Source organism: Corythoichthys intestinalis, chromosome 6 (genome assembly GCF_030265065.1).
Source record: "Corythoichthys intestinalis isolate RoL2023-P3 chromosome 6, ASM3026506v1, whole genome shotgun sequence".
Classification (NCBI taxonomy): Eukaryota; Metazoa; Chordata; class Actinopteri; order Syngnathiformes; family Syngnathidae; genus Corythoichthys; species Corythoichthys intestinalis.
In genome coordinates, this window is record NC_080400.1 from 58600579 (window position 1) to 58728409 (window position 127831).

At 40.0% G+C, this 127831-nt stretch overlaps 3 protein-coding genes across 5 annotated transcripts; 2 read left to right on the forward strand and 1 right to left on the reverse strand.

Moving 5' to 3' along the window:
* Nucleotides 1-230: 230 nt before the first annotated feature.
* pipox (pipecolic acid oxidase) lies at nucleotides 231-46383 on the reverse strand. 2 transcript variants are annotated; one of them, XM_057838829.1, is made up of 8 exons: nucleotides 46288-46383; nucleotides 40033-40181; nucleotides 34269-34482; nucleotides 28631-28813; nucleotides 23504-23656; nucleotides 21495-21644; nucleotides 17964-18039; nucleotides 231-4964 (listed from the first exon to the last, which is right to left on the reverse strand). In XM_057838829.1, the coding sequence occupies exons 2-8, from the start codon at nucleotides 40095-40097 to the stop codon at nucleotides 4834-4836; spliced, it is 972 nt and encodes a 323-aa protein (XP_057694812.1). In that variant the 5' UTR covers nucleotides 40098-40181; nucleotides 46288-46383; the 3' UTR covers nucleotides 231-4833. The 2 variants fall into 2 exon arrangements, with proteins under 2 accessions (XP_057694812.1, XP_057694811.1); XM_057838828.1 differs by lacking the exon at nucleotides 46288-46383 and adding an exon at nucleotides 44114-44324.
* On the forward strand, nucleotides 45190-73752 carry phf12b (PHD finger protein 12b). The gene is made up of 15 exons (XM_057838827.1): nucleotides 45190-46093; nucleotides 46371-46552; nucleotides 53027-53099; nucleotides 53222-53678; nucleotides 55580-55700; nucleotides 55778-55910; nucleotides 55994-56158; nucleotides 60896-61039; nucleotides 61688-62354; nucleotides 64444-64542; nucleotides 64631-64774; nucleotides 64853-64948; nucleotides 67392-67474; nucleotides 67551-67689; nucleotides 72337-73752. Exons 1-15 carry the CDS (start codon nucleotides 46028-46030, stop codon nucleotides 72765-72767), a joined length of 3000 nt encoding a protein of 999 aa, XP_057694810.1. The 5' UTR covers nucleotides 45190-46027; the 3' UTR covers nucleotides 72768-73752.
* A 1081-nt stretch (nucleotides 73753-74833) lies between these two features.
* On the forward strand, nucleotides 74834-120876 carry LOC130917164 (dehydrogenase/reductase SDR family member 13-like). 2 transcript variants are annotated; one of them, XM_057838270.1, is made up of 6 exons: nucleotides 74834-75012; nucleotides 87257-87579; nucleotides 97403-97521; nucleotides 97808-97931; nucleotides 111466-111792; nucleotides 118681-120876. In XM_057838270.1, exons 2-6 carry the CDS (start codon nucleotides 87453-87455, stop codon nucleotides 118938-118940), a joined length of 957 nt encoding a protein of 318 aa, XP_057694253.1. In that variant the 5' UTR covers nucleotides 74834-75012; nucleotides 87257-87452; the 3' UTR covers nucleotides 118941-120876. The 2 variants fall into 2 exon arrangements, with proteins under 2 accessions (XP_057694253.1, XP_057694254.1); XM_057838271.1 differs by lacking the exon at nucleotides 74834-75012 and adding an exon at nucleotides 75451-75586.
* Nucleotides 120877-127831: the final 6955 nt, after the last annotated feature.

Sequence of the window (127831 nt, forward strand, 5' to 3'; positions counted from 1 at the left end):
CTGATTTGGAAGTGCAATGGCGTACCGCAAGCAACACGTCACCCACTCATTAATATTCATGACATTAGCTACTGTTGCTAAGTAGGGACAAGCCACCGTTTGTCCCTAATAGGAAATGAATGGAAATCGTGTACGAAGGAGATGTCTACAGGGCTAAACCTACCAATTCTCTCCGAAAATGATGTTCCTGGTGCCAAATTCACTGGCAACGATGTGGAAGAACATAAAAATGTTCAGTTAAAGAGATGGCTTGAGTGTCGAAGGCTGAAAAAGACGGGAAAAACACGAGCTGACCTAAGCATAGCTTTAGCTTTTTTATCGACGCGACTGACAATGACATTCGCCTGTTTCAACAAGGTATCCTTTACCATCAGCCCTGTCTTTCTTATATATCCTCTGGTTGTCCTACGTCTCAAACCGTTCTTGGGGGTAATTTAGTTAGCTTTGTGTAGCGATCGTAAATGCTACTCAGTGACAGCCAACGAACACTTTTAATTTTTTCATTGATAACACATCTTAATCCTATAATTTGTTTACACTTCCCACTTACTAAAGTTTTTTTTTTCTTTTTATATATAACAAACGGTAACAGTGGCAGTCAGATACTATTGTAATTCTTTTCACGTCATTCATTGTCAGACAGACGCAGTAGGGCACAACGTTACGCTAAAAAAATAAGTTAAAAATATAAAAATAAAAAAATACCTCTTTGTCCTCTGAAAGACCATGCCAACTCAACATAATGTTTACTGCATATGAAACATGAATGGATTCGCCAAGCTGGTGTTAAAGTCCGCGCAAGTTGATTCGGTCTTCACATTTTCCTCCCGAGTTTTTGGTTTCAGGAAACTTATGAAGAAAACATCCTTCATGTGTCGTAATGTCTAGAGTCGTTTCTACAAGTTTCAATAAAGCAACGCGTGATCGGCATGTTCGTTTTTGAAAGATTACCAGAGAGAAGTAGCACTAATTACGTTCTTTCTATGCGAGGGTGGGTCTATAATGTCCCACTTCTGCTTTTCTTACGCTTTACGATGCGACGTCACGATCTAAAAATAGCCTGCATGCAGTACGCCATTCAACAAAATCATTCTAAAAATGACCCTTTCATGGACAAGTGAGGATTTACTTTTTTTTTTTTTTTTTTTTTAACCCTTTCAAAGCATCAACTTACAGGGACCAATCCCAATTAATTTGGACTTATTTATAACTTTAAAAATATATATATGGCGGAAAACACTCAAGTGACTTGAAAGTTCCACTCTGAGACCCACAATTTGGCCAAATTTCAAAATTGTCCAATATGCATGTATGATGCTTAAAATCTCAATTTTCTGGGGAAAGAAACATTTTAAACAGGAGGGCATTTTTAATTTTTAAACAGCAAAACCCAGCAGAATTACAGACGCCATGACTTTAATGAGATATTATCGCGTACTTACCTTGTTTCGATCCAAAAACTCCATGTAGCATGTGTCAAGACAAAGCTGTATATGGCCACACCTGGATTTTTGGGGGACTTTATGGGTGAAACATGTTTACATATAACAAGGGTTGCGATCCAGAAATCGCAGACATCAAGGAGTGGTTAAGATTTTCTTTTTCATCTATTTGTCCTTTAAAACTTTTTTTTCAATTTTTCTTTGTTTGGATCGATTATTTATCATCTAACATTTCGGAGAAAATGCAACAGTAACAAAAAAAAAATACAATTAAGCGATAGTTATGTGGTAGATATCCGTGACTTTTTTATAGATACCATTTTTTTCATTGTGACGAAAATCGTTTAAAAGTTTAAAAATTGCAAGTGAATAAATTTTTTAAATTTTTTTTTTTTTTTTTTTTTAAAGAAATATTAGACATCAATTAATGACTCTAAGCTAAAAATGACAGACATTTTGAATAATATAATTAATTACCTTCGTTTTATGGCTAGGTTGAAATAAAAGCGGTTGCGCGACGTCTGTAAAGGGGTTTCTGGGGTAAAACGGACAAATTAAAACTAGTTTGGGTGCTTAATGCGCCATGAATCTGCTATGGCAGCATATAGACATATTGTTCTATCAAACATAACGGTTGTTTTGGCTTAAAATACAGCAGTTTCTTTGTAAGAGGAGTGCAAGAGCAGAAACTGCTTTTTCAGTCTTGTCCCACCATATATATATTTTTATATATATTTATATATATATAATTATTCATAATTAGAAAATATAATAATGACTTTTTAAGTCTTTTCAAATGACTAAAATAGTCTCTTGCCCTATATAGGGTTAAAGGTCTTCAAGTTTTAACTTACGAATATTGACCACTGTCCCTGAAAGGGATTGAAATGCTATAGATGCGCTTTTATATATTTTTTGTATAGCTGTGTGTTCTGGCTAGTTTCGAATCAATTCTTTGTTATAGGTGGATTTGCTTCTGCTTTTGATACCAATTTCAATAGAAACATTTTACCCAAAATGCACTTCAAATCGCCTCTGGAAAACATTGCCAAAGTTATACTTTGACAGTGATTTCTATTGACCAAAATGCATTTTGACATTTAATAAACACATCGTTAATTACTGTGTTCTAGAACTAAATCTCCCATGATGCTAATCGGCGAAACAGCAATGTTTCCTCTGCAATGTGCCTCTCAACTGTTTATGCTTGTTTTTTTTTTTTTTTGCTGTTCATAATATCCATGGAGTTCTTATCTTGAACGGGAAGTTGTCATTTGGGCTGTTTTTTATTACACTGCGGGGGGTTTCACTGATATTTTGAATTATGAAACTATTCACTATGCAAATGATTTAATTGGTAGTCAACCTTCTCTTACATTAGTCTTTTAAAACATCAACTTTTTTGTTGGGGCGGATGGAAAAGTGCATCTAATGCATGTTCCAGTCTCTACTGGACTGTTTTACACAAGTCTTTTGTTTAGTGTTGGGTTGACAAATTAGGACCTGACCTGCATAACGACTGAAGAAGCGATCAAAACAATATTCTGGGTAATAGGCTTGCGTAGTTTTTCCACATCAAAAATATTTTTGTGATACTCAGTAATTTTGTCATAGCTTACAAGGCTAAAATATATTGTTATAACTAGAATCACAGTCATGTGAAAAAACTAGGACACCCTATGGAAGCCAGTGTTTTCTAACATATTTGGTCATGTGGATATTTAATATCAATTTTAACAATCTTGAGAGACTCAAGTCATAAAACTAAACGACTAAACAAAACTGAAAAAAATATTTTTTTTATAACTTTCTGTAAAATGTCATTTTAAATAAATACAATTTCTGTTGAGGAAACCTCCACCTCCACATTCAATGCCACTTAAAATGGCTAAAATCACACACAGGGGTATCATAACAGGTGCATATTGTTAGAACATCATTATCCAGTGTTGTGAAGGATACTTGCCTTATTTAAACCTCCAGTTTAGTTTGGTGTACCCCTGAGTGTTGAAGTGAGAGAAAACACCATGATGAGATCAAAGGAGCTGTCTGAGGCCTCCATAAAGAAGATTGTAGACGCTTAGGAGTCTGGTAAGGGATTTCAAAAGATCTCAATAGAATATAAAATCAGCCATTCTACTGTCCAGAAAATGTGGAGGACATGCAAAACAACTGCCAACATGCCCGGGTCTGGCCGTCCCAGCAAGTTCACCCCGAGAGCAAACCGGAAGATGCTAAAAGAAGTCACCAAAAACCCCAAAATGTCATCACGGGACCTACCGCAGGCTCTTGCTACTTTTGATGTAAAAGTGCATGCCTCTACAATCAGAAAGAGACTTCACAAGTTTAACCTTCATGGGAGGTGTGCCTTTGCTCTCCAAGAAGAACATGAAGGCCAGACTGAAGTTTACAAGAGTGAATGTAGACAAAGACCAGGACTTCTGGAATAATGTTTGTTGGACATATGAATCTAAAATTTAATTATTTGTCCTCCGTTCTGGTGTCCATGTTTGGCTAGGAAAAGAACCTCATACCAACTGTCAAGCAGGGAGGTGGAAGTGTCATGGTTTGGGCATGCTTTGCTAAAGCAGGACCTGGCCAGTTCACCATCCTAGAATCCACCATGAATTCTATCATGTATCATAGGGTGCTTGAGGAACATGTGAGATCGTTGGTGAAAAAAATTAAAGCTGAAGCGAAACTGGACCCTGCAATATGACAATGACCCTAAGCATACCAGTAAATCCACCAAGGACTGACTGAAAAGGAAGAAATGGAGAGTACTGGAATGGCCAAGTCAAAGCCCAGCTCTTAATCCCATTGAGATCCTTTGGAGTGACTTGAAACGGGCTGTACATCCAAGAAACTCCTTAAACATCTCACAGCTGAAAGTATTCTGCGTTGAGAAGTGGGGCAAACTTTCTTCAGACTGATGTCAAAGACTGGTAGATTGCTACAAAAAGCACCACACTGGAGTTATTTCAGCCAAAGGGAGTAACACTACCTGTTAGATGGTACAGTGTTCTCACTTTTTCCTGTTAGAATATGCATTTCTGTTGATATATTTGGTTTATTGAGTAAAACAATGTCAGTTTTTGTTGTTTACTCCCAATTAAATCACTTTCTTTTCCAGAGATAAAGAAAAACAAGATCAGACATTGATATGTGAACATTTCTTAATATAGAACTGAGAATTTCATGGGGTGTCTTAATTTTTTCACATGACTGTATATCTTTAAAACTACTATCATTCCAGTATTGCAGCAAGCGCTTAAACTACTGTCAATCTGGTCTTTTCAATTGGAAAGTGCTCCACAATTAATGATAACAATAACTGTCATCATCATGAATATTGAAAATGAAACTTCAAATCACAAGGTATTGTTGAGTTCTACAAAGATGATTGGCGCTTGGTCTGGAAGCGGCTAATTCGGAAAGGTGAAAGGTCATAGGAGGGCACTTCTCCAAGGATTAGCTCGCAGAGCAGCTTCCCAACGACGGGCCCAAACTTGAAGCCATGACCTAGAGAAGAAATTCACTAGAATCAGCAAAAAAATTAATACCTTTCACATATACTTGTAGGAATACCTTTGTATTAAAATGTGATATAGCAGCCAAAATCTGACAAACAAAAACAATTTACCAACAAAGTGGATCACCCTCAATAGTAAGAATTTTCTATAATAGTCTTTCACATCTCGAATACTTGGGCCCACGCTTCAAGAAGTGTTTGAATTCAACAATCCTGGAGTGATTTTCAACTTTTTTTTTTGAAGTCCTATCACATTTCACTCAGTTTCAATTCAAGTCACAGGTTTATTTGTACAGACCCAAATCACAATCTTTAGTCACAAAACACAACTGACCTTTCACAAAAGCTCCGTCCCCTTAGTTACGGTTGCTAAGCCTACAAGTTTTGTGACTCCAACGGCACAAACAGTTGTTTTAGGTGATTCATTTTGGAGCCATACCAGTGTAACAACCTCCAGATTGAGGCAAAAAGGGTTTACAATATGCAACAGAGGGTTATATTGAAAATATAAATTGTAGCAAGCTAATGAAGCAAAAGCATAAAGGTCCAACACTTACAGCATACAGCAGAATACTGAGGTGTCCTTTCGCAAAATGTTAAATGAAGAATAAAACCCGAAAAAGATCAAGGGGCTATTTAGGATGCTTTCATGTTAGCACAGTCCTAGAACAGACTGCAAACGAAAACATGAAGTTCTTGTTGAATTTTTTTAATTTTAACATTCTTTTGTTTTTCAGTCACAGAAGTTAAATTTAGCATACATCTTCACAACCTGACCATATGACCATGAGGGGATAATACCCCCTGAAGCAAAGCAAAAAAAGGCCTATAAGAAAAAATAAATACACACACACACGCAAACAGTACCTCGATACTCATAAAAATATATGAAATAGCAAGTAGCCTCACACTGATCTCCCCCCAAAAAAATCAACGTAAAACCATATATTCATTTAAACTTTGGAGAAGTGGCCACATGCAGTATGTCACTGATGGAGAAAAATCATCAATCTGGGATCTCAGGGAAGTTTTATGCCCTGGCAAATATCAGGAAAGGGGTGCAACTTGCATGTAATTAGTCAATTTTGGGGATACTCTTGCCTTTACGCTAGGGTGACCACCTGTCCGGTTTTAGGATGTACACTCAGCCATTTCAGTGATGTGTCCATCATCCAGCACAACCCAAAGAAAATGTGCCGCGGTTCAGTTTATGTGACTCAACTCAGTCCCACGGTTGTCACAACTGCCCTGTGATTGGCCAAGAGCGGCTTCATTTAAAAACGCCCTATATCATTGGTTCAATAAAATGTAAACAAAGCTTCACGTGTGGCTATCTGACAACATTTTCTCGCCGAGATTTTACAACAGTGCTAGCAAACGTGCCAAAACGGCGGACATCTTTTAACATTGAATGGACAAAAGAGCACGATTTCCTCGCCAAAAGTAGTCGAGACTGCACGCTTTGCTGGTGTGACGTAGACGTGAGCAGCAGGGGCAAATCAACCGTAGAACGTCACGCGGAGAACGCGAAAAATAAAAGAATGAAGCAAGCGGCAGTTGAGTCGATATTGATACATTTTTTTCAAGAACCCTCATCACCTCTGGATAACAAAATAACGGCAGTTGAACTTTGTGAAGTTGTTTCTCTTATAAAGGATTCACTTCTTTTGAGCAGTCCAATCCTCGCATTGTTTTTACACAAAAAAATTCTTGTTAAAAATTTTGTTACAAATGTTCCTAGTTACTACCATTGTTCTGCCAAAATATCTACACCGGCGAAAAGTCTACCAATGGCGAATTTGACACCTTAAGTACTCCCATGTGCTTTCAGCTTGTTTGGTTCAGATGCATACAGGAAGAATGTACAAAAAAATGCCTTAAGAAAACGACATAATAATATCAAATAAGGGTGGTTTAAATACACTACATAACTAATGTGGTCAACAGATAAACACTCTGCTTTAAAGCTAACACAAGAAACTACTATGCTTAAAGCTATCACAGGAAAACACACCCAAAGTATTTTGAGGCAATGGAAAGGGAAAAATTTGGAGTAAGGTAGCTGTCAAATATTCGTACTCGTATTTACACATTCGTGTTTGTAGATAAAAGATTCGTACTCATATTTACGCATTCTTGTTCGTATTTAGGCATATGTACTGTATACGTAACCACAAAATTCTGACGTCTGATTTTTTTGTGGGTGTGTGAATACAACTCTCTTTTTTGACGACTACGAATCTTCTTTTTTTTTTAACCTGTCCTGTTCAGCTGCTTGACATGCAGAACAGAGATCTGAGTGTCTGATTGGTCTGAACATTTTTAACGTATGACATACTTCTAGATCATTTAACTACCTCGTTTATTAGGAGAAAGCAGCGAACAGGAAGGGGTTATGGGGGAACAGAAGAAAAGAGGGAGAGAGACAGTAATGAGCACAAACAACAACAAGAAATACTTTGAATGCCTACACTAATTAACTATGAATATGTTGGTGCTATCCTTACCTAGTTATATTTCCGGTTGCCACCATGTGGGGGGCCTGATAACCAAGGAAGGGGAGGGGGGGGGGGGGGGGTCTGAGAGATAAGTGATTGGCAGGGGTGGAGTGTACACAAATCAGCCATGTGGTCTACAACCCAGTATTTTTGTGTGAATCCCTTGTGAGAGTGACTATGTTGGTATTCTATTCTATGCCGTCTCATTGCTAATCCTGACACCGAGGTTTTCTATTGGAGTGTGTCTAATTTCACCTAGTCATGTGTGAGTCCCATCTAACATGTGATAGTCCCGCAGATGAGTGGAGATGCCGCGTGGGTGTCGCCCCAGTGCCATTGACCTTTCCCAGCCAATCGGGGGGTGAGCCATCGCAGCCTATCCCTCCTCCCTCAGACCAGCAAAGGGGGCATTGTCATCCCCCAGGGATTCAGGGTGGTCCCCAGGGCATCTACACCCCCATCAACTGGCCTTCAGGGATGGGATAAGGGGACGCGCCACAAGGCCCACGAGCCACAACCGTGGCCCACCAACCGGCACGGCCTGCCACGGGACCCCCAACGTCCCACAAAGCCCAGGGCACTACGAATCTTGTCTGTGGACAAATTCAAGTTTACGGCTACAACTCAAAAGCGTTGAAATGACATCTCAGGGATAACTAATCGGTCCTCGAATCCTCTAATGGCATCAGAATTTTGTGGTTATAGATACAAATGCCTAATTACGAACACGAATGTGTAAATACGAGTACAAATCTTTTTGACAGCTATCTAAATCCATGAAATAAAAATAAAATAAAAATGAAAATAATAAGTACTCAATGCTTTTAACTGATGTGTGCATGCGCACACTGGGCGTTGGTAAGACGTTTCGCCGTGTAGCATATTTTGGCAGAACACCGTTTCAAAATAAGATTTGTTCTTGGGCACGATGCAATTTGAAAACACGGTACTGTAAACTAAATAAATTTTCAAAAAAAGTTTGACCTTCAATTGGTATTTTTTACTATTTAGTTAGAGAACTATGATCGATAAACCGTGCAAAACTTTACTGTTGATGAAAATACACCGCAAGTCTTTTTTAAAATATGTACTCCATTTTGACATTATGGAAGTGGTCCCCTTACTCCACGTGCATGTAGGCAAGACAGCGCACTAGTTAGCCTCTGCCATTAGCTTAATCTTACATTAAGACATTACTTGTTTATTTTGGAGATATTTACCGGGAGTGATGCTGTACTTAATCAGTTGTTTTTTTTGGCTTTGGGAAGCAAAAGAACCACATTCTTACTGACGTATTCTTTGGGTACCTCGTGTCTGATTTAGATCAGGGTCCCCCCAGGATTGATAAATCTAAATTCAAGACTTTAAAGACCTTTTTTAATGCCATTTCAACTGAAAATTAATACTTTTCTCGCACCCATTATTTAGATAATATTGACTCATATTTAAAAAACAAAGCACTGAACATCAAATTTAACCTCAATTACTAAGTGTGTTTGACCAATATGAATGCATATTTATTGAAGATACAATTAAAACGCATTTAAATATAAGGTCTTTCTGAATTTTTTTTCCAGGATAAAATGGATTTTACACTATTATTGTAAAGCAACTTCAGAAATTACATTTGCAATACAACAGGTTTCCCTTTTAAGAGGACCTAGTAAAGGTGTGGTAGGTAGGTGATTGTCAAGTTGGCCACCTTAACTGTAAAGTGCTTGCAATTGGCAGTGAAAGTTTACAAAACAGCCACTAAATGGCAGCAGTTTACCATTAATTACCACAAAATAAAAAAGCTACACATGACCATTTCCCTTGATAATTGTTTTTTTCTAATCACATTATAAGAAGTATAAAAAATACATGTTAATCCTTTGCTAGCTATTGAAGACATTTCTTTTAATCAGATAGAGAAAATCCATACTCTTATTTAATCAAGAAAAACATTAAAATATACCAGGAGGTGTTCTACTATCATCTACATTATAATTTGCCTATCACCTTGCCATGTTATTCAGATCAACGTTAGTACGTTACCCCGCACTCGTTCCAATAATAGACAATGTCAACCGTGTTGTGTATCTGAGACTGATGGTGAATCTACGGCTCCGGTGTTCGGCCATTCCTTACTACGCGGCGAAACGTCATACACACATACAGTATGGGTTAGCACCCCAGCCTGTATCTTTCGTGAGAAAGAACCCAAAAAAGCTACGGAAAGCCCTATAGAGAGATACCCCCAGGAGATCCCGAGAGGGGGGGAGGATGAGATCTCCAATTGGACGGACCTAAGGTTAACGACCCGCGCAAACGAACTGACGACGAGTATGGCATGTATCTGCGGCAAGCTGTGTAAAAACCAACGTGGCCTAAAGATCCATCAGGCCAGAATGAAATGTTTGGAGCGGGAGAGCGAGGTGCAACGCACAGGTCCTCGACCTGGTGAGACGCAGGAGGAGCCCGGACAGGAGACACTCCACAGATCCCAGTCCCTCCACGTACCAGTCTCTCCCAACCCCAGCAGAGTAGTTCCACAGCAGCGGATTAAGTGGCCCCCAGCAAGCAGACGGAGCGAGTGGCTGCAGTTTGATGAGGACGTATCCACCATCATCCAAGCCACAGCCAAAGGAGACGTCGACTGCAGACTCCAAGCAATGAGCACCATCATCGTCAGCTATGGCTCCGAAAGATTTGGACGGATGGAGAAGGGCAACACTGAGGCCACCCCCTACACCATGAACCGCAGGGCCACCAAGATCCACCAACTGCGCCAGGAGCTTCGAACCCTGAAGAAACAGTTCAAGATAGCTGCTGAGAAGGACAAGCCACCACTAGAAGAGCTGCGTAACATCCTGCGGAAGAAGCTGACAACCCTCCGCAGAGCAGAATGGCACAGGAGGCGCGAAAGAGAGAGGGCTAGGAAGCGAGCAGCCTTCATCGCCAACCCCTTCCGTTTTGCGAAACAGCTGCTCGGGGACAAGCGCAGTGGCCGGCTTGAGTGCACTAAAGAGGAAGTGAATCGTTTCCTCGAGAACACCATAAGCGATCCACTGAGGGGACAAGAGCTAGGCCCCAACAGAGCACTCATCAGCCCTGCCCCACCAACGGCAGAGTTCCAGTTGACAGAGCCGAGTCTGAAGGAGGTTGAAGAGGTCATCAAGGCAGCCCGCTCGGCATCTTCCCCGGGCCCCAGTGGTGTACCTTACCGTGTCTACAAGCGCTGTCCCAAGCTCCTTCGGCTGCTGTGGAGGGCCTTGAAGGTGATCTGGCGAAGGGGGAGAGTGGCTGACCAGTGGAGGTGTGCAGAGGGAGTTTGGATTCCCAAGGAGGAGGGCTCGAAAAACATCAACCAGTTTCGGGTCATCTCACTACTGAGTGTGGAAGGGAAGGTGTTTTTCAGCATCATCTCCCGAAGACTGACCGAGTTTCTCCTCAAGAACAACTACATCAACACTTCAGTGCAGAAGGGTGGGATCCCCGGAGTCCCTGGCTGTCTAGAGCACAACGGTGTAGTGACACAGCTCATCAGAGAAGCCCACGAGAACAGAGGCGACCTTGCTGTGCTATGGTTGGACCTGACCAACGCCTACGGGTCCATCCCACACAAGCTAGTTGAGCTTGCGCTGCACCTCCACCATGTTCCCAGCAAGATCAAGGACTTGATCCTGGATTATTACGGTAATTTCAGGCTCAGGGTCACTTCTGGGTCAGTAACATCAGACTGGCATCGCCTTGAGAAAGGAATAATAACAGGATGTACCATCTCCGTTGTTCTTTTTGCACTGGCGATGAATATGGTGGTAAAGGCTGCTGAAGTGGAATGCAGAGGGCCTCTGTCCAGATCAGGTGTTCGACAGCCCCCCATAAGAGCCTACATGGACGATCTGACCATTACAACAACGTCAGTCCCAGGTAGAAGGTGGATCTTGCAGGGATTGGAGAGACTCATCGGATGGGCCAGGATGAGCTTCAAACCTGCAAAGTCAAGGTCCATGGTTCTGAAAAGGGGGAAGGTGGTCGATAAATTCCGGTTCTCAATCTCAGGAACCGTGATTCCATCGATCACAGAGCAACCAGTCAAGAGCCTGGGAAAGCTCTTTGACTCCAGCCTGAAGGACTCTGCTGCTATCCGGAGGTCTACTGAAGAGCTTGGTGGTTGGCTCGGCAAGGTGGACAAGTCTGGCCTGCCTGGCAGATTCAAAGCCTGGATCTACCAGCACTCCATCCTTCCCAGAATCCTGTGGCCTCTCCTCGTCTATGCAGTCCCAGTAACGACGGTGGAATCCTTTGAAAGGAAGATCAGCAGCTTTCTGCGGAAATGGCTGGGTCTTCCTCGCAGCCTCAACAGCGCTGCCCTGTACGGGACTAGCAACAACCTGCAGCTGCCCTTCAGTGGGCTCACTGAAGAATTCAAGGTGGCACGCACAAGAGAAGCCCTACAGTACAGAGAATCCAGGGACGGCAAGGTGTCATCAGCCGGCATTGAAGTGAGGACAGGAAGGAAGTGGAAGGCAGAAAAGGCAGTGGAGGTGGCTGAGTCACGCCTTAGGCAAAAGGCACTGGTTGGGACTGTGGCAACAGGGAGAGCTGGATTGGGCTACATCCCAAAGACCCAGGTCAGCCAGGCTCGGGGCAAGGAAAGACAACATCTACTCCAGGAGGAGGTCCGTGCAGGCCTGGAGGAAGAGCGAGTGGGCAGGGCATTGGGACTCCGGCAACAGGGAGCATGGACAAGATGGGAGGGCACTTTGCAGCGCAAAGTCACCTGGTCGAACATCATGCAGGCAGACCTCCACCGTGTCCGGTTCCTCGTAGCGGCAGTCTACGATTCCCTCCCCAGCCCAGCAAACCTCCATGTGTGGGGGAAGAGCGAGACACCCTCCTGCTCCCTTTGCTCCGGAAGAGGCTCCCTGGAACATCTCCTCAGCAGCTGCCCAAAGTCCCTGGCTGATGGTCGCTACCGCTGGCGCCACGACCAGGTACTGAAAGCAGTTGCCGAGAGTATAGCCACCGCCATCAGCTCTAGCAAACACCTTCATGCTCCAAAGAAGGCCATCTCCTTCATCAAAGCTGGAGAGAGACCCCGTGCACGTCCAAAGATAACAACAGGACTCCTCCACACAGCCCCTGACTGGAAGCTCCACGTTGACCTGGGAAAACAGCTGAGGTTCCCCCAGCACATAGCAACAACATCGCTTCGGCCAGACATGATCATCCTCTCAGAGGCTTCAAAACACCTGATCATGCTGGAACTTACCGTGCCCTGGGAGAAGCGGATTGAGGAGGCCAACGAGAGGAAACAGGCCAAGTATCAGGAACTAGTGGAGGAGTGCAGGGGAAGGGGCTGGAGGACTTTCTATGAGCCCATAGAAGTCGGCTGTCGAGGCTTCGCAGGACGCTCCCTCTGTAAAGTCCTTGACCGGCTGGGAATCACAGGGGTGGCCAAGAAAAGGGCCATTCAGTCTGCAAGTGAAGCTGCAGAGAAAGCCACAAGGTGGTTGTGGTTGAAGAGGGCAGATCCGTGGGTTGCTACTGGGACACAAGCCGGGACTTGATCCACCCCGGCTGCTTCACTAGGACGAGGGTGTCTGATGTTGCGAGACCCGAAACACTCAATGAATCCTAGATACATCACTGATGATGTGTCCCAGTGCATCCAGGAGATGTATCTTTCAAGTCAAGAGAACTATGATCGATAAACCGTGCAAAACTTTACTGTTGATGAAAATACACCGCAAGTCTTTTTTAAAATATGTACTCCATTTTGACATTGTGGAAGTGGTCCCCTTACTCCACGTGCATGTAGGCAAGACAGCGCACTAGTTAGCCTCTGCCATTAGCTTAATCTTACATTAAGACATTACTTGTTTATTTTGGAGATATTTACCGGGAGTGATGCTGTACTTAATCAGTTGTTTTTTTTGGCTTTGGGAAGCAAAAGAACCACATTCTTACTGACGTATTCTTTGGGTACCTCGTGTCTGATTTAGATCAGGGTCCCCCCAGGATTGATAAATCTAAATTCAAGACTTTAAAGACCTTTTTTAATGCCATTTCAACTGAAAATTAATACTTTTCTCGCACCCATTATTTAGATAATATTGAATCATATTTAAAAAACAAAGCACTGAACATCAAATTTAACCTCAATTACTAAGTGTGTTTGACCAATATGAATGCATATTTATTGAAGATACAATTAAAACGCATTTAAATATAAGGTCTTTCTGAATTTTTTTTCCAGGATAAAATGGATTTTACACTATTATTGTAAAGCAACTTCAGAAATTACATTTGCAATACAACAGGTTTCCCTTTTAAGAGGACCTAGTAAAGGTGGTAGGTAGGTGATTGTCAAGTTGGCCACCGTAACTGTAAAGTGCTTGCAATTGGCAGTGAAAGTTTACAAAACAGCCACTAAATGGCAGCAGTTTACCATTAATTACCACAAAATAAAAAAGCTACACATGACCATTTCCCTTGATAATTGTTTTTTTCTAATCACATTATAAGAAGTATAAAAAACACATGTTAATCCTTTGCTAGCTATTGAAGACATTTCTTTTAATCAGATAGAGAAAATCCATACTCTTATTTAATCAAGAAAAACATTAAAATATACCAGGAGGTGTTCTACTATCATCTACATTATAATTTGCCTATCACCTTGCCATGTTATTCAGATCAACGTTAGTACGTTACCCCGCACTCGTTCCAATAATAGACAATGTCAACCGTGTTGTGTATCTGAGACTGATGGTGAATCTACGGCTCCGGTGTTCGGCCATTCCTTACTACGCGGCGAAACGTCATACACAATGCTCAGCGCGCTTGCGCAAGCATCCGCACGCATGCGCACATCGGTTAGAAGCGGCGAGAACTCACTATGTTTTTATATTAGTTTTTAGAACCGTTTTCCTGCCTTAAAGATACTTTTTGCATGTATTACACTCTAATACTTTTAACCATTGTTTTTTTTTTTTTGTGTTAGCTTTGAAGCAGTTGACCACATTAGTCACGTAGCGAATTTAAACCATCCTTATTTGATATAACTACATTTAAGTATTTTCTTCAGGCATTTTTTTAGTATGTTATGCCTATATGCATCTAAACAAAACAAGTTTAGAGCGCACGGTAGTACTTTGGGTGTCAAATTCGACTAATGTAGAGGACGTTTCGCCGATGTAGAAGATTTTGGCAGAACACCTGTTTATCCATGCTAAGGCTAGACACTGCACCTGCCAATACCCCATTGAACATGGCTAATTCTTGAGATAAAACTGCGAAATTCACATTCATTTGAAAGGCAAACCGTGCAGAAATACATTATTGCATGATTTGCATCTAACACATTTTAATTGGAGAAACTGGCAACTTACTTTGAAATGTTAAGCAGGTCCACTGCCTTCGCATGACCCATAAACTGCGACCCAAAGTATCTGGATGCGATTTGGTCGCCGATCCAATACCTCACATGCTGGTCCAACTGTTTGGACTTGGTTGTCTTGTTGAGGCTTTCGTCGAACATAACAACTAAGGCATCTGAGCAGTTCCTTGCGTTAGCACACAGTACTGTGCGATTGCCTGGTGTTGTGATGTTAATGCTAATGATGCTAACGGCGCGCACGCACGAGGTGCAGCGCATCGTAAAAATTCTACGCGTCATCTTCGTTATGGATTTTAAAAAAATAATTAAAAAAAAAAACTGTCACAGATATAATTTAGGTTGCACTGAGATGTTCTTGAAAATTAAAACCACGGTGAAAAAATTCCATACTTACGACAACTAATTTTATGCTTTTAACACCTTTAATAATGGAAAACTAAATTCAATGCTACTTTAATACTTTTAATAACCTGCGGGTACCCTGTAGATATTCCATAGTTGAATTGCTTGCCCATTTTGGACATCCGCAGAATTTTGATCCTTTTGGTTTTCTCCTGTAAAGTTTTAAATGGCAGTTGTCGATCTCAAAGCCAACAATCAATCAATTAGCTGATGGGGCATCCGAGAGGTTGGCGGGTCATGCTCCCTCAACAACGGTCTCCAGGAGGTATGATTGGATTGAGGATTGTTTAGGAGGCGGAGTTTGCGAAAGGTCCGTTCACAAAAAAATGACTGACCGCCGAAGCTTAACCCCCATACGTGAAAGAAAAAAACCAGCGTCAATAGAGCAGTTAATGTTACACCAAATATGAGGAGACAAAAGCATAACGAACGGTTAACGCACATCTCATCAGCCCATTAAATCATATCCCAGAAGTCTAGGGAATCTAATTTAGAATTGATTTTGGCCTTGGAACTCTGCCATGGGATGTTAGTCTGGGTTTGTGACCACTTAGATGAGTTGTCGATATGCTTCAGGGTTAACTTTTGTCGGCCTGACAATCCTCAAAAGGTTCACTGTTGTCTCATGTTTTACCCATTGGTGGATTATGGATCTCATTGTGGTTTGGTTGAGTCCTGAAGCTTATAAATTACTTTGTAACGGTAACCTATCTGTTTTTTGTGTGTGTGTGTTTTTTTTTTTTTTTAACTTTTCAAAACTTGTGATTATCCACACAGTTATTTGTAAATTTAACAAGAGGGAATTTTACAGGTAGCCTTGAATAGGTTGTGTTTCCTCAATAAGAAAAATGCAGTCGCAAGAAAAGTTGGTGGTACCCAAGGTTTTGCATCTTCCAGTTGGTTTCCCATTGAAGTATACATTACAGCATAAAAGTTAAATATAAAACTGATGCTGCATTTAAAACATTTTGACAGTTTAATAGATTTAACCTCGTCAAGGAGTTTGGCTCGATGTTTTTCGCAACTTAAATACAGTGCCTTGCAAAAGTATTCGGCCCCCTTGAACCTTGCAACCTTTCGCCACATTTCAGGCTTCAAACATAAAGATATAAAATTTTAATTTTTTGTCAAGAATCAACAACAAGTGGGACACAATCGTGAAGTGGAACAAAATGTATTGGATAATTTAAACTTTTTTAACAAATAAAAAAACTGAAAAGTGGGGCGTGCAATATTATTCTGCCCCCTTGCGTTAATACTTTGCCCCCTTTTGCTCCAATTACAGCTGCAAGTCGCTTGGGGTATGTTTCTATCAGTTTTGCACATCGAGAGACTGACATTCTTGCCCATTCTTCCTTGCAAAACGGCTCGAGCTCAGTGAGGTTGGATGGAGAGTGTTTGTGAACAGCAGTCTTCAGCTCTTTCCACAGATTCTCGATTGGATTCAGGTCTGGACTTTGACTTGGCCATTCTAACACCTGGATACGTTTATTTTTGAACCATTCCATTGTAGATTTGGCTTTATGTTTTGGATCATTGTCCTGTTGGAAGATAAATCTCCGTCCCAGTCTCAGGTCTTATGCAGATACCAACAGGTTTTCTTCCCTGTATTTGGCTGCATCCATCTTCCCATCAATTTTAACCATCTTCCCTGTCCCTGCTGAAGAAAAGCAGGCCCAAACCATGATGCTGCCACCACCATATTTGACAGTGGGGATGGTGTGTTCAGGGTGATGAGCTGTGTTGCTTTTACGCCAAACATATCGTTTTGCATTGTGGCCAAAAAGTTCAATTTTGGTTTCATCTGACCAGAGCACCTTCTTCCACATGTTTGGTGTGTCTCCCAGGTGGCTTGTGGCAAACTTTAAACAAGACTTTTTATGGATATCTTTGAGGAATGGCTTTCTTTTTGCCACTCTTCCATAAAGGTCAGATTTGTGCAGTGTACGACTGATTGTTGTCCTATGGACAGACTCTCCCACCTCAGCTGTAGATCTCTGCAGTTCATCCAGAGTGATCATGGGCCTCTTGGCTGCATCTCTGATCAGTTTTCTCCTTGTTTGAGAAGAAAGTTTGGAAGGACGGCCGGGTCTTGGTAGATTTGCAGTGGTCTGATGCTCCTTCCATTTCAATATAATGGCTTGCACAGTGCTCCTTGAGATGTTTAAAGCTTGGGAAATCTTTTTGTATCCAAATCCGGCTTTAAACTTCTCCACAACAGTATCTCGGACCTGCCTGGTGCGTTCCTTGGTTTTCGTAATGCTCTCTGCACTTTAAACAGAACCCTGAGACTATCACAGAGCAGGTGCATTTATACGGAGACTTGATTACACACAAGTGGATTCTATTTATCATCATCGGTCATTTAGGACAACATTGGCTCATTCAGAGATCCTCACTGAACTTCTGGAGTGAGTTTGCTGCACTGAAAGTAAAGGGGCCGAATAATATTGCACGCCCCACTTTTCAGTTTTTTATTTGTTAAAAAAGTTTCAATTATCCAATAAATGTTGTTGCACTTCACGATTGTGTCCCACTTGTTGTTGATTCTTGACAAAAAAATTCAATTTCATATCTTTATGTTTGAAGCCTGAAATGTGGCGAAAGGTTGCAAGATTCAAAGGGGCCGAATACTTTTGCAAGGCACTGTATGAATCAACACGGAACAAATTATTTTTTACATTTCCTGTGCTGCATGTTACCTGAGAATCCTGCGCCAATCACAATATTGCCATGTACAGGGTGGCGGTCAAGCACAAAATGATGGTCAGGAGTAAGCTGGGAATATAAAACATAACATATTGGTAAAAAAGAAAACAGAGTGCATAGTGATTAATTGAAAAAGAGTTCACGTAGTCCCGGGGTTACGATGTATCCGGCTTAAGGGGTTTTGACTTTACGACGCCAATGATATGGACAGTAACCGGGTCGCGTCCTAGTATCATTGCTTAACCGGGACGCGCCATGTACTAAAGCAGTGGGTTAATTTCCGGGTCACAGCGCGAAGGCTGATGACGTAAATATCATGGCGGGCCGAACATCATTTCCTCTTTCTTCGCAGTAAGATGAAAAGCGGTAAACAAACTCAGAATAATCAACAAGCAAACTGTAAAGCTAGCAAAATTAAACTGAAAACATGACAAAATTAAATTGCTACTGGATCTTAGAGCCGAGGAAGAGACAGTCTATTGTCAATCTTTGGAAATGTGTGGTTTATTTTGTTGCCGTTTGACCTGCATTAGACTTAGCATAATATTTAACTGTGTGAACTTGCTAACCTGCAAAATGACTGGCATAATATTTAACTGTGTGAACTTGCTAACCTGCAAAATGACTGAGTCGGGCCAGCCTCCACACGGAAAAACTAAGTCAAGCCTTATTTCGATCATTGTTTGCATTATGTGCAGTACGGTAATACAACGCAGTGGCTTCAGAGTGCAAGTCCTTTTATTAAAAAAAACAAACCAAAAAAACTGGGAGCTATCCAAGAATGGGTCTATTTCAGGGGGACACTGACATAAACATGAAAAAAAAATCTGTGAAATGAAATCACACATCACAATTTCATAAGAGTACTTTGGTTCGAGTCTTGGGGTAGTCTAGTGTGCTTCAGATGTAAATCGGTCATCGAATATCTTAGACTTTTTTCATTATATTTTTGCAAAATCACTTTTATATTACAATTAGGGGTGTCAAACGATTAAAATTTTTAATCGAGTTAATTACAGCTTAAAAATGAATTAATCGTAATTAATCGCAATTAATCGCAATTCAAACCATCTATAAAATATGCCATATTTTTCTGTAAATTATTGTTGGAATGGAAAGATAAGACACAAGATGTATATATACTAGGGCTGTCGAAATTATCGCGTTAACGGGCGTTAATTAATTTTTTAAATTAATCACGTTAAAATATTTGACGCAATTAACGCATGCACTGAATGAGCCGCTCTCTCATTGCCTCAACAGATTTCAATGAGGCCGTTTATGGACATTAAGAGTGAAGAGAATGCCACCGGCCGCTAGGGGGCACGCAGCGCCGTTCCATACTAATGTTATTCCTTCTAATAGTGGGAGAATTAGTATGAGACGTTTATGCTGTTGCTTTGTGCTCCACACATATTTCAGTAAGTTTGCTTTCTTTTAGTGGCAATTATGTGTCTCTTGTTGTATTTTGGGTAAGATATGCTCAGAGATATATCTGTTATAAAGGCGAGTGGACACAGGCGTTCTTTGGGCTGCGCCGTTTATTGGCATACGCTTCTGTAACTCCTTCACAACAAACAGAAGTATCATTTAGTGAAAGCACAACAAAAATAATATTGCTATCTCTCAAAAAAAATAATGTTCACAAAAAGAAAAGCACTTCAGTCTGTAGTAATGAGGCCCTATTCTCACACAGCTAAACAACAATGCAAAGTGAACTGGCATTACTCAGAGTTTGGTCACTCAATTCTTATTATTGTTATTTTTATTCTTCTTATTATATTAACTCTACTTTTGATTGAAAATTGTACAAATTTTATTAAAACGAAAATATGAAAAGGGGTTTTAATATAAAATTACTATAACTTGTAACCATAACATTTATCTTTTATGAACTAAAAGTCATACTATCCATGGATCACTTAAACAGAAAGAATGTTAATAATGCCATTTGTGGATTTATTGTTATAATAAACAAATACAGCACTTATGTACAGTATGTTGTATGTATATATCCGTCTTGTGTCTTATCTTTCCATTCCAACAATAATTTACAGTAAAATATGGCTTACTTTAGAGATGGTTTGAATTCCGATTAATTATGATTAATTACGATTTATTGATTTTTAAGCTGTAATTAACTCGATTAAAAATTGTACTCGTTTGACACCCCTAATATATACATTCAACATACGGTACATAAGTACTGTATTTCTTTATTATAACAATAAATCAACAAGATGGCATTACCATAATTAACATTCTGTAAAAGCGATCCATGGATGGAAAGACTTAATAGTTCTTAAAAGATAACTGTTAGTACAAGTTATAGAAATGTTATATCAAACCCCCTCTTCATGTTTTCGTTTTTAAAAAAATGTGTAAAATTTTCAATCAAAAAATAAACTATTAGCCCGCCATTGTTGATGTCAATAATTACTTATACAATGCTCATGGGTGCTGAAGCCTATAAAATCAGTCGCACCCAAGCGCCAGCAGAGGGCGGCAAAACTCCGAAAAACACAACAAGTACACCTTTCACTGTGCTCTCATTTTAATCTGTTTGAGCGGGGCATTTGTGCATTAATTGCGTCAAATATTTTAACGGGATTAATTACAAAAATTAATTACCGCTCGTTAACGCGATAATTTTGACAGCCCTAATTACAATACTTTAGTTTGATTCTAGGGGTGCTCCAGTGTCCCCAGGAGTGGACCCATTCTTGGATAGCTCCCCATTTTTGAATAAAGGGCTTCAAAATGTTTCTTTAGTAGTTTTTGAAAACAAAGGTTTGAATCGAACATCGTAACACCTGAACCAATAAACACAAAAGTTAGTACAAGTCAATACAGATTCATTTTGCATTGGTCATTTTGCTTATCAATTAATGAGGTTCACATTCATGATAAATGTAGCACTGACCCCCGTTCAATAATCTGTATTATGAAGTATGTAATAAAAGAATAGAAAGAATGTAATATTATGAAGTCTGTTTTATGGATAGATTTTTTTAGGTTTACTGTGTGCATTTTATTGTATTTTTCGTGGTATCCCTTTTAATGGGTGAAGAGCTAAAACTGAATTTCAAAGACAAATAGAGATTCTATTCTATTCCTTTATCCATCATGTCTTGTTTAACCTCTTGGTGAAAAAACGACCTGTTTATAGGACCATCAATTTGCTCTAACCCAGCTAATATTGGATTGCACTGACTGGATTTACAAGTAATAATTGCTGACATATTTCAGGTGGTATGGTGCATTTCAGGTGGTATGGTAGAAATTTCATTTGAATTGTAGCTTTAGAAATAATTAATGAGAGAACAGTCAATGCGTTCAATACCTACTTTCCCTATTGTATATATTCATTTGCTCGTTATGGTGACAGTTACAACACAAGCAAATACAGTGAGATGGAAATAGCCTTCCAACCTTTAAAATCTTACGAAGGTGTGTAGACTTTCTACTCATTGTTTTTTAACTTTTACTTTGACACCAAGAATTTAGAAATGATTTCTACTAACTGTATACATGCAGCTCTCGACCAAGGAAGGCTCAGGGATCAGCCCCTTAAAACAGCGGGCGATGTAACGTCGAAGGATGTCAATGTCAGATGCGTCAGTCTGCATGTCTCTTTGGTCCGGATCAGTCTTACTGCCGTTATGGTAGCAAATCTGTAAGCACATAAAAAAAGAGTTCATTATATGGAGAGGGAGGGAGGGTGGATGGATGGATGGATTGATTGGATGGATGGATGGATGGAATAGTACGAGAATAAGTCGTATTATTACGTCGGGCTATGGTTCATATCATATGTATAAAGAACTAGATGCGTGATGACAGACTCGGCGGCATTAGCAAATATATAGAGAACTAGATGTGAAACGACAGACTCGCTGGCGTTAGTAATCAGCGGCCATCTTGAAGCGGTAGATTTCTCAGTCTTGATAGCCTATATAAGCAGCTACGTACGTACTTTACGTAGCTCGTTGCTGCCTCCGTTAAAATGAACAGTATAAAAAGATCATCAAATTATAATCAATAGAAGAATTTATACTAATGCTTCGTTGCAGCTCTCAGCTAAGATAAATGTATGGCAAAATAATATGTGTAAATGTTTTTTTACACATATTTTTTTACAAAACCTCTCAGTGAGCTTTTGAAATATAAACATCTTTGGGAAAGTTTACTTCTGTGGAAAGCAACTTCTTCACATTCAAGTTCATATTAGGGCTGTCAAACGCTTAAAATTTTTAATCGAGTTAATTACAGCTTAAAAGTTAATTAATCGTAATTAATCGCAATTCAAACCATCTCTAAAATATGCCATATTTTTCTGTAAATTATTGTTGGAATGGAAAGATAAGACAAGACGGATATATACATTCAACATACGTTACATAAGTACTGTATTTGTTTATTATAACAATATATCGACAAGATGGCATTAACATTATTAACATTCTGTTAAAGCGATCCATGGATAGAAAGAGTTGTAGTTCTTAAAAGATATAAGTTAGTTCAAGTTATAGAAATTTTATATTAAAACCCCTCTTAATGTTTTCGTTTTAATAACATTTGTAAAATTTTCAATCAAAAAATAAACTAGTAGCTCGCCATTGTTGATGTCATTAATTACACAATGCTCATGGTGCTGAAACCCATAAAATCAGTCACACCCAAGCGGCAGCAGAGGGCGACAAAACACCAAAAAACACAAGTAACAAGTGGACATGACACTGTGGTGTCATTTTAATCTGTTTGAGCGGGGCATGTGCATTAAATGCGTCAAATATTTTAACGTGATTAATTTTTAAAAATAATTACCGCCCGTTAACGCGATAATTTTGACAGCCCTAATTTATATACAAGTTAAAAATAGCCCTGTGAGAAGTTTATATAATTTTAAAAACCATCGAGAAGTTAAGACATTAATATAAACTATGCAATTTTTTTTACCCTGCCTTTTATTTTCTTTTTTGACCCTACCTCTTAGAAGGATCGGAATCGAGAATCGTTCGGAATCGGAATCAAAACGTGGAATCAGAATCGTTCAATTTCAAACGACGCCCAACCCTAATTACGGGGAGCAGATTGCCATTGTGTGTTACGTGGACATTTTTAATGAAATCGGGACAAGGTGTGGTCATGCACAGGTTCCCCAAAGATCCGAAGAGTCGCCGAGAATAGGAGTTAAAAGTGAAAAAAGATGACAGGTGGACGCTAATCGACAACTCATTTTTGTGCGATGTGCGTTACATCAGAGGTACATCATTGAGGATTAAACTTTTACAAAAACCCAAGCCAAAAGGAGCGAATAAATAGCTTAAAAAATGAGAGTCTTTTCAATGTTATCTGTGAGTCTCTTAAATTATACCCTTTATCTTGTTCAAAGACCATATTCTATATATAGTCAGGCAGCAGATTATGTCAGGTTTTGTAGATTACTTTTTCATTTTTCGTTATTTTAGATCATCATCTGAAAGTGGCCATTCTGTATAGGTATGTTAAGATGCATGCTGAGAGACTGTACCTTCATCAGACCAGGGTATTCGTTGGAAGGCAGGCCGTAAATATGGTCTTTGGCTTCCTCTCCTTCAGTCAAAATGAAACAGGGAAAACGTTTCTTCACATTGTATGAATCAGGTATCTTCTCTTTCCAATAGCACACGTTGATTCTCACCACCTAAAGTCACAAAAACAAAACTAAAACGTCAAAATGGTACAATGTTTCTGGAGTCTTAAAGAACTTTAAGTCATTTTGAAATATTTTCACATGTTTCATGCATAAGATGATTTGTTAGAACGGCAGTGTTTTTGTTTTGTTTTTTACAAGCAATGTTACACAATCATTTAAACTTGTAAAGAACAGCTAACGTTCAAGAAATACAAGAGAAAACTAAATATACAGAAAAACCCGTGAATGAAACTGCAAAGTAAAACATAGGGGGGTAGACACCTTAAAGACCAAATGTGAAGTAATTTCATAACATGCCAAATAGGGTCATAATTAAAGTAATTAAACATTGTCCAACAAATAAAGCATGAAAAAATAATTTATATGTTGTATATTTGACAAAATAATCGCGTTTACGAAGTTCGAGCCTAAAAGGGGACGAAACCCGGAAGTGGTACGTCACACCCAGAACAGCGATGGCAGCGCTTCATACAGCCGCCATACAAAGCCCTTCAAACAATGATTCAAACAGCGATATAAGCGATAGATCGAGCGCAAGGAAGGAGATCCAAGTTTTTGAAGAGTTGGAGGAAGAAGAGGAGGTTGGAATTTTATGTTGGACCTAACATGTATTAGCCAGACACTAATCAGGATGCAAACAATGTGTCTGGACTACCTAACATAGAATGGAGACAAGACCCATCGAGATTACAAGATTGGTAAAATATAGGCTGTTATTATTTTCATGATTTGAAGATGTAGGCATTTGCACATAATTTTATGTTTTTGTCTATCTGATGACATTGTTTGAAAAAAATAATAATCAGACTTCATGTTCATTTTGGCAGATCCGGCAGCTCTCGTGCATATAAAATAATAATATAAAAACGTTGGGGGGAAAGAAGGAGATGAGTCGTTGGATGGCTTTCTCCACTTTATTGTGGCAACAATAAGAAAACAAAATAATAGCGGACTGCCGCCACATTCAACCGCAAAGCTTTGCTTCTCCCTCATCTCCCCCTCGCCTCCTACTACTCACAGCTCTCCAGTCCCAGCGTCTCTTAAACGGATAGTGCATAGTGTCTTGTTATGAGCTTTTTGTTGACAAAAGTATCGAACACACGACGTGCTGACAACTTTGTTTCTTTAATAACACATGGAGCTGACAGTACGAAAACTGTCTCGGCAGGCTGTGCGGAGTGATAGATAGAGCCTGTACCTCTCTATCACACTCCAGCGTCATGTGACCAAAACAAGAGTAACGTTACATGCACTTCAGGGTAACTCGAAAAACATTATATCAGAATATTACACGCAGTTACGACATTACAGTATAAAATACAATAGTAATGGTGCACTGAGAAGCTGGACCAACAAATCACACTCCTGACATTTAAAAAAAAAAAAAAAAAAAACCTTGAAATTTGCAGCATCTTGGGAGCAAGCAGCCATGATCAAACGGTATTTCAACATGCCAAAAAGACTTGCATTTACTGTCTTTTTCAAAAAGAAGGAAGATGGTTCAAAACGAGTCAGAAAAGCACATAGAAAAGAAGGAAAAAAAGGAAAGTCCCACAGCATGGCAAGTGGGCATTTGCGTTTTGTTTTCAGCACCATTTTCTGCATAATGTAATGTCCGTAACTGTGAGCGGGCCCGTGAAGGGGCTATCAGACAGCAGAGTGGTGACGTAGCGGGAAGTGAGGAGAAGAGTGCGGCATAAGAGCGAAGTTGGCCGTCGCATGTTGCAGCAGTCCGCTGTTATTTCTGTTATTTGTTATTTAACTGTTGCCACAATAAAGTGAAGGAAGCCATCATTCACTCCTCTCCTTTCTATTTCCCTATTCGGGCTATTACAATATGTTCCAGGTCCTGTCAACATGCAGTCATCCCTGCGCTGTCATATGTACTTTCCGTTCCGGCACCTTATGATTTACAAATTAAGCACTGTTCCACAACAGTCGGCAGCTCTGCTTTGACAAAGTCATCAGTCATCTATCTAAAAATCACTTTTTTGCAAATCCTTGATCATAAGCAGACCGGTTGAGGAAGCAGGCATCTTCGAACTCCTTGTAGCAGAGAACACGACTCGATGATGGCGTGAAATTCATTCGCTTAGTGCGAACAAAAGATGTCCATTTACGTGCCCTGCTATCCTTCAGCCACTCATACAACTTTTCTTTAGATTTAGAACAATACATCGCCACACACCACCGTGGCATCTTACCGAGAAGCAATGCAACAATACTGTGTGTATGGTGGACTTCCCTCGCAGTTCTCGGTGTGACGTCAATTCCGAAGATTTCCGAAGGTTGTCGAAGAAAAGCATTTTCGTTGTCAAGGGCGTTGCTATGGGTTAAACAAAGAATCTGGAAGGGTTGCAATAAAAAAATAACGAAAATATGCTTATAATAGGCCTGTCGCGATAACAAATTTTAGTAGGCGATATATTGTCTCATAAATTATTGCCGATATTCGATATTATTGTCAATAATTTTTTATCCAATTAAACCACTAATGTAGTGAAAATACATCCTAATAAATCATCCATTCAAATGGAATAAATTGTTATTATTTAATGAAACAAACTATATTAAAAGTAATAAATATTATTAAAAAAAATTTTAAACCACACACACACATATATACACACACAATGTACGAGTCTTTTGAAAGCTAGCTAAGTGCAGAATATGACATTGGTGAGAAACCAATGCTATTTTTTTTATCTGCCAATTAGAGGCCATCAAAAGTGTTTTAAATGATTCAAAATGACTGTCATCTGCAAATTGCAAGTTAGCAAATTTGAAGCTAAATTATTCATTGCCAATCAATCAGATTTTTCATAATGGTTGTCATTTTAAAGCTATTCTAAGTGTAGAATCTGAAGTATGTGAAATTTACTCCAGGAATCTTTACATGTTGAACATGACCTGTTTTTATTTTGAAGTGTTTACTGGACATACATTTCTTAAGCCGTTAACCTTAAGCTTTATACGCCGTAAAGAATTAAAAGAAAAAAAGTGCACTTCTCTTTTCGTCATGCATGTGGTGTCATGTGGTGTCAATAGATTTTATTTATTTTTTTTTTTATCGTTTGCAAATGCTGTTAACAAGCGATTTTTCATGTTGGATGTGTCACCTTTTAATTGCAATTTTGCGTTTTGGATAAGACTGCCAATGTCTTATAGCAGGCTAAAGTGGTTAGCACATTGTCTTTTTTCCATTGGCCTCAGTGTAGCAATGCTAACGTTATACAATGTTTAATATGAACTTGAATTTTACGGCGTCTTGATGACCAATAAACATCTGTGAAAGGAACTGGAGTCTCATATGCCATCAACACGCACATGTGCCGAGTGCACGCAGCACACGCACGCACAAATGTATGCACGCGGCGATAAATCGCAGCCGGGAAAGTTACTGCCCTCATTTTTATTTATAGTGCGATAAATTGACTTATTGCATATTGCGACAGGCTTAGCTTATAATTGTTTAGCCATTGATATTATTCAAAAACATGGTTGGCCAACCTTACTTCACATTTGGCCTTTAAAGATAGTATCTTTTCTCGTATTTACCATTCGACTGATTGTATTACTCTAACACACTTCATATAATTATCAGGGAATAGTATCTTTTCTTGTAATTACTGTTTGACAGTTTGTATTACTCAAACTTAACCCAATATAAAATAAATAGCATGTACATCATTAAGGAAAACAAGTAGAATATATCTGACATACAGCATAAGAGATAGATGACTCCTTCTGACCACAGGAGCCCGCCGTGTGCGTCATGCAGCTGACTGAGCAAGATTGACGCTGACTACCAGGTGATAGGCAAGACATCTACAAATCCACGTCTGCAACACCAAATCCCACAATCAGCTCTTTTGGACAGTCCAGAAAAAATGGCGGGACGTCCTGTACTACCACAACACCCGATAACAAAAAAAAAAAAAAAAACTCTTAAGTTTGATAGCTCGGCGCTTCTCAGACGGTGAGACGTGCCAAACCTCCCACCGCAGTTGCCTCATTAACCATGACCCAGCAACGGTGACACACGAACTTGACCGCCCAACAGAAGAATACCCAAGCACACCCCTCTTCCAGTCCACGGCACGCCCCACAAGACCCTTCAAAAAGATTGAATGTTTAACTCATCGTTGTCATTTTTTTCTCGGGAACCTTTTATTGACTTGTGATATGGTGACCCTGGAACGAGCCTGCCTCCTCACCTGGGTCTATTGCTGTTTCGCCTTGCCGTTTGATCGCTGTCGACCTGAATAAATTGTCAAATTGTGTTTCGAAGCCTTTTTCCAGCTTTCAAAATGGAGTCAGTACAAGAGGTTAAGACTAAGGTGAACACGTGGAGTTTGGCCTTTTTGCCGGGTTGTTGGGTTTCGCCGGCCCGGGTCATTGGTGCTGCACCAGAGCGGGTCCGGCGATTTGGGTCCCGTGATTCCGGCAATCTGGCTAAAAGGTCAGATTCCTTCACACCATTGCTTTGAGTGGGCGGGTATGTTGTCTTCCCAGCTGAGGAGGTTGTCAAGGAAGTGCATCATTGACTATCACCTTGTGAAACTGCACTGCCTCCTAGGGCCCAGCATGAATACTACATCATTTTCACAAATAATTGCGACATTGTTCTGATGGAGACGGAACCATGCGAATGCAAACAAGAAATTTGCATTTGTTATTCTTGGAGTGTCACCATGTAAACGGCCCCTCGGAGTGAAAGATCTACTGTCACAATTTTTTGGATGCAATACATTCTTGACGACACTTGTCGCTAAACTGGGTGTTTGTCACTTTATTCCGACACAATATTATATTGTGTTCAAAGACACAGGAGAATTCTATTTTTTCTATATCTTTAATTGCTTCCATTCAAGGCAGTAGAATATTTACTATTATAACTTGAATACAAAGGTCAAATATTTATTTTTTGAGTGCAAATCACATTGAAATGCTTATAATTACCTCAAGTGGTAGATGTAGGTCAACGTGTGCCAGTAATCTATTAGCCCAAGGTCCCGCAGTGATCACAAGACCCTTGGCTTGATAAACACCGGCAACCGTTGACACAGTCACAATCTGGCCAGTTTTGATGTTTATGACCTTCTCTTGATCTTTAATGACACCGCCCAACTTCTGAAACTGACCCTGGTCAACAAAAACAAAACATATCACTTTGATTACATAAAATATCATAGTGTGCAATTTAAAAATATGCTTGTTTTTTTTTTTTTTTTTGTTTTTTAAATTTTACTCAATGTACACCCTTTACTTTTTACACCAGCTGGAGATGGACTCAAAAAGTTCACGTTGTTGTTGTTGTTGTTGAGGACACTAATTGCTATTATAATTAGGGAGCCGAAGTATAAAATCTAGAAAAACAATACTCCTAAAAAAGCAGAGGTAGATGGGGTAGCCAAAAATTGTACCCAAGTAAGAGTATAATTACTTTAAAATAAATTACCTAAGTTAAAGCAATGAAGACTTCCAAAAAATATTTGGTGAAAGAATGCTCAAGTACTGAGTAACTGCTTATAATGCCAGATTTATTTTTTTTAAACAATGCAATCCGACAGACAAAAACAAAGTTATGTGCAAATTCTGGCATCTCTAAATAATAAACACATTAGATTAGTAGCCAAAAATGGTACCACAACCACAATCAAAATACTGAAGCGCACAACATCTTCTTTCTCTTTCGGCTGCCAGATAAGTGCTTCCAGATGGAGAAGATAAGACTTCATCGATCCTCATTGGGGAAATTTCTCAGGCATTACAGCAGCTCAGACAGTGTACAATCATATGTATGACATAAAGATAAACTATAAGAACTACAGTGGTATGAAAAAGTATCTGAACCTTTTGGAATTTCTCACATTTCTGCATTAAATCACCATCAAATGGGATCTGATCTTTGTCAAAATCACACACATGAAAATACAGTGTCTGCTTTAATAAAACCACCCAAACATTTATAGGTTTTCATATTTTAATGAGGATAGCAAGGCAAGGCAAGGCAAGGCAAATTTATTTATATAGCACAATTCAACACAAGGCAATTCAAAGTGCTTTACATCACATGAAGACCATAAAAATCACATTTAAATCAACACAACGTAAAAACCAAGACAAATGATCACATCTAATCACAGAATAAAAATAAATAAATAAAAATAAAACAAAAATAAAAATAAAGCAAAAACTACTACTACTAATAATCATTGAAATCAGCAATGGAGATAAGCACAATAGGAATAGAAGGCAGGTAGGTTGAAATATATAGACAGTTATGGATATGCAGTGCCAAACAAAAGCGTTTTTAGCCCTGATTTAAAGGAGCTAACAGTTTGAGCATACTTCAGACGTTCGGGTAACTTGTTCCAGAGGTGAGGAGCATAATAACTAAATGCTGCCTCACCCCTCTTGGTTCTTGTTCTTGGAACATGCAGAAGACCCGTTCCAGACGACCTTAGGGGTCTAGATGTCTCATAGGAATCTAACAAGTCAAGCATGTATTTTGGTCCAAGGCCATTAAGTGTTTTGTAGACGAGCAGTAGTATTTTATAGTCTATCCTTTGACTCACTGGAAGCCAGTGTAGCGATTTCAAAACCGGTGTAATGTGGTCCAGCTTCCTTGTATTTGTGAGGACTCTGGCTGCAGCATTCTGTACTAGCTGCAGCTTCCTGACTGATTTTTTATCAAGACCTGTAAATATACCGTTGCAGTAGTCCAATCTGCTGAAAATGAATGCATGCATAAGTTTTTCCATGTCTTGTTGAGTCAGAAGCCCCTTAATTCTGGTTATATTTTTTAGGTGGTAATAAGCGGATTTAGTGACGGACTTTAGATGGCTATCAAATTTTAGGTCTGAGTCAATAATTACGCCAAGGTTTCTGACTTGATTTGTAGTTGTTAGTGACATTGTGCTAAGTTGGCTGCTTATCTTTGACCTTTCCTTTTTTGGCCCAAAAATGATCACCTCTGTCTTCTCTACATTTAACTGGAGAAAATTCTGGCACATCCATTCATTGATTTGACGAATGCATTTACTCAGGGAGACTAAGGGACTATAATCATGTGGGGACACAGAAATGTACAGTTGTGTGTCATCTGCATAGGCGTGATAGGAGATATCATACTGTTCCATTATCTGAGCTAACGGAAGCATATAGATGTTAAATAAGAGTGGTCCAAGAATTGACCCTTGAGGGACTCCACACGTGAATTTGGTTCGTTCTGACTGATAGTTTCCAATTGACACAAAGAAATCTCTATCATGTAAATAGGATGTGAACCACTGAAGAATAGTGTCAGTAAGCCCTACCCACTGTTCCAATCTGCTGAGTAGTATGTTGTGATCAACCGTGTCAAATGCGGCGCTGAGATCCAATAGTAGCAGAACAGATGATTTGCCTGCATCGGTATTCCGACGAATATCATTTAGGACTTTGATAAGCACGGTCTCGGTGCTGTGTTGTGGCCGAAATCCAGACTGAAATGAGTTAAAAAGATTGTTTTGCATCATAAAAGTCTGGATCTGTTCAAACACAGCCCTTTCGATAATTTTCCCCAGGAATGTCAGATTTGATATTGGCCTGTAATTACTAATGGTTGAGGCATCCAGATTAGGTTTTTTTAGGAGAGGTTTTATTACTGCAGTTTTTAAAGTCTGAGGAAACTCTCCTGTTTGGAGGGAAGTATTTATAATCTGAAGTATGTCTGGGGCTATGCAATGAAAAACAGTTTTGAAAAAGTTTGAAGGAAGGATGTCAAGGCAGCATGTTGTGGGCTTTAATTTCGACACAATTTCTGTTAAAGTGGCATAGTCCAGGAGGCTAAACTGTCTAAGATTGACGTGGGGGACATTTTGGGAGGTGTTTAGTGTAACATTTGTTAATCCGGAGTTGCACACAGCCTGTCTAATCTTTAGTACTTTGTGTGTAAAGAATGCTGCGAAATTATTACAGGACACCTCAGATGCCAATTCCTGAGGTATTGATGCTTGTGGGTTTGTCAGTTTGTCAACAACAGAAAATAGTGTGCGAGTATTGTTGGTGTTTCTACTAATGATCTCTGAAAAATATGATTGTCTAGCATTTTTCAGTTCCTGGTTGTATTTGCGAAGACTCTCTTTGTAGATATCATAAAAAACTAGGAGTTTGTTTTTTCGCCATCTGCGTTCTGCTCGTCTACAAACTTGTTTTTGTTTTATAGCTAGTGTGGCATTTCTCCAGGGTGACCTCTTCTTTCTTGACAAAGTTTTTGTCTTAATCGGGGCAATAGTGTCCATTACAGTCATCACACTGGAACTGAAACTATTTACAAGTTCTTCCACTGGAGCTATTGTAGAGGTTAATGATGAGGCATAGGCCTGTGTGAATAACGCACATGTGTTATCACTTATGTAACGCTTCCTAATCACCTCTGTTTCCCTTTTCAGAGGATGGACAGGGGTGGTCATTTTAAACATAATGCAGTAGTGATCAGACAGAGCAACATCATTCACTGTGACCTCAGAGATGTTAAGACCTTTGGATATTATTAAGTCCAGTATGTGCCCTCTGTTATGTGTTGGAACTGTGACATGCTGAGATAAACCAAATGTATCCAAAATATTTAAAAGCTCTCTAGCACATCCTTCTTCAGGATTATCAACATGAATGTTAAAGTCACCCACTAAAACAACACAATCAAAGTCCATGCAGACGGAAGACAGTATTTTGGTAAGCTCATCAAAAAACATTGTGTTATACTTCGGTGGTCTGTAAATTGTTACCAAGGCAGCTCTGCAAGGGCTTTTTAGCTGAATGACAATATATTCAAAGGAATCAAACTGACCACATGAAATATTCGTGCACTGAAAACTGTCCCTGATCAGACTGGCAACCCCACCTCCTTTCTTATGGGTTCTTGGAGCACTAAAGAAATTGAAGTTTGTGGGGGTTGCCTCAATCAGAACTGTCGAACTCTTATCTTGATCTAACCAAGTTTTAGCATGCAAACAATAACAGAAGGGGGGGAAATAAGTCAGTGAACCCTCTGCTTAAGGAGACTTAAAGAGCAATTGAAACCGATTTTTACAAAACATTCTAAGTCAGGTGTTTGCCCAATCACTGATGAGTGGTTTAAAGCTGCCCTGCCCACTATAAAACACACACCTGGTAAGAAATGCCTTGATGAGAAGCATTGTCTGATGTGCATCATGGCTCGGTTAAAAGAGCTGTCTGAAGACCTGTGATCAACAACATTGTTGCTCGTTTAATGTTCGCAAAAAGGCCCTTGGACACTCGACAGAAGTTTTGGCAAAATATTTTGTGGACTGATGAAACTAAAGTTGAATTGTTTGGGAGAAACACACAACATGTGTGGAGGAAAAATGGAACAGCTTACCAACATTAACACCTCATCCCCACCGTGAAGCATAGTGGAGGGAGCATCATGATTTGGGGCTGTTTTGCTACCTCAGGGCCTGGACAACTTGCAATAATTAATGGAAGAATGAATCCAAAAGTGTATCAGGATGTTTTGCAGGAAAAACTGAAGCAGTCTTTTAGACAGTTGAAGCTAAAATGAGTATGGATGCTGCAACAAAACAATGATCCAAAACACAGAAGAAAATCAATTTCAGAATGGTTTCAGAGGAACAAAATACACGTTCTGGAGTGGCCAAGTAAAATTTCAGACTTGAACCCCATTGAGATGCTGTGGCATGACCTAAAGACAGCGATTCATGCCAGACATCCCTGGAAATACTAAATTACCACAGTTTTGTAGAGAAGAATGTGCCAAGATTAGTCCTGATTGATGTGCTAAAGTGTATGCTAAACTGATCTGCAGCTACAGGAAATATCTGGTTCAAATTATTGCTGCCAAGGGTGGGGGAGGGGGCACAAAATATTAAATGTGATGTTTCACTTACTTATTTTCCCCCCATTCTGTCATTGTTTGCATACTATCCTCATTAAAATATGAAAACCTATAAATGTTTGGGTGGTTTTAGTTAAAGCAGACACTGTTTGTCCATCAGTGTGATTTTGACAAAGATCACATTGCATTTGATGGTGATTTTATGCAGAAATGTGAGAAATTCCAAAAGGTTCAGATACTTTTTCATACCACTGTATATAGTAGGTTCACCAACCACTGATACTGGGAAATCTTGTGTTCATTTCAGCTTTCAATCCATTTAGGCGACTAACCCGATTTCGTACACAAGGCCAGAATCGCCATAGTATAGCCTATGATGATGGCCACCACAAACTGACGATAATTACTGGTTTCGAAAGGCAATGAATGACTGGGCAAGGAATGACTTTTCCCCCAAACTGGATTATTTAAACACTGCTTTAGGGAGTATAAATTATCAAATTAATTGTGGGTAAATTTCTAAATTACTTGTAGTTAAAATTTACAGATTATAATATTTTGTTGAAACAAACTAAAAAAAAAAAGGTCTATATAATTGTCTACAGAAAGCAATTATAAACCTTATGTTGTTAGCAGTGCAAGAATTCAGTTAGATATTTAAAAAGAAAAAAAAAAACAATTTAAACAGCTACATAAGCTGTATTGAATTAGACATCAGCTGACGTCTTGATGTACCTGTACAGCCTTGAGCGCCCGATCAGCGTACAACACTCCAGCAGTGGTATCCACTAAAGCACCATCTCCATCAGCCAAGATGACATTAGGAATGTGCTGATTGAAGTTGTCAGGACTAAGAACAACCATTGGAATTTTGTTCTTCTCCAAGGTGCTCTTGTAACTAAGGTAGCTCTGACTGTTCTCTGGTCCCATCACCAGAAGTCCTGTCCGTCTGTGAGGAAAGGTATAATTGTGAGTGACTGATGTGATAATAATGTGTTTTTACAGTTCTGTTTAAATCCTGCAAAAAGGTAAGTTACTGAATGCCAATATGTTCATAGTAACGCCTGTTTGAAAGTGAACCCACTCACACATTTTATTCACGTACAGTAATGTACAGCAGGGATTCCCAAACACCGGGCCGGTACTGATCGGTGGAGCATTTGCTACCGTGCCACAGAGAAATAATAAATTATTTGTGGCCTGTGCCTCTTGGGTAATCCGAGCAGATTTGTGTACATCACCCTCAAGTAGTTGGCCACCATTACTAGGGTGTTTGCATACCTATATCAGCCCAGCCTCAGTTAATGTACAGTAACGTTAGCTGCTGTTGGCTGTGTGCGGCGACGTCTTTGGACAGCTTTTTACGGAGAAAAGCCCACCACCTAAGCCAGAAGAGGAGCCTACAACCATGTCCATTCGGCCTAATATGTGGCTAAAAGCTAGCAAACGAGGCAAGAAAAGCAAATGCACCGAGAGCATCATTCCTCGTGGCGAACCGTATTGCTGAAGCCAAGAAACCTCTCACAATTGGAGAAAAACTCATTATGCCTGCGACCGAGGATATTTGCCGTCAAATTTAAATGACCTGTGACACGAAAAAGCATGTTTATTTCATAATACATGCGGTATTTTATGCTCCTGAATGAAATGGACCGCTTGGATGTGCGTGGAAGCAATCGCCATATTTATTTAATTTTTTGAATCCCGCGCCATGAAAATGAGTGACTTCCGGCAACAGTCTCGAGTTGAGAAACAGGGCGCTGTGACGTGTACGGAGGAAGGAGCCCTCTTCACTATACAGCTGTACTGTTGTATGATAAGGACTAAGGATTCAGCTGATTTTGCGGATTAATATGTTTATTTTTCGCATCACACAAGCCAAACGGCTGCAGGAAAATGTTGCTATATGAGGGAGAGGCATGTGCGCCTTTTTGGGGTTTCAAAAGGTTCCCCATTCACCGGTGGATATTGGCCAAAACAAGCCCTACTACAGTGGGACCATGGGACTTACGAGGAAGTGAGTAAACATCGTGTTTTGTATTATGTCAAATACTAGGATCATTTTAATATGTAGGTGGCTTGCATTTAGTGGCTGACATGCTATTTGTCCCCTCGGCCGACGACCGGCGGCTTGTCGCACATCCCCCAGTCGGGAGAGCACTATACTCGGCTTATTGTGCTCATGTGCCCGGTGTTCTGTCAAATTTTCCGACCGATCAGACATTGCAACTTTGTGTTAAAAATAGCCGCAAATACAGCGAATACAAAGTAAACACTACAAACTTTCTTTAAATAAAGGACTACTTACGTTTGATCATGGATGGGCATGTAAAAAGCTCTCCTCGTCAACATTAGCTGCACATGTTAGCTGCTGTTTACGACTTCACCGTGTAGTAAAGCATTATTTTGCCATATTCGTGTTGACCATTTGGCAGCTACACACTCCTCCGACGTCGGCTGGTTTGTTCAGCGGTCATTGTCCAGCTGCTTCCCCGGTCAGCTCTCCTGTCCGTAGTAGCAGGGAAACGAGCTGTAAATTGCTCTCCGCCGGGCGGGTTGGCGAACGGTGAAGACAACTCAGTCATCATGTGAAATGATCCGGGCTAGTTATGTGTGATTTTCCACTTCAAAAAACTTGAAAAATCACTCGGTTCGGGTTAGCATGTCGGCTAGCTGTCACGCCTCTTGGTTTGTTTATCTTGACATAATGACATAAACCCGATTTAGGTGGCATAAAATATCGTCCGCGAGTTGCGACAATAAAGGTGAAGTCAACAGTTTCGACCATTATGGAGTAATTTTGCCATGTCGTCCTGAATAAATGCATTTTTATTATTTCATATTCCATTTAGCACAAGACTGTTATTTGTCATGACCATGCCATTTATTTAGCTGTTGGGGAAAAATATTGGAGTAGAGAGACTGAAACCATGACATTTTGCGGCTCTCTTCGTCACGTTTTCCTCGTTCTGAATAATTCCCCCTCAATGGGCTGACTGGTCCTTCTCAAGCCATTTATTTAGCTTTTGGGGAAAAATACTTGGATAAAAAGAATATCCTGTAAAAATATTGGAGTAGAAAAACTGAAACAATGACATTTTGCGGCTCTCTTCGTCGCGTTTTCCTCGTTGTGAATAATTCCCCCTCAATGGGCTGAATACTAAATCAGATGAAATCGTGACTCCGCTGACGTCATCCACCTTTTGGGGACCCTAGAGCCCTATAATAGTAGGCGTGACTAACCGGCAGATTAAAAGACTAATTTCTCGTCATCTGCGCTTTGCTAAATTGTTGGATATAGTTGAATCGTCTCAAAATGTGATTCTAATTGACATAATAATCCTATTTAACACTTTTTTCTCCTGTCGTACGCACTTTTTAAGGAGAGGTTAAAAAAGGTTTATTCAGCGTATGGTGAGTTACATTTTCGCTGCACTTAATGTTTATTTTAAGCCCCGACGTGTTATTTTGTATTTACTGTCATTTTCTGCCACACAGTGCCGGTCCGTGAAAAAAAAGGCCCACATTTCACTGGTCCGGGGTGCAAAAAAGGTTGGGACCACTGGTTTAGACTTTGACACCCAGTTTGACAGCTAGCTATAGTATATAAACACCTCAAGCTACAATCAAGTGTGGGTGTTTGAAGGAGGGTTGCGATCAGGTGAGAGCTTGGATACTTTGGAGGTAGTTTGGAGAGTCAAGGAGAGGGAAAGGCCAGCAAGAAAGAGGAGGACTTCCCCTGTGCAGAGAAACTTATTTTTCAATAAAAATGAAGGAAACTCCCTCTATCCTGTACATCCATGTTCAAGTTACACAAGCATAATCTGTGGCCTCTTTCAAGTTACACAAGCACTTTTACTGTCCTCTGCCTGATTACGCTCATGCCATTGTCAGAAAAAATATTGCACAACCCTGTCATATAATGATAATACCATTTGGGGACTCATGAATAAATGATTTTTTTACACACACCCTCTCACACACACTACATAAAAAAAAAATATATATATATACATACGTGGTAATATACTAGTATGTACATAGAGGTTTTGGTCAGACAATATTAAATTAATTCCTCCCGGACACACACACAGCAAAAATCAATGCCTCATGATACTCCATCTTAGCATCCCTACCTGGACCATTCCAAATTCATCACTGAACAAATTTCACTTACATTGTATATGAAAATGTATAAGCTTACATTCAACTCATAACAATAAGAAATAACAGCAGGGCATTAAATCAAATGTCATTCAAACTCATGGTTTTGAAAGGAAACAATTTTTTATATAACAAGTACTGAAAAAACTGGAACAGCAATTGAAGAAATAACTATCAGAGAACCTGAACTTTGAACGTTAATTAATTACATTTGTAGCCCGACAAAACATGCTAGGAGGCATCCTGAGGCACAAAGCCAGAATACAGTATATTGCATTAAAACATGGATAAAATCTACAGTGTTCCTCACTTAAAATGTAAAGTTTGGAAATCATATTTCAAGATATTTTAAGAAGCATGGAACGCTAGACAAAAGTAATGACGGCCAGATAAAGCTTCTTTCAGCAATTATGATTTATAGGCTATTGATTTGTAAAAAGCTCACAGCTTCATGGTGATTTTTGGGCTGTATGGTGCCATCAAGTAGTCTTGAATCGAAGAGGTCAACAGCATTGAGAATTCTATGGCAATATGTTAAAGAAAATGATATGAATGTGCTTGTGTTAATATGAATGAAAAAACTGCAACAAGTGCTATAAGCAGGGTTTCCCCAACATCGAAAAGATTGTGGCGCACCGCCACATAAAAACGAAAAGCCGCTACGGAATGCGAATAAGATTTTTTTTTTACGATTTTAACATACTTTCTAATTCCTAATTTGTATAATTTAAAATGACATCTAAAAGAATATATATAGTCATATGATATAGCTCATTATTTACGCACTATTTGCCATAAGTGGTCTGAAATAGCACGTCAAATACAAATTGTTCCTTTACACTCCTTATTTTAAAATCACATCGGTTCTCCTGTTGTTAACTTGTGCCTGACTATGTCAGCGCAGAGTTGGAAATGGGGGGAAAAAAATCTTCAAAAACTTATTTCCACCTAATGAATGTAATTCTGGTTTAAGCTTGTGTAAATTCAGATGAGTATTTTGAAGTATTTTGGAAAGAGAAAAGTTCCTGAAGAGGAGAGTCAGGCATCAAAAAGACTTATCGTTGTGGTGATGTAGACCGTCACGTTTTAATATTAGCACTGGCCCCCTCTCTAATATGAATGGCCTCTGAAGTGCCCCGGTTCCCATTTTATTACAAAACATGACAATCGGCGAATCCTGCTTTTCTGAAGTGAGAGAGAATGAGATAATGGTGTTTTCTAGAGCACATTAAATACAAATGCTACTTTTGTGTTTTAAATTACTTTTCAAAAAAGTGATTAAATGTATTGTTCCAAGTATTGTATCCTTACTTGCACACATTATGATTAAATTCGGATAACTCCAAACTTGACTGTTTTTTACCAGATGTTTTTACTGCCTCATGCAGGATAATCTGCGCATTGTTTTGTTGACCAAAACAAACACTGAACAAAGATGGCAGCGACACTGGGCCCCTTCTTTTGCACCTGTTTCAGAAAAATACTAGAACCGCCACCCTCCTATGGGGTTTCAGAATCAGCACATTTCAAACTAATTTTCTTGAGCCTCCTGGGTTGTAGAACCAATGCTAAGGCAAAGGGCAGATCGGAAAACTATTAAATCTAATAATTTTTTGAAAAACAAATTAATTAATTAATGTTATGCATTATTATTTTTCGGCCTATCAGTTTTTCCAAGAATTTTGCTTTTGGTACATTCCTAATAAAAATAAAACCATGCGCTTTTAGTGGAGAAATCTGCCAAGCCATGAAAGCTGTCAGGTCGTATTCTGATCAGGCCTGATTCTGGACGTAAAAAGAAATTAACGCATTGAAGACAATTACAGATGAGTTCCTCTCTGAATACAGAACCGCTTGAGCGCTACAAAACTATCAACCCCCTTTTGCACTGCAGGAACCCTTAGCAGTTCATAGGTCTGTTTAGTTGCTAGAACTGCGAAAGAAAAATTGTGTTTCCACAATAAAGGAACTGCACATCTCCAAGAACGGTTGGGGAATTACAATGAGATTTGTAGAACTGACAACAGAGACCACCCCTATGACTGCCCTGTTCCAGGTACAACATGGAAAATATTCACACAGTGGCTTCTCTGTTGTCCATTTTCTTGTCTTCGCGTCTACAGTTTGAGCATAAATGATGTCACTGTTGCGTCGGGAAAAAGAAAAAAAAACAACAACAAAAAAAAAACATCAATGACTGTAGTGGAGGTCAGCGCCACAAATCTCTATGAAATATTTAGATCTTATGACGAGAACTTCATTCTTATAACTGATCAGCACGAAACTGGCTTATGTTCAGCCAAAACATCTAGAAATTATCAATCTACCTGCTTACCTGTACAGTTTGACACCAGCCTCCTTCTCCAGCTCAGCCCAAAGTTTATAGCATTCATCCATCATGTGTGTGTAGAAGTCTTGATCATAAGCCTTACGGATAATACGGGTTTGGCCATGAGAGCTCCCTCGAGTGTGGGGTAGAGTAAACTAAAGAGGGAAAATGTACACAGAGAGCAGTCAGCTCTTTTAAATTAAGTAAAACATAATTAGTAAATAAACTGTGATCCCAAGTTTTATAGTCCTACTGACAAAGGTCAATAGAGTAGCCAAAAATTTTACTCAAATAAGAGTAGTGTTACTTTCAAATAAATTATATTACTCAAGTAAAAAGTAGGAGTAGTCATTAGAGGTCGAACGATATAGGATTTTCAAATGCCGATATCTAAAAAAAAAATTTCAGTCGATTGCCAATATCCAAAGCCAGTTTTGTAAGCCAATATTTGAAGCCGATATACTTTTTTTTAAAGCACGTAGGTTATAAAGGCAATTTTTAAAAAAAATGTTTCAACAGCTTCAAATTTACGATGACCTGAGTCTTAAAGGATTAATTCGGTCTAGTGCTACCAAATCAACGAACGCAGCACTTCTTTTTATAATTATACACACTCAGCAAAAACAAGACAATATTTTCAAATAATTAAACCCACCAGGACATCACGACGGGAAGTAAACAAGTAAGAATTTAAGAGGATGCTCGCCATGCTAAAGCTACTGCTTACGCAAATGCTACGCTAACGCTAAAAGTTACATTTACAGTGAAAGGATCACTCAGTAAACACCTGAAGAGGCTGAAGAGACATTGCATATTCTCTCATGAAGGATAAAAAAAAAATCTTACAATATTTACTAAGTAATTTTCGTTGATGATAACTGTTCATGCATTTTCCTGGTGTATTATGTTAAAGTGCCTATGACACCAAAATGCATGTTTATTTCACATTTCACGCGGTATCTTATGCTCCTGAATGAAATGGACCGCTTGGATGGGTGTGGAAGCGATTGTTTTATTTATCTAATTTTTTAATCCTGCGCCATGAAAATGTTGGTTGTGGACGAAAGCGAATGTGATGTCACCCAGGTCAGCATCTCACAATACAGCATAGCTTTATAGCATGCTGATGGGCTGTGTCCACTGAGAATGCTACTCGGCCGACAACCAGCGGCTTGTCACACACCCCTCGGTCCTTTGCGTGCCCGTCGGGAGAGCCCTATATTCGACTTATTACCCTCTTTGTGTGCCTGGTGTTCTGTCAAACTTTCCACCCCAACAGAAATTGCAATTTTGTGTTAAAAATGGCCGCGAATACAGTGATTACAAAGTAAACACTACAACCTTTCTTTAAATAAATGCATAAAAGGACTATTTACTTACGTTTGATTATGTACGGACATGTAGAAAAGTTCTCCTCAGACACATCCTGCCATGTTAGCTGCACAACAACTGCACGCCGCTCTCTCACTGTTTACGTCCTCGCCGTGTAGTCAAGCATTAATTTAGGCCATATTGGTGTTGACTATGTGGCAGCTACGCGCTCCTCCGACGTCGGCCAGTTTGTCCGGCGGTCATTCTCCAGCTGCTTCCCCGGCAGACGAGCTCTCCTGCCCGCAGCAGGGGAACGTCGAGCTGTGACTTGCTCACCGCCGATCGGCTACCCGCCCGGCGAAGACAACCGACAAACCCTCCGCCGTGTGATATGACCTGGGATAGTTTTGTGTGATTTTTTGCTTCGAAAGGCAAGAATAAGACTTTGAAAGATCACTTGTTTCGGGTTAACATGTCTGCTAGCTGTCACGCTTCTGGTATGTTTACACTCTCCGAAGCCGGGGCAGGGAAATGACAAAAGCCGGACTAACTCCGGTGGCATAAAGGTGCAAGAAGTTGACGGTTTTGACCATTATGGAGTAATTTTGCCATGTCTCACTGCATAAATGCATTTTTAATATTTCATATTCTATTTATCACAAGACTGCTATTTGTCATGACTATACCATTTATTTAGCAACTGGGGTAAAATACTGAGATAAAAAGAATATCCTGTAAAAATATTGGAGTAGAGATTGAAACATGGACATTTTGCGGCTCTCTTTGTCGCATTTTCCTTGTTCTAACTAATTCCCCCTCAAAGGGCTGAATTCTAAATCAGATGAAACCATGACCCTGCCGACGTCATCCTCCTGTTGGGGACGCTAGAGCGCTATAATGACAGGCAGGGGCTGAACGGCAGATTAAAAGACACATTTCTCGTCATCTGCGCTTTGCCAAATTGTTGTATATAGTCGTTTCAAAATATGATTCTAATCCACATAACAGTGCTATTTAAGACTTTTTTATCCTGTCATAGGCACTTTAAATGTCTAGTTTTACAATACGTTGTTGTTTTGTTTTAGCATCATTCTGTAGGTTGTAATGAATAACAGATATGCAAGAAACTCAATTACATCATTATGAGAAAACAAGATGAGGGAGTTGTTGATTGGTTCATTGTGCAGTGGCGCCTCCAGAAATTTTTCATAGGGGTGGCCAGATGGGGCCACTTAAAATCTTGGGGTGGCCAAAACTAAAAGCCATAATTTCAGGTTTTCATTATATTATTGCAGTAAAAAGGTCAAGGGAAAACTATCAGAAAGACTTAAGGACACGGCTACTGATATACTTTGGTGTATTGTGTAATATTTGCGGTTACAAATGATTTAATGTGCATAGTCCGTAACTGTCCAGTCAACATTTTAAGTTCCACAACAATTCTGTTTTATTGTGTTATGTATATATTAGGCATAAGGTGTACATTTAACTAGGGCTGTCAAACGATTAAAATTTCTAATCGAGTTAAACACAGCTTAAAAATTATTTAATCGTAATTCATCGCAATACAAACCATCTCTAAAATGTGCCATATTTTTCTGTAAATTATTGTTGGAATGGAAAGATAGGACAAGACAGATATATACATTCAACATACTGTACATGACACTAAATCCACAAGATGGCATTAACATTATTAACATTCTTTCTGTGAAAGGGATCCATGGATAGAAAGACTTGTAATTCTTAAAGGATAAATGTGAGTTTGTATATTGTGACTAAATATTGCCATCTAGTGTATTTTGTTGAGCTTTCAGTAAATGATACTGTAGCGACTTACCTGTTCTCTCTCTTACCTGTTACCTGCAACCATGACTGTGTGTGGTGGCTGCAAATGCTATATCTTCTCTGCATTGGGTACATTACAGGATGTTAAGAAAAAGATCAACTCCTGTCATTCTTCCCCACGTCGCATCCCACAATATTTATAGTTGCTGTGGGAGAGATGGCAAAGCTTTTGCCAATTAAAAGCACGCCCCCCATGAATGCTTTTATCTACTCCACTCACTTGACACTGCCTCTTATCTCTGTATAGAAGTAAAACGACTGCATTGTAGGCTGTTTGCGGCAATGCGTGAATGAGACGTACTGCGAATGTGTTAATTGCGATAAATATTTTCACGTGATTAATTTTAAAAAATTAATTACCGCCCGTTAATGTGATAAATTTGACAGCCCTACATTTAACAAAACAAAATAAATGCATTCATTTGGGATGAAATGCATAACTGATGCTACAACAATCTAACGATATACTGGCAAGCGGGGTGGCCAACAAATTTAAAGGGGTGGCCGTGGCCACCCCTGGCCACCCCCTGGTGGCGCCACTGTCAATGTGACGCGTCTTTACAACTGGACAGTTACACAACTCAGTCCACTCTGGCACTCTTGCAATGTCAAAAAAAATGTTAACTAAGATAAACAATGCATATAAGTTTGTTGTTAAAAAAAAAAAAAAAAAAAAAAACTATTCAGAGAAGTTGGCATCGGATTAATTCAGACGTTAAAACGCTTAGAACGTAGAATTTAAAGCGAGTTCAGAAAGCTGAAAAACTGAAGCGTTAGCGCACTAAAACATATGTTCCAAAAACGTTTTATTCGTTTAAATGTTTAATTCGTTTTAGTTTGCGACGTTCTGTTTGACTGGAAATTATTTCTGAAAAATAAATCTGACACCGAGTATCTACAAAACATACACTCTATATATGTAACGCACCTGCTCAAGAAGGAGAGTTTTCTGTTTCTTTTTGACGAGCTGATATGCAGTGAAAGAGCCTTGGACGCCAGCTCCGATGACAATGTAATCATAAACCTCAGGCGTCGACATAGTGGATAAATACTGTGTACTTTTACTGCAATGCAACACTCAAGCGACGATTTGTAGTTGACAAAGTCTAAACGTGTGAGTACTTCTACTCCTCCTCTTCCTTTCCGACAGACGAGGTACTTTCACTGAAATGCTGCCCTCCACTGGTGAAATGATATATGACACCCTCTTTAGGAGAACTCGTTGCTCTCCGAAGTTTTAATTTATTTGAAATGGGACAATAGTTTCATAAATCACGTGTTTACAACAGGTTAAAAATCCTACAAAGTTTTCGTGAGTAGCTCCCCATCTATAATTCTAAGAAAAGTCATTCCTTCATTACAGGGAGCTTTCATATCTAGGTTCATTTCATAAATCTGTTTTGACATATGTGACAACTACCCTCATCTCGAAGTTTGTTGTCATTTACTATGGCATTTTCTTTGAAAATGATAATTTTCTGAATGAAATGTATCCCGTTTTTTTTTTTTTTTTTTTTTTTTTTTTTTTGTTAACGAGCAACATATAAAAGATTACGTAAGAACATTATCATCAAATTAGGTTAACATTGTTGCTTCAAGTTAAACATTTTAATACGTTTGCACCACTCGAACAGCCTCGAATTCACACGACTCCCGGGTTCTACCCGAATCATCATCGATCGTCGTAGATATGCATATAAGGCTAGATGTCTAATACGCGCTGTAAACCAAAAGAGACATATGTCGTCACTTGTCGGCCATTTTGCATTGGAGCAATTTTATAAAAAAATAACAGTCAAGGAGTGAGGAAGAGACTCAAGAGAGCGTTTTTTTTTTTTAACATTTCGGAGTGGCTTATGATGCAGCAGTTTTAGAGAGTAACATTATGCAAAAATCTAGATTTGTCATAAAAATGAGTGAAGCATTTATGCTTTTTGGCTAACGATATGCGTGTTTTGTTTTGTTTTTGCTAACGATGTTCGTATTTGTGCATATGTAATATCTATATGCCGTCACGGCTCGAGAGGAAATGACGCCTTATTGCGCATGCGTCGTACAAATGAAGTAACCTGGACTGTTTTTTTAAACTTCCGATGGTTGTGACACGAAGTAGAAACCATAGTGCCCGCTGTAGAAATAATGTACTGACAGCGCTTGTCATTCGCGCATCCGCTTTACTGCGCATGCGCGACTGGCGGTTCGCGATTGCGCCAAAGGGGAGAGGATGTTGCTACTAGCCAGTCTAGATGCAGTGTCGTTTTGACAACAATAACATCATCAAAACTCGGATCTTTGCTCACCTTTTTATTGGATTATATTGCAAACGCTTCTGGAATTCGTACAACTTGGCTCGCGTTGGCTTATTTGGTAGCTGTGTTTTAGAACTACCTTCTCTGTTTACAATGGAAGCGGAGGGCTTTGCAGATTTACCAGGCTCATTTTTGCAGGAGCAGAAACGAGAATCATGGCTGGCCAGCTAGGCCGCAGACGGAGCTTTTGTGGCGAACAACGGGCGTATTTGCATACAAGATACGCCATATTGGATTGCTCTTACCGCTAAAAGGTGGCGCAAAGAGTCGAGTGTTTTTACCTGCAATTGTCCTTTTTTGTTGTTGTGAGGTACAGAAGATAAGGTAGCGCGTAGCTAGCTCCGCAACCTTGACTGGTTGACGTCGTCGTTAGCTCATTAGCCGGCTAACGAGTGCTAGCGTTTCTTGGGCAGCAGTCAGTTGTCCAATTCAATTAAAAATACACCGAGGCACATTTTTGGATCGACACTCATTGTCGGGTTGTCAGTAATAATAAGGATCGCCTTTAAATTGGTTAATTTTGCTCTGGATGAATGTGGGACAAAATGGAGACCCCGACCATTGTGTACGATTTGGATACGTCTGGGGGCTTGATGGAGGTAAGATTTCTCGGCCCACAAGTTCACTTTACACAGAAACACTTTTAGCGAACTATATGCACGTGTTAATCTATGCGAAACTATTATTAATCGATTGTATTCCGGGCATCCTAGTGTATTGTATAGCATAACATTCAAGTTTAGTAGATTGGTCGTTACTATGGCTTCCTTAACCAATAGTCTTCAAGCCTTACATGGAATGGCAACCGTAGACATACTGCTGAAAGACCTACAGTTTGTTGAGAATTCTGACAGTGTGCAAAAAAACAATCCACAGCAAATTCAGACACTTCTGGCTCCCCCGAAGTCTGAGGAAGTCGAAAAGAGAAGTCGGAAGTTGGGGAGAGACGTCCGGAGAAGCGGAAGGGCCACAAACCACGACACCTGCGATAGTTGTAGAGAAGGAGGAGATTTGTTATGCTGTGACCACTGCCCTGCAGCTTTCCACCTTCAATGCTGGTAAGTTGGCATTGCTTCCCCAATCCTGAAAGGTCAGTTACCTGTTTCGTAAAGTAACTGCTTGTTCAACACACGTACGGACACAATATGCTACTGGTAGACTTTTTTTGTCAGGAAAATGTTGTTGGGATGCTGTACTTTGCACAACTCCCCATATATAATAGTAGGCATGTGCCTGTATGAGAGTCTGATGGTATGATAACCTTAAGCAAAAATATCACTGTATTGCTATTACAGGTCTAAAATGTGTTACTGTGAGATATCTGGGTTTGGGGAAAAAAAAACTTTTTCCATTGAGTTGGATTTATATTTTTCAAATCATATTAGAAAATTGGAACATAAGTATAACGTTAAGCTAAAATAAATTTGAAATATATTTACATATATTCGAAATAAAAAATTTAATAAATTCAATCATTTAGGTGAGCCTAAACCCACAGCCACAGCTCAACATTATTACCATCAGAACAAAAATAATTGAATTATTTTCCTTAAAAAGCACGTGTGTATGACTCGTATCATGTTTACATTATACACACACTCTCTTTCTCAATACAGACACAGGTTTTACCACCGTTAGACACACTAAACACGCTGGAGTTAACTCTCGTAGCTGATGGGAAACGTTCATGAGTTCATCAGTGTTTACTAGAGGTTGGAATCCTGGGGCACCTAACGATTCGATTACGATTCAGAGGCTCCGATTCGATTATAAATTGATTATTGATGACCCCCCCCCCCCCCCCCCCCCCCCGTCCCCCCAAGCTATTAGCTGCTTTTAATGTTTCGTACATTCGTTACAAAAATTGTACAAGAAGCCTCTCAGGCTTAAATAAACGACTATTTCAGTTTCAAGTTAACAGTTCAAATTAGTAAATAAAACACTGGAGTCCCCATTCTGTATCAGCAGCTTTAAACTACATTCAATTAATTTAATGTTGTGAATCACCCGTTAAAGTTGTTAAACTTGCCCCCGTTATTCCATATTTTCCCTTCTGTGTACTTTCAACATCTGAATGTTTTAAAACGGTTTTAAACATAAATTTAAGTCAATTTTGCCGATTTAGGACTATTTTAGATAAAAAGTTCATTAGATTCGCTTGAAAGGTTACTGCTTTAAGATGGCGGCTGTTTACTAACACCATTATGTCTGTCATTTAGCATCTGGTTCTATATAGATAAGTAGTGATGCACGATAATACATTTTTCAACCGATACCGATAACCGATAATTTCCTCCTCATTCCAACCGATAACCGATAATGTCAAGCCGATAATTCTATTAAAAGATTTATGTAAAATTTTAAAGTATACACAAAAGAAAATATTGCTGTGCAAAAATATAATTTATTGCTCTTTTTTTTTCAACATAAAATATGAACAAGTCGTCAATTCAAACATCTAAATAATGACAGATTGTCCTACATTGTGTAATGGTAAACTTTTGGCAACAATTACTTAAAGAGTAAATACCTAAGTTGCACAAAATGCCTTTAAAAGTAAACCATTCCTAACATATATAACATTAATACACTGCAAAAAACACCTCCTTAAAACTAGTCAGTTTTAAGTGTAAATCTATAGGCAATAAGTGAAATTATCTGCCATCGCTTTAAGTGTATTTCTCTCAGATTTCTTGGAAGAAAAATAGCTAGCTGAAAATAATCTTAACAGCCTTGTTTTAAGCAATACATTATTATACTTAATCCTAAAAAAAACCAAAAACTTGGAAGAAGGAAAAATTTTGAATAATATTTGTGGCTACAGAATATTGATTTAAGAATTTGATTATCTACTGTGACTGTAATTGATCAGAGAAATATGTTAAATAATTTGAAAAGTGATTGCTAATGTTATATGCTTTGTTGCACACTTTGAAAATGATTACCTCAAAAGAGCGAGATGTCATGTACCCATTCTGCAGCGCTTTGTTTACATTTGCGGCTTTCACGACATTTGCTTCACAGCAGCTAAACTGATACACGGCAGTACTATCTGGACGGAGTTGGAGCTCGCATCCGCGTGCGTGTTGTTTTGTGCTTGAGTTTTGTTAAGCCGAAAATAAAGGCAGCGTTACAAAGTCATGTGGCCGCTCGTCATTTTACATACTGAATGCATTATTGACTGGCTGACTTCGGTTTCTCCATGTTTAAATGATCATCTAACCACTGTGCCGTCATGATAAGCTTGCTTACTGGACATCACTTTTTCATGATGAATGGTGGTCGTATAAACTGCATTATTTTTTTTATCCAGGGCTTTGGTTCTCGGGTCATTTAGGTAAAAAAAAAACAAAAAAACACATGTCTCGTCTCGGCGGCAGCTACGTTCGTACCGGATAATCCGCCCGCCCCAACCGGTTTGCCACGGCGTAATCGGGTCCTGGCTCTGCTCGCACGCCGTGGGGGAACGCTCGAGAAACCGAGGTGTTCGCCAGAGGTCTCGAAGCCGGGGAACCGGGTTCGGACCGGCCAGAGCGGCGGGCTCCGTCGGAAGACGGCTACTTGCCGACTTTCGGTCTCCAGTCGTGCCGGTGTTTAGCCTTAGATGCGAATTTACCACCCGCCTTGGGCTGCATTTTCACAGTGTGCAACAAAGCATATAACATTAGCAATCACTTTTCAAATTATTTAACATATTTCTCTGATCAATTACAGTCACAGTAGATAATCAAATTCTTAAATCAATATTCTATAGCCACAAATATTATTCAAAATTTTTCCTTCTTCCAAGTTTTTCTTTTTTAGGATTAAGTACAATAATGTATTGCTTAAAACAAGGCTGTTAAGATTATTTTCAGCTAGCTATTTTTCTTCCAAGAAATCTGAGAGAAATACACTTGAAGCGATGGCAGATAATTTCACTTATTGTCAATAGATTTACACTTAAAACTGACTAGTTTTAAGGAGGTGTGTTTTGCAGTGTATTAATGTTATATATGTTAGGAATGGCTTACTTTTAAAGGCATTTTGTGCAACTTAGGTATTTACTCTTTAAGTAATTGTTGCCAAAAGTTTACCATTACACAATGTAGGACAATCTGTCATTATTTAGATGTTTGAATTGACGACTTATTCATATTTTATGTTGAAAAAAAAAAGCAATAAATTATATTTTTGCACAGTAATATTTTCTTTTGTGTATACTTTAAAATTTTACATAAATCTTTTAATAGAATTATCGGCTTGACATTATCGGTTATCGGTTGGAATGAGGAGGAAATTATCGGTTATCGGTATCGGTTGAAAAATGTATTATCGTGCATCACTACAGCAAACTATACGGACGTCTAACGTTATTTCAGAGCTTAGTTCGTTGTCTAGCTAGGACTTACCTCCACCGTCTTGGCGAGGACAGGACAATAATGAATAATACACATTTTTGGATAGTTATTTTGAGATTTTGGGGGTATTTAGGGGTATTTATAGGGTTAATTCCGATTTACGCGGAAATTCAGGTTACATCGCCAACGTAGGAACGAACTCATTCGTAACCCGGGGACTACCTCTATTTGAACATAAATTATATTAACATACACAATAAATACATACATCTTAGTAATTTCTTAAATATCCAGGAATGCAAAAACGTAAAACACGACTGCTTTTGTCCATAAGCACAGCTATCCGCAACAAAAAATGATAACTTTTTTCTCGACTATGAATAATGTATGATTATCTGTAAAAATGTCTGCATAGGTTAGAAATAAACATATTTTTTTAGATGAATAATGTAGAAAATAAATAAATACATTTTAAATAAATGCAAGTGGTCAGCCAATGAAACGTGCTTTTGAGGGGAAAAAATGGATCGGCACATTCAGCAAGTGAAAAAGGGTAAATGTCAGTCTGAACATAATGAAAATAATTCACTTAATTATGGTAAGGTCAATTCTATCCCTACAACATATGGGAAGACAATCTAAATGATCTATAAAACTGAACTCATTATATAATGCAAATAAGGTTGCTTAAAAGTTGGTGGGGACAATTTGAGCATCCTGAAAAAATGGTAGTGTTATGTCCCTGCCGTCCCTTTGTAAACCTACACCTTTATCCTTTTTCATCGTACAGCGGATTGACACATTTTCAATTCAGACATGTTCCAAAAATGTACGCGATGCAGGTTGATTTTGCCCCTAATGTTTACAGTTGCATCAAAAAAGCGGTTTTCTACATAAAAAGTCAAATATCCAATGGCAAACAAAATGAAAATTTTTAAATTTCAGAATGTTTCTGGTCCCAGATTTTTAACCAGTTTTAACCAATTAAAATAATTCACACCAGAAGTGTCAAACTCACTTTTGTTCGCGGGCCACATTCATGGCAATTGGAGCTCATGTGGGTTCACTGGCTGCCACTGACAGCATGCTGTCAAAGACAAGTATCCATAGCAAGTTCTCCCAATTTAATGTAATATAAATTAATTGTTTGTAACATAATGTAAATTGGACATTTATTGTTAATGGCAGGCAATGAGTTAATTATGTGTCACTTTTAGGGTACTTACGGGAGTTCACAGAAGGAGTGACAAAAAAATGCCCCCAAATTAATAGGAAGTGACCCATAGAGCCAAAGATCCCCATGGAATTTCTCCAAAAATTGCAATTTTTAGTTTGTACTGATACTGCAAATATCTTGCCGTAAACGGTCGTGAAGCTAGACAAACTGACTACACATGCACGATAGTGCTGCGCAGTTACCAATTAAAACAGAATTTTCCCCACTGCAGTTAAGCTTAGCCTTTTTAAAATTCACCAGGGTAATGTAAACTTCTACTGCTTTTCTTGTTTATTGAGTTCTGCCAACCCCAAAGTTGGCCAACGCACTTGAAGCACTACAGCCAGTGAAGCTGCCACCTGCTAACAGTTGAGTCTGTTTGAAATATGGCAACCTCCCCAGGTCTTTGGGTTAGTTCTTTGATATTTGAAGGAATAGATACATAACACTGTGCACACATAGTCCAGACTTCAATAGCACTCTACAGCATACCTGTCAACTTTGGACCTGGGTTTCCCATATGAAACATAGCTAATTACCTTATTATTTACCCTAGAATAGAGGTGTGCGAAATTTCTGATTCTTAGATTATTCGCGATTCGGCCGTGGAAGATTCGAGAACGATTCACAAACATCCAAATTCCGATTATTGAAATGTGTCAAGTAAAGCGGAAGTAAAACACACTCACTAAAATATTGTTTTCCCCATATGAATTTCCTTTGAATTGACCACTTAAAACTACCACACTAAGTAAGGGTAGCAATCGGTACATAGCGCGGACACTGTGGTCGATGGCAGACCTGGCACCTGTGACGCCTTCCTGTCTGAACCTGTGAAGTGTGTGGAAAAAACTTAATGAAACACGTTGGTAGGACATAGTATTAGGGCCAAATAAATACATTTGAAAATAGGACGAGATTCAAGTCATACTATTGCTACGAGAAATTAAAAGTCGAATTATTACGTAGGGGAAATGTAGCTGTGAGCCGCTACGCACTTTACATACATGTACCTTAGCTGGCAGCTACGACGAAGCATTACTATAAATTCTTCTATTGATTATAATTTGATGTAGATGAAGAAAAAATAAGAAGGATTTCCTCATTTGTAAAACCGATTCTTAAGCAAAAGATGCTTTCAATATTGTTGATTTTAACGGAGGTGGCAATGCACTACGTAAAGTACGTAGCTGCTTGTTCAGCTACATTAGCCCGACATTAGCCCCTAATACTTCATTGTACGACGCACATGAATGCAACTTCGATAAAAAAATTGTTATATGGACTTACGATCCGCCAGCTTGTTGTCTCCTGTCGTCCTCCAAAATTATACCTGTGTGACGGCACTTCAGGTGTTTATTCGTGGCTGACGTGCTGGCGTGGTATGCAAAATCTGCATTGCAGAGAGTACACAAAACAGTGACACCCTCATTTGTTCCGCAAAATAAATCCGTGCTTCGTGCTGCTTTCCACGCTTGCATAAGTGTCTGGCATTCTCAACTCCACGCATCTATAATATTTTTTTTAAACTCGCCTTTAACAGTTGAGAGGATGTTGTGCTCGTCCACGCATTTGTGTCATTGACAACGTCGACTAGTCTGGACTGCTCTAAAACTAAACATGATCACAATGATCATGTGAACATACAGCAGATGTACTGTAGTCTAAAACTAGAGTTGTCCGATATAATCGGGTAGCCGATATCGGCCAATAAAAGCATTTTAAAATGATAACAGAGAATTTTGAATTGTAAATGCTGAAGAGTGCTGTATATAAAGGGGACCCGGGAGGCCATTACAGTAATTTAACACACTATTTCACACTTCGCAAAAGTCAGTTGACCCCCATGCTATGAGAGTAGCATGAGCATCATTCAATGATGATATCGCAACAGGCTTACTTGTAATGTTATAATGTAATGCTATTCTGTTCAAAAACTTACAGTTGGCTTACAATCTTAACTGTTTGAATCATAGCGACCCACCGCTGAGTGAAGAGATGCTTCCTCCAGGAGAATGGATGTGTCATCGCTGCAATGTTCGAAAAAAGGTGGGCGTGTATTAGTTCAGTACTATTTTGGCCAACCACCAAACCAATTAGTGTTTTTGAATTGCTAGAGACAAAATCATTTGTTGATAAAAATTGAATATATTTTCAAATATCTCTTTTAGAAGCGAGAGCAAAAAACAGACCAGACCAATGGCCTGCTGGAAAAATCCTCTGCTAAGCGAGCTTCCTCTCCAACTATGGAGTTGGAGCTTGGTGCTGGTCCACTGCGTCTTGATGGCCTTCCTCCAGGGGCTGGAGCAGCCGGGCCTGGTCTTCGAGTGGCCCAGGTACGCCTCTTGGACCGTAGGAGTAGCAGCAGGCCTAGCAGCCGGCCAGGCACACCTACTTCCAATAGTTCGTCGACCCCTACGCCCTCAGAGGAGCAGAATGATGGTGAAGAGGAGGTAGCTGAGCCTGACGATGATGTTCAGGGCACCGAGCATGAGAGCTCTGCATTATCATCTCCAACCCCGCGTCTTCTTAAGAGGCCCTTTCAGCTACTCATAGCAGCTGCTATGGAGCGAAATCCTACACAATTCCAGCTACCAAGTGAACTTACGTGTACCACTGCGCTGCCAGGTCAGTTATTACCTGGAGCAAACAAAAGCCTGTTTACTCAGTTCATAGACTTCATAATACTAATCCTTCTCAAAAAATTCGCATATTGTGATAAAGTTCATTATTTTCTGTAATGTCCTGATAAAGATTAGACATTCATATATTTTAGATCTATTACACACAACTGAAGTAGTTCAAGCCTTTTATTGTTTTAATATTGAGGATTTTGGCAAAAAAGCCAAGAAAAACCAAAAATCCCGATCCCAAAAAATTTGCGTATTTCATCCGACCAATACAAAAAAGGGTTTTTAATACAAAAAAAAGTCAACCTTCAATTAATTGTAACAGCTATGCACGCAATACTCGGTCGGCAATCCTTTTGCAGAAATGACTGCTTCAATGCGGCATGGCACGGAGGCAATCAGCCTGTGGCACTGCAGAGGTGTTATGGGCCTCCATAACACTTCTGCAGGCCCAGGATGCTTCGATAGCGGCCTTAAGCTCATCCACAGTCTGGGGTGTAGTGTCTCCAAAGTTCCTCTTCTCAATATCCCACAGATTCTCTAAGGGGTTCGGGTCAGGAGAGTTGGCAGGCCAATTGAACACAGTAATGCCATGGTCAGTAAACCATTTACCAGTGGTTTTGGCACTGTGAGCAGATGCCAGGTCGTGCTGAAAAGTGAAATCTTCATCTCCATAAAGCTTTTCAGCAGATGGAAGCATGAAGTGCTCCAAAATCTCCTGGAGTTAGCGTTTATTTTAAGTAAATATGTCGAAGTACAATATTGCTCTGTTAGCGAATGAGGCAAGCGACCGCCTGTCGTAAACAGAGCTTTTCTGGGGAAAATTCTTATGAATAAATGCTTAAATCCTAGCATTCTTCATAGATATGGACGTAAAACAGTCTCGATTCTTGGTTAAAAGCAAAGAAAACGTGCAGTTAGCGTTTATTTTATGTAAATATGTCGAAGTACAATGGTTCTCTGTTAGCAGATGAGGCTAGCGGCCACCTGACGTAAACGGAGCTTTTCTGGGAAAATTCTCGTGAATAAATGCTTAAATCCTCCAATTCTTTATAGATATGGACATAAAGCAGTCTCGATTCTTGGTTAAAAGCAAAAACAAACAAACATGCAGTTAGCATTTATTTTACGTAAATAGTCTGTTAGCCTGATATTAACAGCTTTTTCGGTGAAAATTCTTGTTAATAAATGTTTAAATCCCCGAATTCTTTGTAGATATGGACGTAAAACAGTCTCAATTCTTGGTTTAAAGCACAACAAAAATCGTGTCGTTAACATTTTTTTTACATAAATATGTCGAAGTACAATGCTAGTCTGTTAGTGAATGTTGCTAGTGGCCGCCTTATGTAAACAGAGCTTTTCCGGTGAAAATTCTTGTGAGTAAATGCTTAAATCCTTGAATTCATTATAGATATGGACGTAAAACAGTCTCGATTCTTGGTTGAAAGCAAAAAAAAAAAAAAAAAAAAATGTGCAGTTAGCATTTATTTTACGTAAATATTGCGAACTACAATGCCAATGCCGTAGTGGCTAATTTCTCCCATTGGTTTTTTTTCACAACGTTTCAAAATGCATGCATGGTACGAAAAATATAATAATTACCTTGAATCCTCGAACAAGTCACTCCTGACGCAGTCCTTCCTGTTTGTATGCAGTACAGCTTTTTAACTTTTTCAACAGAAAGCCGCCATTGATCGCTGAGTGCGTGTGTTTGTGAATAGCTCCTCTTGATGTGGGTGGCCCCCTACTTGAATGAGAGGCGCATTGCATGACCGATCTGACCCGTCAACACATTATGAAGTTTATGCCTGGAATAAACAAAAGTGTTTAACTCTTTTTTTATCTTGTAACATGTTTAGCACTTACAAGCGATTACAAATCCTTCGTCTACATGTTCAGGCAGCAGTAAACGACGAAAAAGGGAAGAATTACTTGGAAGGCCATATAGACGACCGCAATATGAACTGGATCCTAACGGTCTGGTACCATTACCAGTCAAAGTCTGTTTTTCATGCAACAGGTACGGGACTAAAATATACTCGGTCAAGTCATATATTTGATTATTTTGCAGTAAGTGTGTTTTATTGCTTCCCGTAGGAGTTGCAGATTGGCTCCCTTGGTACAGTGTGACTATTGTCCTCTCCTGTTCCACACCGACTGTCTGGACCCACCACTTACAGCTTTACCTGTTGGAAAATGGATGTGCCCAAATCATGTTGAACATTTAGTGGTGAGCAGTGCAGTAACATTTGTATTCTTGTTTTTCATGATACTTATCTATCCTTCCGCCATTTTTTTGGTTTTGTTGTTCAGCTAAATCAAAGGAACCTTAGCCTGTCTAGTCGGTGCCAGCTTTTTGATGAGTTTCAGGACAGAATGTCCCAACATGCTGTCAAGTTAGACTTCCTACGTCGGGTCCATCGGCAGTTTTCACCAAAATCTAGGACCACTCTGCAGTGCAAAAAAAGGACTATTAAGGTAAATTGTGGTTCAGTACTAATCCCGTAACGATATCTGGAGACTCAGAGCATCGATCCTGTTTCATGGTGTGAGAGGATTGAATCGTGGCACACCTTTAAGCCGAGCAAACATGAATTATTCGCGTCTGCTGGTAACTTAACAAGTAATAAATGTCCACTCTGCCTGGAGCCATCACGTGAGTGGGCAGATTGCGGAGGAACAGTCATTTGAAATTGTGTCAGAGTTGCAACGTTAAAGAGTGAGCCATAGACTTCATAATTATTTTGATTATTAGAGGGCCTATTCCGTCAAAGCTGACCGAGTGGAAACACAGACAAAGAGCTTTTTACGTTGAAAATTCTTGTGAATAAATGTGTAAATCCCTCAATTCTTTATAGATATGGACGTAAAACAGTCTCAATTCTTAGTTAAAAGCAATAAAAAGAAGGGCAGTTAGCATTTATTTTATGTAAGTATGTCGAATGTGCTGTTGGTCTTCAAGTCACTCTGGTGCCGCCTTAACACAGCTTTTTACGTTGAAATTCTTGTGAATAAATGCTTAAATCCCCAAATTCTTTATAGATATGAACGTAAAACAGTCTTGATTCTTTGTTAAAAGAGCAAAGAACCAGGCAGTTAGCATTTATTTTACGTAAATATGTCGAATGTGCTGCGGCTGCCTTATGAAAACAAAGAGCTTTTTCCGTTGAAAATTCTTGTAAATACATGCTTAAATCCCCGAATTCTTTAAAGATATGGATGTAAAACAGTCTCGATTCTTGGTAAAAAGCAAAAAACAGGGTACCCGCGGGTTATTAAAAGTATTAAAAAAGCATTGAATATAGTTTTCCATTATTAAAGGTATTGAAAGTATTAAATTAGCTGTTGTAAGTCTGGAATTTTTTCACTTTGGTCTTAATTTTCAAGAACATCTCAGTGCAACCTAAATTATATCCGTGACATTTTTTTTTTTTTTTTTTTTTTTAATCCATAACGAAGATGACGCACAGAATTTTTACGATGCACTGCACTACAAATCGAAATGCAACTCGTGCGTGCCAAACCACCACAACAGGCAAAACGGAGAATCCATCCACCTCTGTATCGGGAATGCGTCCGTTTGTCGGTGGAACGAAAACCCTGAAGGCAGAAGTATTGTGGATTCTGAACACCAAAACAGACCACCATTCATATACTTCAAATGAGTCAGTTGGTGATCTGTTACGGATATTACGTCATTTTTGGTCTGCATCGGCAGTCACAATGTTGGTCATATTGCGTTTTGTTCCAGCTGGAGCGTTCCCGATGTCTTAACCGTCTTTTGTAACGAATTTTCAGTTGGCAGAAAAAAAACGCACATTTTCTTAATGTTTAAACAGTCAGTATATTTTTATGGCCATTATAGATGCATTTACACAATGAAATAACGCTGGAAAAGTTTGTTATACATAATGTTGCTCAAATCGTGCTTTTTTTCCGGAGGGAGCATTCCCAACTTCGTAACTGCAGCCAATTTAAGCTCATCAAGACTTTAAGATAGAGGTAAAATCGGGCCTAATAAGTCCAGCCCGACCCGAACTGGTCCGCGGGTATTAAAGCCCGACCCGCGTTTTGTGTGATAACATTTGTGATGATGTCTGCATAAAAGCCTGTCTTTTATAACAAATTCTCAGTTGACAGAAAAAAAAAACGCGCATTTTCTTAATGTTTAAATAGACTACATATTTTTATGATCATTATAAATTTATTTACACAACGAAATAACGCTGGAAAAGTTTGTTAAATATAAATAAACATGCGGTTTTGCGGACTCGCAGAGGGGAAGGCTTATATAGGCACGCTCTGGCTCTGCAATGACCATACAGTGCCTTCTTTTTTTTATAGAAATTATTTATTTTATAACAAGTATTCCTTAGTTTATCATTCATACATCGTTAATATATAGTTATTTCAAAAGGTTAGCGAGAAAGAACCCTGGCCCGGCCCGACGTAATAATTGACATTTTAATTTTGGTCATGTTTTCAGTTTAATTTAGCTGTTTCCAGCTTCCTATGTTTATAATTACGATGTTTGTTTACTGCTTTTCCTCTTACTGCGAAGAGGGAGGAAGTTACATCGGCCGCCGCTATGATATTTAAGTCATCAGCCATCTCCTGTGACCCGGGAATTTAACGCCTGGTTTCACGCACACTGCTTCCCATGTCAGTTGACACGGGAAATTGTTTTCACACACAACTGCTGCATGGTTAAGTCCTGCGATATTCCCATTGTTTTGGAGTATGTGATAGGGGCTCAAGTTACATCCAGATACTTTAGGTTGCAGTTTATGGGTCATGCGAAGGCTGTGGACCTGCTTAAACATTTCGGTTTGCCTTTCGAATGAATGTGAATTTCGCTGTTTTAACTCGAGAGTTAGCCATGTTCACTGGGGTCTTGGCAGGTGCAGTAGCGGCTAGCCTGTTACAGAAGATGGATGGTCTGAGTCCTGTCCTCCTCCTCTTTTTGTCCATAATTATTGTGTGCGTGTGTGTGTTTAAAAAGATTCTGACAGACTTTATAATGTTACTTTAAATGTGTTTTAATTGTATCTTCAATATATGTGCATTCTTTTGTCAAACACCCTTAGTAATTGAGGTTAAATTTGATGTTCAGTGCTTTATTTATTTAATATGATTCAATATGATCTAAATAATGGGTGCGAGAAAAGTATTAAATTTCAGTTGAAATGGCATTAAAAAAGGTCTTAAAAGTTTTGAATTTAGATTTATCAATCCTGGGGGGACCCTGAAAAAAACGGTGCAGTTAGCATTTATTTTACGTAAATATTGCGACTGCGACGTCAATGCCTTTCCTAAACTGCTTAATCATTTACAAGCAAAGATGGGGCGAGGTCCACTTCTTTGTGAACAAGGGCGTGTGAAAATAGTCTTAACTGTTCAAGTATGATGTTTCACGATGTACAACTGCAAGGAATTAAGGGATGACGTCATCTACAGTCCATCATATCATCAAATGGTTCAGAGGATCATGGTAGCCGCAACCATACTGGATACCTGGCTGCCATCTTCGGGCCTTTAAACAGCTCTGCACCATAAACAGGAGTATTATTTTAAACACATCACAAATCGATAAAAAAAAAAAAAATTATAAATCACAGAATGGCCTTAGTAATACTTCTACACACCATTGTTGTTGAATACATTTGCCGTTTCCGAATTCAGCTCCGTAGTGCAAATAAGACATTTTTAAACAGAACTTAGAAGCACGGGCAATTTCTCTGGACCAGGAGTCATTTAAAATGGATTGTGTTGAAGTGAAAAGCTGGTCGGACAAATAATGAGTTGAAATTCTTTAAGAGAACTGGGAAGCCATGTCAACTTGACTAAAAAGGACCCCAAAAGCAACCCAAGTTGTAACAGCACTCAGTTCAAAAAGGGGTGCGTGTTCGTGTGTGTTAGATTGTGTTAGTGCCAGTGACATGGGTAACTTACACATCTGTGAGGGCATCGTTAATGCTGAAAGATAATAAAGGTTTTGGAGAAACATATCCTATCATCCAAACCATGTCTTGGATGCCGTGCTTATTTCAGCAAGACAAGGGCAAATCACATTCTGCCCGTTTTACAACAGTGTGGTTTAGTAGTAAAACAGTGGGTACTTGACCAGACCTGTCTCCCTTTGAAAATCTGTGGTCGTTAAGAAGTGTAAAATACGACAACGGAGACCTGTTGAACACGTGAAACTGTACATCAAGCCAAAATGGGGAAAGAATTACACCTACACCTACCCCTATATATTTGTTAATTCAATGTAATTTAAATATTTCTCACATTTAAAAAAAAATTTTGTGTAGGACTGCAGCTATCGATTATTTTAGCAATTAATTAATCTATCAACTAGTTAAGTTATAATAATCGAGTCATCGGATTAGGAACATTTAATGTGTTGCAGAATAAATTTTATGAGATGTAAAACGAAGGCGTGCTAAGATTGCACTTTCAAAAGATGCAAATACAAAATAGTTTCCCAGGTGTTTCGTTCAAACTATGCAAAATCGTACTTAAAATACACGACCTTGGCCTCAATCAGTATAAAGAATAAATGAGGATCTAAGAACAATTGGCTAATTTGCATAGCAAAAGTCCGCTAGCTTAAATACTATAAAAAGGTAACGTTTCTTTTTTTCTACTATGCTCTTAACAAATCATTCAAACACTTATTCCCAGAAAAAAACTGCTAAACATACCTATAAATCAAATTATGAATGCATAGAAAAACCATATTAGCTCAAACAAAAACTTACCTTCTGTTGGTCTTAACAAGACAGGGAACAGGTGGATTCGGCCATGTTAAATGAGTTACATTCACTGTTGCCAGTAGATGCCAGTGTATCCACCCAAATGAATAAAACTAAATGCACTTTCAAAACAAGCAAACAGCAAACACTTTCAAAACAAACCATTACAACACCACTCTAATTAAACGAATCCTTGAAGCAGCAAAATTTGATTCAAAGAATTACTCGAATTAATCATTGCAGCACTAGTATTGTGTATCGATTTGTAGGTCAAGAATTGTGACACGAATCAAATCATTTTTGTATGTAGTTTTTGTATCGTTACAGCCCTATTCAGTGCACGGTGTTTGAATTCAGATGAATTGGAATATTTCAGAGTACCTGTTTTGTTGTGCTTCAACATTGTTTTTTCCTTCTAAAAATAAACTATTTACTCAAAGCTGCTGCTTGGTTTTAGGTGCCAGATGCCATCAAGTCTCAGTACAGGAATCCGCCCTCCATTCTACATCCTGCAGGGGTGCGCCAGTTGGAGCTGGTTTGTAGTGGTGTCCCCGAACACCAGTCCGCAAAGTACCTCACCACAGAAGCTGAACAGCAGGAGGTACAATGGGAAACGGGCACCCACATTTGGGTGAAAATCATTGTCCTTACTTTGTACTAGGCAATGTTGTTTCTGGCAGCCCTTTTAATTTTCGTCTTAGTCTTTTGGATGAAATGCTTATTATAGTTTTATTTTAGTTATTTCAAAATGTGTCAAGTCTTTGTCTAGTTGATATGGATGAATACTCAAAAAGTTTTCATCTAGTTGACAAATACTCAGTAAAAATTCAAAGGTTGTATTCTAAAAGTAAATAAAAAAATAATGGTTTTCAACAATTTCGAATGAACATTGAACTGACGAGCACATATTGTAGCGTCTATAAGGACATCGCCAACCTCGTGAGGGTTTTCCAATGGTTTTATTTGCAACCGGAAGCACAGAGCACGACTACTGTAAGCCATAGCCGACTCTAACAAAACACTACAACATCGGTTTAAGAAGATTTGTAAAAGGGTGTCCTCTGATGGGATAGAATGAAAACCTACACCTACTACAGTTGGGCTGGCATTCCCAAAGGCAGGCACAATGTTTCCAGCAGTTTTTTCAAAATTGGGTCTAATAACAGTTTGGCTGCACTACATAGCAAATTATGTCATTAAATGATACAATTCTTCAAGTCTTTAATTTTGATCCCAATGTCTTAAACAGTGGCTTCAGGACGTCATTGCCCTCCAGTGCAGCATCCTGCGACACTTGTCCACCAAGAAAATTACACCTACAACGTCATCACAGGACTCTGAAAATAAAGACAGGTGTAAAACTTGTACAACACCAATGGGCCTAAGAACTCAACCCTCTTTACAAATACCTCCTTCTCCTGGTGCTGACTCTAAACTCTGCAGTACACCTGGTGACCCCCAGGGGTCCTCCTCAACACAGGATACTGTAGCACAGCAGGTTGACTCAAAACCCTGCCAGAACTGTCGGAAACACAATGGACCGCTCCCAGAGGAACCTCACCTTTCCAAAGCAAATGGACCGTTAGACTGTAACAGTGAGTGTCAGAATTGTGAGCAGACAGTCCCACAGCACAGACTAAAACCCTGCACCAACGTGTCTGACACAGTTGCTGCCACTGACCTGATAAACCATGTAGGAACTGAAACACTCAAAAAGGAGCTTGAGATATCTCCAGCTCACACTGTAAAACACATCCCTGTACCTAAAACAACATGCTCTGAAACCAAGCAGCAGAATCATATGGTTCAGGCAGCGCTTCAGATGGAGTGTATGGGCAACAACATCAAATCCTCTGACTCCATTACCAGCCAAGAACAAGATACAAGCAACATTGAATCGTCATCACCAACTCCAGGTATACACTAAGGCAGATTTTTAAATAGCCCCATTTTGAGATCCATTATAAACTTGAAACCAAATACATACAGGTTTGCGAATAAAGTCCTTTACTATTGTAGGAGCTCTGAAAATGACTGCACTACTAATGTAATTTTACATGTAGGAAACGAATTTGGCACTCTCATCGGGCTGTTTTTCATCGTTTCATAGTTATTCCACCCAAGACAATTCATCAGGGAATGCCCACTATTTTTCAACAATTTATTAAAGATAATGCAGTTTTCTGTTGACAGAATGACTGAATGGTCACACGGAAACAACAGAACAGAAAGCCTATGGCTAGCATGTTAGCAGACGGCAAAAATCTGCAGCTCGTTCTGGGTGTGACATGTTTTTGGGGAGATTTTTAAGTTGGCACGGCCAAGGCAGCCAGGAAAACAAAACTAATTTGGGTCTAATTTCATTATTTAGCCTCTTCCGTCACGTTTTTTGAATTTTTTTTTTTTTTTTCCAAAATATGGTCTGCTGTCATTGTTAAGTCACTTGCTGTGGTATTTCATAGCACCTTTGAATGGTGAGCCTTAAAATATACACAATTATTACACATTTTTTGTAGGTTTAAGTATCTACCAAGAACGTGTTCACACCTGATCACCTGATCATCATTAGCGTTTGTATTTACCCCCCACCCCACCCAATTCTCACTGTTCCAACTTTGAAATGTTGCAAAAATCCGATGCAGATGCGGTTGTGGCAGAAATCTGGGTTTTTAGACGTTTTTTGCCGATGGCAAAAACGTTGACATATTCAAATTTCAAAATGTAAATTTTTATATCCAATTCACATAAGATACAAATAAAAAAATCAGGAAATAAAGGCACACAAAAATTGTCTGTGGTTTTTGCTAAAAACATACGGTTCTACCTAAATTTGACAAAAACATCCCCAATTTATTTGTGATGCCCTAATTCTTTTGCAATGAGGAAAAATGACCCAATTTCAACTGGAAGTCACCTTAAAAATAAAAAAAAATTCACAGGAGAGACCCAAAAACGCCCTATAATCAATGGGAAATGCCCCAAAATGTGTAGAAAAAAACCCAAAATAAACAAAGTGACCTGTAAATACCTTAAGTGACCCAAAACTCATTGCCTGTCATTGACTATGATAGACCTCCAATGGCGTACCGCACGCAACACATCACTTTTGCTCATTAATATTCATGACGTTAGCAATTATTGCTAGGGGGGTCAAACTCGCGTTTGTCCCACATGCTAGATGCATGTAAATAGTGTCTGAACGAGATGTTTACTGAGCGAAACCTACCAATTCTGTCCAAAAATGATGTCCCTGTGTCAAATTAACTGGTAAAGATGTGGAATAACATACCAATGTTCGGTTAAAGAGATGGCTTGAGTGTCGAGGGCTGAAAAAGAGACGACCTGATCCAGAGGTAGCTTTTTTATCGACACCTTTTTCTTGTGTGCATTGCCTTACGCCACTGACAATGACATTCTCCTGTTTCAACAATCTATCCTTTACCACAATATGCCCTGTCTTTCTTATATATTATATTTTCTGGTTGTCTTACGTATCTGACCATTCTTGGGGGTAAATTACGTTGCTATTTTTGTGTAGTGATCGCAAATGCTACTCAGTGACAGCCAATGAACACTTTCCCCTTGCTAAAATTGTTTTTAACAACAGAAAAGCTAACAACAGTGGCAGTCAGATACAATTTTATTTTCAGGTCATTCATTGCCAGACAGAAGCAGCACGGCAAAATGCCACGCTAAAAATTGTAAAAACATCAAAATGGCTTACCTCTTCGTCCTCTGTAGGACCATGGCCCCCAACAAAATGTTTATTGCATATGAAGGTATTGGCTTCACCTTACTGGTTTTAATCTGGTCTTTTGGAGGGCCGCACAAGTTGATCCATTATTCACATTTTTTCCTTTTTTGGCTTCGGGAGACGTATAAAGAAAACATCCTTCATATGTCGTAATGTCTTAACGATAGATTGGACACTGTTGTCCACTAAACCAAGTGGATGAATGGAAAGCCTCCCATTGCTTACTCATTCTGTCCTGGCGTTTTCCGCAGATGTGAAGAGTGGGCTGGGACCGGCAGACTCATTGATATCCAGTTCACTCTCCTCCATCTCTAATCTCTGCATTAAAGATTGCATGGATGATAAAGGAGGTAGGTTGATTCATTGTAGTTTTGGCGTTCTGCTTGCCTAACCTGCTAAAATGTCAAATTTGTGTTCTCTTGTTGTGTCGTGTTGTAGAGATCGAGCTAGGCAAGCTTGATATAGAGATGATCAAGTTATTGGCATGGCAGAGGATCCAGCAGTTATTCCCTTGTAAAGCCCCTAGGTCTCTACCTACAGACATCAACGACGCTTCCAAACCCCCTGCATCTCTCCGTGACTGTAAGACTTCAGAATTGCGATTTCATGCCAATATGGCAAAGTTTTAATCTTAAACAATTTTTGTTGTTGTTCTTGCAGCTCAGAAGAAGCTTCAGGCTCGAGCAGTCTTCTACCCACTGACAGGAAAAGGAAAGGCTGTCAGCATGTGCTATAGGACGTTGTACATAGGATCTGGTAAGACATGATCTCTTGATTAGAATACTGTATCTTTACCTTCTTTTAGGAGGATTTGGTACAATACTGAAATAAAAATTCAATCACTGATTCACAAACGCTGTTGCACGGCACATTTTTGTGTCCTAAGAGATCATCACAGTAGGGCTCCACCAACAACTTTTTCCACTTGTCTGAGTTCGTGGAGCTTGGAGTTTTCTGTCCCCAGAGGGATTGACCCTGAGGTGTTCCAAGGCCAACTAGGAGACAGTCTCCCCAACATTTCCTGGTTGAGCCCTGGGTCTGCTCCCAGTGTCTGCTCCCAATGTAATGTGCCCTAACATCTTGTGGACCCCAGGAAGAGTAGCGGATGTGTTCATCAGCTAATGGGGATCCCAATAAAATACAAATACAATCCTTGTCAGGGAGGTGTCAAGGGGCCATCCTAATCAGCCTCTTCTGGCTCCTCTCCATGTGGAGGAGCAGCAGCCCTACTCTGAGCCAATCCTGGATGACTAGACCCAGGATGCTATGAATATATTACTCATACCAATATGGGATAAATCCAATTGAAATGTTTTTCATGGGAGAAACCTTCAAAAAATATACGGCTGCTGATTAGACGATGGCTCTTATCGTCAAACTTTGCAGCCGCCAATCCACATTAACCCTCAGTATGAGATAGATCTACAGGAAGTGTGAAAACGTCGTCAAAAAAAAAGCTTTTAGTGGCGTTCTTTGCTCCTCTTTTAATGAGGCAGCTGCAGCTCTCTTTCCCTTGATTGGCTCGTTCATCAGATGGGTGCAAAGTGGTTTGAAACTTGAGATTGTCAAGACCGTACTGTATGATGAATGAATGACTGAATCAGGCAGGATCGTCTTGCTTGCAATGCTACGGATGAACAGAACACCTTCCATTCAGATTAAATATCCCCGGGACAGTGGAACCTGTTTTGACCCAAGTGTCCACGACACGCAGCCACAAGTCACATGACACTGCCACAAATCCACTCGTCCTACCACGTCTTAGGGTGTACTGATGCCAAGTGCACATGTGGACACTCTCATGTCTGAACATGGTTTTTGTTATGTACAGTTCATGATGAGCACAGAAGTCCAAAAACAAAGCGGGTTCTGATCAGGGGCGTTGTTACACCGGCCTTCCAGAACGAGAAAGTACCCTAGTGAGGCTACTCTCTCGTCAACTGGGGTTAAACATGATAGTCATGAGAGAACTGCTACAAGAGTCGAGATGTGTGTCATCGTGAGCCCAACTATTTGGTCAGAACTTCTCAACAACGCACACCAGCTGAGGCTCCTTCAATGCTCGAGAGGTGACATTCCCTGTCCCAAGAGCCAACTGCTTTAGCTTGGATCAGATTGCTTTGGTCCTTCATTCGGCTGCCACACAGTTCACTTTTCCCCCGATATCTGCGGCCCGTTTCATAGGTGGTCAACCCAAAGCAAAGTGAACCCATGCTTTCTCCAGGCGTCCAGGTCTGGCTCCAGAGATGGACCTGGTGAACAGTGCCCATGTTTGGGAAATTGAGATCCATGCATTTTTGTCAGAGGTCTGTGTGCTGTGTCCCTGACTTTGGACCTTTTAGCTATAGGTGACTGTGTCACATGCACATATCTCCAAACAACTTAGCTTCCATCTTGGCTGTCCATCGTTTTAGATGATGGTGTTTGCTCATAAGGGGCAGGAGTCAACGACACTATCGCTGGTGCCATTCTTGTGGGGGTTGCGTCCAATCCTTGAACTGCAAGCCCTCTCCCAGATGAAGCAGGGGAACCCGGATGGCAGGGGATACCAGCTACCCGCTGGTGTTGTTGAATGTGCCTTCTGGATCGTCAGTCTTGGTTGGTTCTGTGTATTTTTGAAATTGCAGAGGCACAAATGATCTCCTAGATTGATCTGTTGCTTTCCAGTTTCAAGTTGTGTTGTGTTGATGTTGGCTAGCCTTAAGAGGTCCCTGCAAAGCGCCCTACGTGTCTCATATGTCGTAGAGGGTTTGTCGGGGCGTACAATGGTCAGTCATGCCAATGGTGTGTCCAAGCCATCAAAGATGTTTCGTAGCCACAGCTGCTTCCTTTTAGAAAGCTGTTCTTGAGGAAGTCTGTATAGGGGACTCAATCTTCCCAGGACAGGTCAACTATCTTGTGTAGGCAGGGAATGTGGAAGGCATCAAGATTTGCTCCTAGGATTATAGGAACACACAACCCCTCCAACACAATAAGGTGACAGCTCAGGAAATGGACGTCAAATTGTATGTGTTTATAAAGGCGGTCCCACTATTCTTAGGCTATTAGGCATTGCAAATATGAATGAATTGATACCCATTATAATTGCATGGTATTATTTTTTTACCAAAACATTATTGGATAAGTGTTGCTAATCACAGTGCAGTCACATTTTCCACAAAAATAAGTCTTATGTGATATTTATTCTTTTGAAATCGAGGTGCTGACATGGATGTTTGCCTTCCTAACTATGGTCATTGCAACTTTGTATCAGGGAAACACGCCTGTATATTCTATGATGAGGTAAGCGACTGGAAAGTGCTGTCGTATTCTTATTGCGTGAGTTAGTGAATGTGGGTTTTGCCTGCCATGTTTGCAGAATACCAAGCATTATGAGTTGCTTAACTACAGTGAGCATGGCACCACAGTGGACAATGTCCTTTACTCCTGTGACTTCTCTGAAAAAGCGTCCCCATCTCCACCTAGCGGGCTCGTGTCTAAAGTCCAAGGCATCATTCGTAAGTTCATCTCATTTATTCGCATCGTATGTGGGCTCTTGTGAAGTGCCCAATCTTTTTTCAATCAAGGCTGCAGCTAGGGATTATTTAAGTAATTGATAATCTATCAATTAATGAGTCTGATTGTTTGTGCTTGCTACATTTATTTTGATCTGCATTAATGCCAACTTAAAATATGAGCAATACATGCATTTAAAAAGAAATTAAAATATCGGAGTGTAAACTGTAAAACGGTATTAAATAAATATAGATCAAAGTACAACATGGAATATTTTCTGAAAACTATGTCAATGTATTACAGAACAACAATTTACTGTTTTTCTACTTTTTCTACTTTATGTATGTTGTCTTTTGCAATTATAAAAAAGCCAAAGTTTACAAGTCATTTTGATATGTCTGTTCTTTTCTCACTAAATGTGACATTCCACATTTGGAATTTTACTAAGCTTGTTGCGATATGCAATAATCAATTAATCTTACAGTAACGGTAAATAAAAATGAGGGCGGTAGTGCTCCCAGCTGCTATTTATCGCCACATGCGTGCATACAGTGGTGCGTGCTTGTGTTTGCGTGTGCTGCGTGCTCCCGGCACACCTGCGTGTTGATTGCATATGAGACTCCAGTTCCTTTCTCAGATGTTCATTGGTCATCAACACGCCGTAGAATTAAAGTTCAGATTTACAAAATAAGGAAACACATATATTTTAAATATTCTAAAACATTAGCATTGCTACATTGAGGCCAATGGATCAAAGATGACGTACTGTAGCCTGCTGTAAAATGAAGTGAGTCTTCTCCAAAATGTAAAAATTGCGATTAAAGGATGACCCTTCAAACGTGAAAACTCACTGGTTAACAGCATTTGCAAACGATGCGAAAAAAGAAAAAAATTTATTACTAACATCATATGCATGATGACAATAGACGTGCACTTTAAAAAAATAAAATAAAAAAAAAGTGTGGACTGTAAAGCTTCCGGTTAGCGGCTTAGCAAACATACTTTCGGTGAACATTTCAAAACAAAGGCACGTCATGTTCAACATTTAAATACAGATACTTTCACATACTTCAGATTCTACAGTAAATGGCTTTAAAATGACACCCATTATGATAAATCTGATTGGCAATGAATACCGTACTGGCCCGAATATAAGACGGCCCTGATTATAAGATGACCCCTCTTTTTCAAGACTCAAGTTTGAAAAAAGACTTTTTGAACACCAAATTAATTTTTATACAGAAAATAATTACAGTACATCTGAAATGAATGATTATAACAATATATTTGAGAGAAAAAGCATGTTATTTTGTCTCATTCAAATCTTAATATCCGAACATTTAAATATGTTTGTAAACTGAAGTGCAATCACATTCGTAAATGAATGGCTTCTGGTTTTTGAAATGTAAAAAAAAAACAATCTATGGTGATAAAACAACAAAATAGCAATAACTGCATTAACCATCAAAGTGAGGTCTAACTGTAACTGTAGTCTTGAAACAAACCTAAATAAGGAAAAACATTGCAGTAAAGTAATGCAAACTGGTTAAACTTGAGAGTAGCTGAGATCTGTCATGACAGAACATTACTCCTCAAGTTCAGCATTCGCTTCAATGATATCTGGCGCCATCTAGCGTCGTGAATGGGTATAATGTCTAGACCCCGAATATAAGACGACTCCCACTTTTTCAGTCTTATTTCAATGCAAAAAACACCGTCTCAACCGGCGCCTATTGAGAACCAGGAGTGCAAAAATTTAATAAATAAATACACAACTAAATAAATAATTAAAAGTGTCATTAAAATGCTTTTATTTCAATATTTATTTATTTATTTATTTATTTCAATATTTATTTCAATTTTTATTTATTTATTTCAATTTATATTTATTTATTTCTATTTATATTTATTTATTTCGATTGATATTTATTTATTTCGATTTATGTTTATTTATTTCGATTGATATTTATTTATTTCGATTTTTATTTATTTCAATTTATTTATTTCAAAATTTATTTCGATTTTTATTTATTTCAATTTTTATTCATTCATTTCAACTTTTATTTATTTATTTCAATTTTTATTTATTTATTTCATCATTTATTTATTTCAACTTTTATTTATTTCACTTTTTATTTATTTCATTCTTGCACTCTTGTTCCTCTGGAGTTGCAACCATGAAATAATTTTATCTGTCACGTTTGCTCGTCAAAGTTTCTAACGTCTGATTGGTTGCTCAGCAAAGCAAGTCTTAACTAGTCGATCTCAGATAATAGATTGACGCCTGAGGCATTGGCTAATTTTTATGTACACCCGATACATAAGGTGGCAGTGTAGATCCGTATAATCTGAAAAATAATTGCTCCCTCAAAATCACAAAGACGACGAAGATTAGTAGCGTTGTCAGTGTAGCGGTAGTAGGCTTTGACGCATTTCACGTGTTGTCCAAGCAAAACATACATATGTCCAAAATGTGCCCAGAGCTGCTCAGAGAAGCAGCAAATTTAATCGAGGACACTCTTAGGAGAACTCAACCAGCAGCCCATGGTGGAGTCCAGTCTGTGGCTTCTACATCGCGCGGGCCAGCGCCTGATGTCTGCACACGGGAAACTCTAGTATAACTCAGAAGTGGAACGGTCCTTGGACATTTACCAGATTTTATTTATTTTATTTTTTATCAAGTATTGAAATAAGGCTAAATGACAGAAATAACTAGCAGTTTTCTAAGTGGTTTTATTCTGAACTCCGACATCATTTTTACATGATAATGATTTAGTTTGGGTCTAGGGGTGCTCCAGTGTCTCTCTAAAGTGGACCCGTTATCGAATAGGTCACCGTTTTTTCCCCCATATATTTAATAAAGGGACTTGCGCTCTGAAGCCATGTCATTGCATTCTGAAGCCAGCGCATTGCATTACCTTAATGCACATAATGCAAACAATAATCCAAATGAGGGGCGGCTGGTTTGACTTCGTTTTTACGAGTGGAGGCTGGCTTGACCGCAGTTCTAAACTATCGAAAACTCTTCGATCAACATCTTGATCTGACAGAGCCGAGATGATGCCAATAACGTTAATTAATTGCTCTGTTTTGTAGGACACGTACTCAGGGTCCAAATGTCCTGCTTCAATTTGTTCTGAGAAATCTAACATGTCCCTAGAGAGCTCATGCAAAATCTCAGATAATGCCGCCATGTTGGGAAGAAATAGGACGAAGCAATCGCTTATTACTCGATCAACTCAAACCCCGCCTAGTTCACGCCCGCCCACCGAGTTTGATGAGCCAATGACAGATAAAATTATTTCATGCGGCCACACGGGGAACAAGAGTGCAAGAATGAAATAAATAAAAAGTGAAATAAATAAATGTTGAAATAAATAAATGATGAAATAAATGAATAAATTTTGAAATAAATATACATTTTGAAATAAATAAATAAAAATGGAAATAAATAAATAAAAATTGAAATACATTTTGAAATAAATATAAAATGAAATAAATAAATAAAAATTGAAATAAATAAATAAAAGTTTAAATAAAAGAATAAAAATTGAAATAAATATATAAAAATCGAAATAAATTTTGAAATAAATAAATATAAATTGAAATAAATAAATAAAAATTGAAATAAATAAATATGAATCGAAATAAATAAATATAAATTGAAATAAATAATTAAAAATTGAAATAAAAAAATATAAATCGAAATAAATAAAAATTGAAATAAATAAAAATTGAAATAAATATTGAAATAAATAAATAAATATTGAAATAAAAGCATTTTAATGACACTTTTAATTATTTATTTAATTGTGTATTTATTTATTGAATTTTTTCACTCCTGGTCCTCCATAGGCACCGGCCAATACGGTAAATTGGCTTCAAATATGGTAAAGTGCACTTTGCAGGACAAGTTGACAGTCATTTTGGAACAAATAAACACTTTTGATGGGGAAGTAATTGGCAGAGAACAAATATGGCATTGGGTTTCTCACCTATTTCATATTCTGCAGTGAGTTAGCTTTCACAACAAGTGACTCCTTATGTATTGGGTATTTTTTTTACATTATTTTTAATATAGTTTGTGTTTTATTTAAGAATAGCAATTTATTGCATTTGAATGGGTGATATATTGGGATGTATTGTCACTACATTAGTCGTTGAATTGATTCTAAAAAACTGACAATAATCTCGCATATCGGCAGTAATTTATGAGACCATGTATCGTCCACTAAAATTATCACGACAGGCCTAGCTCTAACAAAAACGCATTGTTTACAAAATGACACATATTTTGATGATAAAACACTTAACACAAAACAACTGGAGTTTAAATGTCAAATTATTTGAATGTAAATTTTGTAGCTTTTGAAGCTGTAACAAAATATTATTTTTGAAGGAAATAGTTATCAATTTTGTTTTCATTGTTACTTACAACTGCCTAAAAGAACTTCAAGTTGTGAAAGTCATTGAATAAAGTGACATTTATACGATTAATCGTTTATTCAATCGTCCGATTAATCGATTATAAAACTAATCGTTAGTTGTAGCCTGCAATTCCTCCATTTAATCGATTAATTGTTTGTCCTAATTTCAGTTCTTCAGTAAAATAATGAGACATTTGGCTCATTTTGTTATGTTTGATTTAGGTCGCAGCAAGAAGTGGGTGAAGGACGAAGAACCCCCTGTTGCGGGATTGCTTCCAGCTGGTGGGGTGATGAGCAGCCACCCCCAAGGTGGCTTGGAGCATTCGTGCAGCTGTAAGGCAAGCAGTTCAAGCATGATTGGAGGAAGCGGGGCAGGGTGGGAGGGCACTGCCATGCTCCACCACGGTAGCTACCTCAAACTCGGATGCCTCCAGTTTGTGTTTAGCATCACAGAGTTTGCTAGTAAGCAGCTGAAAGAGGAAAACAGCGTCACGCCTGAGACCTGCAGCAGCGGCGCTTTTAGCCTCACGCACACCACAATTCTGCCACCTCCCCGCAACACTGCCACAGCCAGCAGCCCCTCCAGTCAGGATGAGATGGAGACCGTACCTTCTGACCAACTACTCATGCTGAACTCCAACTATGTCCCATAATTCAAAAGAGGAAATAATCCCCTCACTGCGTTTTTGTTTTGCACCTTCTAAGAAACAGCAACTGTAAAGCGGCACAGTTGACTCGTGGACAGGGATTTATTATTTTTTTCCTTTTAAATAAAGGTCATTGTTAATGATTTATCTATTTGCATGAACCTGGGAGTATAATTGACAATCTCTTCTATTTTTTACATGACTGACATCAAATTTCCGTTCACGCTAGACCGACTTTGTGCAAAAAGTATTAGTCTATGCTCAGTTCTTTTGCCAGTATGTTATGTATGATGTAACCTTTCTTTGTCAGTCTGTCTGTTTAGCACAAATGTCTCATTTTATTGTTTTGACTTAAATGCATTCTTATTTCTTAGGCTGCCATTGCCACAGGTAGCTCTATTTGTATGACAAAAGTACACTACCGTTGGAAAATTTAGGGTCATCTAGAACGGTCTTTAACGTGTGTGTTTGTCAATGACCATTGAAATGTTTGGCTGGGTCACTCATAAATGCTCTTATTTTGAAAGCCAAACATGCTGTTTTTAAAGGATAGTAACACTATATTGATTTCAAATACAGTCTAGATTTGTTAATATGGTAAAAGATGTTTTTCTTTTAAAAGTGAGGGCATTTCTAGCGACCCCCAAATGGTAGTGTACGTGCTCATATGCTATGTACAGCTGTAAATACGTATGAGCCAATGCCTCTCAATTGGAGCAGTGTTGCATTTCACATGTAGTCACCATTTTTTGGCTTTTAACTGTACAGACCATAAAATTTGTGATACTGTGTAGACTACCAGAGATTTTGTGATAAACCTTGTTCATATTACTCTGCTATAATCCATCTGTAAATACGCTGTGATTTTAGCACTCATTTTAACATCGTGTGCTGCTCTGTAAATAAGCACTCTTTCTGTAGCTTCTCATCTTCTCATAACTGTAAATACATAAAGATTTTCTAAGTACACGCTCACTGAATCTGGTGGCCCTGCGTTTCTTTTGCAAGTTCCTTCATTACTGTGGATCATCACACGTCTTGCCACTAGCATAGACATAATGATTTTGCGCGGGGCCGATTAATAGGGGGCCCATCTCCGTCACAGCTGACTGAGTGGAAACAAAGAGCTTTTTACGTTGAAAATTCTTGGAAATAATTGCTCAAACCCCTGAATTCTTTATAGATATGGACGTGAAAAAGGCTTGATTCTTGGCTAAAAGCAAAAAAAAAAAAAACCGGGCAATTAGCATTTATTTTATGTAAGTATGTTGAATGTGCTGCTAGTCTTTAAGCCACTGCCTTATCACCACAAAGAGCTTTTTAAGTTGAAAATTCATGTGAATAAATGCGTAAAGCCCTGAATTCTTTATAGATATGGACGTAAAACATTCTCACTTCTTTGTTAAGAAAGTGGCGTGGCTCAGTGGTAGAGTAGTTGTCCCCCAAACCAGAGGTTGTGGGTTCGATTCTCTGCCCTGATGAACTGTCTAAATGTCCTTGAGCAAGATACTGAACCCCATGTTGCTCCTGGTGCTGCGTCACCAGTAGGTAGATGGTGAAATAGTGTAGAGCGCCTTGAAAGGTGGAAAAGCGCTATATAAGTATAACACCATTACCATTTACCAAAGAAGCAGTCAGTTATCATTTATTTTAAATATGTCGGATGTGCTACGACTCTTTAAGCCACTGTGGCGCCCCCTTATCAACACAAAGAGCTTTTTAAGTTGAAAATTCTTGTGAATAAATGCTTATATCCCAAAATTCTTTACAGATATGAACGTAAAACAGTCTTGATTCATGGTTAAAAGCAAAAAACAAAACAAAACAAAAAAAGGGCAATTAGCATTTATTTTACGTAAATATTGCGAATTATGATGCCAATGCCATACCGGTTTATTTCTCTCATTGATTTTTTTCACGTTTCAAAATGCACGGATGGTACGAAAAATATAATAATTACCTTGAAACCTCAAACAAATCACTCCTGAGACAATCCGTCCTGTTTGTTTGCGTCACAGTTTTTGTACTTGTGGTCAATGGTGACGTCACGGTCTAAAAATAGCATTCGTGCAGTACGTTATTATAACGCGACTCTAAACGAATATTTGAAGCAGCAAAATTTGATTCGAGGCTTTTCACTAATTGGATTACTCTAAATAATCGATTAATCGTTGAAGCACTCCTCACCTTTTTGTCCCACAAAGTGTTTTTACGCCCACACTTCGCTCTCGGACAACGCTTCACTCAAAAGGTAAGGTTCTAAATTTTCGTTTTCCATTACGTTCTGTTATCCTTCCGGGCGCTGTTTGTAAAGCGTCAAGTGCCGAAAAGAAAATTGCGGCACCATTTTACCACATTTAGCGCCACTCAGTGTTTAAAATGTGAAAATTTTAGAGTCGTTCTTTATTATTATTATTATCATCATCCTTTTTTTTCAACATTTACAACAATATTTCACAACTATTTATTCCTAACTAAAAACTGTTACAATGAAATGTTGAAATCCAGAACTAAATATTTAACTAAATGTAAACACAAATGGATGCTGTATGTTTGTTTGGATTTGTCAAGCCTGAAAGGAAAATAAAAGAATTTAAAGCAACACTTAGCAATTTTTCAGTTTGGTCGATTTTAGCGACGCTGGTGGACAAACGTGGTCGTGTTTTGCCTTAAGGAAGACTGCGTTTCCCATGAGGACCAGCACACACCCAAACGGAGTCGTAAACTCATCAATGAATTTAAAAAATCAATCTCCCGGTCGCCTGCAGATGGATTAAACAACATTTCTGTTTCCAGCGGCTGTGTGAAGGACAAATAATACTAAGGTAATGAATTAGTCTAGTTGTGGCAAAACAATAGCATATGACGGTTAGCAACCATGTGGCTAACACCCCCATCCCACCAGAACTCGTTGGTTGAGGGTGGAGGTATCACGCCAGTGAGTGAAAGCCTGGCCAGTGTTTATTCTGTATATGCTGGTAGCCTCTTTTTTCCCTCCTCAGAGCTTTTTTTCTCTTGTTGCTCGGCCATCCCTGCAGCATTCGCGCGAAAGCGCTCGCATTGACGTCCGTCTTTATAAGGGAAAGGGGGAAGTGACGTATGCTGTAAAGCAGTCAGCACGTTTGTAGTCTTTTGTTTTTGTGTGGCAGGGTTCCTGCCACCCTCTTCAAACTTAATTAGTGCCAGTGAAAGCAATAGAGACCCCCTCAAGCAGGGGGCGCGTTAACCGAATATTTTCCGTCGTTGACCGGTTTTTAAAAACGGTGATGGAAAAAACTGAAGTAGGTCCGTCATTTTGACAGGTTGCAATTCATACCCCAGACCAGGGGTCGGCAACCTATGACACGCGTGTCAGCACTGGCACGCGAAGGGTTAACCAGTGACACGCGAGCGCATGGCAAAATAATTTAAAAAAAAACATGTTTTTATTTTTTTTTAAACCTGAAATTAAGACATTTTTAGTTGCACGCCCTGTTATTTAGGGCTTTACAGGAGCGTCCCTCCCGACCCCTCTGCCTATAGCGTTATTTGCAAACAATTATGGATTTTGAGCACACTTCCAGCTCTTCAATTTCTCGATTCCTGCGCTCGTCGTTTTTTTTTTTTTTTTTTTTTCCCTCTGCGCGCTCAATTCTGCGCGCTCAATTCAGCACCCGCTACTAACGTGTCACGAAGCCAACCAGTCAGAGAGCTGGTGGAAGTACACAGTGTTACCAATCTGCACTTTTTGGTACTGTTACTCCAAGCCCCAGCGTGGAGGCCGGCGGGCCAGTAAGCGAGTAGACAGCCGGCGAATCGCCGGCGTCCGCGCCGGGAGCCCCGTCGCTTTAACTTTGAATTGAGATCCCGATGTCACACTCTCGCCCCGGCGCGGAGGCCGGTCGCTTAAGATACGGGGCTGTACACCCCTGTCCCGGCGCATCGCAACACTCCGGTTGGACCCCGATTGCCAGCCGTCAGGTCAGGGCAGCGGGTGAAGTGATGCTTGCACTGTAGTATGGAGTGGACCGGCGATTATACGTGGCTCGTTGCCGTCGATTCGTCCGGTGCTTACTTGGGAGAGGTGGCAATGTGTATAAAAACACTGTGACGCGTTGGATGGCGTTTTACTGGAGACTTTTATTAAACAAAACAAAAACCAGCGGGGGACACAGCCTCTTCTCTCCTTTTCACAGCGCTCTCCGCTCTCTCGCAACACCACCCTTCGCTCCCTCTCTTTTTCTCGCGCAGGCCCCAGACGCTCAATTCTTCTTCTACGCTTAACTAGCAAGCCGATCATATTGTCGGGGACAGCGGCCCCTTGGGGATACCGGTAACAACTGGTTGCCTGGTTACTTCTGGTAGCTCTTTTTGTGCATTATGCCTCGAGAGAGTTGTGTGTCGCACAACAAGTGTCAAACGCCACTACGAGACAAAACATGAAAATTCATAGAAATCAGGGCCAAGGAACACATTAAAGTAGGTATCTTTTATATTTGTTATATAAAATCAAAAATTGTGCATATAATTCACTGTTTAAGTTGCTAGTGAACAAGACAAAATGTAAGAGTCGGCTGTTCTGACTTTGAAGGCTCTCTGTACTGTGAGAGACCTGCACTGAGAATCACACCTGTTCCCCTTTGCATGCTGGGGTGTGTGTGTGTGTGTGTGTGTGATATGTTTGCATAAAATGGTGCAGCTGTACAGCTGTTATTACTGTTGCACTTATTTTCAAGTTTTGATATTTTCGACAATATGCATTAGTTTTTAGTTAATTGATGAAGACGAATGGTAGTTATACAAATCAAATGTATGTCCATGTTTTTTTTTATTTGGAGTAAAATTACAGCTCTGCTGAATATATAGAAATTCGGATGCGCGTCATTAATCTTGGGGTGGCACACTGATTGACAAGAAAATTTGAAAGTGGCACTCCACACCAAAAAGGTTGCTGACCCCTGCCCCAGACCACAGGGTGGCAAGTCAGCATATTAATTAGCTAATGCATGACGTCGTTGGCTATTCTGTCAGAATATTGTAGCGTCACCGGGGTCTGGCGGCGGCACCGTGATTGACACATCAACGCGAGGTTCTTATTGGTGCACCCAGTGTGCCAGCGCGTCATCCAATTGGTGGACTAGATTGCCGCCTGTGCATAGACCCCAATCACATGACGTCACAACTCCGCCCCACTGACTGGAGCCGCCATATTTTCCGTCAGCTCGTGGTGTTTACACATTACACATGCCTCTTATTACGGCGTGATTTTCTGCTCGTTAACATTAATAATCAAAATGGTGAAGGCATGTGTGGCGGTTGGTTGCAGTAACAGAGAAGATAGACGGAGAGATTTGAAGTTCTACCGTATTCTGAGAGACCCGAATAGGAGAGCGAGTGGACTGCTGTAATTCGACAAGAAATCTGGGCACGAAACGATCACCACAGACTATGTAGTAGTCATTTTATATCTGGTAAGATGCATTTAATATATATATTTAGAAGATTTTGGGCTGACAACCACAATTAAGATCATTGTGTGACGTTGGTGATTGGGGTCTATATAGTTGCTTCTTTTTCTTTGGGGGCGGAGTTGTTGTTTTGTTGGTGTTGTTGGCGGTAAGCAGAGTAAAAAGAGGGTGAAAAATACCACGACTTCCATGTCAAATTTTTCGCCGCCAAGCAACCGTCACAATATTAATTAAAAATGAATGAAAACTAAATACTATTGAATATGTCATCATTATCATTTTGAAAATTTAAGTGACCGGTAAAAATAGATTATGACCGGATTTTTATGACCCTGTCAGTCAAAATGACGGACAACAAAAATGTCTAGCGCAACCTCGGCCCTCAAGATATAAAAGACGTGTCATTTGCGATTCAACTGGTTGTCAGTTGATATATTATCACAAATGTTATGAAAATATTTTATAAAGATTAAAATGTTACCTGGTGTTGCTTCAAATCTAAATGTTGATTCTTAACGGTAAATCTTAAATATAAATATAAACCTTAGGTATATACATCTAAATCTTAAATGTTAAATCTAAATAATATATTTATACCTACAGTGGGGCAAATAAGCATTTAGTCAACCACTAATTGTGCAAGTTCCCCCACTTGAAAATATTAGAGAGGCCTGTAATTGTCAACATGGGTAAACCTCAACAACGGGAGACAGAATGTGAAAAAAAAAACAGAAAATCACATTGTTTGATTTTTAAAGAATTTATTTGGAAATCATGGTGGAAAATAAGTATTTCGTCAATACCAAAAGTTCATCTCAATACTTTGTTGTGTACCCTTTGTTGGCAATAACGGAGGCCAAATGTTTTCTGTAACAAATGTTTTCTATAAGTCAAAATGAAATCTTCATCTCCATAAAGCTTTTCAGCAGATGGAAGCATCAAGTGCCCCAAAATCTCCTTATAGCTAGCTGCATTGACCCTGCCCTTGATAAAACACTGTAGACCATCACTGACTGTGGGTACTGGACACTGGATTTCAGGCATCTTGGCATTTCCTTCTCCCCAATCTTCCTCTGGCACCTTGATTTCCAAATGACATGCAAAATTTGCTTTCCATCTGAAAAAAGTACTTTGGACCACTGAGCAACAGTCCAGTGCTGCTTCTCTGTAGCCCAGGTCAGGCGCTTCTGCTGCTGTTTCAGGTTCAAAAGTGGCTTGACCTGGGGAATGCGGCACCTGTAGCCAATTTTCAGCACACGCCTGTGCACGGTGGCTCCGGATGTGTCTACTCCAGACTCAGTCCACTGTTTCTGCGGGTCCCCCAAGGTCTGGAATCGGCCCTTCTCCACAATCTTTCTCAGGGTGCAGTCACCTCTTCTGTTTGTGGAGCGTTTCCTGCCATACTTTTTCCTTTCCACAGACTTCCCACTGAGGTGCCTTCATACAGCACTCTGGGAACAGCCTATTCGCTCAGAAATGTCTTCTGTGTCTTAGCCTCTTGCTTGAGGGTGTCAATGATGGCCTTCTGGACAGCAGTCAGGTCGGCAGTCTTGCCCATGGTTGCGGTTTTGAGTAATGAACAAGGCTGGGGTTTTTCATCGCCTCAGGAATCTTTCGCAGGGGTTTTGAGTTAATTAGTTGATTCAGATGATTAGGTTAGTAGCTTCTTTAGAGTACCTTTTCATGATATGCTATTTTTTTTAGATAGGGATTTTTGTTTTTTCTTGACTTTTTTTTTTGCCAAAATCATCAATATTAAAACAATAAAAGGCTTGAACTACTTCAATTGTGTGGAATAAATCAAAAATATATGAAAGTCTAATGTTTATCAGTACATTACAGAAAATAATGAACTTTATCGCAATATGCTAATTTTTTTAGAAGGACTAGTAAATCAAAGTTATCTAAATGTTTACCATGCCCAAAAAGCTTTACATTAGCACACATTTACCCTTTCACGCATACATTCACTCACCAATGCTATTGCTGCCATGCAAGGCGCTGCCAGCCCACTGGGGGCAAAGTAGGGTTCAGTGCCTTGCCCAAGGACACTTCAACAGTGGGCAGTTATAGCTGGGAATCGAACTGCTGACCTTTCTTTCCAAGGACAACTCGAGCTACCAACTGCGCCACGGCTGCCCTATCATCAGAAATAATTATTTAAGTTGCTAAATATTGTTGTAAATGTTCACTAAAGAGTGACTCTAAAATTTTCACACAACATTTCAAACACTGTGTGGCGCTAAGTGTGACAAAATGTTCCCGTAATCTTCAGCATGTGCCGCTTTACAAATAGCGCTTTATATTACTTCATTGGAAGTAATAATGGTTAGTTAGGTATATTGAATGAATGAATTTAGTTGTCTCTCATTTTGAACTGGTTTTACCTTTATAAAATGTATCATGGTATAGTAGCACTGTGAAGTAATTAGGATTCACATGTAAGATGCGGTTCACTGTGCGAAACAATCAGTATGAAAGCCACTATGAAATGAATTAGTTTTGTATCTTGAGGTACCACTGTATAAATATTCATATTTCTGTCCAAATACAAAAAAAAAATCTAATATTTAAAGTTTATTTAATGAAATGTGTTAAATTTATTTCTGCCCCACTCCTTAAAAAGAATGTTTGAAATGATAAAAGTTAGAGATGTCCCGATCAGATATTTGGATCGGATCGGACGCCGATATGGGCAAAAAAATGTGCATCGGTATCGGATCGGAACACGGAAAAATTCCGATCCAGACTTCCGATCCAGTTTTTTTTTTTTTCAAGTAGTAGGTAGTTATTTTTTCTCCGACTTCACGACTTGGACCTCCCAGTTCGAGTGGCGTTCCAATGATATTTTCCTAGTCGGAGGTCGGAAAAGTCCGACATCCCACTTTTCTGGAACGCAGCAATAGACCTGGGTAATGCCAATGCTCAACTCACGGCTTTAGCTCAACTCATGCCGCTGGATAAAAAACACAAGAATACCTGACTGCTGCTGACAACCGCTACAAACTACGTCAACGTCGTTTTACTGGAGATAATAGATATCATATGTATATAGAACTAGATGCAAAACGACAGACTCGACTGCGTCAGCAACATTGAAGTATTGAAAACTAGATGCGTTAGTAAACAGCCGCCATCTTAAAGCAGAAGACTTCCCTAGTAGGCTGTTGTGAACCTTCCTAGCGAACCTAATTAACTTTTTATCTAAAATACCCCTAAATCGGCAAAATCATGACTTGACTCTATTTTCAAAACAGTTTTAAAACTTTCACATGTCGAAAGTAGACAGAAGGGAAATTATGGAATAACGAGAGCAATTTTAACAAGTTTTAACAGTTGATTCGCAAAATTAAATGAATTGAATGTAGTTTAAAGCTGCTGATACAGAATGGGGACTTGAGTATTTTATTTACTGTTTTAAAATGTTAACTTGATACTGAAATAGTCGTTTATTTAAACCTGAGAGGCTTTTTATACAATTTTTGTAACTAATGCACGAAACATTAAAAGCATCTAATAGCTTGGGGGATTTGTGGGATTTTCCACTGAGGTTGTTTCTGTGTTTTGCTTTTTTAAGACAGTTTACAATATTATTTGCATGTTTTACTTTCTGATTATGCCATTTCTGTTTGTTATTTATAATGTTTTGTGTTTGTCACTGAATAAACAGGTCAGTTTCTTGTTACCAACCGTTGTGTGTTATTCAAACACTCCTAATTCAGCTGGCTAGTTGTTATCAAGAGTACTAAAACCTTTTTCAACATGAGTCTGACAACTAAGTAAGGAGGCTAAATAACTTTAAACTTTAACACATGCTCAGATAGGTCGGTATCGGCCAGTATCGGTATCGGATCGGAATTGCAAAACAATGTCGGGATCGGATCGGAAGTGCAAAAACCTGGATCGGGACATCCCTAATAAAAGTAGACACGACTGCGCATGCGAGAACCGACGCCATTTTCTCTCGATGGATGACGGGAGATATACAGCAGATATGGACGTGCTAGTGTGGTGCTGTTGGCCTCATTAAGCCGTGACCTCCAACTCTAACTGGAGCGGTTTGTACCCGAGTGTGAAGCGGTTGGGATGAGGAGCGGGATAGGTGAGTGCGTGGGTAGCGCCGAGTTAAGTGGCTGCATTCCCCATGTTTTTGTTTTAGTCAATAAAAGTATCCATAAAAAGCCACCCGACGCTTCTCGGGTTTTTTTATGCACGCCACCGCCTTCCTGTGTAGGAAATCGGACGAACCGACGACAACGAGCCAAGTGAATCGCCGGTTCACTCCCTGCTACAGCGAGGAGTTGAAAACACCACCAATTACCAAGAAGGGCAAAATTGGTAACACTGTAAAAGCGGCATAAAGCCAAAAAAACGGACCAGAATAGCCAGAGCCTGGAAGTATTTCAAGGAAAATGTGGAGGGTGCCACTGCGTGTACTCTTTGCTAAGCTGTGCTCGCAGACCACGGTAGCACGTTGACTATGAAAGAACACTTGAAGCGCTGTCACCCAGGTGTAATTTTTGAAGACAAGAAACAAAAAGCTAACAAGTTGTAAGTCCATACAACTTTCTAACGATTTTTTTTTTAATTGAAGTTGCCTTTATGTGTTTTCTTTATGTTATCAACGTGCATTTTTTATTTAATAATTAATCTATGTATAATATGTAATTATATAATATTATATTTAATTATCATTAAATTTATTAAGATCATGGACGCTCCCACTTGGGGGGAAAAATATATCCTGTATATACATATTATAATAAAAATATATATGGGAACACAGCACTGGCCTGCTTACTGTAATCCATGACTGCACTAATGTTAGTTACTTTATATTATAAAGTATTATTGTGTATATACATATAGTAGTATACTATAAAATTAATAGTATATATTTATTTTTTGTAACTATGACTATGTGTGCCTTTCATTAAAAATAATTGTGGTAATATTTCAGTGTGCCCTCTGCTTGATCTATTTTCAGGTTAAAACAAACAACAGCACACCAGAAAGAGCATCTCAACTCACACAAAGTATTCTGAAAATGATTGTCCGGGACATTGCAATTCATTTTAACATTTAGAACAATACAGACAATGACATACCACAAAAAGAGTAAGAATTGTTTTCACTCCTGTTAAAGAGGTGAAGTCTCAGTGTTTCCGTTTACATTTTTTTCGCACTAGTTAATGCCGCAGCATTTGACCTCATTGTTTGTGATTTATTATTGATATTTATGTTATTTATTTATACGTTAATAAGGAATTTAGGTGTTCCAAAATGTTTTTATGTGAATTAGTAAGCTTCAACAAAAATTTATTAAATTAGTAAAAAAAAAAAAAAAAAAATTAGATTAGTCGACTAATCGTGAAAATAGTCGGCTGACTAATCGGGAGGAAATTAGTCGTTTGGGACAGCCCTAGTCGTGATCGAAAGAACAAGATTCCGGAAACAAGCGGCCAAAATTAGTTTCCTTCGCAGGCTGTCCGGGCTCTCTCTTAGAAATAGGGTGTGAAACTCGGTCATCCGGGAGAGACTCGGGTTTTCCCAAATTGTTTGGCTTTTTTGGAAAGTATCTAGCTAGTATATAGTTTTAGATAATATTATTTCATAGCCCGGGCGATCAGGCGATCGCCATAGCATTTTGCGACCACTCTATACTGTAGTCTGTATTGCATTGATTCGTATTGAATACACTGTTTGTGTTTTTTTCTCAGTAACATACAGTATTTGGGATTGTCATTTTGTATTGAACTAAATCTGATCGAATCTTTTATTATTTTCTAATAATCAGACTGTAAACTAGACAGACCCAAATGTAGGTATGTACATATGTATTAGAGAAAATTCGGCGCCAAAAACAGCTAAAACTGTATTGTCAGTTAAAAGACCGAAAGTTTACCACTCAATAATGTGAAGATCCGTTGTCCTCTTGTGATGACACAATCAAAACACATCGATAAACAACATTACTGGCTCACAAGCCAACATGTCTGCTGATTGGAAGTATCAAAGAAATATAGAAATGATTAAATGAAGGAAAATAAATTTGCTTCATCGCTGCTACACGCTCATTCTGAAGTTGCTTTCCATTGATGTCCTGCATCACATCGAGTGCAATTGTGCAACTGCCCTGTAACTGGCTGGCAACCGATTCAGGTTGTACCCCGTCTACTGCCCATAGTTAGCTGGTTTTGGCTCCAGCACCCCTGTGACTCACGTGAGGATAAACGGTTTGGAAAATGAATGAATGAATAATGAAATAAAATAATTTAAAAAATAAAAAAATGAATTGTACTGTATAGAGGTGTATTATTCGGCCTTTCAGTTGTTGTTTTTTCGGTCAAGTGTTTCCAATATTCGGTTTTCGACCAAGAATTTTGCTTTCGGTACATCCCTAATATACTGTATATATACGGTGATATGAAAAAGTATCTGAACTTTTTGGAATTTCTCACACTTCTGCATAAAATCACCATCAATGAAAGTGATCTGATCTTTGTCAAAATAACAAAGATGTATAAACAGTGTCTGCTTTAACTAAAACCACCCAAACATTTATAGCTTTTCATAATTTAATGAGGACCGCATGGAAACAATGACAGAAGGGGGAAAAATAAGTAAGTGAACCCTCTGCCTAAGGAGATTTTAAGAGTAACTGAAACCATTTTTTTACCAAACAATTTAAGTCAGGTGTGTGACCAATCACTGATGGGTGGTTTAAAGCTGCCCTGCCCACTATAAAACACACAAGAATTGTCTTGATGAGAAGCATTGTCTGATGTGTTTACAGTGTATCATGGCTCGGTCAAAAGAGCTGTCTGAAGACCTGTGATCAAGGATTGTTGATTTGTATAAAGCTGGTAAAGGATACAAAACCATCTCTAAAAGTCTGGATGATCATCAATCCACAGTCAGAGAAGTTGTCTACAAATGGAGAGAGTTTGTCACTGTTGCTTCTGTCCCAAGGAGTGGCCGTCCACCAAAGATGATGGCAAGAGTTCAGCGTGGAATACTCAGACAGGTAAAAAAGAGCCCTAGAGTATCCGCTAAAGATGTACAGAAATCAGTGGCACAGTCCAATATTTATGTGCACACATCAACTATATGCAAAACTATGGCCAGGATGGTGTTCATGGGAGGATTCCACAGAGGAACTACTGCTGTCTAAACAAAAACATTGCTGCTCGTTTAATGTTCGCAAAAAGGCACTTGGTGACTCAGCCAAAGTTTTAGCAAAATGTTTTGTGGACTGATGAAACCAAAATTTAATTGTTTGGGAGTAACACACGTTATGTGTGGAGGAAAAATGGAACAGCTCACCAACATCAACACCTCATCCCCACCAAGCATGGTTGAGCGAGCATCATGATTTGGGGCTGTTTTTCTTCTTCATGGCCTGGACAACTTGCAATCTTAATGGAAGAATGAATTCAAAAGTTTATCAGGATGTTTTGCAGGAAAACCTGAGGTCATCTGTCTGACAGTTGAAGCTAAAGAGGGGATGCATGCTGCAACAAGACAATGATCCAAAACACAAAAGTCAATCAACTTCAGTATGGTTTCAGAAGAACAAAGTACACGTTCTGGAGTGGCCAAGTCAAAGTTCAGATTTGAACCCTATTGAGATGCTGTGGCATGACCTAAAGACAGCAATTAATGCCAGACATCCCAGGAATCTGACTGAACTCCAGCAGTTTTGTAGAGAAGTATGGGCCAAAATTAGTCCCGATCGATGTGCCAGACTGATCTGCTGCTACAGGAAATGTCTGGTCTAAGTTATTACTGCCAAAGGGGGGTTTTCCACAAAATATTAAATGTGATGGATCACTAACTTACCCCCCCCCCCCCCCCCCCCCCCCCCCCCACTGTCATTGTTTGCCTACTATCCTCATTAAAATATGAAAACCTATAAAGGTTTGGGTGGTTTTATTCAAAGCAGACACTGTTTTTTCATCTGTGTGATTTTGACAAAGATTAGATCGCACTTGATGGTGATTTTATGAAGATAATGTGAGAAATTCCAAAAGGTTCAGATACTTTTTCATACCACTGTATAATATATAATAGGAAAAAAACAATTTACGATAGTTGAAATAAAAAGTATTGTTGTATTTTCTTCAAACTCTTAAACTCTGAGCAGTGTGGGGGAAAACATAGCATGTACAACTGTCAGATGTTTTGAATTTAGCTGCGCTTCTGCCTGCGATGATGAACTTCCAGTGTAACTCTATGGTGGTCTTTCAAGCTGTAAAATACAAGATCAGACATTCATATCATTTAACAAAAAATATATAAGAGTGCATGTTGTAAAATCTACTAAAATAACACAGATGAATGCTACTGTAATGCATTCTGCTGAGTCAATTTTATATTTCACAGCAAAAATACATGATAAAATGGTCTACTTGAGAAATTGTAATCATACATCCGAAAACAGTTTACCTTCACATTAACTTTAGTGGTCCACTAGTCTTTTTGAAATCCATTCCTTTTAATCCAGTGCACTGTTTCATACCTTCTGCATCAAAAAGAGCCAAACACAATTTCAGAGCAAACTGGAGAATCAGATAGTGATCGGATAAAGGAGCAATTTAGGAAATAGGTCTTTACATTGACAGTGCCCACTGAGTAGAATTCCTTCATTTGTGCTTGGGTGATCAGTAGAAGTCAGGAAGTTGGCTTTTTGCCACATAAACCTCAGAAAACTGTTTCAAGACTTCAATCCAGAGTTTTTACCCTTTAAAATGAGAGGATATTCACACATTCTATGTTTTGAAAGGGTCCCTGGCACCAAGAGAGCCCTGTAACATCCAGACATTTAAAAGGGCTTGGTAGATGTCCACAATTAAGTACTAAATTGTCTCGTTGTCGTCTCACATCGTCAAACTTATATAATGTTTTTTAGAAACCCAGATTTGTAAGATAAAGGTTGACCTTGAACAGAGTCTCATCATTGCCTCCAAGCCGAGCCTGACTGGCAAATAAGCAGAGATTTCTTTGTGTGGCTCAAACAAGTTGATTTTACTTTCCTGTCTGTTGCAGATTTCTGGCCCTTCCAGTTTGCTGTGGGCTGATAACAAAGAACACATTGTCACGCCCAGACAGGAAATGGGGTGTGTTTGAGTCAAGTCATTCTCCCTTGGATGTCATTGCAACTGAAAGGGCACCACAGGCACGCAGTTTGGCAAACTAAACTTATAAGTTATATCTTTGTCGAAGTATCTTGAACTACGACACAATGTTTATTTCCTTGCTGCTATTGGGTGTAGTTGTAGGAGCTGCCTATGCTTACCGTGAGATTGTTGTGAAGGGGAAACAGTTCACTGGCAAAGCAAAGCTGCATGGAAAGACTGTGATTGTTACAGGTAAGCAAACGTTACCCTTTGCATAAGAAAACAGAACTTTGAAAGTTACTGCTGTCTAAAGGCTGCACTGGTAAAATGGACTTTATGTCACAATGACTTGGAAAAAATGGTTCATATCTGTGCTTTACCTTTAAGACTATAGAAGAGTTATTGTAAAGTTTCTTCAAACTTAAGGGGAGTTAGACATTACTTGACATTACTCAGCAGAGTGGTTAGCACGTCGGTCTCACAGTTCTGAAATTGTTGGTTCAATCCTGGCTCCGGCCTCCCACTTGTTTGCATGCTTTCCCCGTGCCTGAGTGGGTTCTCTGGGTACTCCTCCTACATCCTAAAAACATGCTTGGTAGGCCGATTGAACACTCCAAATTGTCCGTAGGTGTGAGTGTGTGCATGGATGATTGTCTAGCTCTATGTGCCCTGCAACTGGCTGGTAACCAGTTGAGAGTGTACCCTGCCTCCTGCCCCTTGTTAGCTGGGATAGGCTCCAGCACCTCAATGATCTTTGTGAGAATAAGTGGTTCAAAAGATGTTAGGGCTGCAGCTATCGATCATTTTAGTAGTCGATTAATCTATCAACTTGTTAGTTCGAATAATCGAATCATCGAATTGGGAACATTTAAAGGGATCCTCGATTTTAAAGACATGTAATTCTTAAAAGTTAATGTTAGTATGAGTTGTAATAATTTGGTATTAAAACCCCTCTTAATTTTTTTCGTTTTAATAAAATTTGTAAAATTATTTCAACTGATAGGTTGCCATTCTTCTTGACGTCACAGTGCGGTGGCCCGCTGCCAAACTTCCAGCTTGACACTCATTAAAAAAACAAAACAAAAACAAAACGTGTCACTTGTTAGCTACACCAAAATGTCGTCGGTTTTGCGCCCCCCCCCCCCCCCCCCCCCCCACACACACACACACACACACACTTGAACCACAGCGGAAAAGTGAAGCGCATGACAGCACTGTCGGTCGTTCACAAGACGAGCAGCAAAGGCAAAATGCAGAGCAGGAAATACCTGATGAGACAAGAGATAGGCAAAACTGGTGTACTTGTGGCAAGTGGGTCTTAATGACAACGGAGCAAGAGTGTATGCCGTTTTTCAAGGTGAGCCATTGCGTGATCAAACTTATTCCAATATAATTCTGTAGATTGTTAGCATCCAGAGCTTTCGTGTGCTTTACATACAGTAGGGCCAAAAGTTTGAACACACCATGTCATTTGTACATTTTTACTTTCATGACTATTGACATTATAAACTCTCACTGAAGGTAATAAAACCATGAATGCACACGTGTGATGGTCAGGATCGGGAGTGTGTCGTGGCTGACTGTCCTCATAAAATTCGTCATCTGACGGGAACAAGTGTTCTCCATGTCTTGTACATCCAACTCACGTTTAACTATGTAAGGGTGGACCACCCTTACCAGCTGATGCGCGCCGAGCACTTAATATGGACCATATTAAGTGCTCGGCGCGCATCAGCTGGCCACTGCGCCGCTGCATAGGACGTGTCTGGACTAGTTTGAGTGGCAGCATCACTCATATTAGGTGAATACTGAACAGACACACTTACTGTCTGATGAACTGACAGTAAAGGTGAATTATTAGTTTCCTAGCGGTACGCCCGAAGGTTCGCCTACCACTGTAGCGACAGGAGCACCTTGCCTTTAAGAGACTGGCCAGAGTTTCTTGTCTTTGGCGCTTTACTACGCGCATTTCAGTCGCTATCCGAGCACGTTGAGGCTACTTGTGAGGGTAAATAGTTGGAACAGCATTTGATTTTAGTCTCCGCTCATATCCAGCCGCTCCGGTGAGCTCTTTCATAAGTTGTCGTTGACTAAAAGCCTCGGACGCGGTAGGAGAAAAATGGCAAGAACGAAGCCTTGGGACTTTGGGAAGTTTTGTCAGTCTACAGGAATTTTCCCAAACCTTTCTCCTCTTCTTGTCAATAGGAAATCTGTGGGGACTCACATCAATCCCTTTGTTTCCATTTGACTGGAAATTGCATCAAAAAGCAGCATATGGTGGCATTTTACTTAGCGAGTTTAGGCAGCCACTCACAATTGTTGTACACAATTGGAAACGTCCCATTTACGTCATCACTCCGAGCCCGCAAAACATGGCCCCAACTATCGGTCAAAATATGTACTAAATATTATAAAATATTGCCATTGATTTAGCATTTTATGTGTTTCTAACAAAATATTTTAGTACAACAGAACAATTGTGGTTTATTACTGCCTACATGTCTTTAAGATCAAAGATCCCTTTAATGCATTTCAGAATAAATTTTAGGAGATGTAAAACAAAGGTTTGCTAAGATTGCACTTTGAAAAGAGCATTAAAAGCGAATATTAAATTACATTCCCGAGTGTTTCTTCAAACTATGCAGATTCCACTTTCATTTAAAAATAAATTAAAATACCTGAACTTAGCCTAAATAAATGAGAATCTAAGTACAACAAGTGGCTAATTTGTTTATCAAAAGACCACTAGCTTAAATGCTCTAATGCTAACGTTTTTTTTTAAGGCTTGCTCTTTGTTAATGTTTTTGTTAATGCTCTTAACAAATCATTCAGACACATTCCCCCCCCCTCAAAAAACAACAACAACAACAAAAAAAACGGCTAAATATACCTATGAAGTAAATTACAAATGCACAAAAAACATATTAGCTAAAAAAAAAAAAAAAACTTACCTTATGTTGGTCTTAACAGGGAATTGCTGGATTCAGCCATGTTAAATGAGTTGTGCCATATTCACTGTTGCCACTAGAGGGTTGTGCATCTACTCAACTCCATAAAACTAAATACAAACACTTTCAAAACAAACCATTACAACGAAACTCTAATCAAAGGAATACTCGAAGCATAGACTTCATAATGGTATTGACGGGTCAGATCGGTCATGCACTGCGCCTCGACTTCAAGTAGGAGGCCGCCCACATCAAGAGGAGCTATTCACAAATAGACGCATGCAGCGACTTAATGCCGGATTTCTGTTGAAAAAGTACGAAAGCTGTACCGCATTCAAACGGGAAGGATTGTCTCAGGAGTGATTTGTTCGAGGATTCAAGGTAATTATTAAATGTTTCGTTCCATGCATGCATTTTGAAACGTCAATGGGAGAATTAGCCGCTACTGCATTAGCATCAGAGTTCGCAATATTTACATAAAATAAATGCACTGTTTTTGTTTGCTCTTAACCAAGAATCGAGACTGTTTTACGTCCATATCGATAAAGAATTTGGGGATTTAAGCATTTATTCACAAGAATTTCTCCGGAAAAGCTCTGTTTACATAAGGCGGCCGCTAGCTACATTCACTAACAGACTAGCATTGTACTTTGACATATTTACGTAATATAAATGCTAACTGTATGGTGTATGGTGCTGACTCGATTCAGCAAAAATTTGTGTTGAGAGAAATGGTGGAGGAAATGTTTTGTATTCATAAATGTGTCCTCAGTTGATGTTGAAATAATGTTCCTATTGCTTGTTATTATTGACATATTATCTTTTCGCCACAAGATGGCAGGATGGGACTTAATTGTATAAAGTGCTACTTTTATTACTTCTTCTTGTTTGACTTTGATGACTTTGATTTGTAGGATTGCCTGTGAAGACACCAATGAGAGAGGATGTATCCGCATGTCAGTGGAAATTAAATACGCCAAGTTTTGGCTAAAAGACAACTTGTTCTCAGTCAATTCTTCCTACGAATGCAACGTTGAGCTGCAACCACCTCAACAATTTGATTTAAAGCTTTTTTTCTTATCGAATCACTCGAGTTAATCAATTAATCATTGCGGCCCTAGTATTTACTGTATGATTATCACTTGTAATGGGTTAGAAATCTGCCCACATTTTTGCTATTGAATCAAATTTGCTGTTTGATATAATTGAATTTTGCAATCTTGAAAATGGGTGAATTTACACCTGAGTACATTTTTTCTGGAGCACGGTGGAGTTCCTTCACAATTCTCTCTGGCCGGGGGGAGTGATGATTGCAGAAATGAATAGAGAGTACACAGTTGTTCTGGTTGAACAAGTGGAAGCTTTATTTACATAAATTTCGTGTCTCCTAATAACTGTATTTCTCAAGGGTGTCGGGACGAAAAGTGAGAGTGCCCCCCTCCCCCAACCGTTAGCTTATATCACCAACAGAACTTTCAGGTTTGTTTTTTCTCTATGTCTTGGCCAATAGAAGAAGAAACGCTTACTCCGCTACTTTAGGCTACACAGAGTGCTTACATTTTTCTTCTTTATTCTACATATTAGATTTGCCTTTATTTTTATGAGCACAGTGGCTCTACCAGTTTCACCAATGAGATGTCGCAACATTACATGACTCCATTATACCAATCAGACGTAACAATACAGTTACACGATCACACACAAGCTTGCAGTCGCAAGTCCTTTGTGCGTCTTTAAAGCACACAATACTCGAAAGCACAGATATTTCAACCTCTCTCCCAGTTTTTATTTGGCACCAGTAGTCCACTGGAAACTGGAGATAGGATCGTTTTAATTCCATGGTAGGATATATATTTTCTCCGCTGGAGGGGCACTCATGCTCTTTGGACGCGTGATGATTCATTTCTGTAGATTTTTATACTCTTAATTCGATGTTTTTTGTGTATTTTCTGGCTCAATGTGGTCATGTAATAGGTTATACAGTGCTGGCCATAAGTATTGACACCCCTGCAATTCTGTCAGATAATGCTCAATTTTCCAAGAAAATGATTGCAATTACAAATGCTTTGGTAGTAATATCGTCATTTATGTCGCTTGCAATTAAAAAACACAAAAGAGAATGGGAAAAAATAAATAAATTATTATCATTTTACACAAAACTCCAAAAATGGGCCGGACAAAAGTATTGACACCCTCAGCCTAATACTTGGTAGCACAACCTTTAGACAAAATAACTGCGAACAACCGCTTCCGGTATCCATCAATAAGTTTCTTACTATGCTCTGCAGGAATTTTTTAGACTATTCTTCTTTGCCCAACTGCTCCAGCTCTCTGAGATTTGATGGGTGCCTTCTCCAATCTTCCATTTTCAGATCTCTCCACAGGTGTTCTGTGGGATTCAGGTCTGGACTCATTGCCGGCCACTTTAGCAGTCTCCAGTGCTTTCTCTCAAACCACTTTCTAGTCCTTTTTGAAGTGTCTTTTGGGTCATTGTCCTGCTGGAAGACCCATGACCTCCGAGGGAGACCCAGCTTTCTCACACTGGGCCCTACATTATGCTGCAAAATTTGTTGGTAGTCTTCAGACTTCATAATGCCATTCACATGGTCAAGCAGTCCAGTGCCAGAGGCAGCAAATACATCAGGGAACCTCCGCCATGTTTGACTGTGGGACCGTGTTCTTTTCTTTGAAGTCCTCGTTTTTTTTCCTGTAAACTTTGATGCCCTTTCCCCAGAAAACTCTGCTTTTGTCTTATTTGACCAGAGAACATTCCTCCAAAACATTTTTGGCTTTCTCTGGCAAGTTTTGGCAAACTCCAGCCTGGCTTTTTTATGTCTGTGGGTCAAAAATGGGGTCTTCCTGGGTATCCTACCGTAAAGTCCCTTTTCATTCAGACGCCGACGGATAGTAGGGGTTGACACTGTTGTGCCCTCGGACTGCAGGACAGCTTGAACTTGTTTGGATGTTAGTCGAGGTTCTTTATCCACCATCTGCACAATCTTTCATTGAAATCTCTCGTCAATATTTATTTCCCGTCCACATCTAGGGAGGTTAGCCACAGTGCCATGGGCTTTACACTTATTGATGACACTGCGCACAGTAGACACAGAAAAACATTCAGGTCTTTGGAGATGTAATTGTAGCCTTGAGATTGCCCATACTTCCTCACAGTTTTGCTGCTCAAGTCGTCAGACAGTTCTTTGGTCTTCTTTCTTTTCTCAATGCTCAACGTGGTACACACAAGGACACAGGACAGAAGTTAAGTCAGCTTTACTCCATTTTAACTGGCTGCACGTATGATTTAGTTATTGCCACCACCTGTTATGTGCCACAGGTAAGTAATAGGGGCTGTTGATTACACAAATTAGAGAAGCAGCACATGATTTTTCAAAGGGTGCCAATACTTTTGTCCGGTCCATTTTTTAAATTTTTATTTGTTGAATGGTAATATTTTGTTTTTTTTTTTCATTCTCTTTTTTGTTTTTTTATTGCAAGCAAAACATATGAAGATATTACTACCAAAGCATTTGCAATTGCAATCATTTTCTGGGAGGAATTGAGCTTTATGTCACAGAATTGCATGGATGCCAATACTTTTGGCCAGCACTGTAGTACAATACAATAATAACAGATAGGGATGTGCCAATCGCATATTTTTGCACCCAAGTCCGGGTCACCTGATTTTGAAAATCTGCCGATACAGAGTGCTAATCTGATACTCAAAATAACCTTTTTTTTTTTTTTTTTTTTAATTTTTTTTTTTTTAAATTAATTATTTTTTTTCTTTTTCATTCGAGCAAAAGTTCCAATGTTACAGTTCTGTACATTTTACAATACTTCCTCTTCCACTGTTTCCAGCCGTGTTGTGGAGTGTAAAACGTGCATATTTTTGTATCTTTTGGCAATACCATTGTATTTCTGAATTATTTTGTACTTTTTAGCTCTTAAAAAAATAAAAAAATATATGTGTACTGCCCAAAATAGTGCATTTCCTTGTACATTGCCCACAGCCAGCTAACATTGTACGTCCTTCAATAAAACACAAAATGTTGCATTCAATACAACTGCACACACCAGTATACAAATACCATTTAGACACCACACTTCACTTGAGCTACAAGTTACAAGTGTAGGTTATCTTCCATACAGCAGGACCAATTAACAAATACATGTAGTTCATATAGCTTTTCCCCATAAACGCAGACATCCTGCATATTAACAGGATGGTATACATGTAAAGTACTTATCGACATAAAATTTCCAAGGCTGAAACGTAACAGAAAGCTCTCAACAGCATCAATTTGACCGACAGGCTGTGTACTGTAAAAGTGAATGAGCATGTGTTCCAAACTGTGCCACACGGTGCATGCAGTGAATTGTTATGACCACAAGGTGGCAGTAATATACGGTAATGTCTTAACTTGCGCTAAACCAGGGGTTCCCAACGACCGGGCCGCGGACCGGTACCGGTCCGTGGCACATTTGGTACCAGGCCGCGCAGAAATAATAAATAATTTATTAACGACTGCATTCTGGCCAATTGACTTTGGTCTGTGCCGCTTAACACACCAATATCCCTGTCTACTCTAGATATACAACTACAGGATAGGAGGTCGTCATAGAAATGCATTGATTGGGCTGTTAGCACTAAATCTCGTTTCGTATATCTATGCGCGCTTGGACTCGATAATAACGTATGACGTAGGTCGTCGCCAATCACATTTCTTCCCGGAAATAATTAGCCCCCACACTAGAATGACTGAATAACAGACGTCTTTGGACAGACTTTTTACGGGGAAAAGGGAACCTGACGAGCCAGAAGATGTGCCTACAACCTCGAAGAAAACAAAATTTATGCTACTTCCCAATCACTAAAGACCCACGAACTGCGAAGGAGTGAATTCGTGACCCGTATGTGAATAAACCAGTGATTCGAGCATGTCTGTGGAACAGGAATATCAGCTTGTAGAGATCGCAAATCCCGGCGACTTAAACGTACATTTGAGACAACAACTCTACCGAAGTTCTGGATTAAAATCATTTCGGAATATCCTGACATCGCTAGGAGCGCGCTGAAAAGTGTGCTACAATTTCCAACATCGTGTATTTGTGATGCTAGTTTCTCTCACTCTCCCATCGCGGGACCATCTCGTCTCAACGAAACAAACTCAGGCCTCCCACTGATTCAGCGGATTAGTTGTATTTTTTTCCCTGCACTTAACACGACGGGGCTAAAAACAAATGCTATTTTATATTTGCTGTATTTTTCTGCCGCACGTTGCCGGTGTTCTGACAAAGTTGGCATGCGCGTAACGTTAAAAAGGACCGCGAATGCAGTGATTCCAAAGTACACACTACAAACTTTCTTTAAAGAAAGGAATATTAACTTACTTTTGCCATGTTAGGTGCACACAACAACTGCACGTAGCCCTCTCACTTAACGACTTCGCCGTGTCGTTAAACATTAATTTAAGCCATTTCCGTGTTGCACATGTATGTTTATGATGTAAATTGTTTTTTAGGACCATTGGATAACATTGAGAGTCCAACTGAATATAAAAGAGGGCTTTTTTCACCGCCACAAAAGCTTTGGGAGCAAAATTTTATAAGGATGCATAATTTGACAGGACACCGGTCCGTGAAAAAAAGACCCAAATCACACCGGTCCGTGGTGCAAAAAAGGTTTGGGACCCCTGCTCTAAACCATGGCGACTATAGCCAGCACAATTGATTTTTTTTTTTTTTTTAATTATACAGTATATAGCATAAATTAAAAATCCGATCCTTTTCACCCAATTCTGATCCTCTCAAGAATTTCCGATCATGTGTTGGATTGGGACGTCCCTAATAATAGTTCATTTAAATGACATGCTGAGAGATTAAAAAAAAAAAAAAAAAAAAAAAAAGGTTTAAAACAAAATCTGTCATTGTAAGCAGTTACTCACTACTTGAGTGTTCTTTTCACCGAATGCTTTTTTACTAGGGCTGTCAAATTTATTGCGTTAACGGGTGGTAATTAATTTTTTAAATTAAGTTAAAATATTTAACGCATTTAACGCATTTGCGGAACGACCCACTCACGTATTGCTGCAAACAGACTACAATGGCGCCGTTTTATGTATATTGACAGTTAAGAGGCAGGGTTAAGCGAGTGGAGTGGACACAGGCATTCATTGGGGCTGCGCTATTTATTGGCAAAAGCTTTGGCTCTTCCAGAACATTTATATCTATTGAGGCGAGCGACAAGGGGTAGAATGACAGGAGATGATCTTTTTCTAAACACCCTGTATTAAACACAACGCAGAGAAGATATACCATTTGCAGCCACCACTGACAGTCATGGTTGCCCAACTTCCCCTCATGCATTTGGACAGAACAGTTAAGTCGCTACAGTATCATTTATTGAAAGCACAACAAAAATAATATTCCTATCGCTAAAAAAAATTATGTTCACAAAAAGAAAAGCGCTCAATGCAAAGAGAACTGGCATTCCCAATCAAAATAGCTATGCAAAATAATACTCAGACTTTGGTAAAACTCTATTCAAACATTTCGTTTAGCTCAACAAATACACTAGATGGCAATATTTAGTCACAATATACAAACTCACATTTATCTTTTAAGAATTACAAGTCTTTCAATCCGTGGATCCCTTTCACAGAAAGAATGTTAATGCCATATTGTGGATGTAAGAATATATAACAATAATAATTATATAATAATTATATAACAATAAACAAATACAGTACTTATGTACAGTATGTTGAATGTATATATCCGTCTTGTCTTATCTTTCCATTCCAACAATCATTTACAGAAAAATATGGCATATTTTAGAGATGGTTTGAATTGCAATTAATTGCGATTAATTGATTTTCAAGCTGTGGTTAACTCCATTAAAATTTTTAATCGTTTGACAGCCCTATTTTTTACATGAGTAAATTTGGGGGATGGCTACATTTACTTGAGTAAAAGTTTTGGCTAATCTACCCACCTCTGATAGATAGCAACTCTACTTTAAGACCGTTTTGACTGGTCGTTACAAATTGCTATAGAAGTACCGGTAATTCTATAAAATGATCGCCTAATACCTGTTTAGATGTTAATCGTTGTTCTGTCTACTCTAGGTAGCAACACCGGAATTGGAAAAACTACAGCAATAGACTTGGCTAAAAGAGGAGCCAGGGTTATTCTGGCTTGTCGTAGCAAGCAGAGGGGAGAAGCTGCTCTTGCTGATGTCAAAAGGGTAAGGAGATATGTTGTTTTTGTTTTGTATAGGGTTTTGACATGTTTTTCTTGGTGTCTACAATGAGAGTACAAAGATATAATGTTGACATATTCTTCCATTGCGTAACTTTTGAGATGAAATGCCATTGTGGATCTCTGTGTGTGGTCTTAAGTCAACTCCACTGCCAATATAAAACAGGCTTCTAAATTTACTCGTGGACAAGTTCATGTAACACTGCATGTGTGTGTGTCTTTATTCAAATTATGTACGGTAATTGAAAACACGTTTTTTTGGCCCCTGACAGGAGAGTGGCAGCAATCAGGTTGTGTTCATGCAATTGGATTTGGGAAATCTTAAATCAGTCCGCAGCTTTGCTGAAACCTTCCTGAGAAGTGAGCCCAGACTGGACATTCTTATCAATAATGCAGGTAAGATCACTAATCTCATTCTCACCAAAACAGGTTCTGGGAACTAGAAAAGGGCAATAGATTTTCATTCATTACAATTTACTGCATATTCTGACTTTTCAACACATCCATTTTGCAACATATTTTTCTACAGGACAGACAGGAAAGTTATGAATAACGTATAACAATGACGGGAATCGGAAGGCTCTGGAGTGTGTGCGTGCGTGTGCATGCCTGAGGGTGCTTGTGTGTGAGAGATTTGAGTGTATAATGGATAGTATTCATATAAAACTTATATTAATATTAAGAATAACAGTAATAACAAAACTACTGCAAATAGTGTTCAGAAATAATGCTAATAATGATAATAAGAACATATGACAGTATTATTATTATTATTATTATTATAAGGGGGAAAAATCCCCCCTCCAAATTTTGGATGGAGATAGAAGTAGTTTGTCTGAGCATTCCAAGGACAGAGAGATCTAGTGATTGATGCAGATTGTAAGACATTGCTCAGAAATGTCATTGTCATTGCACTGCTAGTGCCACAACATTGTCACATTCATCAAACTAAGCAGTAGTGGATGAAGTACTCACTTTTTTTTTTTTTTTACTGAAGTAAAGGTACAAATACAGATGGAAAAAAATATTTAAAAGTAGATATATCTAAGAAAAAAAATAGTCAAGTAAAAGTACAAAAGTACTTGCTTTAAAGTTTTACTTTAAGTAAAAAGTAAAAGTATTTCCCCCCGATGCAAAAATGTAATGTAAGTGTGTGGTTAATAACGGCGTTAGAGTATAACGGTGTTACTAATGGCATTATTTTGTTCAGTAGAGTGTAATCTAATTAATTACTTTTCTCATCTTGGCAACGCCGTTACCATTACTGAGGATGCAGAGGCGTGCGTTACTATGCGTTACTACGCTGGTTGAATAACCCAAGAAAAGTCTGAGAGACACAGACTCAAGGAGACGAGAGAGCAGAACGGGAGTGGGAAGGAAGGAAGGGAGTTGTGACGCCGTTGCAAACGCGATGCTAGCTGGCTCCAATAATACCTGACTGTAGCCGATAGCCTACAAACTACTCCCACATGATGCTACGGTAGATATCACATGTGTATAGAACTAGATGCGAAATGACAGACACGGCGGCGTTAGCACATGTATAGAGAACTAGATGCGAAATGATAGACTCACCGGCGTTAGTAAACAACCGCCATCTTAAAGCAGTAGACTTCTCAGGAATGCTCTGTTGTAGAGAACCTTCCTAGCGAACCTAAGTAACTTTTTAATTAAAATCTATCTTTAAATAGACAGAAGGGAACTAATAACAATTACAGGAGCAATTTTAACAACTTTAATGGTATATTCACAACATTAAATGACTTCCAAACATTGCAAGGGTTACTATGTTTTTTTGTTGTTTTTTGAATGAATGAAAAAAAAACATGAAAGGTACCACCAGTTACTTTGCCAAGTAACTAATTACTCTTACATTCAGGTAACTGAGTTACTAACTCAATTACTTTATGGGAGAAGTAATTTGTAACTAAAAGTAATTACTTTTTTTAAAGTAAGATTAACAACACTGTATATATGTGTGCGCGTGTGTACATATTTTGATATACATACATACATACATACAGAGATCTGAGTCAGGATTTTCAAAGAGAGAGCCAGAAAATTCATTGACTGCTCGGGTTTATTTAAAACTGTGCAGAATGGATAAAACAAACGGCACTGTAAGCAGACGCTGAACAAGCTCAAATACTCCAAAATTTAGCTTAATGGCGGAATGCATGTAAACTATCAGGTGCATACCGCCACCTACTGTACAAGAGTGTGGTGGTTTTTATTGGTCAATATCTTGTTCATGTGCATAATTTTGCTTGCACTCGTGTTGCTGCCTCTCGTGCTCAGTTACGGTATAGTTGCCCGGGGCTTATCGATTGCACCGGAGGCATGAAGACGAAAACTATCAATTCACAATGAAGGAAAAGAAAAAGAAAAAAAATTAAGGTGTAAAGCAGGCGACAATTTGCAAAGTAGTGGAGTAAATACAGATAAAGTAAAAAGTACCACTTTATATATTTGTACTCAAGTACAGATACAAAAAAACTGTACATACGTACAGTATGTTTACTTCATTGCATTCCACCACTGTCACTAAGTAATATGGTCGCAGTCCTTTATCTAGCCTTATTGTACTTTTGTTCTATATGGTGCACTTTATGGCGAACCTTTAAATCTCGTTGTACTCCATACAATGGCGATGAAGTATTCTATTCTATTCTATTCTATTCTATTCTATTCTATTCTATTCTATTCTATTCTATTCCATTCCACATGTTGGGTAAGGAAATGAAGATAATGAAGAAGTGATAAGTAAATTTATCATCCAGGGAAGGAATTTGGACAAACTTAAAAAATGCAACTATAGTATGGTAACCATATGTGATACACAATGCAGACTAGGCGCAATCTCACCAAAAAGTAAATTGCAAAGTTGTTGTCTGGCAGCCCAAATGTTGTGCTATTCTAATATTTTGATTCTGGTTGCAGTCCCATGTTTGGCCACCAATTTTAGGCATTTACATGGTGACGTTGCGACACCAACACGCAACGATTGTGTTGCGTAATGGCCTCGCCTTTACACGATAATGGCGAAAATGTAAGACGAAGATGCAAACTTTTGATTCCAGCCTCCAAAGTGGAACGATTAGATTGCGGGGCTTGCTCCACAACCATATACAAATAAATGGAAATCGAACGCCCTTACTCCAATGACGTCAGCACTCGCACACATCACTCTGGGCATGCGCAGTCGCTGCTACTAAACTATGGTTGCCAACAGTCCCAGATTGCCCGGGACATCTTGGATTCTGGGTTGTGCCGCCCAATCCGGGGACTGTTGGCAACCCTATACTAAACATTCAAAACAGCAAACATGGCGGAATGTTTCAATGTATTGTTTTTATAATCATTTTATTTAAATATATTTCATGTTCACATTTCTGTGCCTTTTGGAGCAAAAGCAAAAACTGTGTGGACGCCATTGCTTTGAGTGGGCGTGTATGTTGTCTTCTGGGCTGAGGAGGTTGTTGTCAAGGAAGTGGATCATTGGCTATCGCATTGTAAAACTGCACTGCCCCCTAGGTCCTGGTTTGAATACTACATCGTTTTCACGCGGAATTGCGACCTCATTCGAATGGATACAGAACCATGTAAATGCAAACATGAAATGTGACGTATTCTCAGAAAGTCACCCTGTAAACGGCCCCCTACATGTCACTAGCTCCTTTAACAACTACAAAGCGAGTGTGCCAAACTCCGATGGAGCAACAGTTTCAGTATTTAAGTGCATTCATTCTACCATTCTACAGCCCCGGCACCTGAGGTAAAAAAAAAAGATCAACTTTTGTCTCAATTCACTCAGAAATTTACTTACCGGTAGTGTAAAGCCTGAACCTGTTTAGTTGGACACAAAACTAATATTTATTTTCTCGAGCATGGTAACTGGGAAAATAATTCTTCTCCAATCTTTGACCTTTTTGAATGTAGAGTTTAAACTGTATGCTATATGTTTGCCTCCATATAAACGCCACTCTATTTGATAAAAAAATGATTAGGGACTTAAATGTGTACATGCATTTATGATTGAGAAAAGGGCAACACTGAAATATTACTGGAAAAGAATTTGGTTGCTTCATTAACAATCTTTTTGTCCTTATCATGTTTGTATTCATCTGTTTAAAAATATATTAGGCATGAAGAAAATAAGCACCCATGTCTCTTTTGTGTGAGGCCTCTCAGCTGATGAAGCATAACCGACCACAAAGAAGCTAAGTGTTTGAAGAACAAACCCCAGAGACAGCACTATGGCTAGCTTCTGTTCTGGAAAAGGCCACAGGGAATTGACCTTTCACAAAAGCTCCCTTAGTTACGCTTGGTAAGCTGATAAACTTTGTGACTCCAGATGTGTGCGCGCGAGTGTTTTAAGTGATTTATTTTGCAACAATACCAGTTTAACATCCTCCAGATTGAGGCAAAAGGCTTTACAATATGCAGCTGAGGGTTATATTCACATTCTGAAAATATGTAGAAAGCTATAAAGGACAAAGCATATTGGTTCAACACTTAGAGCAAAGCAAAGGGTTGGGATACGAAGTTCACAAAATGTTACATGAGAAATAAAAAAAAAAGTTCAAGGTGCTTATTAGGATGCTATGTTTACTTAAAAAGGGAAGCATCGCTTTAATGTTAGCGCACTCATAGAACGAAGACACAAAGTTAACTAGCTTTAGCTAGTACAACAGCTATACTTATAGCCCCACAGACGCTATAGTGATGACATTCTTGTAAGATGGATATTAGAGATGTGGTTATGTACTTCCTCAATCTAAGTACATGTAAGGCCAAGAGTTGAGTGGAACAGCACTTCTTTATTCAGTGTGCTTCTCATCATATGTCCACACGAATCATCACTTTGCTGTCTTTCTAACATAATACCACACCCACAGGAATTGCATAATACACCCAAAGCGAGGGCACAACTACGGCAACAGCAGTGTGACATAAATATGTTACATCTCCTCCCCCCCTACATGCCCCAAAAATAAACACAAAAGAACCTCCTGCTTTTCCCATCTTACTTATTAGTTATCACAAAAGTGAGTACACCCCTCGCATTTTTTGCAGGTATTTAGGTATATATTTTCATGGGACAACACTGACAAAATGACACTTTGACACCATGAAAAGTAGTCTGTGTGCAGCTTATATAATAATTTATTAATTTCCCCCTCAAAATAACTCAAAATATTAGCCATTAATATCTAAACCCCTGGCAACAAAAGTGAGTACACCCCTTAGAAAAAAGTTGTCAATATTAACATACAGTACAACATGTCAACTGTTAACATTTTGTGTGGCCACCACTAATATCCAGACCCACCCTTACTCTACTTGGCATGGAGTTGACCAGAGGTTACATGTTGCCACTGGAATGCTCTTCCACTCCTCCATGACGACGTGTTGGCGCTGCCGGACATTTGAGACTGCGCACCTCGACCTTCCGCTTGAGGATATCCCAAAGATGTTCGATTAGGTTCAAGTCTGGAGACATGCTTGGCCAGTCCATCACCTTTGCCCTCAACCTCTTCAGTAAAGCAGTGGTCATCTTCGAGGTGTGTTTGGGGTCCTTTTCATGCTGGAACACTGCCCTGCGACCCAGTTTCTGGAGGAAGGGGATCATGCTCTGCTGCAGTATTTCACAGTACATGTTGGAGTTCATGTTTCCCTCAATGGAATGTAACTCTCCAACACCTGCAGCACTCATGCAGCCCCAGACCATGACGTTCCCACACCCATGCTTGACTGTAGGCATGACACACTTATCTTTGTAGTCCTCACCTGGTCACTACCACACATGCTTGAGACCATCGGAACCAAATAAATCTATATAAACCAAATAATCTTCGTCTCATCAGACCATTGGACATGGTTCCAGTAATCCATGTGCTTTGTTGACATGTCTTCAGCAAACTGTTTGCGGGCTTTCTTGTGTACCGTCTTCAGAAGAGGCTTCTTCCTGGGGTGACAGCCATGCACACCAATTTGATGTAGAGTGCGAGTATGGTCTGAGGACTAACAGGCTGACCCCCCACCTCTTCAATCTCTGCAGCAATTCTGCCAGCACTCCTGCGATGATCTTTCAAAGAAAGCATTTGGATGTGACGGTCAGCACATGCGCTCAACTTCTTTGGACCACCAACCCAAGGCCTGTTCTGAGTGGACCCTGCTCTTTTAAAACACTGGATGATCTTAGCCACTGTGCTGCAGCTCAGTTTCAGGGTGTTGGCAATCTTCTTGTAGCTTTTGCCATCTTTATGTAACGCAACAATACGTCTTTTAAGATCCTCGGAGAGTTCTTTGCCATGTGGTGCTATGTTGGAACTTTCAGTGACCAGTGTGAGAGCTGCACTACAAATGGGAAAACACCTGCTCCGTATGCACACTTGGACCTAGTAACACGAACGAGTCATATTTTGGAGGGAAAATGACAAGCAGTACTCAATTTGGAAATTTAGGGATGTAGTTTCTAAGGGGTGTACAGACTTTTGTTGCCAGGGGTTTAGATATTAATGGCTATATTTTGAGTTGTTTTGAGGGGAAAATAAATAAACTCTGTTATATAAGCTGCACACAGACTACTTTTCATTGTGTCAAAGTGTCATTTTGTCAGTGTTGTGCCATGAAAAGATATGCCTAAACATCTGCAGAAATGTGAGGGGTGTACTCACTTTTGTGACACACTGTATATCCAGTCTAGCAGGCGGTCATCTGTCACATGCAGGATAATGATGTTCAACAGTGACTTCAAATTTTTCACTTGTAGAAACAATTGTTCCCTACAATTGATCCACATGGCAACGCCAAACAGCATCAGCTGTCTGAACTGTTTGGGAAACAGGCCCAGTTTGAGTAATGAAAATTTCATTTTCGGTTAAAAGGCTGAAAGTTTACCACAGAATCGTGTGAAGAACCGTAGTCCTCTTGGGATGCCACAATCAAAACACAGCGAGAAGCAACACTACCAGCTCACAGCCAACTTGTCTGCAGTTTGTAAGTATTTTGAGGTATCAATGGAAGTATTTTGAGGTATCAAAGAAATACATAAATATTAAATGAAGGAAAATAAATGTGCTTCATCTCTACTACACACTCGTTCTGAAGTTGCTTTCCTTTGATGTCCCGCGTCACATCGAGTACAGTGCATTTGAGCCTGTGCATGGGTAGCTTGGAGTTTAATCAAGCGAGCAGTGTACGAGTACAGTAGTATTTAAATGCATACATGTGCACTTGCGTGGATTAGCACAATAATTTTATTCACGACCACATTCTCTTACTGTTACATTTTTTTTACGACTTTTACACCATCCATCCATCCATCCATCCATTATCTTCCGCTTGTTCCGGGGTCGGGTCGCGGGGGCAGCAGCTTTAACAGGGAAGCCCAGACTTCCCTTTCCCCAGCCACTTCAACCAGCTCCTCCGGCGGGATCCCAAGGCATTCCCAGGCCAGCCGAGAGACATAGTCTCTTCAGCGTGTCCTGGGTCGTCCCCGGGGCCTCCCGCCGGTGGGACATGCCCGGAACACCTCTCCAGGGAGGCGTCCGGGAGGCATCCAAACCAGATGCCCGAGCCACCTCAGCTGGCTCTTCTCTACGCGGAGGAGTAGCGGCTCGACGCCGAGTCCCTCCCGGATGACCGAGCTTCTCACCCTATCTCTAAGGGAGAGCCCGGACACCCTACGGAGGAAACTCATTTCGGCCGCTTGTATCCAGGATCTTTTTCTTTCGGTCACGACCCAAAGCTCGTGACCATAGGTGAGGGTGGGAACGTAGATCGACTGGTAAATCGAGAGCTTTGCCTTTCGGCTCAGCTCCTTCTTCACCACTACGGAACGGTGCAGAGTCCGCATTACTGCAGACGCCGCACCGATTCGCCTGTCGATCTCCCGCTCCCTCCTACCGTCACTCGTGAACAAGACCCCAAGATACTTGAACTCCTCCACTTGGGGCAGGATCTCATCCCCGACCCGGAGAGGGCACTCCATCCTTTTCCGACTGAGGACCATGGTCTCAGATTTGGAAGTGCTGATCTTCATCCCAACCGCTTCACACTCAGCTGCGAACCGCTCCAGTGAGAGTTGGAGGTCACTGCTTAATGAAGCCAACAGCACTAAATCATCTGCAAAAAGCAGAGATTCAATGCTGAGGTCACCAAACCGGACCCCCTCAACGCTTCGGCTGCGCCTAAAAATTCTGTCCATAAAAATTATGAACAAAATCGGTGACAAAGGGCAGCCTTGGCGGAGTCCAACCCTCACTGGGAACGAATTCGACTTACTGCTGGCAATGCGGACCAAACTCTGACACCGGTCGTAGAGGGACCGAACAGCCCTTACCAAGGGGCTCGATACCCCGTACTCCCGGAGCACCCCCCACAGGACTCCCCGAGGCACACGGTCGAACGCCTTCTCCAGATCCACAAAACACATGTAGACTGATCGGGCGAACTCCCATGCACCCTCGAGGACCCTGCCGAGGGTGTAGAGCTGGTCCACTGTTCCACGGCCGGGACGAAAACCACACTGCTCCTCCTGAATCCGAGATTCGACTTCTTGGCGGACTCTCTTCTCCAGCACCCCTGAATAGACTTTACCAGGGAGGCTGAGGAGTGTGATCCCTCTATAATTGGAACACACCCTCCGGTCCCCCTTCTTAAAAAGGGGGACCACCACCCCGGTCTGCCAATCCAGAGGCACTGTCCCCAATGTCCACGCGATGTTGTAGAGACGTGTCAGCCACGACACCTGTACAACATCCAGAGCCTTCAGGAACTCCGGGCGGATCTCATCTACCCCCGGAGCCTTGCCACCGAGGAGCTTTCCAACCGCCTCAGTGACTTCAACCCCAGAGATCGAAGAGCCCACCACGGAGTCCCCAGACTCTGCTTCCTCAAAGGAAGGTGTGTCGGTGGAATTGAGGAGGGCCTCGAAGTATTCTCCCCACCGGCTCACGACGTCCCGAGTCGAGGTCAGCAGTACACCATCTTCACTATACACAGTGTTAATGGTGCACTGCTTTCCCCTCCTCAGGCGCCGGATGGTGGACCAGAATTTCCTCGAAGCCGTCCGGAAGTCGTTTTCCATGGCCTCGCCGAACTCCTCCCATGTCCGGGTTTTTGCCTCCGCGACCGCCGAAGCCGCAGTCCGCTTGGCCAGCCGGTACCTGTCAGCTGCCTCCGGAGTCCCACAGGCCAAAAAGGCCCGATAGGCCTCCTTCTTCAGCTTGACGGCATCCCTTACCGCTGGTGTCCACCAGCGGGTTCGGGGATTGCCGCCATGACAGGCACCAACCACCTTACGGCCACAGCTCTGATCGGCCGCCTCAACAATGGAGGTGCGGAACATGGCCCACTCGGACTCAATGTCCCCCACCTCCCCCGGGACAAGGGAGAAGTTCTGCCGGAGGTGGGTGTTGAAACTCTTTCTGACAGGGGATTCTGCCAGACGTTCCCAGCAGACCCTCACAATACGTTTGGGCCTGCCAGGTCTGGCCAGCATCTTCCCCCGCCATCGGAGCAAACACACCACCAGGTGGTGATCAGTTGACAGCTCTGCCCCTCTCTTCCCCCGAGTGTCCAAAACATGCGGCCGCAAGTCCGATGACACGATTACGAAGTCGATCATCGAACTGCGGCCTAGGGTGTCCTGGTGCCAAGTGCACATATGGACACCCCTATGTTTGAACATGGTGTTCGTTACAGACAAACTGTGACGAGCACAGAAGTCCAATAACAGAACACCACTCGGGTTCTGATCGGGGGGGCCGTTCCTCCCAATCACGCCCCTCCAGGTCTCACTGTCATTGCCCACGTGAGCGTTGAAGTCGCCCAGTAGAACGAGGGAGTCCCCAGAGGGGGCGCTCTCTAGCACACCCTCCAAGGACTCCAAAAAGGGTGGGTATTCTGAACTGCTGCAGTTAGAACCCGTCCCCCCACCCGAAGGCGGAGGGAGGCTACCCTCTCGTCTACCGGGGTAAACCCCAATGTACAGGCGCCAAGCCGGGGGGCAATATGTATGCCCACACCCGCCCGGCGCCTCTCACCATGGGCAACTCCAGAGTGGAAGAGAGTCCAACCCCTCTCGAGAGGATTGGTACCAGAACCCAAGCTGTGTGTGGAGGAGAGTCCGACTATATCTAGTCGGAACTTCTCTGCCTCACACACCAGCTCAGGCTCCTTCCCTGCCAGAGAGGTGACATTCCATGTCCCAAGAGTTAGCTTCAGCAGCTGGGGGTCGGACCGCCAAGGCCCCCGCCTTTGGCTGCCGCCCAACTCCCTACGCACCCGACCCCTTTGGCCCCTCCCACAGGTGGTGAGCCCATGGGAAGGGGAACCCACGTTGCCTTTTCGGGCTGAGCCCGGCCGGGCCCCATGGGGACAGGCCCGGCCACCAGACGCTTGCCTTCGAGCCCCACCTCCAGGCCTGGCTCCAGAGGGGGGCCCCGGTAACCCACGTCCGGGCAAGGGAAACTGGGGTTCATTAATGTTGCTCATCATAAGGGGTCTTTTTGAGCCATACTTTGTCTGGCCTCTCACCTAGGACCTGTTTGCCATGGGTGACCCTACCAGGGGCTTAAAGCCCCAGACAACATAGCTCCTAGGATCATTGAGACACGCAAACCCCTCCACCACGATAAGGTGATGACTCACGGTGGGGACTTTTACACCCCCTCTGCCAATTGCCGTTTAATCCAACCGGAAGCGACTTTGCTCGGCTTTGTCGCTACTAGGACTCTGCCTGCTCCACTGGCTCTCAGTCATTTACGCTTGTTGCACAGGAAAACAGCGAATGTTATTTTTAAGGAGTACGAGAGATCGTAATAGCCTTGTAAAGAGCTTTTCTAGTTTCGGCAAGAATGGAATGGGTTTTTGTTCCACAAAAACGTACATCGAGATCTCATTTGGCTTAGTGACTGGAGGCGTGAGACCCACTTTTCGAGTGTCCTAAACTTCCAAGAAAGCGCATATGTCAAAGTTTCATCCGCTGTGACGTCCACTGAACAGAATGCTACAATAACGCCGGTACTTCTGCAATAGGAGTTTGCCACAAAATGGTCACTGCCGCCGGAGACCACCCTACCAAGGGGTTTCAGAATCTACACATTTAAAACAGAATTTCTCGAGCCGCAGGGGTCATAGAACATTTTGGAAGATGTTTGAAAAAGGCCAAGTGAAAGGGCATCAATATGGAAATAATGAGATAAAATACTTTTTGTAACAAATGAAATAAAAATTGAAGGGTTTATGTGGTTTATTCGGCCTTTCGGTTTTCCGGCCAATGTTTCCAATATTCGGTTTGGGATAAGAATTTTGCTTTCGGTAGATCCCTAATCGATAGATATTCAATAATTGTACAACTTTGATATCCAGTTTTATGAATGTTCTTGCTTCAACTAAAGTGTTTTAGGTAAGGCAGCTTGCTAGTTAGCCTACAGCGTTAGCTTTATCATACCTTCTTTATGCTTGTTTATTTTGGAGACATTTAGCAGCGGGTGACACTCTATGTCCCGATCGTTTAATCCATTGGAATCCAGTTATTTATTCAGCTTTCGGAAGGAAAAGAACTGCATTCGACTGATATACTCTTGCGGTACCCCGTGTCTGATATAGATAGTCCATAAGGGAATCGCTTCCCCAATTTCCATGTTCTCCGACTGTTGATCCTTTTCATCTTCTTCAGTGAAGTCTCATGGCAGTTGGCCACTAAATCAATCAATTGGACAATGGGGCATCTGAGAGTTTGTCAGACATGCTCACTTAAAAATGATCTCCAGGACGTATGATTGGTCGATGGCCGTTTAGGAGGCAGAGTATGCAAAAGGTCAATTTCGAAATTTCTGGAGGACATTATCAATTACAATTTATGTAAGAAGTGTCAGGCAAGTACTTCATGCTTGTCTGAGCTCTAGAAAAACTTGCATGGAGATGGAGAGACTTCCTTTCATAAGACCATTCAGTATTGTGCATGTGATTGTGCCAAGTTAGTAAGTTATGGTGGTTCTTGGCCCAAGGATATTGTGATGCATTTGATAGTTTTTATGACTTGAGGTTTTTTTGTGTGCACTTTTTTGTTTTACATTTTACAATGAGACAGATTGTACTGTATTGCATTGTATTGAGAGTTGGTGTTAATGATCTGATAGTCTGTTTGGCCATGCCTCCTCTCAACTTGCAAGTTTACTGCACACATAAAGGGCAACCAAAGCTGCCAGCAATCCTCACGATCGGTATCTTTGGTCGTTCTGTATGTCTGGTTGAACTGGATACAAAGCAAAAGTTCTCGTTTATTCCTCTTGAACCAAGAGCCTGCGACATCAAACGTATCTTTTCTCGTATTTACAGTTCAACTGTTTGTATTACTCTAAAACACCATATATAAAATAGATAGCATTTATATCATAGTTTAAGGAAAACAAGCACAATATATTTGACATAGGGCATAAGAGATACATGACGCCTTCTGACCACGGAAGCCCAATGCGTGCGTCATGCAGCTGACTGAGCAAGATGGACGCTGACAACCAGGTAATAGGCAAGGCATCTACAAGCCCACGTCTGCAACACCAAATCCCACAATCAGCTCTTCAGGACAGTCCAGAACAAATGGCGGGACATTCTGTCCCAACGCAAGGAACACCAGAGAATGCCTGATATCCAACTGATAACACGACTGATAAGACTCCAACCGCCCCTTTGACGCTGATGTGGGCAAAATCTCCCACTGCGGTTGCCCCAGTAACGGCGACTAAGCAACTGTGATGCACGAACTAAACAGCCCAGACTGCGATAGAAGATTATACTAAACAACGGTCAAACAGACCCTTCTTCCGGACCACGACCAGCCTCACCAGAGCCTTTAAAAGGCTGAATGCTTAACTAATCGTTGTCATTTTTCCAGTCTGCCTCCTCGTCTGGGACTGTTGCTGTTTTGCCTTGCTGTTTGATCGCTGTGGACCTGAATAAATTGTCAACTTGTGTTTCGAAGCCTTTTTCCAGCTTTCAAAATGGAGTCAGTACAAGGGGTTAAGACTAAGGTGAACGCGCGGTATTTGCCCTTTTGGCCGGGTTGTGGGAGTTTCGCCGGCCCGGGACGTTGGACCTGCGCCAGCGGGGTCCGGCGGTTCGGCTGCCGTGATTCAGGCAACATAGTTAAAGGGTCGGATTCGTTCAGAACACAAAACAGCATTTAGCAACGGGCGTAGCAGAGTGACGATATAGCGCGACAAATCGCGACCAGTGTTCAGCAATTCTGCGTCGTACACAATGCTCAGTGTGCTTGCCCAAGCAGCCGCACGCATGCGCACATTGGTTAAAAGCGGCGAGTACTCACTATTTTTTTTTTTTTTTTTTACTTTTTCATTGCCTTAAAAATGCTTTTTGTGTGTATTTCCCTCTCATACTTTTCACCATTGTGGTTTTTTTTTTTTTGGTAGCTTTAAAACCGTTGCCCACATTAGTCACGTAGCGTATTTAAACTGTCCTTATATGATATAACTACATTTAAGTATTTTCATAAGTCATTTTTTTATTACGTTCTGCCTGAATGCATCTAAACAAAACAAGTTGAGAGCGCACGGTAGTACTTTGGGTGTCAAATTCGCCTCATATAGCATGTTTTGCCGATGTAGCACATTTTGGCAGAACAACGGTGCGAACGCAACATTAGAGTTTAGAATGAATGTTAAATAATCTATTCTTGGTTTCACATTTCTTTTGCTTCTGTTTTTCTCCCTCTTGTAGCATGCTTGTATCTTAAAATGGTATGAAAACGTTTGGGTACCTCTGACCATTTTAAGTACAACAATGGAAAACCTTTCTGGAGTGTTCTGCTCTCCCTGCCAGGATTTATGAGCTGACATTAAGAGCATGAGAGTAGACATCCAATTGGAGTAAATTGACTGCGCTTCTCTTTTTGTCCCAGGAGTTTATATGCAGGGTCGAACAGAGGATGGTCTCGGCTTGATGTTTGGTGTCAATCACATTGGACACTTCCTCTTAACCAACCTTTTGCTGGACCGCCTGAAAGAGTGCGAACCAAGTAGAGTGGTTACTGTGTCATCCATGGCACATAATTTTGGAAACATCAACTTTGACTGCCTAAGCAAGCACAACGCACTGGGACTGGGGTCTTCGTTCTCGGAAACTCTTCAGATCTACTCTGACAGTAAGCTGTGCAACGTCCTCTTCAACCACGAGTTGGCCAAGAGACTGCAAGGAACCAAAGTCACCTGCTACTGCCTCCATCCAGGTTAGTTGTGAGATCGGGTAAGAACTTGCAACGTAATCTACAAATTGTAAAGTAGGAATTAAATGTTATGATTCCTAAATTGCAATGTATACATTGTAATTACAGACTGTATAACGGAGAACATTTCTCATCTATCCTTATACCACTTATTGTATTTTGTTCGTATACTAACACATGCACATTCACATCACCTCCCGAAGAAAATTGCCGTAGAATTCTCAACATTGTTGACCTCTTTGGCTTCAAGGCCACTTGAAGGAGCCATAGAGCAAATGGATCACCATGAAACTTTGAACCAATGGGCCGCAAAGCTTCATTGGTTCAGAAAGCTTCATTTGGCCCTTAGTACTTTTGTCTACTTTTTCAACCTTTATAAAATATTTTCATAACATTTGTGATATGTTGACTGAAAACTAGTTGAATGACACCTTTGTTATGGCCTGAGGGGGTCCGTATCGCTTTCACTGCCACTAATTTACATTGAGGAGGGTGGCAGGAACCCTGCCACACAAAAAAACTACATATGTGCTGACTGCTTCACGGCATATGTCACTTCCCCATTTCCCTATTTGTTATAAAGACGGAAGTCGATGCGAACGCTTTTGCTTGAATTCTGCAAAGATGGCAGAGCAACAAAAGAGACGAAAGTTTTGCCTGAGGAGACAAAAAAAAAAAAAAGAAGGAAAATGTGAGGCTACCAGGATAAAAGGACACTCAAGAATAAACATTGGCCCGACTTTCATTCGCTGGCGTGACTACCCCGCCCTTTCACCCGATCTCCTCAGCAAATCAGTCGGGCCGATGGGGGAATACAATAAAAAATCAAACGTTTCTTATTTTCAACATCGTCATATTATATTGTTTAGCCAAAACTGGATTCATTACCTCATCACTATTCATCTTTCATACAGTCGCTGGAAACAGAAATGTTGTTCAATCCAACTACAGGCAACTGGGAGATCAGGATTTCACAACACTGTGCGCTGGTCCTCATGGGAAATGCAGTGTTCCTGAGGGCAAAACACCACCACTTTTGTCCACCCACGCCGCTAAGATCGACCAAGACTGAAAGTTCCTTAGTGTTGCTTCAAAGGCAAAAATCCTAATGATTTCCAAACTTTCTATGAAGAACACTGTAGATTTCAACCCTGTTGTCATGCAACATAGTGTAGCGTTGCAAGCATAGGTGGACTTTGACTTTTGGGGCAGGGGGGGGCTAGACATGGTGATAACTCCGAAACGCAATGCCAGCAATTAAATTAACATACAAGAATATTTATAATAATAAGTTGAAAATGAGCGTTTTTTCTTCCCCATCATTCTTGAGGGGAATTCTAAATCAGGCTGCTTAGGAATGCTATACTTTTCACCCAGATCGTTATTATCCATTGAGTATAGTACGCCCGCCGGTGTGGTGCCAATGTAGTTACCCCCATCAAAAATTGTATCCCCTGGGCGGAGCCACTGCAGTGCAATGATTTGCTTGATTTCCGTGTTTTGATGATGTAGTTACCTACGAGGTTTTACAACATGGCCCAGCCATAAAAAAATATATTTTCTGTCATATAACGTAACATATGTACTAAACGTAAAAAGGCAAAATTGAACTGTTTTACTCTTAGGACGAACTATGAGTTATTACTGTAATTGAAGTCCTGTATGGAGTTGCTCCAGCATAATAAACGTCGATGTCTGAAATATGTAACTGTGGTTCTTTTCTGGCTTGAATTAATTGTTTAGGTCGACATACTTGGGGCAAATTAGTATTTAGTCAACCACCAATTGTGCCAGTTCTCCTACTTGAAAAGATAAGAGAGGCCTGTAATTGTCAACATGGGTAAACCTCAACCACGAGAGACAATGTGGAAAAAATAAAACAGAAAATCGCATTGTTTTATTTTTTAAAAAATTATTTCCAAATTAGAGTGGAAAATAAGTATTTGGTCTAGAGATGTCCCGATCCGATATTTGGATAGGATCGGACGCCGATATAGGCAAAAAAAATGCGCATCGGTATCGGATCGGCCAACACGGAAAAATTCCGATCCAGACTTCCGATCCAGTTTTTTTTTTTTTTATCCCAGTCCGGGTTTTCCAGTGCACCGATTTACATAATCCGTTCGTTTTTGCTTCGGTTTCCCTAAAATCCGGTCCGCATTTTACGGCACACCTTCAACACACTACATTTACATTACCGTCTCCCAATTTACCGAGAGACTTTATCGGTAAAAATGTCAGCTGTGTGGGATCATTTCACCTTAAAGGACGACAAAGACGAAGAGGCAGAGTGCAACATATGCCACAATAAAGTCAAGCGTGGTGGTAAAGCTGTAAGAAGTTTTAATACAACCAGCCTAATCAAGCATTTAGTGAAATACCACCACAAACAATATAAGAAGTATGTTAAGAAAACCGAAGACAAAAAGAAACGTCCTACGCAACTAACACTGGCAGAAACTTTTGCTATGCGTGACAAACTGGCACTCGACAGTCCCAAAGAATAACAAGAGTCATTGCCGAAGAATTCATTCTGGATGACGAGCCGTTATCTCTCGTGAGTAAAGACGCACCATCCAACACTTAGAACCACGGTACAACATGCCCAGCCGTCATTACATCCTTGAGCGATTCGGCCGTGGAAGATTTGAGAACGATTCACAAACATCCAAATTCCGATTATTGAAATATGTCAAGTAAAGCGGACGTAATAGACAGCGCGGTCTTCGGGACGCAATGAGAAACTGACCGCATTGCGTCCCGAGAGTAAACATCATGCTTGTCATAGACCCGGGTAATGCCAATGCTCAACTCACGGCTTTAGCTCAACTCATGCCGCTGGATAAAAAACACAAGAATACCTGACTGCTGCTGACAGCCGCTACAAACTATGTCCAAGTCTTTTCACTGGAGATGATAGATATCATATGTATATAGAACTAGATGCAAAACGACAGACTTGACTGCGTTAGCAACATTGAAGTATTGAAAACTAGATGCGTTGGTAAACAGCCGCCATCTTAAAGCAGAAGACTTCCCTAGTAGGCTGTTGTGAACCTTCCAAGTGAACCTAATTAACTTTTTATCTAAAATACTCCTAAATGGGCAAAATCTTGACTTGAATCTATCTTCTAAACATTTTAAAACTTTCACATGTCGAAAGTAGACAGAAGGGAAATTATAGAATAACGGGAGCAATTTTAACAACTTTAACAGTTGATTCGCAACATTAAATGAATTGAATGTAGTTTAAAGCTGCTGATACAGAATGGGGACTTGAGTATTTTATTTACTGTTTTAAAATGTTAACTTGATACTAGAATAGTCGTTTATTTAAACCTGAGAGGCTTTTTATACAATTATTGTAACTAGTGCACGAAACATTGAAAGCATCTAATAGCTTGGGGGGGTTTGTGGGATTTTCCACTGAGGTTGTTTGTGTGTTTTGCTTTTTTAAGACAGTTTACAATATTATTTGCACGTTTTACTGACTCACTATGCCATTTCTGTTTGTTTTTTATAATGTTTTGTGTTTGCCACCTAATAAACAGGTCAGTTTCGTGTTACGAACCGTTGTGTGTTATTCAAACTCACCTAATTCAGCTGGCTAGTTGTTATCGAGTACTAAAACCCTTTTCAACATGAGTCCGACAACTAAGTAAGGAGGCTAAATAACTTTAAACTTTAACACATGCTCAGATAGGTCGGTATTGGTATTGGCCAGTATCGGTATCGGATCGGAATTGCAAAACAATATCAGTATAAGATCGAAAGTGCAAAAACCTGGATCGGGACATCCCTTATTTGGTCACCTACACACAAGCCAGATTTCTGGCTGTCAAAGAGGTCTGACTTGTTCTAACGAGGTCTAACGAGGCTCCACTCGTTACCTGTATTACTGGCACCTGTTTTAACTCATTATCAGTTTAAAAGACACCTGTCCACAGTCTAAGTCAGTCACACTCCAAACTTTACTATGGCCAAGACCAAAGAGTTGTCGAAGGACACCAGAGACAAAATTGTAGACATGCACCAGGCTGGGAAGACTGAATCTGCAATATGTAAAACGCTTGGTGTGAAGAAATCAACTATGGGAGCAATTATTAGAAAATGGAAGACATACAAGACCACTGATAATCTCCCACGATCTGGGGCTCCATGCAAGATCTCACCCCGTGGTGTCAAAATGATAACAAGAACGGTGAGCAACAATCCCAGAACCACACGGGGGGACCTGGTGAATGACCTACAGAGAGCTGGGACCACAGTAACAAAGGCTACTATCAGTAACACAATGCGCCGCCAGGGACTCAAATCCTGCACTGCCAGACGTGTCCCCCTACTGATGCCAGTACATTTCCAGGCCCGAGAGCATTTGGATGATCCAGAAGAGGACTGGGAGAATGTGTTATGGTCAAATGAAACCAAAATAGAACTTTTTGGTAGAAACACAGGTTCTCGTGTCTGGAGGAGAAAAAATACTGAATTGCAGCCGAAGAACACCATACCCACTGTGAAGCATGGGGGTGGAAACATCATGCTTTGGGGCTGTTTTTCTACAGAGGGACCAGGGCGACTGATCTGTGTAAAGAAAAGAATGAATGGGGCCATGTATCGAGGGATTTTGAGTGAAAATCTCCTTCCATCAGCAAGGGCATTGAAGATAAGATGTGGTTGGGTCTTTCAGCATGACAATGATCCCAAACACACAGCCAGGGCAACAAAGGAGTGGCTTCGTAACAAGCATTTCAAGGTCCTGGAGTGGCCGAGCCAGTCTCCTGATCTCAGCCCCATCGAAAATCTGTGGAGGAAGTTGAAAGTCCATGTTGCCCAACGACAGCCCCAAAACATCACTGCTCTAGAGGAGATCTGCATGGAGGAATGGGCCAAAATACCAGCAACGGTGTGTGAAAAGCTTGTGAAGAGTTACAGAAAACGTTTGGCTATTAAGATGAACTTTAGGTATTGTTTTTCCACCATGATTTGCGAATAAATTCTTTAAAAATCAAACAATGTGATTTTCTTTTTTTTTTCTTTTTTTTTTTTCTCTCCACATTCTGTCTCTCATGGTTGAAGTTTACCCATTTGACAATTACAGGCCTCTTTAATATTTTCAAGTGGAAGAACTTGCACAATTAGTGGTTGACTAAATACTTATTTGCCCCACTGTAACTCATAACTTGTGTGTGTGTGTGTGTGTGTGTGTGTGTGTGTGTGTGTATGCGTGCGTGCGTGCGTGCGTGCGTGCGTGCGTGTATGTGCGCTCCCCCGGCCAGGGGATGCAATTTTTGATGGGGGTAACTGCATTGGCATGACACCAGTGATGGCTCTGTTTTGCAGTTAGTGTCTTTAGTGGGGCAAATTGAAACTCCGCTCACCATTTTGGCGGTGCTCTGTGGCATTTCATAGTCCACATTTTCAATCCTTGGTTCTTGCTCAGTAGTTGTTGTCGCTTTTGAAAGCTTAGGTTTGAAAAAATTATGTATATCCATCTTGCCTATTTGTACTCGGGTGGTTTTGGCTAAGCCAAGCAAATGACAGTGTAAGGTGCTAGTCACATGATCTGTTCGAAAACTAATTTTGACCCATTATAAAAAAAATTTTTTTTTTCATTTAATTAATATTTTGTTGTTTGTTTTATGGCTTCTCAACTTTTATAGACAATATTTACTTTATAAAACTTAAAATTATATATACGAAAGTTGATTACATGCAATGACACTTTTCCCCCTTTAATTGTTGCAAGTAGTACCCCATTTTCTCAGCATGCACTGCGGCACTAAAAAAAATAACATTAAAAGTTCAGGTTCTGTTATTTCTTCAGTTACTGTTCCACTTGTTTCATTATTTGCTATTTAGTTTGTTTGTGATGAATTGTTTTGAAGTTTTGTTTTGTAGTCCTGCATACGACATTACAGTACTATATTCCTCACCCAGTTGTGTTTGGGATTGTCAAAGTGACAAAGTAGGCGATAAGATACCCTTGTGGGCTTTGGCTGAGATGCTATCAGTTACAGGAATGTCAGCTGAAATGTGGTCTGTCCTTTAATGACACCATTGCTAGATGAGACACAACAAGCCCTGTTTTTGTAGACTGTGCCTGTGTGCTTCAAGGCAAATTGCAACACAAATGGATCTTTTTGCCAGCCTGACATGTGCCGCGCTGTTTTGTAATTTGGTCGACTGATTTGCGCCAATACCAGTGTACAGGCACCGTGAAAGTGTACAACTGATCAGGTAGAAGACAGTCTCCAAGTGTCCATCGCGATGCCCAGATCTCCTCAGCCAAATTGACATATTCTACCCTATAGGTTGACTGTAATTCCTCATACTAACTGCCAATTAACTTTCCACCAAGCAAACCAGTTTCTCCTTTTTTAAGGTAAAGGACATGCAGCACCAACAAGTCGTACTCTCTTCAAAGCTTATTTGAGCAAAGGAGTCATGAGATTTCACTCCTATATCCAGCGCCTTCTTTCTAATGCGCAGACTTACAGCACACCTGTCCACAAAAGTTCTCAAATTCCCTTCAGAGGAGCAATATATAAGATTTGCATTTCTATTAGTTATTAAATAGCCCTAATATTTCAATACGCATTAAAGAAAAATATTTTTTGCAAATACTTCTGACACGGTTCTCAATGGTTAAGCCGAGATTTTATCATTTTAAAAATCAATTCTTGGCCTGTTTTAGTTGTTCCTGTTTTGGTTCTGTGTTAACAAGAGATGTCAATCCCTCCACCAATCAGCCAATTACGGGATAAGTTCTTCTGTCGTCATCCAGTTTGCCAGAGCTCTGTATGCTTCACGAACTAAACTACATAAACTACTACACGTTTAAACTACTAAAACGTTTCTTTCCTTTAGTTTATACATGTCTTCTCCCTGTAGGAGCTATCAATTCTGAGTTGGCCAGGAATGCTAGCTCATTGGTGCACTTCTTCTTGAAGCCCATCACTACCTTCTTCTTCAAAAACACCGTCCAGGGATGCCAGACCACACTGCACTGCGCTCTGCAGGAGGGAATTGAACCTCTCAGTGGACGTTACTTCTCCAACTGTACTGTGCGAAACCTCTATTCTAAAGCCAAGGATGATGCTGCAGCAAAGAAGCTGTGGGAAGTCAGTGAGAGGATGTGTGGTCTCGCATAAATTCATCCACAATTGAATTAAACTGGGCAGCACAGTGAGATCTAAGATCAAGAGTCCAATCTTGGGGCCCTTTTTGCTTGTGTGAAGTTTAAATGAATAATAATTATAAGGTAATTTCCAGAGAAATAGCGTTTGGATGCCTTGCTCGGTCTCTCACGGGTCATTTCCTGTTGATTTTTAGTCCCTTCCTATCTATTATGGGGCTTTTTTAGGTTACATCCTTGTGAACTTATTGGCTGGCATTGATGGCGCCAAGCCATTCAGACTGGGGCATGTTTAGCTCTGTCAATAGCAGCCAATGAATGCCCTATAAAAGCCTAAAAACTCAAGGTTTTCAGTTTTTTTTGTGGTTTTGGCTGACTTATTTGTGTATTTTCGCAGTTTTTGTTTTTTTGCGGTTCTTCCAGTTTTGCTGTTTTTCTTCCCACAAATTTTGCTTTTTTTTTCGCAGGATGCTTTTACCTTTCATTATATTTTTACAAATTTTCCATGGTTTTTCAACTTTATTGCGGTTTTCTGATTTTCTGAAGATTTTTCACGTTTTTCATGAAGGGGTTCTTGCATTATTTTTAAGGTCTTTCTTGGTATAAATCTATAGATTTTGGGGCTTTTTCAGGACACTTCCTGTTGTTATTGGGTCATTTTTCCCATAGGAAATAATTGGGGCCTTTGGAAATAAATAGGGATTTTTATGTCAGATTTTGATGGAACTGTGCATTTCGGGCAAAAAACCTGTATGCAACTTTTGTGCACCTTGATTTCCTCAAATTGTTTCATGTGTAAATTATGTAAAGCGAACATATAGGACAAGATACATTTTGAAATGTTAAACTTTTTATGTGTTTGCCATGGAAATTGGCTTTTTTTGTTGTTGTCAAAAAACGTGCATCTTTGCCACAACTCTGAACTTTAGGGGTGAAATCGAAAGAGGGCCTGTTTCTCGTGAATTAAAGTTGGATTGGTGAGGATCTGTAAAAACGCATGGACTGTGTAGCATGCCAAAAAATAGATGGGGGGAAACAAAGAATATATTGTTTGTATTGTATTGTATATGGCTTTGCAAAGCATCCCCACAATAATAAGATATAACAAAATGAGAGTGTGAACTGATTTTCATCTATGCTTTTTGTCAGTGACTAACACTGTTGCATGTCTGTCCTGTCTTCAACCGAGCAGATTTGAAAGCAATGTGACGTCACATTGTCATCTGATTATGCAAGTACAGTGGTACATCGAGATAAGAAAGCTTCGGTACAAGAAAAATTAATTTCCCCAAAAGTTTTTCGAAGCTTTTTCGCTTCATATTACGAAAAAACATTCATCATACGAAAGATATTACATACTGTGATCACTTGCAGCAATGCAATAATGTAACAACTGTTTTGTCTTATTCTAACAAAGCAGACGAGGTATGAAAATTATGCGTAAACATTTCATGAAAAATTGTTTTCACTCGACCAGTCACAAAGTGCGGAGTGCCCGTCCTTGTATATACCATCCAATGGCTCCATGGGTAATCACATTGCACGCTGGGTAATGGAGTTAAAACGCAACACCACAACAACGTTTCACTATAAATGCAAACAAACGAATTATAAACAACACAGCGTGCTACATAATGCTCCTGTATCTAAAACATAAAAAGAATATAGCTTATAAGCGATGCTTTATCAAGACACAAACAGCGAGATGACATAGCAAACACAGGCTGCCCTTTAGCTGTCTGTGTTTGCTATGAGGTCGAGTAGTCATGTGATAACATCTGTAGAAGGTAAAACCTAACAAAGCACCCCGACAAATAAAGGCAGGCAATCAGAGGACATAAAAGCAAATTTAACGTTCAGGCATGAAAATCTCTCACCTTTCGGCGAAATTCGCCGTTTTGAAGTAAAAAAGGATGACCTACGTGAATCGTGTAGATCCGAGGAGAAACTTTTAAGGGGGGTGGGGGGGTTCGGGTGTAGGCATGTGCCGGTTACCTTCACGGTTTACCATGCTATGAAAACGTGGCAGTTACAAAACCACTAAAATTTTCCGTCATACAGTAGTACGTATTCGTTATTTTTCATGTGTCGAAAATGCAGCCAGAAGTGGCTTGGCGCGGCAGCACTTACCCCTTCCTCTGTTTGATGGTGCGAGTGTCAGTGACGCTATTCCAGCAAACCCAAAAAGAAACACTCCAAACGCAAGGCGTAAATTCTTCAATTTATTGATCTCTCAAATCGTGGTAACTGAAATATACCAAATGAATACATTTAAAACGTTGTACAATCGTATTTTTCCACGTGTGAGTCGCTTCAACAGTTTAGCTTCATTAAAAAGTTCGCCAAAAACAAAACACACATTTTCCTTTCAAATTCAATACACAAAGTTACTAAAAACTTACAAAGACGAATGATAGGCAAGGCTTAGTTAGGAGAGCAACTTCATTGAGGTTAATCACAGCCGCTGAGAGAGAATCAAGTTTGTATGTGGGGAGGAGAAAAAGAGTGTCAAAGATCGCTAATTGCGACAGATGATCTTGTCCTAAGAACAAATTCACGTTCGCTGGACGAGGTGAGGTCTCACTCCCAATTTTTTTTTTTTAGATGAATGCATTCGCCAGCATATTGAATTTGGTGAGTTATGGTTTGAATCGTTTTCATATTTTGCGGTATGACAAAGTTACTGCCGTTTGTCGCAGCTTGCGTTGAACACTGCCAGAGCGTCCGGTGAAAAAATAGCTCCCGTTAAGGTAGCGTCAAGCTTGTGTATTTAACGGTAATATAAAAGCAGTGTTGTCAGTAATGCGTTATGTGAGTAATGCGTAACTGTAATCTGATTACTTTCTTTCAGTAAAGAACAATCTAACGCGTTCATTTTTCTAAATCAGTAATCTGAGTAAAATTACTTTCCTTGATGCCTGTGCGTTACTATTTTGTTATTGCCCCATAATGTATGTAGAATGAAGAATACTGTAGTCATGGGAGTGACATCACATGTCACATTTTCTAATCAAGGATGGGAAAAAAAGGGTCACGTGTATTACCATGATGCGTGAGCCGTGAGCGCTGGGAGTTTGCGGCCAAAACAACTCAGCCTTGCTTCCCCTCCAGGATGCAATGAAATAGGCAGGAGATATACTACAAACGGCTGCATTTGCACACTGGAAACACAGCCATTACATCACATTTTTGTCCAGTAAAGATGACAAAAATATCTCTGTGCGCTGCGAACTTTGCGCTGGCTCAAAAAGACTGTCGACCGCTATAAGCATCCAATTCAAGCACCACTTGGAATTACAGCACAACAGGTAACACGAAAGGCAGGACTTTTTGATACTGCTCGTGCTCAATCCTCGGTTCAAGCTCAGTTGTTGTTGAAGGTTTTGAAAGCTTAGGTTTAAAGAAATTCTAAATATCCATCTTGCCTCCTCAGCTGTAGTTTTGGCTAAGCAATGCAAACGGCTGTCTCTAAGGTGCTATCGTCACATGATCTGTTCGAAAAATAATTTGGACCCATTATGAAATAGTTTGAAGGATTCTTGTTCATTTCATTCATTTTTGTTGTTTATTTTATTGCTCTAAAACTTTTATAGACAACATTTTAATGGCCATATTCAATGGTCTTTATTTTAAAGGGGAAGCAGAATTTTTTACATTAGGCTTAATCTTTGAGTTAGCCGGGGTTTAATTAGTCGTTGGAGTTGATTTGAACAAATTCTGTGCAGTTTGCCAGTTATTTGTTAGTTTCAGGGGTCCGGAGTGGCTAAGCTAGTGCGAGTCAATGGTGGTTGAAATCAACTCCTTCAACTAATTAAACCCCCGCTCGAATATTAAGCCTTATGTGAAAAATTAAAATGGTCAAATTCGCCACATGTAGGACGTTTCGCCGACAGAGGACATTTTAGCAGAACGCCGGAACATATTTCCTCCACACCTTTCTCACCTTTTTAACCCCTGACCCATTTTCATGCCTGAACGTTGAGATTTAGTATACCTTGGAATGAATTAGGCAATTTACATTACATGTGATTCATTATACGAAAAAATCATGAAATGAAAGCCGCTCCGGTATGAATTAATTACTTATCTTAGGATACCACTGTACCTGACCACTTCATACTTGATACACACCCACTAATCTCAGACGCGGTGACAAGGCAGCTAAACACTGCATCCATGACTTGCTAAGCTGCCAACGTTAGCCAAACTAAAGACGAGTTTACCGTATTTTTCATACTATATGTCACACCTGTGTATAGTTTAGTTGATCAACTCTAACACCATGAGCAGACGTCATATTGAAAAGCAATTTAAAATAAAATATAATAAAGGACAACTTGCTGAATTAGTGTACGGTATTCTAACTTTACATGACACATAAACAATGAACTGAGAATGTGCCTGAAATGTTAACGTAACATAGCAATTAGGATTTATTCAGATAACTATAGGATAATGAACATGCTAACAAGTTTACCAAACCATCATGTCATTCCAAATCACTAAATTTTTGTCCAGCCCTTCTCAGTTGTTTTAATAAGTTACCGTCAATGTTGAAACACAAGCCTTGAGCACCCTCTTTTGATTTAGTGTGAAAATAACATGTGAAATGATATAATAATGTGTTGATAATTTCAGGCATGTCGTTCCACAGTATGGAAACCAAAATACGGAAAAAAACTGTGACTTAAAGTCAGAAAAATACATTATAAAGAGCTTCAAATTAAAGGCTTATTCATGCTTCTGCATTCCGGTGACGGCGGACCTACGCCAATAACGGAGACTCCGATTTGGACCCTACGCACACAACACAGCAATTTTCAAACTTTCTTGAGCCACACACAAAAATGGACTGAAGAGAGGGTTATCGAGGAGCTCTGCAAGTACGACCACCTGTAAGTATCTTCAAGGCATTAAAACGATCACCAAGTGGCAAGCAAATTTGTGGGATGATTAAGAAAACTAAAGGAATTCAACAAGTGTCCCCCAAAACAGTACAAAGAAAAAGCTGGTGTGGCCTGGCAGTAAATTACAGAGAAATGCGTTCCCGTGACGCAGAACTGTGAATGCTCAATGACAATGTAGGGTCAATGCCGTCACTGCAATGCAGAAGCATAAATCAACCTTTACTTGAGAGAGATCCCTTAGCATTTTTGGCAGGGACATCGTTTGGGTATGGCAAGATTTGGCATTTGCTATATCTTGGCATCAGAAGCAAAAGTAAAAATAAGGCATCAGAAGCAAAAGTAAAAATAATATCGAGAGTTGGGTATGGAACCGCTACTGACCAGACGGAATGAAAATGTACATTTTGGTACTTTCTTTGTCCATGATTTTAATGGTGATTATTCTTTAACAACCTTTGTCCATACATCAACAACAGAGGCTAATCACCAAAAGAGGTTTTGCCTCTTCAAAGGAGCCGCCAGTATCAAACTGTGGATGTTCATCGTAACTTTGTGTCAAATTCCTTGCGGTAGTACTTTCAATATCAAGCAGGTGCAAATAGCACTAAACAGGAGTTCAGACGCATTTTATAATGATTGGCATCATAAACATAAGTTCTGTATTTGATAAAAAGTTCAAACAAAAAAGCTACTTCCTCGCTGACTGAAATCTAAAAGTCTGGAATGTATTAAATCATTTAAAAAGTACAGTTTGTTTTAATTGCATAATTTTTCGTCTGACATCAACTTTAAAAAATCAAAGTGGAGTGACTGTGGTTATTAAAAAAAAAAGGGGGCGGGGCAAATACCTTTTTTAATTGCGCCGGCATCAACTCGCCATGTTCACATAGCAAACACGTCTGATGATCTGGCGCAATGAGGCATTCAACAATCTGACATTCCAAATAATTACCGGGGCGACCGTGCAGACTGGACGCACTAAAAATGTGAAATTTAACGGTCGACGCGTGACGTCACAACAGCGCGCACCCTGAAAGCGGGCAAGCGCTGCGTCATGAAACAGGAGAGCACACAGGATCCAGCACACGTCATCTGGGCATACGGAAATTTTTATGGTAAGTGCTTTATTCAAAGTCATAATTTTGTTTTGAAGTCACTTCTTGACTGCTAAACAAGTTATTCAATCAAGCGTTGCTAAAATGGCCAGTGTATTAATTAAAGTGATCTGCCCTGTCTGCAAGTTAAGTAATTCAGAATTTGTTGCATAACAACATATGAAGGGAGAAAGCATTTACTCAATGTTACTGTAAATGTTTCAATGTTTGAATACTATTATTCAAACTGAGCCCCTCCACCTTGTGTTTGTGTATGTGTGCCACTGCCTTGATTGCACAGATGTGTGAGCCCGGGAGCAGGTGCCGCTGATCACAGCAGCTTACTTAAACTGGTCCTTCGTCTCACATCATTGCCAGGTCAGTAACACTCCTGAGTTTCAGCCGACAAAGAATCTTGTAATCCTGATACTGAGCTCATTATTGTACACCCCACCCCTTTAGATCCTGTACTGGTTGCCTGCTAGAATGCCCGCCTGCCCGTTCACCTATACTATTACCATACTACCCACCGTATTCTTCGGACCCTATCTACCACTCCCTCTCATCGTCAATGAATTCTTGTTGTTACCACTGCCAGTTGTCCTCTGTCTCTGCGCATAGTCCCCCGTTACCCCAGAACCTTAACAAATACTTTAATCTTTCTCTTTGAAGGAATCTGATCTTCTAGCCAGACCGCCAGAATCGCGCCAGCCGAACCGCCGGACTCGTGCTGGCGCAGCTGCAACTGGCTGAGCCGGCGGGACCCTGGCAATTCTGCCAGAAGGGCAAACTCCACGCGTTCACCTTAGTCTTAACCCTTTGTACTGAATCCATCTTGAAAGAAAGCTCATCGAAAACAAGTTGACAATTTATTCAGGTCGACAGAGATCAAAACGGCAAAGCGAAACAGAAACACTCAGGGGGAGAAGTCAAACTCATTCTAAGGTCAACATATCAGATATCAACAAAAGGTTCCCGAGAAAAAATGGCAAGGATTAGTCAGACATTGTCTTTGAAGGCTCTCGCAGGGCGGGCTGTGGGCAGGAAGAAGGGTGTGTTTGGGATTGTTGTCTGTTTGAAGATTGGACACGAGGATTCGGGACTTACTGTTGTCCGGGCAACGAGGGTTGTGGATTTTGCCACCTCAGCGTCAAAGGGGCTCTTGGAGTCTTGTCAGTCGTGTTATCAGTCGGATATCGGGCATTCTCCTGTGTTCTTTGTGTTAGGACAGACCATCCCGCCATTTGTTGTGGACTGTCCGGGAGAACTGATTGCGAGACTTGGTGGTGCAGACGTGTTCTTGTCAGCGTCAAACTTGCTCAATTAGTTGTATGACGCACGTGCTTGGCTTCTGTGAAAAGAAGGCGGTTTATCTTTTATACCCTATATTCTGCTTGTTTTCCTTAAACTATGGAATAAGTAAGGTATATTTTATATTGGGTGTGTTAAAGTAATACAAACAGTTCGACGGTTCCTAAGAGACAAGGTACTATCTCCCTCATCTTTAATGTGGAATTGCTTGTTCCAATTGAAATATTTTGTGCAAAAACTATGTTGTTTTATTATATTGTTGCATGTCGCATTAATATGTTAGCATTAATAAATAGGCATGAAAAAGTGTCGTCGTTATTGCTTTTAAGAGACAAATTTAATTTGCAATATAAACATATTACAGTATGATACATTGAACAAAATGGACCCCCAAATTTTAATACCGAAAACAGTTTTGATACGAATCTGGCCTAGATTGGGTAACGTGTGCCATATTCAGGCCATACATTAATGTAGTGTCTGCTACTTTGGACCAGTTCTGGCCCCAAACTGGTTGCTGATCCGGCAAGTGACTCCCTACTGAGTTTGGGCCATTGTTCAAAAAGACACCAGAGCGGATCCGTTTTACGAAGTTGGGCCAAAATTTGTGGTGCATCTGGCCGATTTCCGTTTCAGTTATATTTTGTCTTCTGGGTTGGAGCAAATGATCCCGAGTGATCGGAGAAAGCACTGGGTGGAAGTTCCAACATAACCTCCGCAGCTGTCTTCCACTGGGAATGTTTGCACCTTCCAACCAGCTTCAGAACACAAGGTTGCCAGCTCTGCATACTGTTCCGAAGTGATGGCAGCTTGAAACTGAATCTTCAAAACGCTCCGAACCTATGACCTATATTTAAATTGAACCACCGCTCTGAAGCGGGCTTCAAATCACATGACATACAACCCCTAGCAAAAAGTATGGAATCACCAGTCTCGGACAAGCACTCACTCAGACATTTTATCGTGTAGAACAAACTCAGATAAAAAGCTTGAAAAAATAATGAATTAGTTCAAAAGTGCAACTCTTTAGCATTCAGAAACACTAAAAGAAATGAATAAAAAACATTGCGATGGTCAATAAATGTTACTTTTATCGCGCAAGTGCAGGGAAATATATATGGAATCACTCCATTCTGAGGAAAAAAATATGGAATCATGAGAAACAAAGAAATAACAATCAAAACACTCTAGTATTTAGAAGCACCACCTCTGGCCTTTATGACAGCTTGCAGACTCTGAGGCATGGACTTGAGTATTTTTCATGAATTTGGTGCCAACTCTCTTTGATTGCAGTTGCCAGATCATCCTTGCAGGTCAGAGCCTTGCTGTGGACCATTTTTCCCCCATTTCCCACTACATTGGCACGACACCGGTGGCCGTACCATATTCAATGGATGATGATCTTGGCGTATAGTAGAGCCTAAGCAGCCTGATTTTAGAATTCCCCTCAAGAATGATGGGGGGGGGACGCTCATTTTCAACTTATTAATACTTATTAATATAAAGCAGGGTTCACTAAATCCGGACCTCGGTGCCACTTTTCCTGTCGTGTTTTCCATGTCTCTCTCCCCTAACACGCCTGAATCAAATGATTA

Coding starts and splice junctions, on each gene's coding strand:
- pipox (XM_057838828.1), bottom strand. CDS start 44,224: ATGTCGACGCCTGAGGTTTATGATTACATTGTCATCGGAGCTGGCGTC. Junction 34,483..40,032: donor GCTGGTGTCAAACTGTACAG/GTAAGCAGGTAG, acceptor CTTTCCTCACAG/ACGGACAGGACTTCTGGTGA. Junction 28,814..34,268: donor GGGCGCTCAAGGCTGTACAG/GTACATCAAGAC, acceptor TTTGTTGACCAG/GGTCAGTTTCAGAAGTTGGG.
- phf12b (XM_057838827.1), top strand. CDS start 46,028: ATGTGGGACAAAATGGAGACCCCGACCATTGTGTACGATTTGGATACG. Junction 62,355..64,443: donor ATCGTCATCACCAACTCCAG/GTATACACTAAG, acceptor CGTTTTCCGCAG/ATGTGAAGAGTGGGCTGGGA. Junction 64,543..64,630: donor TTGCATGGATGATAAAGGAG/GTAGGTTGATTC, acceptor GTCGTGTTGTAG/AGATCGAGCTAGGCAAGCTT.
- LOC130917164 (XM_057838270.1), top strand. CDS start 87,453: ATGTTTATTTCCTTGCTGCTATTGGGTGTAGTTGTAGGAGCTGCCTAT. Junction 97,522..97,807: donor CTCTTGCTGATGTCAAAAGG/GTAAGGAGATAT, acceptor GGCCCCTGACAG/GAGAGTGGCAGCAATCAGGT. Junction 97,932..111,465: donor CATTCTTATCAATAATGCAG/GTAAGATCACTA, acceptor TTTTTGTCCCAG/GAGTTTATATGCAGGGTCGA.